Raw genomic sequence first — 108830 nt, 5'->3', positions numbered from 1 at the left:
CCACTCGTTACTCGCGCCCACTTAAGTTAACGATTCCCGTTAGAGTTCGGGCAACCTGTGCGCACTCGCACAGACGAAGGTCAATGGCCGGGTAGCCATTTAACTACATATGTAGATAGTAACTGTTCTCGAAAGAACCGATACCATTGATGACCGTGCAGCTTCTCTAGAATAAATGATAATTAATTGAAACCCTCAACTGCCGACAGGTGTTGTTGACATACCTTGATGGGGACTTATGTGGGCGCGAGTAACGAGTGGATGGGCAAAGTACGAGTATCTATTAGGAAAATTATGTATGTAGATTTTGGACAGTTGGGAGTGTGGGTCTCACGGGAAGCGCGCACGGGATAAGTCCCTGCAGTGGCGCTACTCATCTGTGTCCTTGGTGGCTCAGATGGATGGAGCGTCTGCCTTGTAAGCAGGAGATCCCGGGTTCGAGTCCCGGTCGGAGCACACATTTTCGGCTGTCCCCATCAAGGTACGTCAACTACACCTGTCGGCAGTGATTCAACTAAGTATCATTTATTCTAGAGAAGCTGCAAGGTCATCAATGGTATCTGTTATTTCGAGAACAGTTACTATTTTCATATATTTCCTTTTCTTTCAAATGTCTAACTAATTCGACTTCCTTAAGAGAAATTCCCCTAACATTCCAGATGGCAGCTACCCTAGCTCCGTTATATCATGAGCGAAGAAAGTGGGATAGAGGTTCAAGAAGTGAGATTTCTATTAAGAGTGGATGGAACTACACGACAAGATCGAAAAAGAAATGAAGATATAAGGAAAGATTTATGATCATATAACGTCATCGAAAAAATAAAAGAAAATAGGGGAAAATGATAAACGTGTAGACTGTGCGGGTGAAAAAGGTTAACAATAACGGTTCTCAGTTATAAATGCACTGGAAGACTATATAAGAGATGGAGTATCGCAACAGGCAATTTGCCTAATACGTCAAGTGAAGAAGCAGAAGAAACATCTCCCTCCTCATTAGAAAAATATCTCAACAGGATGTTCTCCAGTAAGAGAGAGAGTACACCTTCATATTCACCAATCTCGTACCATATCTACTGTTCAAACCAGCGGTCGAATCTTGCTCTCACAGTGGATCAGGGTCGAACAAGAAGTCTTGAAGCATAGTTAGTCAGTTATTTGTGAGGTGACGAACTCCTCCTATTATCAATGGTTGAAATTAAAAGACATTGCAGTTTTAGACATTGTTACAGGCTGAAGTCCAGCAACCGTGTGTTAACTTAATTACGGAATGCACATACAACGAGGTGGCTGCATAAAATTGTTGTCAAACAGACCATGGTTTCGACAGCTCTAAGGTGGTCTTCATCAGAATAAAAATTACATAGGATTACCTAGAAACAGTATACTTACATGTAATCACACCATAGGAGAAAAACATCTGAGAAAAAATGGTCTTGTCAAATTGAAATAAAAATTAATAATGTAACATGTTTGTCAATGGGAATATAATGTACCATTGAAGTGCAATAGCAGTCACGAGGTCGCTTAGAGCCAAACAACTGCATCAAACCGCCGCTACCTTCTGATAAGGATACCACCCTTGTCATTGCTAGCAAACAAGAATATGTGGCAAAAACTCTACAGTTCTTTCAGGAAAACGATATTTCCGAGCTGCTTGAGGTCCCCACAACAACTTTGCAGAAAGAAGTCATTACCCCTATTAACTATTCCAAAGCTCTTCTTAAACCTTTCCACAAAAAGCAGTTAATCAACTTGAATTCGCAGCAACCTAAATTATGAGCTCAGCTGAAAGGCCATAAAAATGACCATCCGATCAGCCCAATTTCCAATAGTATGAACAGTGGCTATCACGACTTAGCCAAATTATTGCAAGATGTATTGAAAAAATCTTTCGTTTTCCATAACAATTACTGTGTTTCCAATATTCAAGATTTAGCTAATAAAATTAATGACGTTTACTGTGATATAGATACGAAATTAATTTCCTCCTACATCAAAAATCTTTACACAAATTTGCCGGTATTTGATGCCTTAGACATAGTAGAAAATGATTTACATTCTTTCAAAAAAGATTTATCTGATGAACAAATCACTGACTTCCTGAATTTACCTCGTATTGTAGTACAATACAACTATTTTGAATTTAATGGAAAACTATATCAGCAATTGGATGGCCTAGCAATGGGAAACCCCTTAGGAGGAATCCTTGCAGAGGTGTTAATCAATTCTTTAGAAGTGAAATTTTTCAGTAATTTTTCAGTGACAACTGCAGGCATTATTTCATACGCTAGATACGTCGATGACATTTTGATCATACACAAAGGGCCTAATGATGGCATTGATAAACTTTTTAATATGTTTAACGAGTTTCATGAAAATATTTCTTTCGCCTGTGAACGCGAAAATGACTTCCGGCAAATTAATTTTCTAGATCTCACTTTTACGATAGTGGATGACAAATTTAACTTCAGTATCTTCCGCAAAGAACAGTTCTGACCAAATTATTCCATTCACGTCAGTACACCCGCATTCTCAAAAGATGGCGTTTTTTCATTCAGCTATTCGTAGAACCACCTCCACACCCCTTTATTCTGAAAATCTCAGTTCTGAAATAAATGTGATTAAAAGTGTGGTTGCCAATAATGGCTTTCATAGCTGTTTAGAAGATAGTACTTTTAGTAGGAAAACCAATAAGAGAGTCAACAGCGTAGGCCTTTCTAATAACGAACCTACTGAAAAGAAAATAATTTTCTCTATGCCATTTCTGGGTCCAATTTCTTGCAGGATACAGTGTTTACTTCGAAATAAATATAACTGTAGAGTAGCCTAATCTACTAATAATTCTTCTTGCTAGATGGCGCCAATTTGTTTTCGTGTCCAACTCGTGTCTGCCTTGGCCTTTTAGCCGTCCAGTCTGACGGTAGCGGCGGTTTGATGGAGTTGTTTGGCTTTAAGCGACCTCGTGACTGCCGTTGAACTTCGATGGAACATTTTATTCCCATTGACTAACGTTTAACATATATACAGTTTAATTTTTATTCTTGTGATTATTTCAATTTGACAAGAACATTTGTTCCTCAGATATTTTTCGCCTATGGTGTGATTACATGTAAGTACACTGTTTGTACAGTATATGGAAGTAATTCTAGTAATTATATTGTATTTTTGAGCCATGTCATTATATTTTGTACGTAATCCTATGTAATTTTTTGTGATGAAAACCGCCTTAGAGCTGTCGAAACCATAGTCAATTTGATAGCAATTTTATGCAGCCACCTCGCTGTATGACATACTGTAATTATAAGACATTGATGTACATTTGTCCCAACACATCCTGTGCTTACTGTACGTGATAAATTTAAACTGTGTCTTGTGTGAATTCTAACACTTGACGAATATTTAGGAAACCCAGAAGCACCTATAAAGGTGTCCATGAAGCGCGGCGGAGTTGCTCAACTTAAAATTTGATGTCAGCAAAAGAAGAGTGATGTCCGGATGTAGAGACTTTTATGCATGGGGGGGGGGGGGGGGGGGGTATAATTAAACTTTTCATATTTAACACGTTATAACACGGAAACTAGCTACCGCATGAGTATGAACCTTGGTAGCAACAACGACCAGACTATGGGGTATATTATTTTCATGCGTCACAGCGCCACCGTCCAGTTCCAGCTACGGCCACCAGCTGTCGTGATCAGTCATTGTGATTCATAGTCTCCCACACCTAACCAGTCGCAGTGCACGTGTTGACGGGTCAACATGCGGTAGGACAGGAGAGGCAGGGCACTATTGGTGAAGTTCTTTTACCAAAACAACAGTAATGCTGCACCTGTACCTCGAGGATATCGCCGACTGAAAGGATTACGGAAGGGGCCTCTTTCTCCACCTGCTGTGCAGAGCGTGATGAAGAAGCACGAATCAAGTGGAGAACAGGGTGTCGCTCAGGGAAGTGGCCGCCGACGATAGTTTATACCACAGCTGGTTCATGAAATCGGGGGTGTAGCTACGGCAGACAACGCTGCGCTCAATTCCCGATCGTGAGGCAGCGTGCGTGTTGTGTCACAACAGTTGAACGTCCCGTGGTCCACGGTACGGAAGGTGCATAGAACCATTCTCAACTGGTATCCACACAAGATCAATATCGTACAGCACCACAGGACGCACAACGGCGTGTTGCCTTCGCTCTCAAATTCTCGCATGGCTTGAAGTTGACGAGAGCTGGCCTGGACCATCCTACGAACAGGCGAAGTTCATTTTTCTCTGTCGGGTGAGGTGAACACACGGAACTGCCGAGTGTGAGGTTCTTCACCTCCTGTCGCTGTGCGTGAATCTCCTCTGCATGACGAACGTGACATCGTATGGTGCGGCTTTGCAGCTACGTTAATCATTGGCCCATTTTTTTCTTTACAGTTGGTTCTCAAGGACCAAAGACGTGCAGTTTGATTGGCCAGAGCTACTGTTATACGTTTCGCCATCATGTCATACCCGCCCTACAGGGAGATACGCATTTAACTCAACAGTTTTCATGCATATCGCTCGTGAAGTTCAACTGCTTCTCCGAGACACATTTGGAAACGAGAGACCTGTCAGCTGACCGTTTCCAAATGCTTTGGGGGGCACGATCACCTGTTCTCATTCCCTGTCATTTTTGGTTGTGGGCTTCCTGAAGGAGAGGATTTACCAAGGGAACATTCACACACGTACTGATTCGAAGCGCAGCATATCAAGAGAGGTAGCCAGAATACATACGAACATGCTTCGTTCTGCTGTGCAGAATGCAGTCCTGCGCATTCATATCTTTTGGACACTGATAGGCGCCATATTGAGCCCCTTTTGCAGCAATAATGGTACCGGTATGTAATGATATGGTGTACCGCAGCAACACAGTAAAAGTGTTTCAACTGAATTAATTCTGCATTATTTCTCTACCCCATGTCCTCGATGTTAATGCTCTCAAGTTTGATACTCGAAGGGTAATTAGGTTCCGTGTTATAATGTGTCAAACAGGGAAAATATAATTGTATCCACCCTGTAAGTCGCGAAAAGTGACAACCCTCTGCCAATAACTCCAGTGTATTTTTTTAATGGTGGCTTGATGGTATACGGTTCATTTGGACGTTTGTAACTGTAGCATTCACGAGATACGTTCGATTTATGAGGGCATATTCTTGGTATTCCTATCCGCATTAGTATTTCATCTTCTAGTCCATGTCCATGCCCGCAGATTTTTCCAGTTTACCGGTCCTTCAGAACCAAGTTCGTACGTGGAAGCCGCAGATGACCACGTCCCTACGTACTACATTGTTCATTGCTGAAATTGATGTGTATCTGAACTCCTGTGTAAGCAGAATGGCTTTCTTCGCACCAGTGATGCTTTAGTCAGCCAAAAAACATCACCAAAATACATTTTGTAAAACAATAGCGAATAATGGCGCGCAGTCTTTCCTTTTGATTGTTTCCTGGATTGGAAATAAATGTGCAGTTATCTTCAATAAAATTCTTCAGGGTATCAGACCGCATCGTCATAATTTAAAATGCGCCAACGTTTCGGCCAGCGTTGCAGCTAGCCTTCATCAGGGCCTTACGTTAACGCTGGCCGAAACGTTGGCGCATTTTATATTATGACGATGCGGTCTGATACCCTGAAGAATTTAATTGAAGAAGACAACGGCCGCGGAAGCCTACGCTTACAAATGTGCAGTTAATTTTATCATTTGTATATCATATAAATTACGGAAAATATATTCTTACAAAATACTTTTGTTGTTTTTCTTTCGGGTGAAAAGACAAATAACTTTTGTGTGTATCCAGCACGAAAACACGCTACGGACAGTTGACCATACGTGAGATGCACTTCCTTTACATTCACTCCGCAGAGTTGGAATGTTTTCTCTACTGTTTGCTAGTACTCGAACTGTTTGCAGTCTTTTAATTTATATAAGTGGCATTCTGATTTACATTTACTTTTCAGGCCAATATTCCAGCTAACACTGTGGTGTTCGGAAGTCACAGTGGAAACATTGAACAAATTTAGTAATTCTATTAGGAAGCTTAAGTATCTGCCTTGGTTCACAGTTGTATTAGATAATTTGAATTTCTTTTTCTTCTGCTAGTGTCCTACTCTATATTATCTGATTTGTTTATTGCACTACGTAATTTTTTGTTGTTAAAGTCGCCCAATCACACAAGTAACTTTTTATGTAGTTTCTCTCTATACGTGGATACGCTTTTTCAGTGAACGGTCCCTATGTCTTTACTACGTTGCACAACTCATTGGTGGAGACGATTTTTCCGGAGTGCTGATCAACGCGATGTGCATTCTAACGGATTCGAAGATATTCTATAACATTCTAAGACACTCATTAACACATGAGAATATTTTTAATATCTGGAGAATGTCGTAGATTATTTTGTGGCTAACAGTTGTATCTACGCAATGTATTCTCTTTGACGCATCATAAAATTTTCGCAACGAAAATAGTACATTGAAGTCAGTTTTATGGCAGAGAATGCGTGACCAAAATCGTCGATTTTCATGAGGTCACGACCTCTCCATCGTGAGTAGCATGGCCTACATGAAACTGAGGGGCGGCGCGGCTTGAGAAAGTATCCTCAATAAGATGAACGACCTTCAATTCAACCATTCGGATCGACACATCGGCCCTGAGAAAGTGGAACAAGCGGGTCTCGGCCACAGAACGGTAGATGAATTCGACCGGCTGTTTGTGGTGCCAGCATTGTGGTTTGCCATACGGCGGATAAATAGACACGCTTTACCACGTACTCAGTTCTGAACTGTGGGCGCTTAGTGCGCAATAGACCTTACTAAAAGTGTCCCATCCTATTCTGACATACAGGGTGATCAAAAAGTCAGTATAAATTTGAAAACTTAATAAACTACTGAATAATGTAGATAGAGAGGTAAAAATTGACACACATGCTTGGAATGATATTGGGTTTTACTAGAACCGAAAAAAAAAAAAAAAAAAACAAAGTTCACAAAATGTCTGACAGATGGCGCTGGACAGCGAAACGTCAGTGACTGCGCGTGACAATCCTGTATAAAAGGAGCTGCAATGTGAGAGAGAATCCATCTCCGGCGGTAATCCGGAAGGATACCGCCCTTAGATTGGCCTTTCGGTTATAATCGAAGCGTTAGGTGTATTGCAGGTGCCAGCCACCCTGAAGCGGTCCAGCCAGCAGCCAGCAGCCCGAGGCGGTTCCTGCCATATGCCAGCAGCGGTTCCTGCCAGCAACCTGCAGCTTGCGCCCTAGCAGCCAGCAGCGGTTCCTGCCAGCAGCCTGTGGCCAGCGTCCAGCGGCCAGCAGTGGTTCCTGCCAAAAGCCAGCGTCCAGCAGCGGTTCCTGCCTAGCAGCCAGCGTCCAGTAACAGTCTACGCCAGCATCCAGTAGCGGTCTACGCCAGCCGCCAGTAGCGGTCTACGCCAGAAGGTAGCAGCGTCCCCGCCAGCAGCACGCAGCAGTCCTCGCCTGCGCCGGCCCCAGCCACCAGCCACCGGCCACCAGCCAGCTTCCCTCAGTGGTCGCAGCCACCAGCAGTGGCGGCCAGCGGCCAGCAGTGGTCCTCGCTGCCCTCTCCATCTGCCAGTAGCAGCAGCAGCAGCAGCAGAGGCGCCCCCACCAGCCAGCCAGCCAGGTCACCCCCCCCCCCCCCCCAGCGGCAGCAGAGTGGGGCTTAGGCCCCAGTCTCCTTCGTCTTTCTCCGCCCCGTTCTCCTCTGTGTCTCTCGTCGCCCTGCCCGTCTCTCATTTTGCTCCTTTGTCTAGTACTGTGTTTTTTTCCCCCTTATCATAATGCCAACCCCCACCACCTCTTCAACAGCCACCACCACTGCCATTATATACACCTCCCCCTCTGCTGCTGCCACCACTATCACGTGGTGTCCCGCTTCACTCCCCCCTCCGTCCATCCCCCCACTCCTCACTCTCTCCTCTCCCTCCCTCTTTGTCGCCCGTCCCCGACTCCTCCCTCCCGCGCCTCCTCTGATCCGTTCCTTCCACTCCCCCCCTCTGCTCCTTCCGTTTCTGCGGCCCCAGCCAGGCTGGTCGCCCAGCGGGCTACGGCCCACGCTCCACTCTCCCCTTCACCTTCCTCATCCTTGTCATCGTCTTCACCATCACCTTCGCCATCGCCCTCACCATCTCCGGCGCTGACTCCAGCCCCGGGACCTACCACTCCCCACCACATTCCAGTTGTTCCCATCCCCCACATCTCCTCCACCGCCGTCAAGCGCCCCAGTGGCACCCCTGCCTCCTCTGCTTCCGAAAAGGCTCCACCTCGTCCCCCTTCCCCCACCCCTGATGCCATGGATGTCTCCCCACCCGTACCTGCCCCCTCCTCCTCCTCCTCTACCCCGTCCTCCTACCGCTACCTCCTCTCTCGTCCTGATCCCTCCCTCCTCGAAGCCCGGAACCTCACCCTCTTCCTTCACCAGAATTGTCCTGATGCCCCCATCTCCCTCCTCACTCCTCGCCATGATTCGGTACTCATCTCCTCCGCCAGCCCTACCCTCCACACGGACCTTTCTCACATCCCTGTCACCCACTTTGGCCCTCATGCCTCCCTCACCCCTGCTCCTTCCCCACCTCCCGCCCACCAACCCCAACCCCCGCGCCGCCCGCCGACCCTCACCGCCGTGATCACTTGGCTCAGTCAGGTGATCACAGAGGAGGAGGTGTTGGCAGAGCTTCAGGCCCATCCCCATCTGGCGGTGCGTGCGGTTCGCCACATCCACAATGCTGCTGGCCCCACCTGCCTTATGCGGGTTTTATCTGAGCACACCCCATCCATGGACCATCTCTTGAAGGAGGGTGCCCTCCCGTTCCCCTCCTCAATCCCTCCGCTGCCAAAGGTGCTTGCGGTATAATGCGCACCCAACATCTGAGTGCCACGAGTCACCCACCTGCCCGCACTGTAAGCAAGCCCACTTTATATGGCAGTGCCCCAATCACCAGTCCCCCCCCTCCTGTAATACCTGTAACCTCCATCATCCAACCTACTCCCAGAAGAGTAAGGCCCGACCCCCTCCTACCACTCCTGAACTCACCGTTCCTGTCTGCCCTCTGGACGCCCCCACCCCTCCCGGCAACTCCCTTCGCCCACCCCCTACCGCTGAGGACATCATCAGATTCCTCACCATTGTCCTTCAGAATGTTCATCCTTTTCAGCGCCCGCACACCTTCCAACAGATCTCCCTCGCCGCCCGTTCCGTTTTCCAACTCAAAATGTACGCCACCTACTCCAACAACCAGGCCCATTTCACCTTCTCCCGTCTTGACACCCTCGTTTAAATCCCGGTCATGGATCGGCAGCACCGTATTCTTTTCAACAACATCCGCTGCCTTCCCGCCAACAAGAACCTCTTCCTGCACACCCTTGCCACCCACCACGTGGCTGCCTTCCTCCTCAATGAAACCTTCCTGCAACCCCACCACACCGTCCACACTTCGCCCTACCTCCTCCACCGCTCCGATGATCCCCTCCCGATTGCGCGTTGCGGAGCTGCCATTGGGCACCACCGCCAGATCCCCGTTCGGCTCCAACCTCTCGTTCCCGACCCCACCGAACACCTGATCCTTAGTCTCTTCTTCCCCGGCCTTACCGTTACCTGTGCCACCATCTATGTCCGCCCCAACGCCCCTATTCCCTTCGACTTCCTCTCCCACCTCGACCGTACCTTCTCCTCCTACGTGATCGTCGCCGACCTCAACATCCATAGTCGTTCCGCTGCCCAGTTACGACGGTGAAATCGGTTCCTCTCCTCCCCTCAAGGCGACCTCATTCCCATCCCCCAGCACACCCGTCCCAAATCCAACTCCATGCCCAATGTTATCCTCTCCTCCCCCAACCTCCTTGGCCGCATAACAGTGGATGTCCTGGAGTCTCTTGGTAGCGACCATCTCTCTGTCCTCCTCACCGCCTCGACCCTCGTCATGACCCTCCCCCTAAGTACGTCCATGACTATTCCCGTGCAAGTGGAATGCCTACCGGGATACCCTCTCCACCCAGGTCGATAGCCACCCCCTCACCTACCACCACCCCTATGATGTCGCCCATGCTGCCTCCTTTCTCCAGCAGACCTTGTCTGAGGCCGTGGAGGCCCACTTCCCTACTGTCGCCATCCACCCCACCGTCCTACCTTACCCTCTCAGGCCGTCCTCCTCCTCCGTGAATCCCGCCGTATCTACTGTGCCATCCTCCGCACGCGTGACCTGGACATACTACGACGCCACCAGCAAATCCAGCGACACATTCGTAATTTGCTCGTGGCTAAGAAACGCCGGGACTGGCGACAGACATGCACCTGTTTAACTGCTACCCTACCTATCAACTCGTCCAAGTTCTGGTCAGCCTTCCGTCGCCTTACCAGAACTAAACCCTCCCCTTACTATCCTCTTCTCCATGATGATCACCCTTTCCCTGACACCCTTAGTAAGGCCAATCGCTTTGCCTCCTACCTCTCCGATGTATTTTCCATCCCCGATGATCCCCAATTCGATTACTCCCTCTTCCCGGATATCCGCGATCGAATTGACTCCTCTGTCCCTCCCCTCGCTCCTGGTTTCCAGTACTTGGACAACATTGCACGCAAGGAACTTAATACCCCTATCACTACACAGGATCTCATTGCTACACTCCGCTCAAAACCCAACACCGCTCCTGGTCACGATCGTGTCACCTACTGTCACCTTCGTGAAGCTCCTGTCTCTTTCCTCTCCACCCTGGCCAGGCTCTACAATGTAGTCCTGTCCACCGGTTACTACCCTGACCTGTGGAAAACCTCCCATATCGTCATGTTCCTTAAACCTGGCAAACCGCCGTCCGATGTCTCCTCCTACCATCCTATCAGCCTATCAGCCTTACCTCGGTCTTCAGCAAGGTCCTGGAATCTATCCTCACCTGACGCATCCACCAGCATCTCCGCCAGCACTGCCTCCTTCCCATTACCCAGTGTGGCTTTCGGCCGTCCTTCTCTTCCGACGACCTTCTCCTGCACCTGACTCATCTCCTTTCCGAACAGCTTAATTCCCGTCGCTCCGCCATCTTCCTATCCCTGGACCTCGAACGTGCTTATGACCGCGTCTGGGATTCCGGTCTCCTCTTCAAGCTCCAAACCTTCGCCCTTCCCATTAACTACGTCCGTCTGATCGGCTCCTTTCTCTCCCGCCGTCCTTCCTATGTCACCATCCATAATACAGATTCCTACACCTTTTTCCCCTCTGCCGGTGTGCCCCAAGGCTTCGTCCTCTCCCCCGTGTACCTTTTGTACACGTCGGACATGCCACCGCCGTCACCCCCCCCCCCTCCCCGTCCACCTTCTCCAGTTTGCCGATGACACCGCCCACAGCCTTCCTTGCCCTTGCCCCCACCCTGCAGCGCTCCCAACACCTTCTCCAATCCCAACTTGACCGGTTCACCGCTTGGTGCAACCAGTGGTTGCTCGAGGTCAATCCCTCCAAAACCCAGACGATCATTGTAGGCAAAACCACCCCTTCCTTCCACCTCCTAGATTTCTATCTCACCATCTACGGCCTTCCTATCGCCCTCACTCCCACCCTTAAGTACCTTGGCGTCACCCTCGACCATCGCCTCTCCTGGACTTCCCACCTCCGGACAATCCAAGCCAAGGCACGCTCCCGACTCAGTCTCCTCAAGCTCCTCTCCGGCCGTACGTGGGGTCTGGACCCCTCCACCATCCTCCACACCTATAAATACCTCATCCACCCTATCCTTTGTTATGCCCATCCGGCTTGGATCTCTGCCCCCCCTACCTTTTATAAATCCCTCCAAATCTTTGAACGTCATGCTCTCCGCCTCGCCTATCGCATCGGTCTCCGCTCCCCCACGCGGATCCTGTACAATCTCATCCCCTTCCCTCACCCCCTCCTTTTCCTTGAAAGGATATGGATCCTGTACACCTCCCGTAAACTCGATCCAGCTCCCCCGCTTGTCTCCCCGATCCTCTCCCACCCCCGCCCACTGCCGCACCTGTATTCCCACGTCCCACCCGGTCTCCATCTCTCAACCCTACTTACCCTCTCCCAAGGTGGCTTCCACCAGCTCCCCCCTCCCTGATGATGTCCTTCTCCCCTCCATCTACCCCTCCTATCAACTTTGACCCTGCCCCCCCCCTTCCAGTGTCCTTTCCTTTAGGCACCCTCCCTCCCTTCTCTTCCCTTCCCTTTTCTTTCCATTTCCCCCGTCCCCTCCCCCCACCCCTCTTCCCATGGGCTTCCCCTCCCGCTTCCTCCCACCCCCTATCTCCCCTGCTGGTGGCATCTCTGCTCCCCCCTTTCGCTCTCCCACTCCCCTTCCTCCTCCTCCTCTCTTGGCAGGTCCCCGGACTCGCACACGCACAGTGAACATTCGCGCGCCTGAGGTCATCGCCATTAGTGTCTCGTGTGTGTGCCTTCGTTTGTGTTTAGTGTTTGTTCGCCGAAATGCCGCCACTGTACACGTGTACCATCGCCATCATCCCTGTTTTGCGCGCCGTGTCAACTGGTGTCAGTGATGTTTTCTCGTCAGGCGTGAACGGCTCCGTGTTTTTTGTTTTTTGGTGTCTCCATTGTTTTGCCCGCCATTTGGATTGTATTCTCTGTGCCCCCTCTATTTATTACTTATTGTAAATCTCAAGGCTGAAGAGCGGCGTACTCAGCTGCTGACAGCCTGCCTTGTGTAAGGTGATAAAAATTACAATGAAGAAAAAACCAGTAAAAAAAGAGAGAGAATCAGATGCGCCAGCGGTCGCAGCATGTTGACGTTACCTAAAAAGGAGCTTTTAGCGAAGCTGTATTATCAGAATTGGGAATGTGCTAGTTGAGCGCTACGATCCTATCGCCATAGGAAGGGGACTCGAACGGGTAAAGGTCCGTTGACAAATGCAGCTGTGGCGAGAATGATTTCGAAGTTCGAATCCACGGGTTGTTTAGACGATAGACCCCATAGTGGCCGACCGAGCACAAGGGGTAATGCTGCTGAGACAGTTCTGGACGAAATGGAGACTGTAGCGGGTTCGTCTATGCACGGGGAAATCAGCGCTCGTGCAGTCGCACGTCACACCGACATTCCATACACTACTGTTTCGTTGGCACTTAGACGTACCCTCCGATGCTATCCGTACAAAATTTATAGGCATCATGAACTGTTACCTGGCGATTTAGTGAAGCGGAGAGCATTTGCGGCGTGGGCGTTTCAAAAGATGGCGGAAGATGACGATTGGTTGAGTAACGTGTTGTGGACCGACGAAGCTCATTTCACGTTCCGTCGGTGTGTCAGCGCCCATAACTGCAGAATTTGGGCTACCGTAAATCCTAGAACTGTCGTGGAAACTCCATTGCACGAGGAGAAAGTCACGGTATGGGTTGTATTTATCACATCTACCAATATCGGGCCTTTCTTCGTCGACGAAATGCGTAATTCATGTTTTGCAACTGCTACCGTGACGGTGAGAGGTATGCCGATATGTTATAGAATTGCATCATTCACAGCCTGGCTCATAAACACCTGCTGGAACGTACGATGTTTATGCAGGATGGCGCTCCACCCCATATTGCTAGATACGTGAAAGATCTCTTGCGCGCGTCGTTTGGTGATGATCGTGTACTCAGCCGCCACTTTCGTCATGCTTAGCCTCCCAGGTCCCCAGACCTCAGTCCGTGCGATTATTGACTTTGGGGTTAACTGAAGTCGCAAGTGCATCGTGATCGACCGACATCTCTAGGGATACTGACAGACAACATCCGACGCCAATGCCTCACCATAACTCCGGACATGCTTTACAGTGCTGTTCACAACATTATGCCTCGACTACAGCTATTGTTGAGGAATGATGGTGGACATATTGAGCATTTCCTGTAAAGAACATCTTCTTTGCTTTGTCTTACTTTGTCATGCTCATTATTGCTATTCGATGAGATGAAGCGCCATCTGTCTGACAGTTTTTGAATCTTTGTAATTTTTTTTTGTTCTAATAAAGTCCCATGTCATTCCAAGCATGTGTGTCAATTTGTACCTCTATACCTACATTATACCGCGATTTATTCGGTTTTCAAATTTATACTGACTTTTTGATCACCCGGTAGATGCCTGCTACAGCATCGTAGTTTACGATGATCAGAGGATGACGTATTCGGGGTTCAGAGAAGAGGAAATTCTCAGATAAAACTGTAGGCGGACACCCCGGTCTTGCAACGCGGAAAGGGTATGGCCCCAGAGGAGATGTTGGTTGCCGCAGACTTAGTGGTGAGCACCCATGCTTTCGACTCCGGCGATAACGACGACAGTCAGGGAATTTTATAGTTTTCCCGACGTACTGATTCTTCAAACAAATTTCGAGCTTGCAGTAGGTCGTCGACTAATTCATTGCACGATATTTCGATTGGGTACCTGTCAGTATCATCTTCAGGTGATCCGTCAATTACTCACTAAGAACTGTTCAGTTCTGCCCTGTTTGGTGCGCTGTGTATTCCGCCCAAGCGTCAAAATTCAAGTTGACAGACGGACCACACTTCACGGCGACAGCGCCCTCGCTGGTGGAACAGCGAAACTCAGGTATCCTCTGTGTTAATGCTCACAGTGAATGTTGGTGTACTCTGCCATCTTCGACCATAAAATCGTGGAGATGGCTGAGTTCGACGCACTGCCCGTCTGGTAGCCGTGTCAAGGTTCGTCAGACTTTCCGCCAGGATTACTTCAACGGTTTCTGTAATAATGCAGTCCCAAAAAGGAGCAGTGTGGTCAGAATCACAGTTCTTTCATACCCCACTGAATGCACAGCGGAAATACACTGTTCTCCAATAGCGGACTTGCTTGTTTGCAGAAGACAAATACAACCTTGATGTTCAGTGCAGCGTTCTTTCACAGTGCGTGCAGTCTGTCCTATGTAAATCAGACCATAGTCACAAGCTAATTTGCAAATTCCGGCAGTCTGCCGTAACAAGTCTCACTTCATCGATCCCAAAAGGTCTGTAATCTTAGATGGTGGACGAAAAATCACTTTCATTTGAAATTTACTGAGGATTATTGCTACTTTCTTCACCACCTCAACTCCATTCATAGCAGCATTCGGTTTACGACAGAAATAGAGAATGATAGTTGTCTACCTACCTTGGATGGTTTGGTTAGACTAAATAACGATGGTTCTCTGCATCATTCAGTTTATCGTAAGCCCACTCATACTGATCTGTGTTTGCAAGCGTCATGTTGACATCACCCGTCACCAACTACGAGCGTTCTTAAAACATTCGTACACAAGGCTCACATTGTCTCAGATCTAGAGAGTTCACCTAAAAAGCTCGCCCAACTAAAGACAATGTTTAGAAGGAATGGATATTACACGCTTCAGTGAAAATCAAGAATAAAGAGGAGATCACGCCGACAAAATCTTTAGCTTTTCTTTCCTTTATGGATAACATTTCGTTTAAAATAGCAAGAAACCTCAGTAAATTTTAAGTGAAAGTTACTTTTCGTCCACCATCTAAGATCGATAAAGAACGACTTATTATTGCAGAAGTTTGGGATCTACAAAATACCTTATCAGCGTGGTATGGTTTACATAGGATAGATCACAAGTGCTATGAAAGAATGCTGCACTGAACATTAACGTTGAAGTCGTCTTTTGCAAACAAGCAAGTCCGCTGTTGCCGAACGCTATACTTCCAGTGGACCTTCAGTGGAGTGTGATAGAACTGTGATTCTGACCACAGTTGCGTCTTTTTGGGAGTCCATTATCAACACTAGAAGAACCAGACTTTGCGGTAACTCTAGTGGATTCTTATTTGGGTGGTGTTTTGAGAGTCGCTATGTTGACAATGCGTTCAGGAAGACTCTAAACTGAACAAAAGGATAATTTGATATCTAAAATGAATAGTACACTGTAAGACACAAATTTTCAGAAATAAACTCTTCTAGTTTTAAATTTTACAGAAGAAATTCCACAGTCTTTCATAAATCATTATTAAGACAAGTAAGTAAAAGAATGTTACAATGTTTCTCTTTATAAAATGATTGAAAAAGAATCAATACGTATTGTTTATGTGAGTCCTAATAGTTTATGTACTTTTGTGGACAAATGAGCTAAGTATCGAGTATTTGTGAAAGATTCTAAAACGCAGCAGGTGACTAAAATGTTCTGCGTGTTTTCTTGCTTATTATAATCAAAGAACTAAAGCATAAGGACAAAGAGCTTCGATCTATAGCAATGCGAGCGAATGGTCTGGTCACCCGATCGTCCGACATGAATCCCATCGAACATTTGGGGGCATAATAGAGAGGTCAGTTCATTCACAATAACCTGCACCACAAGCACTTTCGCAGTTATGGACGGATACAGAGGCAACATGGCTCAATATTTCTGCAGGGGAGTTCCAGCGATCTGTTGAGTCCATGCCAAGTTGACTTGTAGCACTACGCCAGGCAAAAGAGTGTCCAACAGGATATTGGGGTATGTCCAATGACTTTTATCACCTCAGTCTATGTCCTACGTTCTGGCTATTGTGGCAGAGTTAGTAGCCATGCTTAAGGTTCTTGATTTATTTATAGGTAATAAAGCACCAGGTTCCGGGTTCTTTATTGTAAGCTACAAGGATCTTCTACATACTCAAATATGTTGAGTGGGCTGTGTGGTTGTAGGCTAAGGGTGCTTATCAGTGTAAGACAGGAATTGTGAAAAGGGCTGGATCCTGATTACTGGCTGAAGCGTTGAATATTGAAGTTTACTCGCCTTAGGCTAGTGAACAACTATTAATACCGAGGCCACTGCCAGAAACGTATGACTTCATATGGTGCATTTACTCCCTTATTGCTAGGAAGAAGATGTAAGAGAAGCTCCGACGTATATTATACTGTTCTTGCGAAATCTCAATAAAGTAAATTCATCTCATACGTATCAGTCGAATAAACGCAGCCCTTCACTCTTTAACCACATACTCTTATGCCAGCTAAATACCAAGCATTGGACGGATTTGTATTTATTCCAGTCTTGTGTTAGTCCATTTCCTCCTCTGTCTCTCTCTCTGAACCTGTTCTCCTTCCTCCACTCTCTGTCCCTCTCCTATTCCCCATCTCTCTGTTCCTCTTCTCCCCCACCCTTCACTTTCTGACCCTGTTCTCCTCCCTCACTCACCTACCCTCTGCCCCCCTGTTTCCCTCCCCCCTCTCTCTCTCTCTTGATCTTCTCCTCCTCCCCCCTCTCTCTCTACCTCTTCCCCCTCCTCTCTCTGTCGGCTTCCTCCCCCCCCCCACCCAACCCCCATCACTGTCCTTCACCACCATCCCCCTCACTTTCAATTTTCTCTGTCCCATGTTTACTCACCAAGTTATCAAACCTCGCCCTACAGTGTTTCTATCCAGGTAGTAGGGAATGTGTGTACCAAGTGTGGCTGCAAACGATCCAGCTCTCTCAGAGCAGCTTTTTCCCCACATATTCGACAGAGTACTCACATGCCACAAATGTAACACATATTTTCCCTGTATCTCTAGCGAATTTCGCTTGGCTGTTTAGTTTCTACGCAACTCAATTTTCATGATATCATGTTTCCTGAACAACGTGTCGTACAATCATATGATTTCCAGGCACATTAGTGATATATTTGGATACTGTCAGCGAAATGTGTTGGGATTGGAGTCAGTAGCAAAGACATAATAAATTAACACGTCATGCATGCTGTGGCAGTTTCCCACGCATCTTAGTGTTTATGATGTCATATCTCCTAAAGTATCTTTCGTACAATGATATAACTTTGCGGGTACACTCAGTGGTAGATATCAATATTGTCTGAAAAAATTATTGCGGATACAGTTAGCACTAAAGAAGTAACAAATTAGTGCATGACCAGCGAAAATGTAGTAAGCGATAAACCTTTCTCCTTTCGTCATTTTGTGAGGGTTGTCTGCGAGACAGTTTCTTAGGGGTTTGAAGTTGTGTGTAAGGATTGTTGCAACTCACTACCTGCTCTCAGGCTTATATATTGAATGGATGAAGTCTGTGTATTCATGTGTCATCACAGATCTGCCTTGTCACCCTCAACGTTTTAATAGCCATGTGCCTGTAATCCCCACAGGGATTATTTCCAGACAGTAATTGACATAGTTTGGTTGAAATCGGTGCAGTGATTTAGAAGATGTGGAACATACGTAGATACATTTTTAACATATACAGAATGATTATGAACTTCTGTAATGCTTTTCAACTTAAGTGTTGGTCATGTTTTCTCGACTAATTCCTCATGTAGCAGTCGTTTAGGAAAATAAATTTGCATGTGAGATGTAATACACCTCAACAATTGAATCCCTGCATAGATGGATAGCTTTTTAAGATTGATATTAATTTGTACTGGTAAATCAGATGGTCCCCTTGATAGGTTAAGAAATTACCCATCAGCCACTTTCACTACACATGGGATGTGGATCGATAAAACGGAAATACGCGTGGGGGGCCATTGATTTCTGCAGGTCCGGAATTCGAATCCTGTGTCAGTGTAAATGTTTTAAAAATATTATTTCATTTTAGCAGTTTAACATTTTCTGCAACATACTGGATCCGCCTACATCTTAATATTTCTGTGGCTTCGCTTCTATTTTCACGTGGTTCTCGTGGTCTGGTGTTTGCTTCTTCTGGGTGTATAAATTCTCGTAGTGTGATGTCTACCTAGCAACGAACCAGATGACAGAGCGGTAAGACACTGCGTGATGAATTTTCTTTTGCACATTATTTAAAGTGTTTTTTTCCTTTCATTTATGTCATATAAGTTGTATGTTACATGTAAACTTATGCGAGCCAGAACATTATGACCACCTACGTAATAGGCGGTATGTGCATGTTTTCCACCACAGATGACAGCGGTGACGGGTCGTGGCACGAAAGAAATAAGTTTTTGGTAGGACCCTGGAGTCAGCTGCCACCATATCTGCACACACTCGTCACAAACTCCGTCGAGAGTGCGATTAACTCTGAAGCCACGTTCAGTCACATCAGAGACGTGTTCGATCGGTCTTTAAAGTCAGTACCGCCATTAGATTGTTGTTTATTTACAGTGTTACATTTACACTTAGACAATCATGATTTCGCCGTCAAAGCTCCAGTATCAAGTGTTTTAAGTGTTGAAAATTGCCTAAGATGCATACTGTCGTATTAAAATACACTATTAGACACAGTGTGTTTGGTCGGCTTCAATTCTGGAGAGTTGGGGAGTCAGCACATTAACTGAAACTCATCACTGTGCTGCTCGAACCACTCAATCACACACCTGCCCTTGTGGACCCATCGATGCCCCTGTGAATGTTTCCCAAAACATAATGGAGTCGCCGCCAGCTTATCCCTGTCCCGCAGCACAGAGACTCGGAATAGTACGATTTGACATTGTCGCAATTCAGAGACGGGGAAAAAATGAAGACGAGGGGTCAGCGATCCATAGACCACGTCACTAGGGACGGAGTAAAAGCTGCGACTATGATAGGAAAACGGTCGTGATAATTTTAAAGCAACCATCCATGCAATGCCTTAAGTGATGTAGAGAAGATATTGGGTACCTAAATTATAATGGTCGGAGGGGAATACCAACATCCGTCCTTCCGAATTCAGTTTCAACTGTATCAGTAGTCTACCTATCTTTTAATTTACCTCATCGTTAATGTTATCCCGCTGTTTTACTTTGGCGGCAAAATTTCATTCAAGTTACAAATACTGGAGCTGTACCCCTGGAAGACGACGGACTCTCGCTCTCTCATGGCCATTATGAAGAAATTATTGGGATCCATCAGAGCATGAAACGCTCTGCCACTGCGTCAACGTCCAATGCCGATGGCTACGTGCCCACTTCAGTCGTAGCTGGCGATGTCGTGGTGTTGACATTGGCACGTGCATGGGTCGTCGGATGCAGAAGCGCATCGTTAGGAGTGTTCAGCAGACTGTGTATTTAGACGCACTGGTGCTCTGCCCAGCATTAAAATCTGTTTTTAGTTCCGCCACAGTTCGCCGTCTGTTCTGTTCTACCAGTCTGCCCAGCCTATAATCTCAGACATCTGTAAGGAGGGAGGGGGTGCTCAACACCACGAATTTTGGACGTGGTTTTACTTTGCTTTCGCCACGAGTTGAAGGCGCTCAACAAAGCACTCCTCCAACACCCGGTAACTCGTCCAGTTTCCGAAATGCTCGTGCCGAGCCGGCGGACCATCACAGTCTGCCCTCGGTCAAACTCAGATAGATCGCGCGCCTTCCCCATCCTACAAACGGACAGCACGCTCACTGATACTACACACACCGTGTGCGTGCCTAACTAACAGCAATTCCTCGCCAAGTGACTCTGCTATCATCTGGACGGGTTTATATCGATAGTAGACCGCTAGTCGTAATAATTTGGATGATTAGTTACAGGGGGCTTTGTCAGGCTATGTCAAGAGAGATTAGTATGTGTTCGATATAAGAAGAATGGACATTTAAGGGACAGTTGAGTGGGGAGAGATAACTAAAGGAGTTTGTTGGACCAGTTAGTTGTCGATGAGAGAGACACAAGTTCTATTAAAGAACATTAGGAATTATTTATTGGTATGGAAAGTGGTGGAAAGTGAGAATAAATTGTTTTAGGTCGTGATGTACTGCGTAAATATGATTGGTACAGAATCTTTTTTCTCGTGTACTACGCTTAGAAATGAAATGATCGTATGGCAACGTTGGCCGGAAGCCCCCGTCCGGGGAAGTTCGGCTGCCGTGTTGCAAGTCTTATTTCACGTGACGCCACACTGTGTGACTTGAATGTCTGTGAGGATGAGATGATGATAGGGACAACACAATACCCAGTCCACTGGCGGAGAAAATCACAGTCCGACCGAAAATCGAACCTGGGCCCGCTGCATGGTTGACAATCACGGCCGGCCGTGCTGGCCGAGCGGTTCTAGGCGCTTCAGTCCGGAACCGAGCGACTGCTACTGTCACAGGTTCGATTCCTGCCTCGGGCATGGATGTGTGTGATGTCCTTTGGTTAGTTAGGTTTAAGTAGTTCTAAGTTCTGGGGGTCTGATGACCTCAGATGTTAAGTCCCATAGTGCTCAGAGCCGTTTGAACCATTTTACAAGCACGTAAGCAGGTGGACATTTAGAGAAACGGTATAACGAACAGGAAAATCTTCTAATCAGGGTGTACTAGAAAAAATGGTCAGTATTCATGGATATGACAGCAATGATCATTCGAAGAAAAAATGTCTAGCAAACCTTGGCTCTAAAATGCTTACTTTGTGAGCGATGAGCACATGTTTCGTAGAAACAAGACGAACAAGCCCTCATATTGTAACTTAATTTATTCAGTGATCATAGGTCTTAAGATAAGCACTTATGAGCACATGTTTAAGGGACATTTTTCTTGTTTTGGTCCATGCTCCTACCTCTTGAAAACGGAAAGTAAAGAACTTGAAGCAGAAGATATCTGTCTCATAGCACTCCATCTGCGAATGAAAAGTAACTTAGTCACATGCGCTATCAAAGGGTAACAGGAATTTATATTTTAAAACAATATATAGGTCTTTCGGTTTCATATATAATGAAGCATACTATTTTAGAATCATTTTCGCAGGCTACAAAAGTTGAACAATCGTTATCTACAGTTAATGTTACAGTAGCGCACATCTCTGATAATGTTACAGTACATATTCAAAAATTGTGTTTGTATTTAATTCACAATTATGAAAATATTATAGATGTCGATATTGTGTATTTGAATGTCCAAATTTGTGACTTGAATGAAATTTTGCCACCCATATAAAATAGCGGGAGAACTTAAATGAGGAGGTAAATTAAAGTTAAGCAGAATACTGATACAGTTGCAACTGAATTCGGAAGGATGGAAATTGATATGCCCCTACGTCCATCATAATTTAGATATCCAATATTTTGTCTACATCGGTTAAGGCAATTCAGCGATGGCTCCTTTAAACATGTCACCACCAAATTGTGACCACTGTCTCACGTTATACTCCGTCATTAATGACGTCATCGACGGAAAAGCTGACCGCTCGTCTTCCCTTTTTTTCCCCGTCCCTGAGTTGACACAACGTCAAATCATACTTGTCTGAGTCGTAGAGTTTCACATACCATCCGCCAGTGCATCCTGCTTTGTCTTTTACGTGTTTATTTCCACACTGCAGTTATTTGTATGTCTGAGTTGTTGGTTGTAAGGGGGAATAGAATACAGTTAAACCAACTGTCGGCCTGGCAGATTGCTGACCAGTTCTCGTTAGCTGGCGTTATAGATTTTTGGGTTATACGACGCGCTGTACCTCTGGAAAGGATACGACAATAAACATGTTTACTACTTTTTGAAGAACTTTATTCAGTACAGACAGTGTCTTCATTAACTGATCTGAAATACTTGCTTTCTTTTGTCGTATTCTGAGTTTTTATTTGCTGACCTGCGATTTCCTCAGTAGGAACTTTGTTTATTGGTTGCAACATGCACAAATGGATCTGATACCGCACTCAAAAAATCAGTTAAGTTACTTCTGAGTCTAGGGAATAGCGCTGCAATGCATAGCAGCACAATTCATGGTGTTTGTCTTCAGCACAATCATGCTTTTACTGTCTGTAGAGCTTGTCCCAGAAATCCATTCTTTCCTTGTGCAGGTCTTTCTCGACACTCAGTCCATCCTTTGTGATGTTCAAGTAGTAGCGATTGTCTTTCTTGAATGGAGTCCATGTCACAGGTAGCATGGGATCATCAGGATCCGGTGTGGGATTCCTGTAAAATTATAATCATAAATGTTACAACACAGAGACAAACAATATGCATTTGAATAAAGCAAGATGGCCTGACATTAACGAACTCGTAAACAGAAAGGGTAGATATCTAGCAAGAAAAGGTGGTGACCTTCATTATTTGACCAGAAAACTGTTTACGGGTATTCTAGGTTCAATCCTAAAAGTCTCCGCTGCGTCACTTGCAAAGAGAGCCGATGAGCTTCATGGTTATCCGCCATTTTGACGGATACGTTAACCTCTCTGGTGCCCTCTCTGTAACTATTCTCGGAGTTTCAGGACACGGGTTGGATGGCGACTGCTAATTCCTATGCAGCGCATATGTCCCTCATCTAAGTAGGAATGGGTTCCTGACACCACACATTCAAATCAGCGGCAATCTATTGGTATCCAATGCGGATGTGACGTCATGTCTATTCGCAAATTACTAGTCTGACAGTTTATAAGTGGAAACATTGTCTGCGGTGTTGAAAATCCGTTCTAGATGTTGTTGACCTACGAAACAAGAATTCTCGTATTACTTCCGAAATGCTATGAGCCACGCGTCTTGTATCGATTATCATCCCACGTTTAGTCTGAGATACCTAGCGATGTGCTTTTATGGTCACTACCCATTTGTCTGGAACAGATCACTGACATAGCATGTCTACACTCGCACCATACACTGCATCCAACTCCCACAATTGGTTGTCATACGCAGCACATCTTCTATCTGGTCCACCTATCCCGTGACTTCTGTCCACACAGTTTAAAAGGAATGGAAATGAAGCGTCATAGCGACGTGCAGTTTGGAGTTCAGTATCCGTCACAACCTCCAGAATAAGGGCACTGTTTCTCACTGAGGAAACCTCGTCCAGTTTCGCTCTGAGCACTATGGGACTTAACTTCTGAGGTCATCAGTCCCCTAGAACTTAGAACTACTTAAACCTAACTAACCTAAGGACACCACACACATCCATGCCCGAGACAGGATTCGAACCTGCGACCGTAGCCTGGAACCGCTCGGCCACACCAGCCGGCTTCGTTCAGTTTCCGAGATATTGTATTTTGAGTCAAGGGTAGTACAAGTTAGATCTTAATAATTTCTGATCCAACGGGGCAACAATGCAGCGTCAAATTTTTCATGAAAAAGGGGAAAGTTTTACGGTAACATTGGAAAATTTACAACATTTTTTTCGAAATTATACCAAATGTTTAAGAAATTATTTCCTGATTCAAAATTGAGTATGGATCAGTTAAAGTTGCTTCTCAAATCGGAAGGCTTTCAAGTAATTACGCTCACATAAAATATACGCTTCGCGCTAGCCATGGTTTAATTGTCAGTGGAATTGAAATATATTACTTCGTTTCATTAGAATTTGCCCGTAACGGGGAAAATGCAAGATACATTTGTTAACAGTAAAGATTCTTTCTTTTTTGGTAAAGCAAAAGTTAAGTCGCCTGGCATTTATGGGTGTGGGACCGAGAAGGTCAGGTTCAGCCGCCTGACTGGAAAGGTTTTTCCTATTCTCCGCGTCTGCTGATACATTTTGTTCGCGAACTGTGAGAACTGTGTATGTAAGTGTGTCTTTTAGGCGTTGATGACTGCAGTGGTGTGAATGTGTAGTGCACTGTCGTGTTCGTGATGATGGGAGGAGCTAGTAGGTGGAACCTGGTGCCAGCACAAAGTCTACTCCTCTCGAATGGTACCAAATGGCCTGCCGAGTTTAACGCCCCCATCCGACGTACAGATCACCAACAGTGTCGCGTGCCCTCACTTCACAATACACTGTGGAGAAGTTTGGAGTTTAATACAGGACACTGGCGATCAGGAAAACCACGCCACCACCATGCTTGTCCCAACAGCGCGGTGCGTACCAGGATGGTGCTGGCCACGCCCGGCGGGGCGCAACTGCAACCATCCGACGACAACCGGTGTATTCGCCTCGGCACGGCCTTTGACATATTGTATGGTGATTGAAGAGTAGAGGCAACATTTCCTGTTGTCTCTCTCTTTGTGTGTGGGTGTGTGAGTGTGTGTGTGTGTGTGTGTGTGTGTGTGTGTGTGTTTGTGTGTGTGTGTGTGTGTTTGTTCAGTATTAGTAAGGACACTTGTCTTTACGTATGTCTGTTAGCAAAACAACAATCAAAAAATAAAAAATTATTGTCAATATTTCCACTCGAAACATTGTGGAGTACAATATTACAGGCAGGCAGAAAGGCTCTAATGCACATCTCAGGCAGGCAGTACGACAGTTCAGCTGGAAGATGGCACACTCACGTTTTGGATCGCTACCACGCTGGTAATCGGACGCTTCCCATCACTATCGAGATTAATATGAAGGCTGAACAGAACCGGGCAAGGCTCCTCCAACATATTACGTAGTTATGCAAAGTGGCAAAGGGTTCGTCTTTGAAGAAAATAAGTCGCCGCCAAGAAGTTGAAATCATCACAAGGAAATGCAGTCAGGCACCAGTAGCCTGGCGAGACACAAGCAGCAACAGAGAAGTAACCGATTTCGTGACTTTTACGAGTTCCTAGCCAGGAGCGAATTTTATAAAATCATCTGTGTGCTCTAATAGTTTAGTTTATTGAGTTTCTGCGTGTTTATTTAATACCTAATAGCCACAGTTCTCGCGTTTTTGTTTGCGTCGGAAAGTAAACCGATTTTGTGACATACTACAAGATCCTAATTAGGCACGAATTACTTAATTTCACCTGTTTGCTTAGGTAGTTAGGTTTTTGAATCTCTGCATATTAATCTAAGCTGTTACACACAGTTCCTGCCTTTTCTTCAGGGTCTATAGTACAGTAACGCAGCACGTGCCGATAGTCCGTTTATCTGCATAGTTTAGTTTTCATTTAGTATGGACAGGATCTGCGACTGTTGTGTGCTGATGCGAGCCCAGTCGGTGATACTTTGCTCTAAGCTTCAGGCTGTGATGACTTCGGTTACACAGCTTGAAGCTGCAGTGGATGGGCGCCACTACTGTGGACCGGCCGTGGGGATCCAACGGACGTCCAGGACGTCCTAACCCCCGATCGGTCCACACCGGTGGCCAGCCCAGTTACTGCTCGCACTGAGGTTGACTCCTCACCTGTGGTCGAGTGGGAGGTCGCCACGGGGCTTAGCAGGCGGCGAAAGACTTGCCGGGCGGCCGCACGTAAGGTCTCCTGGGTTTGTCTGACAAACAGGTTCCAGGTGCTGTCTGTGCTTGGCGCTGCTACTGAGCCAGATTCTGTCACCTGTCCAGAGGAAACCTATCAGCCTGCTAGATCCGGACAAAAACAGAGTGTGGGATTATTGACAGTTGGGAGCTCCAGCGTTAGGCACGTTATGGGGCCCCTTAGGGACTTGGCTGACAAGGAGGAAAAGGAAACCAATGTGCACTCCGTGTGCATACCGCGTGGAGTCATTCCAGATGTGGAAAGGGTCCTTCCAAATGCCATGAAGAGCACAGGGTGCAGCCAACCGCAGGTGGTTACTCACGTCGGTACCAATGATGTGTGTCACTTTGGATCAGAAGAGATCCTCTCTGGTTTCGAGCGACTAACAGAAGTGTTAAAGTCTGGCAGTCTTGCTTGTAAGATGAAATCAGAGCTGACCACTTGCAGCATAGTCGACAGGACTGATTGCGGACCTCTGGTACAAAGCCGAGTGGAGGGTCTGAATCACAGGCTCAGACGGTTTTGCGACCATTTAGGCTGCAGATTCCTCGACTTGTGTCAAAGGGTGGTTGAGTTTTGGGTCCCGCTGAATGGGTCAGATGTTCACTATACGCAGGAGGAGGCTATACGGGTAGCAGGGGCTGTGTGGCGTGGACTGGGTGTTTTTTAGGTTAGAGGGTCCCGGAAAAACACAAGATTAGCTTCAGTCACAAAGGCTGCAGGCCGGACACAGGAAGGACGTAGACACAGGAACCCTCGGAATAACAATTGCAAATTGTCGTAGCAGCGTTGGGAAAGTACCAGAGCTCAAAGCGCTAGTAGAAAACAGTGATGCTGAAATCGTTATAGGCACTGAAAGCTGGATAAAGTCGGAGATAAGCTCACCCAAAATTTTTGCGAAGAACCTAACAGCGATCGGAATGGATAGGCTAAACACGGTTGGTGCTGGCGTATTTGTTGCTGTTAGAAGTAGTTCATCTTGTCGCGAAAATGATGTAGATAGTTCCTGTGAGTTAGTATGGGCAGAGGTCATTGTTAGCAACGAGAATGTAATAATTCGATCCTTTTACCGACCTCTCAATTCAGATTATACAGTTGCTGAAAGGTTCAAAGAAAACTTGAATTTCATTTCAAACACGTACCAGACTCACACGTTTATAGTTGGTAGTGACTTTAATTTACTCTCGATATGTTGGCGAAAATACATCTTTAAGTCCGAAGGTATGCGTAAAACATCATCCAAAATTGTGCTAAATTAATTCTCTGAATATTATTTCGAGCAAATAGTTCATGAGTCCACGAGAATAGTAAACGATTGTGAAAACACACTTGACCTTTTAGCAAAAAATAATATTGAATTGATAACGAGCATCAAAACGGATTTAGGGATTAGTAAACACAGGGTTGTCGTAGCGAGACTGAATATTGTAACCCCCAAATCCTCCAAAAATAATCGAAAAATAAACCTATTCAAAAAAGCCGCAAAAAATTCACTTGATGCATTCCTGAGAGACAATCTCCACTCATTCCAAATTAATAATATAAGTGTAGACCAGATGGTGCTTGAATTCAAAGAAATAGTATCGGTAGCAAATGAGAGATTTATACCAAATAAATTAACAAAAGACGGAGCTGATCCTCCTTGGTACACAAAACGGATCAGAACACTGTTCCAGAGACAAAGAAATAGACATTACAAACAGACGCAAAATCCACAAGGCTGGCGATCTTTTATAGAAACTCGAAATTAAACGCGGACATCAATGCGAGATACTTGTAAGAGTTTCCACAACGAAAATTTGTCTCGAAACATGGCAGAAAATCCAAAGAGATTCTGGTCGTATGCGAAATATGTCTGCGGCAAGAAACAATCAATGCCTTGTCTGCGTGATAGCAATGGAGATCCTGTCGAAGACAGTGCTGCCAAAGTAGGGTGACCAAACACAGCCTACCGAAATGCCTTCATAAAATAAGACGAAGTACATATTCCAGAATTCGAATTGAGAACAACTGCCAACATGTGTAACGTAGAAGCGAATGTTCTCGGTGTGGTGAAGGAACTGACATCACATAATAAAGGAAAGTCTTCTGATCTAGACCGCATACCAATTAGGTTCCTTTCAGAGTATGCGGATGCATTAGCTCCATACTTAACAATCATATACAATCGTTCGCTCGACGAGAGATCCGTACCCAAAGAAACTGGAAAGTTGCACAGGTCACACCAGTATTCAAGGAAGGTAGTAGGAATTATCCACTTAATTACAGGCCAATATCATTAACGTCGATATGCAGCAGGATTTTCTAACATATATTGTGTTCGAACATTATGAATTACCTCAAAGAAAATGGTCTAGCCGGCCGGAGTGGCCGAGAGGTTCTAGGCGCTACAGTCTGGAACCGTGCGACCACTACGGTCGCAGGTTCGAATCCTGCCTCGAGCATGGATATGGATGTGTGTGATGTATTTAGGTTAGTTAGGTTTAAGTTGTTCTACGTTCTGGGGGACTGATGACCTCAGATGTTAAGTCTCATAGTGCTCAGAGCCATTTGAACCATTTGAAAACGGTCTATTGACACACAGTCAACATGGAATTAGGATGCATCGTTTTTGTGAAACAAAACTAACTCTTAATTCGCATGAAGTGTTGAATGCTATTGACAAGGGATTTCAGATCGATTACGTATACAGGGTGGTCCATTGATAGAGACCGGGCTAAATATCTCACGAAATAAGCGTGAAACGAAAAAACTACAACGAACGAAACTCATCTGGCTTGAAGGGGGAGACCAGAAGGCGCTATTGTTGGCCGGCTAGATCGCGCTGCCATAGATCAAACAGATATCAACTGGGTTTTTTTAAAATATGAACCACCATTTTTCATTACTTATTCGTGTAGTACGTAAAGAAATATGACTGTTTTAGTTGGACCACTTTTTTCGCTTTGTGATAGATGGCGCTGTAATAGTCATAAACGTATAAGGACTCGGTATCACGTAACATTTCGCCAGTGCGGACAGTATTTGCTTCGTGATACGTTACACCTGTTAAACTGGACAGTTTATCAATTGCAGAAAAGGTCGGTATCGTGTTGATGTATGGCTATTGTGATCAAAATGCCCAACGGGTGTGTGCTATGTATGCTGCTCGGTATCCTGGACGACATCAGCCAAGTGTCTGGACCATTCGCCGGATAGTTACGTTATTTCAGGAAACAAGAAGTGTTCAGCCACATGTGAAACGTCAACCACGACCTGCAACAAATGATGATGCCGACGTGGGTGTTTTAGCTGCTGTCGCTGCTAATCGGCACATCAGTAGCAGACAAATTGCACGAGAATCTGGAATCTCAAAAACGTCGGTGTTGAGAATGCTACATCAACATCGATTGCACCCGTAGCACATTTCTATGCAACAGGAATTGCATGGCGACGACTTTGAACGTCGTGTACGGTTCTGTCACTGGGCACAAGAGAAAGAGATTTTTTGCACGCGTTCTATTTAGCGACGAAGCGTCATTCAGCAACAGCGGTTACGTAAACCGGCATAATATGCACTATTGGGCAACGGAAAGTCCACGATGGCTGCGACAAGTGGAACATCAGCGACGTTGGTGGGTTACTGTCTTGTGCGGCACTATGGGAGGGAGGATAATTTTCCCCCGTTGTATCGATTGTAATCTAAATGGTGCAATGTATGCTGACTTCCTACGTAATGTTCTACCGATATTACTACAAGATGTTTCACTGCATGACAGAATGGCGATGTACTTCCAACATGATGGACGTCCGGCATATTGCTCGCGTGCGGTTGAAGCGGTATTGACTAGCATATTTCATGACAAGTGGATTGGTCGTCGAAGCACCATATAATTGCCCGCACGTTCACTGGATCTGACGTCCCCTTTTCTGTGGGTAAAGATGAAGGATATTAGCTATCGTGATCCACCGACAACGCCTGACAACATGCGTCAGCGCATTGTCAATGCATGTGCGAACATTACAGAAGGCGAACTACTCGCTGTCGAGAGGAATGTCGTTACACGTACTGCCAAATGCATTTGGTTGACGGACATCATTTTGAGCATTTATTGCATTAATGTGGTATTTACAGGTAATCACGCTGTAACAGAATGGGTTCGCAGAAATGATAAGTTCACAAAGATACATGTACCACATTGGAACAATCGAAATAAAATGACAAACGTATCTAAGTTATGTATTTTAATTTAATAAACATACCTGTTCATCTAAAATTGTGAGCCATATGTTTGTGACTATTGAAGAGCCATCTATCACAAAGCGAAAAAAGTGGTCCAACTAAAACATTCATATTTCTTTACGTACTACACGAATATGTAATAAAAAATGGGGGTTCCTATTAAAAAAAACGCGGTTGATATCCGTTTGACCTATGGCAGCACCATCTATCGGGCCAACCACAGCGCCATTTGGTTTTCCCCCTTCAAGCTAGGCAAGTTTCGTTCCTTGTAGTTTTTTAGTTTGACACTTATTTCGTGAGATATTTGGCCCGGTCACGATCAATGGACCACCCTGTATATGGATTTCCTGAAGGCTTTTGACACTATACGACACAAGCGCCGTGTAGCGAAATTGTATGCTTATGGTATATCGTCTGAGTTATGTGACTGGATTTTTCATTTCCTGTCAGAGAAAAAAATGACTCTGAGTGCTATGGGACTTAACATCTAAGGTTATCAGTCCCCTAGAATCTTGAACTACTTAAACCTAACTAACCAAAGGACATGACACACATCCATGCCCGAGGCAGCGGCTGGCCCTGCCAGAGAGGTCACATTTCGTAGTAATTGCCGGTAAGTCACTGAGTGAAACAGAAGTGATTTCTGGCGGTCCCCAAGGTAGTGTTAGATCTATAGGCCCATTGCTGTTCCTTATCAATATAAACGATATGGGGGACAATCTGAGCAGTGGTCTTAGGATGTTTGCAGATGACGCAGTCGTATATCGACTAATAAAGTAACCAGAAGATCAAAACAAATTGCAAAACGATTTAGAAAGATATCTGAATGGAGCGAAGATTGGAAATAGACCCTAAATAATGAAAAGCTTTAGGTCATCGACATGAGTGCTAAAAGGGGAATTTGTTATACTTCGGTTGCACCATAAATCAGTCAAATACATAGGAATTACAACTACGAACAACTTAAATTGAAAGGAATACACAGAAAATATTGTGGGGAAGGCTAACAAAAGATTGTGTTTTATTGGCAGGACACTTAGGAAATTAACAGATCTGCTAAGGAGACTGCCTACACTACGCTTATCCGTCCTCTTTTAGAATACTGCTGTGCGATGTGGAATCCTTACGAGATATGACTGACGGAGTACATCGAAAACGTTCAAAAAAGAACAGTACGTTTTGTATTATCGCGAAAAATGGGAGAGTGTGTCACTGAAATGATACATGATTTGGGCTGGACAATATTGAAAGAAAGGCGTTTTTCGTTGCGACAGAATCATCTCAAGGAAATTCTAATCACCAACTTTCTCCTCCGAATGCTAAAATATTTTGTTGACACCAAACTACATAGAGAGAAACGATCACCACGATAAAACAAGAGAAATCAGAGCTCACACGGAGTGATATATGTGTTCGTTCTTTCCGCGCGCTATACGAGAATTGAATAATAGAGAGTTGTGTAGGTGGTTCGATGAACCCTCTACCAAGCACTTAATTGTGTTTTGCAGAGTATCCATGGGAGATGTAGATGTAGACGTAAACTGAGTTACACCCAACTGTGATTGCTTTTTGGAACAGGTAAAATGTGCAGTGCGTCCTCGCAGAAACTCACCTCACATGGGAGATGTACAAGAAAAGGGAGCCATCAGCGACTGGCACAGACTGGAGCAAATGCGTCGTGACTGTTCAGTGGACGACATGCAACGAGTGATCTCAGCACGTTTGTATTGCTCTAGAGTGTATACAGTCCTTTATGTAACACGATATCTCGACTGCATACCTTGCCGTAACTCTTAGGTGATAGCTGTAGAATGGGCGTCTTCGCTATAATTATTTATTCCCTTTTTATACTTCTATCGCTCCTGGTCCCTTCCCTCACAACCTGGTCGCACTCCGCGTCGGATGGAATGGTGGAGGACGCGATAGACTTATGACGGGCTCAAATTCTGGTCCATCAGTGCTTGCACCGCCACAGTTGACGCGAAAGCCGATCAAGGCCAAAGTTGGGTTTTCTGTTCGCTGAGGGTTTGGTCCCACTTTACGCCGAGGGTGAAGCCACTGTCTTAGTGTCTCATTTCCTAACCTAATTCATTCAGCAACACCTGATTGAATTTGGCTACATTCCATTATCATTGTTTTACTTCTCTTGATGTACATCTTATAATCTCTTTTGAAGACGCTAACCACTATGATCAGCTACTATTCTAAGCCCTTCGCTGTCGCTGACAGAATTGCATTGTCATCGACAAACCTCAAAACGTTAATTTCTTGCTCTGAATAAATCGTTCTGCACATTTCTCGTTTCTTTCCTCTACTGATTGCTCAGTGCACGGATTAAGTAACATCGAGAATAAGCTACAATACTGTCCCACTCTCTAATCAACAGCGGTTTCCCTTTCACATCCATCAAATCATAACCGCATTCTGGCTTTTGTTAAAGTTTTGAACGATCTGTCGTTCCCTGTGTTTTAGTCCTGTTACCTTCAGTACTTCAGAGCCCATTCCAGAACATATTGTCAAAAAGTTTCTCTTCGTCTATAAATGGAATGAAGGTAGGTTTCCCTAGTTGACATTATCTTCTAGGATGAATGGCCCTACATTTCTCCCGAACACAAACAGATGTTCCCTGAGGTTGGCTTCTACCAGTTTTTCAATTTTATATAATTGAATTGTGTCAGCATTTTGAACCATGCCTTATGAGACTGATAGTTCAGCAATAGTCGTACCTTCCTGCACCTGCTTTCTTTGGATTCGCAATTTTAACATAATTTTTGAAGTGTGAGAGTATTTCCTCTGTTTCATCTAGCTTGGATACCGGGTGGAGTAGTTTTACCATGGCAGACTTTCCGAAGGGCATCAGTGGTTCTGAGGGAAGTTCGTCTGCTGCAGAAGCTTTGTTTCGAGTTAGGGCTTGTAGCACTCTGTCAGATTCCTCTTGCAGTATCACATTTCCCATCCCATACCACTTTCCTCTTCCCTGTCTATAATGTTGGCTCCAAGTTCCTTTCTCTTGCATGGTAACTCTATATGTTATTTCCACCTTTCAGCGTAGCATGATTTTTCATCTGGTTTCGTGAGATTCTCGTTTCTCTAAGGCTTCTCTAATTTCCCTTTAGGGGCATCTGTCTTTCTACTATAGACTTACACTTGTCCTCCAACCATTCCTGCCTAACCATTTCACTCCTATAGCAATCCGCTGTTTTTGGAACGTATGTGTTCTCTTTTGGCTGCTTATTTTGCTGCATTTTCGTCTTTTCTTCTTTCATCAGTTCGGTACTCACTGTTGTATCCAAGGGATTATGCTAGTTCTTGTACGTTTACTTATTTTCCTGCCTTCACTATCTCATCTCTGAAAGCTACGAATTCATCTTCTGCTGTCTTCCTTCCCCTTGTTTCAGTCATTCGTTGCCTACTGTTCCCTTTGACTCTCAGAACAATCTCTGGTTCCTTAGAGTTATCCAGGTCCCATCTCCTTAATTTGGTACTTTTTAGTACTTTTTTCGACCTTAATCTTCAGTTCATCATAATCCTCTTTTTCCTTGCCTTATGCCGTACCGTCAGGGGTTTGGTATATAGATCTAGGTTTGACGATGGTAGTAGAGGGGAAGTTCGGATTCACTTTCACAACTTCGGTTGTCCGTCGCACCCTTGGCGTTAGTTACGGTGGCGACCGCTCTCTGACGTATATGTGTACTCAGGCGTCTCATTGCCGTTGGCGTGGTAGTCTGTTGAGCGGACTGGCTGGCCGTCCACGACCTTTTTTGGGCTGGTCACTTATATGGTCCCGTTTACCCGGTGTGGTTCTGCTTGACTCAAAGTAACTTGTTATGCCTCACCGGCATGGCAACTCACATGCTACTTGATAAATTTGTAGGATATTTTGCATAACTGGCACGATATTCTCGTATTCAATCAAGCGCCTTAAGGTGGGATTCACATCCGGAAACCTGGGCCACGTGTACCACTTTACCGAAATAAAGGATTTTTCAAATAAAAGCGGAGTGAATTTGTGCATCGTATTTTTCATGATGAATAAATCCGCTCCACTTGTATCTGACAGCAGTCGTGGAGATCCCACAGCGGGTGTAACGTTATAATATTTAGCGGGCAAGTCTAGGTGTGATTGAATACAGTAATGTTTGTCAAACCAGGAACTTGGGTGTTCAGGCCTTTGTACATGGCTGCTGTCAACCTGCAAGACGGGAGTGTCCGTATCGTCTTCATCATGAAGATGTAGAAGAATGGACACCACCTTGTCACCGATAGTGTTAAAATAAATAACCTGGCTCAAGTTCACGAAATTAACTCTCACTAGCATCACAGAATCATCCCCAACCTAAACGCAGCCCTCCACCCACTGCGGAATAAACACTCCGTCGAGCTTTCTGTGCATTCATCACCTTAAATCATCTGAAACGGGGCCAAATCTCAACTCTTTGGACCACTCAGCACGCTTCCAGCTGGCTATCATGCAGTGTCGCTGGAAGCACTGGTCATTTGCGAGGAACCTGAATCCAAGTTTTCCCACGCAGTCTCTTTCGCAATGATCGTTCGAAAACTGGTTGATATGGGGCTGCGTTCACTGATAGCAGCAATTCCTTTCGGGTTTCAAACCGAGAATCAGTAGTAAGACGTAACACATGTCTCCGGTCTAGGTTGGTTAGGATTTTTATACACCCACTGCTCTTACGGTATGTTACATGGCTATACTTAGTTCGAAGGTGATTTGATAAGTCTGATAAAAAAGTTTGTTTCGTAAACATTTTTCCTTACTTCTCGACATAGTTTCTTTCGAGGGGTATACGGTTGTTACAGCGATGCTCCAGCTTTTCCATCCAACAGGAAAAATACGTTCTGTCAAACTCTGAAAATAATAGTTGACTGCAAAAATACTCGTTGACTGCAACTATCACTTCCTGATGTGATGAAAATACACTCCTGGAAATTGAAATAAGAACACCGTGAATTCATTGTCCCAGGAAGGGGAAACTTTATTGACACATTCCTGGGGTCAGATACATCACATGATCACACTGACAGAACCACAGGCACATAGACACAGGCAACAGAGCATGCACAATGTCGGCACTAGTACAGTGTATATCCACCTTTCGCAGCAATGCAGGCTGCTATTCTCCCATGGAGACGATCGTAGAGATGCTGGATGTAGTCCTGTGGAACGGCTTGCCATGCCATTTCCACCTGGCGCCTCAGTTGGACCAGCGTTCGTGAGACGACGCTTCATCGAGTCCCAAACATGCTCAGTGGGGGACAGATCCGGAGATCTTGCTGGCCAGGGTAGTTGACTTACACCTTCTAGGGCACGTTGGGTGGCACGGGATACATGCGGACGTGCATTGTCCTGTTGGAACAGCAAGTTCCCTTGCCGGTCTAGGAATGGTAGAACGATGGGTTCGATGACGGTTTGGATGTACCGTGCACTATTCAGTGTCCCCTCGACGATCACCAGTGGTGTACGGCCAGTGTAGGAGATCGCTCCCCACACCATGATGCCGGGTGTTGGCCCTGTGTGCCTCGGTCGTATGCAGTCCTGATTGTGGCGCTCACCTGCACGGCGCCAAACACGCATACGACCATCATTGGCACCAAGGCAGAAGCGACTCTCATCGCTGAAGACGACACGTCTCCATTCGTCCCTCCATTCACGCCTGTCGCGACACCACTCGAGGCGGGCTGCACGATGTTGGGGCGTGAGCGGAAGACGGCCTAACGGTGCGCGGGACCGTAGCCCAGCTTCATGGAGACGGTTGCGAATGGTCCTCGCCGATACCCCAGGAGCAACAGTGTCCCTAATTTGCTGGGAAGTGGCGGTGCGGTCCCCTACGACACTGCGTAGGATCCTACGGTCTTGGCGTGCATCCGTGCGTCGCTGCGGTCCGGTCCCAGGTCGACGGGCACGTGCACCTTCCGCCGACCACTGGCGACAACATCGATGTACTGTGGAGACCTCACGCCCCACGTGTTGAGCAATTCGGCGGTACGTCCACCCGGCCTCCCGCATGCCCACTATACGCCCTCGCTCAAAGTCCGTCAACTGCACATACGGTTCACGTCCACGCTGTCGCGGCATGCTACCAGTGTTAAAGACTGCGATGGAGCTCCGTATGCCACGGCAAACTGGCTGACACTGACGGCGGCGGTGCACAAATACTGCGCAGCTAGCGCCATTCGACGGCCAACACCGCGGTTCCTGGTGTGTCCGCTGTGCCGTGCGTGTGATCATTGCTTGTACAGCCCTCTCGCAGTGTCCGGAGCAAGTATGGTGGGTCTGACACACCGGTGTCAATGTGTTCTTTTTTTCCACTTCCAGGAGTGTATGTTCCCAATAAGCCAAAGTTTCAAGATAGGGAACGAGAAGAAGTCGCTTGGCGCTCTAGTGAATAGGGTGGATGAGGAACCAATTTAATGCCCATTTCAGGCACTTCCGCCATTATTATCACTGATGTATAGGATGGTGATTTATCCTGGAAAAAGAGCAAATTTTTGTGTGCCCATCTAGGTCTTCTTTGAGGCAAAGCAAGTTTCAGTAGATCAAAAAATGAAGAACAGAGTTTAGAAATGTTTCTGTATATTTCCGTGTATTCTATAGAATTATTCCCTGGAAATCCAAACAACTAAAAGAAACCAGTGGTAGACACCTAAACACTCTACTAGCAGACAAAAAATGATCCTTGCTTTCTTCAGTGAACTTCTTTGACTCCTGTTTGGAAACTGGCGAGTAATTATGGAGGTTCTAGGCGCTCAGTCCGGAGCCGCGCGACTGCTACGGTCGCAGGTTCGAATCCTGCCTCGGGCATGGATGTGTGTGATGTCCTTAGGTTAGTTAGGTTTAAGTAGTTCTGTTCTAGGGGCTGATGACCATAGATGTTAAGTCCTATAGTGCTCAGAGCCATTTGAAGTAATGATGGATCTATGTATCATCAGCAGTTACAAACTGACGCAAAAAGTCTTGTGGACTGTGATTAAACATCGCCAGATATTCTGCTGAATTGTTGTGTGAGATGCGCTTTTGATCGATTGTTAGCAATCGCGGCACCCCACCACGCACACATCTTCTTCATTGCCAATCCTCTTTGCAGGATATTATGCATTCTCTCAGTACCGATGCCTACAGCCTCAGCAATCACACGGATTTTTATTCGGCGATCTTGCGTTATCTTATCGTTGACTTTGTCAACCGTTTACATTTCGGTGATCACAACTGGAGAGAAGGACCGTGCTTCGTGTTCAGTGCTTTTCCGACCACTTTTAAATTTGTTGATTGAAAAGTAAATGGTCTTTAGTGATGTTGCAGACTCTGAAGTTCATCCAGTTCTTTTGTAGTTGTACAGCAGATCACACCCTCAAACGAAAATGTTTAACAACAGCACGAAATTTGGTTTTTTCCATTTTCAATCGCAGGCGACCCACTGACCAATAAGAAACAACTATGCTCTGAATGCTGTTGAAATTCTTTATACGATCCTTGGAATAATTAAGTTTACAACCCCGGAGGCGCAACGAAAGTGATCCATTATTTCATGGAAATTTAGCAGACTTGTCCTACCTAGCTATTACGATAGACGGTGCATGGTGGTACACCAACAAATCGGCCAACTTTATTCGCTGTATAGTCATGGAAAGTCTAGGCTATATGGCCTCTGTAAGTTAGTCACATCATCACGTCGACCGATGTCACTGCTCTGATCCCATACAACTGACTAGCACGTACACCGCGATACACTGCCCTGACTTACACCTGTACTGGATGGTCACATGACCGAACATAAACAATTCTGCTCCAAAAAGTACCAGCGTGTACTGTTAAGGGGATTACAAGTGTTTTGTACGACGAGTTTACGTACCTTTGTTATTACGTATTTCAGTTCTTATGTTGACAAGTGTGTTTTTATTTTATTTCAGAACTAAATACCTTGTCATTGTGTAAGTCGAGTTGATGAAGAATAGCCACATCTACAGTATAGAACGACAGAGATATATTATCGCAAGTTATAGTATTATTCAGCTACAGTACTTACCCCTTAGCGGCGAAGTTCGTCCACATACGGGTCATACGCGCTATTACTTTTCCTTCCACCGTTTCTGGTCCTTTGGGTACGTCTTTATACATTTCTCCCGAGAACAAGTAGCCGACGTCATCGCCATGAGAGGCTCCTATAAATATAATCAATTATCACTGCAGGGTCTGTTAGATAGTATACTATTTATTTTCTTTAAAAGTGGTTCAACATAAAATCATACAATTACATCTGTAACTTTTTATAAAGATGATCAAAAAGTTTCCCTTTAGGGCACTCCTGCAGCGTGTATGCTTCATAGCGCCACTTCATTTCGGATATATAAGCACTGGAAAATATGCGGGAGATTACTTTGACATTCGTGACTTTGCGACGTGTGAGAGATAAATGTGAAAACGTGAATTATGATGACATTCTAGAATGAAATTTCCTCTCTGCAGCGGATTGTGCGCTGAAATGAAAATTCCTGGCAGATTAAAACTGTGTTCCGGATCGAGACTCGAACTCGGGAGTTTTGCCTTTCGCGGGCAAGTGCTCTACCAACTGAGCTACCCAAGTACGACTCACGAACCGTCCTCACAGCTATAATTTCGACATTATTAACAAGTGCGTCCTAACGGGATCAACGGGCTATTATTCTTTTCTTGGCTGCCGGGGGACAAACACCGTTAGGTATGCACTGGAGAATGAAGAATGGAGGCAGCATGGCTGTCGAAAACCAACGTTATGGAATGGTGCTCCATGTTCAGTGCTGGACGCGATTTGACATAAGATGTCGGTCGATCTGGAAGCCAGCCTTCTCCAATACACTCGACACTCGAGCGCCCGTCTTTCAGTCTTGATACCCCATCACATGATCATAAAGCCTTCGGTCCCTTATAAGGGGCCTTGAATGCCTGTCGGAGGCGGACGTGCAGCAGGCAGTTACGGACTTCTTAGCGCAGGAGGACACGTTGTTTTACCAAACGGATATGTTGAACCTGGTGCATCGGTTGGAAAATTGGATCATGGTCATGGCAAATTTTCCTGTTCAGCATACCGATTCTGGAGTGCACGGCATTCTATCGGGAACCTTCTGATCGCCTCTTATACTTCGATCAAGTATGGGACTTCGATATTCTGTAATTTGTGCTAGAAAAATGTTAGGAGATTTTCATGTCCAGAATTATTTGTTTACCTGCAATGTCTTCTTTAGTTAAGATCTTCTTGGACATGTTAAGATCGGTGACGACGTCGAAGTGATAGAAATACACCGGCTGTGCTCCGGCGACTGCAGACTGCACCCGTGCCGCCACAAGGGCAGGGTAATAGAAGACGATGTCACCGCGCAGCTGTAACAAGAGAAAGGTCTTAAGACTTAGATTCATCAACCTCATTCGTAAGCTCTAGTACAGCTGCCAGAATTTTGGAGGATTATAGGTTCATTCTGTAGTCCTGGCTAAAAACGGTACTTTATTCATTATCAACATATTCGAAAGGAAGTGTGGCATTCTTTCATTTAGGCTAAACCAAAGAAAACAGTGGCGCGGAAGAGGGTCGTGAGGCGTTACTACGCAGTGGTGGCAGTGAAAGTGCCGAGCCCCCACGTATCGTGTCCCACGCAATGAAACGTTCTTTGAATTTTAGTGACACGTTGAAACACTATTTTGTGTGCTATGAAACACAAAAACATCGTCACATAAGAAATACAGAAATATCTTTTTAGAGACTTTCGACAGAGGTCTCCGTGATCGGAGGTATACGCACCAATAATCGTACAAAAAATAAATTAGGAGCTAGTGTTCGTTGAATATAAAGAATATGATTGATATAAACAATTCATAAGCTGCTATCTGCTTGTTATTTATGTTACAGAGGAAGAGAGAGAACGTACTCTCATTGCCAGTTGCACTACTTACCCTGGCCACGAAGAGCCGATGTGTAGAGAAATGGCAACTGAGGTACTGATTAACGCTGAAGTGAATTTCAGGTTGCCTGATGGCGTAGATAATTTCTTGATGAACACCTCAGTAGGCAGGTAAGAGTAAGAAAAATGGACATCCCTAAAAAGGAGATACCAGACGTTGGACAGGAAGCTATGGAACTAGAAGGTAACTGTGAAGAAGCCATGGATAACCGAAGAATTGCTTTCATTGTGTAAAAATATTCATGAAAACGAAGTAAAACTGCAATACAAGTCACTTAGGAAGGAAATTAATTGGCTGCATCAAAAGTGTAAAAAATGGAAAGTTATCTGGTCGCCGGAAGGACAGATTCAGGTTATAGAAGAGTCAAAGCAGTCATCGGTGAAATTAAAGGCCTGGTCGTCAACTTTAAGAGATATTAGGAATCCAGTTGTGAAACACACAGGCGACACAGGGCAGGTGGAAACAGTACACTGAGACGCTCTGCGAGGGGAGGAAGTGTCTGATGACAAAAGAAGAAGTTGGCGTCGATAAGGAGGTCGTATTTGATCCCTCAGAAGCGTTTAATAGAGCTTAAGAAGATTTGCGAACAAATAAGGCAGAAGGAATAGAAAATCTGCCTTTGGAATTCTTAAGTCATTGCTGGAAGTGCCATCTAAATGACTTTTGAGAAAAATATTGTCCACGCCATCCGGAAGACAGCATGGGGAGAGTGCGAGAACTATAGCACAATCGGTTCAACAACTCATGCATCCTGGATACTGACTCTCTCTCTCTCTCTCTCTCTCTCTCTCTCTCTCTCTCTCTCTCTCTCTATATATATATATATATATATATATATATATATATATATATATATATATAAGCCAGGTTTTCGGAAAGGTCAATGTCCTATACATATCTGACATTGCGTTTGAATACGACTTTAAAACAATCAAAACACGTTCATAATATATGTCGACATAAAATATCGCTTGACAATGTAAATGCTCATATATATATATATATATATATATACATACCTGATGATGGTGTACTGAAGCACCGAAACTGGTAGCCATATAATAAATGACGTCACAAGGACGGCTGTAGGTGTTGCATCTCATTTCATAATTGTCAAAGCTCTCTAGTACCTTTACCTTCCTTAAAACAAGGCTTTTCCTCATACATCGGATCCATCCATAGTTTCCTTTTTCATTCATATATATGTAAAATAAAACCAAGGATCTGTTATACGAGTAAAAGTCCGGTTTTAGGAAAGGTCGAGGTCCTAGATACACCTGACATTGCGTTTGTATACGACCTTAAAACAATCAAAACACGTTCATAATATCTGTCGATATGAAATGTCGCTTGACAACGTAAAATTATGCAGGACGGTCTAAATTCTGAGGATCTGTTGTATGAGGAACAGCCTGGTTTTAGGAAAGGTAAAGGTACTAGAGATATCTGACGTTTATGAAATAAAATGCATCACCTACAGCCGTCCTTGCGATGCCATATCCCTGAGAATTTAGACCGTCGCGCATCATTTCACATTCTCAAGCGACATTGTGCGTCGACAGATATTATGAACGTGTTTTGATTGTTTTAAAGTCGTATTCAATTGCAGTGTCAGATACGTATAGGACCTTTTGACCTTCCTAAAACCGGGATTTATATATATATACCTTCCTTCCTCCCAAATCATCACCGTCTACCTTCCTTCCTCCCAAATCATCACCGTCTAGATCTTTCATACAATTAAGTTCAGGTAATATCTGGATTAGACTATCATCATACCATAATTTTTTATAATGAGCTACTTGCCCCTACTGTCCTATATTATTACCACATACTTACGATCCTTTCTTTGTCTGTTGAGTGATTTCATCACTTTATAGGTGGTAGTTGTTATGTCATGTAGATCGTGCTCAATATTACTAATAAAGCGTTCCCATAATTCTGAGTGTGGTTTCAGAGTTGTGTATTTTGCGTTATATCGTAACAATACTTCGAGAATGTGCTACATTTAATCACGCAAAAATTAGTAATAATTTATTTAGGAAGAAAAATATTCACAAATTTACCTGTTCATCAAGAGGATATAGATCTATTATAAATTCTATAATAATAAATGAGGGATCTCCTGGACATATTGTAGCCACTAAAGTTTGTCGAGGAAAGGGTATTGAATTGGATCACTTCTTATTGGCGTCAACAATTTACATCTGTGCAAAGTGAAGGAAACCACAGAAACCATTTGAGGATCGACTTGAAGCTCAAGCTTTTATTGTGTACTATTTATAAGATAGCAGCATAGGGGATCCCCACCGAATTACTTTATAATTTTCCATGGCATCCATGATAATATAAGTTGGAATTTACTGGAAGTAACAATAGAAGGACGATATTGCAGGGCAGAGTGGAACATGAAAAGCATATTTTGGGTTTAGTACTTCAGGAAAGATGAAGAGACAAGACATACAGAAAAGCTTCAAAATCAGTAGGAGGTTGTTTAATTAAAAGGAAATTACGAGGTCACTTCAAAAAGCAAGTTGCATTTTGCTAAAGGAGATCAAGTAACTTTTATTCAGTTATGGACTAGACTTGAGTTTCACAGAGATACATCACAACATTGTCTCAAAGTAGCTGTAACCGACGGTCGGAACCTTCTCACGGAGCCATTCGAGAAACGCTGTGTTAACGTCCTCATCGTTTGAAAATTGCGTCCGTTGCGAATCAGCAACTCGATTTGACTACCTGGTCGTTAACGTATTTGGTCGATCTCGATGGCCAACCTTGGCGATAAGCGTCATCCATGTCTTTGCGGACTTCGTCAGATTGTTGGCGCCATTTCTTTATGCCTGTGCGTGACACTATATTTGGTCCATATACCGCCAGAATTGTACGGCGAATCGGTGTTCAATTCCGACGTTATGCTGCGCATAGTTCACACTTACAACTGCTGCACCCATACTGTGATGCACTTGTTATCCATACTACAGTAGTACTGTGGCTTCTTGCAGCAAACTCAAAGCTTGTACTCACTCCTAACACTGCGCCATTCTTGTTGCTAAAGGTATTAGTTTGGAATGACATGTGTAACTTCTCTCATAAAGAAAGACAAACGTAACATATTTAAAACTGTAACCATATTTATTCGGCGATGGAACTGTGCATTTGGAATGTAGAGAAGTCTTTAGTTACAAAGTCTCTGAGCGGAAGTAAAGAACAAACAATAAAATAGATATAATTGATGACGATCTTCCAATAAATATGAAAAGCTTTTCACAAAACGCGTTCTTCGGTGCTTCTCTGTTCCCTATACACTGTTGCATGCTCATTGACTTCATCCAGATGACAAACCAAGGTGAAAGTCTATCAGACATCCTTGAGCCAAGCTATGGTTGTATATTATAGAAGTTACATAATGAATTTGTAAGGTGAAATGTTAAAATTTCATTACAGATCTTTTTAAGAATCTGTGAAACTTAAATGATGATTAGATACGCTATTATTTTAAATGTTCCAAAATAAAAAAAAAAGACGTCAGAAGTGGTAACTCATTCATTTCATTTGTACTAGCTAAACACCTAATGTTGTATTTCTGTATTTGTGTTATCGCAAATATAACGGGGGGCCTCAGTAGTAATGGCGCTTTCAACAAACACTTACTTTCTGTTTTTTTTTTTTTTCTCAGAAACCGCAGAAATTTTTCAGAGTGTGGCTGTGTACAAAAATAAGTTGATCCTTACACAGAAGAACACAGCAATCAGCCATGTTAAGCAATGCTAATTGTTTACACAAGTAGCGCCGTTAACAGTTGTGAATCGACAATTTGTCTGCAGGTAGCAGTTAACTTTATTTTAAAATTGCTGTTGTTAGTAGCTGCAAGAAACAGGCAACTAACATAAACATAAAAAAATGTAACGAAGGTATACATATGTGTTATAAACCGGTAACGGTGATATTTATGTAAATACGAGTATATTTCGTGGTTCCAGAATGAGATAGCGTGGTTTTTGTTACCTTCTTTCGAAGAATCAGCTTGTAACAACTTTCTTATTGTCGCTTAGATCATCAGTTTCCTGGTTTGATACTTTGAACGTTCTCAATGAAGTGTATGTTTTCTAATTTGCCTCATTATTTTTTCGCTTATGCGGTGAGCAGCATAATTCTGTGGCTTCAGAATACGTTCTCAATCTGTAGCGTACAAATTAGCCATGTACAAACACAGAGAAATTGTTTTTTCATTCTCCTGGTAGATGTCATATTTGGTGTATAAAACGTGTTCGCTTCCACTGTTTCATTATGTTAAGCTCCGAGGCCACATTACAGTTTTGTGTTATTTCTTTCAAAAACATTTTGCTAGAAACAAAATGTTGCTTATTTTCTCAAAAATTCCCTGCGAGATATTGAGTGTGTTTGGCTGCAGGAAAATTATACATACATTTATACACAGAGCTGTCTAAGGAAAGAAGAAATTAATTATACTAACTACGTTGGACTTACATCAGCATACATTTCGATGGTTGAATCTTCCAGAGGTTGATTTTCAAAGTAGAACCTCTTAATGTCTCGAGCAACGATGATGCGTTCCTCCCTCTTAACAGGAATGTCAGTTGGCAACAGCCTCTGGAAGTTTGTGTTGAGCTCCCGCATAGTTCCCTTGTTCTCCGTCAGTTCTGGTGGAAGCAGTTAAACATTCTCATGCAGTGGACTTTACAAATGACAGCAATGAAGTAATCTTTCACAGAGGGAGACAGGAAATGTATTTGGGAAAGGTTCGGAGTGATGGGACGATTACAGCTTGATTACATCGGTCACAGATAGAGCTCCGGAATCATGTATTTAATAGTAAGATATATTCAAGAGCAAACGTAGACTAGGATAACAACTCAGTAATAAAACAGTCAATGAAGTTGGACTACTAACATACTGGGAGACAATTATTGAACTATGTGAAAGAAAACGTATGTTAGTTACAACCTACTGAGTGCACACACTTTATTCAACATGTAAACGTCACTACAGATATTCGGATTTAGGTTATGACATGTTCGATATGCCTGCCATCATTGGCGATGATGAAGCGCAGGCGAATAGTGAAATTCTGCGTGACCTGCTGATATATCGGAACATCGATGCTGTCCATGACTTTCTGAGTGGCTATTTTCAGCTCAGAAATTGTTTTTGTGTTATTGCTGTACATCTTTTCTTTAATAGAGCCCCAGAGAAAGGAGTCGCATGTGTTCAGGTCCGGAGATTATGGCGGCCAATCGAAGGCAATGCCAGTAGCCTCTAGGTGCCCCAGAACCAGAATGCGGTACCAAAATGCTTCTCCAAGACATAAAACACTCTCCTGCTTCGGTGGAGTCGAGCTCCGTCTTGCACGAACCTCATCTTGTCGAAATCTGGATTACTTTGGTTAATGGGAATAATACCATATTCCAAAACCTTCACGTACAATTCGGTTCTGAACGTGCCATCATAGAATATCGCACCGATTGTTGCGTGATTAGACATTGCACACCATACAGTCAACCGTTGAGAGTGAAGAGACTTCTCGATAGTGAAATGAGCATTCACAGTCCCCCAAACGCACCAATTTTGCTTACTGAGGAACCCATCCAAATGACAGCAAGAAGTCGCGTGCGCTTGAGCACACTAATTCCCATCATGCCTTGCTTCCGCAGCCACGCAGTTTGAGTGCCCTGACGCAAGCTGTTAAAAGGTTTTGATGTTAGATACATCAATACTTGTCACCCTATAGGTACAAGAAAGGTAATTGCTAAGAACTGCTTCAACTTGTCAACAACAGAAGGTTCAAATGGCTCTGGTTCAAATGGCTCTGAGCGCTATGGGACTTAACATCTGTGGTTATCAGTCCCCTAGAACTTAAAACTACTTAAACCTAACTAACCTAAGGACATCACACACATCCATGCCCGAGGCAGGATTCGAACCTGCGACCGTAGCAGTCGCGCGGTTCCGGACCGAGCGCCTTAACCGCGAGACCACTGCGGCCGGCTAACAGAAGGAAGTAAAAAGAATACTTTGTGAAAGAGACGTACATATAAAAATAATCGACTTAGGAATGAAATAAATATGGTGTGCGGGGTAGCCCAGGTGAAATTACTGTGGAAAAATGTGATGAAATCGAAAAAAAAAAGAAGTGGTTTTCGGTCGATCTGACTTAGAATAAGGAAAAGTCAAAACAATTTTCTTTGAAATTAAATGGAGGACGGCAACATAGTGAGTGCCACGGGAATTCCACTGCTAAAGGCAGAGGTGAGAGCAAATAGGTTCAATGAGAACATTGAAGTCCCCTGCAAGAGGGAGCACTTGTTTGGTTACGTGACTGAAGAATAAATGTGAGTCTAAATGGAAGACATCCTTGGGGGGGGGGGGGGGGGGGGCAGGGATCAGTATTAGAGATTAACAGAGCTTTAACTGACTTGCGATCAGGTAAGGATGTCTTCCTTCCGAATGTCAACGGGGATAAGTGGCAACCAAACTACGATTCAAATTGATGTATAGAATTTACGAATGCGCTGATATACCATGGACATTTGGAATAATGTCGTCTATGCAAACCCGAATATAGGCAGGGCAGAACAGTATGAGATTTATCGTACGTCAGCTTACTGCCTTATGAATCCAAGTTCGCGACAAGAATAACACACAGTATGAAAAAGAAATTGTAAGAGCTGTTAAATGAATATAGTTTTGGCTTTCAGAAAGGTAAAGCCACCAGAGACGCCTTTCTGACTTTGCTCTTGATAATGGAAAAGAGGCTCAAGAAAACTCAAGACCCGTTCATATAAATTGTCGATCTATAGAAAAAATATAAGACCGTGCAAGATATTCGAAATTATGAGAAAAATAGGTTTAAGCTATAAGGAAGGGCTAGCAATGTAGAATACGTACAAGAAACAAGAGGGAAGACTAAGAACGAAGTGCTCCGCATTTAAAGGTTGTAAGACAGGATTGCAGTCTTTCGCTCCTAAAGTTCAATATATTTACAGGACAAGCAATGATGTAAATAACAGGAAGGTTGAAGAGTGGCGTTAAAACTCAGTTTGAATGGATATAAATGATTCAGCATCAACTTTGCTACCCTCCGGAAGACCAAGCACAATTAGAAAATATTTTGAATGGACTGAACAGCTTAATCACTACAGACTACTGATTACGAGTAAACCTAAGAAAAACGAAAGCCAATAGAAGGTTTTTAGTATCAAACATACATCTTAATTTGAATAAGGACATTCTGAGAATGTAGTAAGTATTTGCAGTACAGAATTGTATTGTAGTGAACATCAGAGAAGAAATCTGTAGCATTTCAGATGTGGTGCAATGGAAGAACGTTCAAAATTAGGTGGGCTGTGAAAGAATGAGAAGTTTTTTCTGTGAAAAGGCGAAGGTAGGCGAAGGGAAGGATGATAACACATGTTTTGAGACACCGGCTAAATAACTTCCAAGCTAATAGTGGGATCTGTATAGAGCATAAACTTCAGAGAAGGACATACTGGATTAGAGCTAATAAACAATAGGGTGTAAGTGTTACTGTGAGATGAAGACACCGTCACAGGAGAGGAATTAGTGGTGGTCCGTGCCAATCCGATCAGAAGAAGGATTTTTCAAAGAATTAAAACACTGACCCAGTAATAACATAGTTATTTCTGATTCGGCTTCATTATTGTTAAAATCAGCTATAATTTTCTTACAATGCACTTGTGTTACATGTTGGTAGCATTTCATATTGTCTCTAAACCGAACACTACAATGTACGAAAACTAAACAAGGGATTATCACATCTAAGCAGTTAGCTAAAGACTCTACAGAAGTAAATTAACTGTGAGTGTAACATGAATTAGCAGGATTACGTCACTCTGGTGTATATTATTCACTACTGCTTTCATTGCCTATGGTCCACTTCCATGTGCTTTAAGCAATAAGATTGACTATAAACGATACAAGTAAGAGAGATCGGAAACGGATTTCACTAAAAAGATTTGTGATCCTTAGTTACGCTGATATTCGGAATCTACATGGGTAGAAGAGTAATTAAGTGCCAGAAGAAACTACCGTCCACTTGCTGACTAGTAAGGCATTTTCCCAAATGCAACTGGTGGAAAGGTAAAAGTAGTTCAGTCAGTGACTCGAAAATGTGTAGCGCTCACTGTTATCAGCATCTCAAACATTTCGGGGAAACAATGGACAAACCAGTATTGTGTTTGTAGATCTTATTTCAGTTCGCAAATTGTTTTGTTGTTTTATCTCAGTATAAGTTAATAAAGAGTATCCACTAGTGAGGTCTGGTTCTCCTAGTGGAAAATGGTCAATGCTTTGGTAGGGAATATATATCTCTGAAAATTCAACTTTCTGCAGAAAGAATGTACCACCCGTCGCTAAAAAAATCTTTCCTGAAACAAATACGCAATATATGGACTTTTTTTTAACACTTCATTAAAAATGTCATCATTGAAATTGGTAGACATCAACGTGGACCTAACGCGACGAGAAAAAGGTGAATGTTGAGAGAGCTCCCTCATGAATGAAAATGTAAAGTGTGTGAGACAGCTCACTTAATGGTGCACCGCTGAGGAGTAAAAAATATTTCAAAGAGATTTTGAACATATGACTAACCTATCACTCGTAATGATTGTATTTTTTAAACAAAATTATTTTACGATCGAGTAAACAAAATGACGTGATAAAACTATCGACCTTTTGGCAGAGTGACCCTTCAGGCTGCTGATTCATAAGGAAGGAAGTTTTGTGAGAGAATAACTGGGTGGCACTCAGAGCAGAGATTTATTGAAATAGAGACCGGCCGCTAAGGGCTGTGGGCTGTAAAATTTTAGTGTAACCAGGAGGCTGCTAACGAAGAGTAATAAGTAGTTCAGTTCCTACTTATGTTCTTGGAAACTCCTAAAAAATCTCCAACTCCAGTAGCATTACTCGTTGCCGACATGATTGCAAAATGTGTTGTTCGTGGTATAAAATTGAAAAGACACGTCTTTTTTCCGAAGAGATAAGAGGACTGTATCATCCTGGAATATTGGAAACTACTCTAAGCGGTGTTGTTAAAACCAGAAAACCGATCAGTGTTGGTGAAAATACCATATAGCAAAAATTAATTTTAAAACATACTTCTCATATTCAGCTACACAGAAAGATAATATATCGAGAAGGTACTGTACCAGTGACAGGCATAAAACCAGCTTCTCTGAGTACATTATACGCAAATATTCATTGTGAACGCACTCAATTTTACAGTGGATAGTAGTTGTCACAGAAGATAATTCACGTAGTAAGAAAACTAACATCAGAGTTTACTAGTTGTTTCACTAACAGTTACTTGAAATTTACTTTTTAAATTTGAGTACAAACAAGCTTATACCCGTACACTGCATCAAACCACTAACACTATGTGTACGCATAAATTATTTATTAAATATGATCAGAAGCAATACGAGATTCTTCGCAGACGTTGCTGTTGTCTGCAGTAAGGTAAGTAAATGCAGGAAAACTTGGACAAAATTTACACTTGATGCACCGAATGGTAATCCTCATCAAATGTGTATGTACGCAAAGTAAACCCTATGACGAAGTGAAAGAAATCGATAGCATTTGATTGAGAGGTTAAGAGTGAACGACTTGAACACCTCATATAGTGTAAGTATTTAGACGCAGTTATAGGAAGTGTTAACATTTGAAGGGGTACATTACATACCAGTTTGAGAAAAACATTTTAATGAAAGGCGATATGTTTTTTTCCAAAAAAAGATCTGCTGTTAGAAATAATCGCGCAAAGTCTGTATTACGGAGGTGACTGAAGATCCAGATTTAGTGGAATTATTCTGTAAAAAAGCAACTGATGTGTAAATTTAATTCCTCTAAATACGCCAAGACTACCAATTGTACTGCTCCAGCATTCTTTATCAATAGGAATGACAACAGGCTGTAATCTTTATATGAGGAAAGGTTGTACAAGCGAGAAGCTGTTCTGCGTACGGCATCACGGAGGACGTAACCTTGTGCCGAGACTCTGAGAATAGCAAACGTTACGGATGGCATCCGTCATCGTCATACGAGACCTGCACGTGTATGAGTGTATGTTGTGAAGCCAGATACTCAACCTCACGATCTCTGGTTCCCAAAGCCGGTAATTTGGACAGCAACTGTTACATTTCTGATGCGTTAAAGTCAGTGGTTGTGCTCTATCTTCAAGGTCTCCGTAACGTCACATTTGAACATGATAACGCAAGAGGGAATGTTAACCATCGTCTAGCTCGATAAAATGATGTCCGACTGTTGCCTTGCCAGCACTTTCTTGAGATCTCTCACTCACTGAAAACATTTCGTCTTGGGCTGCCGAGAGATCGTTAAGCCACAATCGACAATCACTACAATTGATCGACTGTAGAATAGAGAGGAAAAAATATAGAACGACATAGGCACCTATTTGTACTAAGTTTTGCGTCCTTTATGTCCACAGATCACGTACCATTTTAATCTTATCCTCCTGCCACACTGTGTCTGTAAAATAAGTAAAATACTTCTTTTCTTTCCCGTGCTGCTAAGTATAATGAGCAGCAGTGTAAAACATAATTACGACAAACGGAAACGTTTCGGCGATCCTTGATAGGGGTTGTTACCACCTGTACATTTTTCCATGCACTTGTTGGCAATCACTGTTAAAACGAATTTCGAAAAATTACGAAATTTGCCTGGCAAAAGAAGTCAATAATACCTTCCATAACTGGATGGAAGTGAAACATGGACCATAAATAGTTTGGACAAGAAGAGAATAGAGGCTTTCGAAATGTGGAGCTACAGAATAATGCTGAAGATTAGATGGGTAGATCACATAACTAATGAGGAGATACTGAACATAATTGGGGAGAAGAGAAATTTGTGGCACAACTTGACTAGAAGAAGGGATCGGTTGGTACGACATATTCTGAGGTATCAAGGGATCACCAATTTAGTATTGGAGGGCAGCGTGGTGGGTAAAAATCATAGAGGAAGACCAAGAGATGAGTACATTAAGCAGATTTAGAAGGATGTAGTTTGCAGTAGGTACTGAGAGATTAAGCAGCTTGCACAGGATAGAGTAGCATGGAGAGCTGCATCAAACCAGTCTCTGGACAGAAGCCCATAACAGTAACAACGTAATGAATATTAGACATTAGGGAGAATACTGACAATGTCTACGGTATCAGTAAGAAGATTCAAATACCAAAGACTGATTTATATACAAATGAAAGGTTCAGTTTTCGAATAGTATAAAGATAAATCTACAGTGCTTTTTCCTTCCGGAACATGTCGTTCTTCACCTCCTAAATTAGAGTCTATGTGTTCAGGAGTTATGTCGGAGGCGCCGTTTATACCTACCTCCAATAAACATTATTCCTTCACGAGAACAGACACCTAAGATGGTGGGCACTTTGTTGAACATGCCACTCTTCAAGATTTCCATAGGACTCCGTGTGATGATTGCGTCCTTCACGCTGTCCGGTTCTATGGTTGGCGCAAAAGGTACCAGCGACTGCATTCTCTGCTTTTCCTGATCGACAGAGACAGTCCACAGTATTGCAGAACACAAACTTGTATTGTTTCATTCGTAATAACGCCTCGTGAACGTTGCACACGTTTACCCCACCTCTTTGGTCAGGCAGTTTAGTGCATTCTCGACGAGCTTCTGCGCTGGTTGGCCTCTCATGAAGGCCAGTAGTTCCTCTGAACTGTCTCCCGTGAAGCCGAGGGACTGTGCCAGGCGAAACGTCCTGTCCTTAATAGGAGCCGACACCAGCTCCAAAGACGCCACGCCGCTTTGGCAGATAACCTTGTGGAACAAACCTGCAAAAAGAGAACATATGAAACAAAACATCACGTTACTGAACAACTATTCATTAAAGTATGTTTAAAGTTCGAGTGACATTCTCGTGAAAGTTATATCAGGATCAGTTGACTGTATGAAAGGGACTCCTGTGGCTGTTCATTTACCGTCGCTTGCAAGTAAGGCATGAAATATAGCAGTGCACGCAGCTGAGTCGGTAGGGCGTTTGCTAGTGAAATACAATGGTTTCTGGTTCGAGTCCCAGTCAGTCACATAGTTGTAATCTGTCCGGTTGTTGTCGGACACACCCCGTTACAGAATGGACATTTATTCTCCAAGATAAGTTCTGTTAGTCACTTTGAATACGAAAGATAACAATGTAGCAGATTTAAAGTTTTGATACCTGATATGGAGAGTTTTAGTAGAGAGTACTGCTGTACTCGTGGGAGAGCTCTTACACGTAGACAATTCTGTGAGCTGAATACAAGATCACCTCAGCCTCCAAACCTGCAGTTCCATGCGTGACAAAATTGACCTGCACTTATGAGTTGTGGCACATGTTCGAACGAGTCCTTTTCAGAGTATGCACACATTAAGAATGACTCGACGCGTATCGTCAAGTTTGCCAACGGGTGGCTCCAGCTATATCTGCCATCGTCTTTGATTCATACAAGACTCAAAATTGCTTTGAGTTGACTTCATTGCCACTTTTAGCTGTAGGAAGTTATTCGCAGTCAGACTGAATATAGCGTGTTTACCGAGTACGGATGACCCAGGCTATCTGTACCACGATTACTAATGACTTTACACCGCAGTGGTACAGGAAGCGTAGATAAGCGTCAGATAGTTAGTAAAACTCCTTGAAGAATCCATATGCCATCGCAGATGAAGATAAGCACTCATGTGCATATTATGAATCGGCTGTACGTGAGATGATTTCAGATTTTGGCTGCTGGAAATAACATGAAAAATCTATTAAGTTTCATGAAGGTTCTTGCTTTAAAATCAAATTCTTGCAGAGAGAGTTAAAAGAAGACAGCTTCTGTGATATATAAAGGCAACTGATTTGGATGAAGATGCTTTCTGTATGTACCAAATGGAGCGTGTAGGACCTCAATTATTGCTGTGTCCTAATTAACGTCTGGGGAATGAGACATACACCGGTATAGGTAACTTCAGAAGAAACCGTTTAATTTAAAAGTTCCTCGATGTTTAATAAACACGAGGGAAAATGGGAAAGAACTGCTGCATTAGGATACTGAGACAGACTTACTGTTGTAGGAATTGACAGGCATATGGGATGTTTGCTTTCTTCACTGTCGAGAGATGTACGGCGACCCCAGGTCTGGGTTGCTTGCTGAACCTGTTCAGCAAGCAACAGGTTCATTCTAAAAATATAGCTGCGTTTCGGAAAACTGATTGATAGAAACATGATATCCTCTGTATCATCTGACTTTCTACCGTACGTACACGTGTTATGTCCTCCCAGAGAACTCATCACTCTATTGTAAGTAGTTGCTTGGCACACAGGGGGCATCTGCCCTTGTAGTACTCCTCCCTTTTAAACGCTGCATATCTATTCTTCCACTATTCTTTCTCCCATCGCTTGGGGACCATGTCATGCTCAAAATCGGGAACCGAAACTTATGAAAATATCAGAAGGCTTAGCTGAGTTTCATTTTTGTCTTTCTCACCTTTCTTGTTCCTAATTTTCCTGTTCTTCCTCCGCTTCGGTGTATGAGGTCTCCCTTTTTGTCTTCCTTCCTCCTTGTGCGTACATGAAGGTCGACTCACACGTTTGACGCGTAAAACCCGACAAGGTAATGCGTAACTCCCAGCAGCCGAGTTGAGTGGTAGGACACGTCAGTTTTCTGCCATTGCCTAAATAACCATTTACATAATAAATTACTCAACAGACACTTCTGAACTCGGCTTTTCCTGTAAAATTATTGCCGTAATCTCTGTAATCTTGCCAGTCAACTTATCATACAATTTAATACTTTGATAGATGGCGCTTTTTGAGTCTTATTGTTGTTTCATAAACGTGATTTCAGTCTAGATCTTTGTCCATGAGCTATTTTTTATGGCCGGCCGGAGTGGCCGAGCGGTTCTAGGCACTACAGTCTGGAACCGCGCGACCGCTACGGTCGCAGGTTCGAATCCTGCCTCGGGCATGGATGTGTATGATGTCTTTAGGTTAGTTAGGTTTAAGTAGTTCTAAGTTCTAGAGGACTGATGACCTCAGAAGTTAAGTCCCTTAGTGCTCAGAGCCATTTGAGCCATTTGAGCCATTTGAACCATTTTTTTTTATTTTTTATATGCATTACGGATTGGTAAATATACTCACATGGTAGGGCCTATGTCTAAAAATCCCAATCTTTTAAGCATATCTTTATGATGAACGCAATTAGTATTTTTCATGTTTTATGCGCCTTCCTGTTTTTTGAGAAGTGTCTACATGTTTTGGACATTTGTTCTCCATGATGAAGTTACGTTGCCACGAACTCGGTGTGCATACGAGTATTACTTACTTGAAAGACACTGACTTTACTGATGACAATATAATCAGGACTTTACATGTTAATGAAATTGTTTTTGCATATATTTCCACGTACACCTAACTTCAACTGACAATCAATATTCATTCCTAGCAAATTTGTTACCCAGTTTATAATGGTGACATTTTCTCTCTAGAAACTGATATCCATGATAATCTTTTGTTTTGTTGAAAGTCGCTTTACTACTTATTACCCTTCAGTAAAATTCCTTGAGACGTTTATCTGCTTTATCGGCATGGAGTTTCCTTATTTTTCAATGACTGTATTGTTGCTGTCATCTTCAAAGACATGTTTTCCTCCGTGATAAACTACTGGAAAAGTTACTGGTCTTGAGATAAGCTCACTTAATGGTTACAAACTTTCCACGGATGATAGGTACTCTCCCTGTAAGATTGTGTGGGAAATAATTATTCTATAACTCCTGCCGGGAGACAGCATATACAAGCCTAGCACTATTTGCTGCAGAAAAGGGTAACACGTCAAGAAGACAGCGTTTGATTTACAGTCAGTAACTCATTAGTTGTGAGCTGAAAAACAGTTTATGAGGTACTTGGAGCTATTGAGTTCTGAGTCTCGTTCGGACTGGACTCGTAGATGTAGGAGGTTCGCCATGGGCCTTTTTGGATAAAGGTCATACTTGTAAGTATGGAAGATTATTTTATTTCTATACGGAAAGTTTCCATGTAGCTTTGAGCAGGTGAGTGTTATAGCTTACAAAAGAATGACGAAGTAGTGGAGTTTAGCGTCCCATCGACAATGAGGTCATTAGAGGCGTAACACAAGTTCATGTTAGGGAAAGTTGTGGAAGGAAAGCCCGTTTCGCGCTTTCAAAGGAATCACCCCACATATGCCTTAAACGACTTACGGAAAAGATGTAAGGCCTAGATCTGGATGGTCGGATTTTGATCTGAACTGTTGTCCTCCCGAATACGCGTCTGATATGCTAACCTCACCGCCACACCGTTCGGTGTTCAAAAAAATAAATAAATAAATAAATAAAAATAAAAAAAATGGCTCTGAGCACTATGGGACTTAACATCTAAGGGTATCAGTCCCCTAGAACTTAGAACTACTTAAACCTAACTAACCCAAAGACATCACATACATCCATGCCCGAGGCAGGATTCGAACCTGCGACCGTAACGGTCGGGCGGTTCCAGACTGAAGCGCTTAGAACCACTCGGCCACCCCGGCCGGCCGTTCATTGTTGCAGCTAGGTGAGTCCTCACGTAATGGGTAGGCAGTACCTATATTAAATTGCGGAGATATTAACTGGAGCTAGTTTTGTCTAAAGAGACGCAACTAGACAAAAAGAATAAACTTTCTTTCCGTGGAAATGTGAAGTATTCTGATTTTCGTGTTTTGTCTTCGTGGAGATTTCTGTGGAAGTTAGGTACATCTTCGATGTGGTACCTTGACTTTCAGCGATTCACGTTTTCATATCAAGTGATCAGCCCACTTTCTCTTAAGGGAGCTAGATTCCTGCTACGATTATGTCACTAGTTGTAAGAGTGGCAAGATATTCATACTTGTCTCAGGGCTCAAACAGAGCTGGCAATCTTTATAAGACAATATTACAGATTTCAGAATTGAGCTCTATCTGTAGAAATTGATTTTTGTAACTAATCAGTGGTGAAATATGTTGAGTGATCGAATAATCGGGCCTTGTAACATTCACCAATACAGCCTTATATATGGTTACATGATGATAGCATCCTCTTGCGTAAAATATTCCAAAGATAAATTCGTCCCATATTCCGATCTCCGGGCGGGGATTACTAAGAGGGACATCGTTATCAGGAGAAAGAAAATGGCGTTCTACGGATATCACATCCCTTAATCGGGCAGGTAGGTTAGAAAATTTAAAAATGGAAATGGATAGGTTAAAGTTAGATATAGTGGTAATTAGTGAAGTTCGGCGGCAGGAGGAGCAAGACTGCTGGTCAGCTGAATACAGGGTTACAAGTACAAAATGCAATAGGGGTAATGCAGCAGTAGTTATAACAATGAATAAAAAATAGAGGACCGGATAAGTTACTACTAACAGTAAAGTGACACTAATTTAGCTAAGGCAGACACGAAGCCCACACCTATCGCAGTGATACAAGTTTGGGTGCCAATTGGGGAAGAGATTGGAGAAATGTATGATGCAATAAAAGAAATTACTGAGATAGTTTAGGGATACGAAAATTTAATAGTGATGACGGACAGGAGTTCGATAGTTGGAAGAGGAAGAGAAGGAAAATTAGTAGGTGAATAAGGACGGGGAGCAAAGAATGAAAGAGGAAGCCGCCTGGTAGAATTTTGCACAGAGCATAACTTTATCACCGCTAACACTTGGTTTAAGAATCTTTAAATAAGATTGTATACGTCGAAGAGGCCTGGAGACAATCGAAGATTTCAGGTAGATTATACAAGGGCATACAGAGATTTAGGAACCAGGTTTTAAATTGTAAGACATTTCCAGGGGCAGATGTGGACTCCGACCACAATCCGGAGTAGCTATAACAATGAACTGTAGATGAAAACTGAAGACAGTACGAAAAGGTAAGAATTTAAGGAAAGGGACCTAGATAAACTGAAAGAACCAGAGGCTGCAGAGAGTATCCGAAGGAGCGTTTGGGAACAATTGACAAGAACGGGAGAAAGAAATACAGTAGAAGAAGAATGGGTAGCTTTGTGGGATGAAGTAGTGAAGGTAGCAGAGGATCAAGTAGATATAACGACGAGCGCTAGTAAAAATCCTTGGGTAATAAAAATGGCTCTGAGCACTATGCGACTTAACTTCTGAGGTCATCAGTCGCCTAGAACTTAGAATTAAACCTAACTAACCTAAGAACATCACACATATCCATGCCCGAGACAGGATTCGAACCTGCGACCGGAGCGGTCGCTCGGCTCCAGACTGTAGCGCCTAGAACCGCACAGTCACTCCGGCCGGCCCTCCTTTGGTAACAGATATTGAATTTAATTGCTGAAAGGAGAAAATATAAAAATGCAGTAAATGAAGCAGGCGAAAAGAAATACAAACGTCGAAAAAATAACAGCGATAGGAAGTGCAAAATGGCTACACAAGGATGGTTAGAGGAGAAACGTAAGGATGTAGAAGCATATATCACTAGGGGTAAGATACATATAGCCTACAGGAAAATAAAAGAGGTTGGGAGGAAAAAGAACCACCTGTATGAATATCAAGAGCTCAGATGGAAAACTAGTCCTAAGCAAAGAAGGGAAAGCAGTAAGGTGGAAGGGGTATGTAGAGGCTCTATACAAGAGCGTCACAACTCAGAGAAATGTTATAGGAAGTGGAAGAGGACGTAGATGATCATTAAATGGGGGATACGTTATTGCTTGAAGAATTTGACAGAGCTTTGAAAGACCTGTCAAAAAAAGGCACCTTGAATGGAGAAATTAGAACTACTGACACTTGGGAGAGCCAGCAATGATAAAACTCTACCAACTGATGAGCAAGATGTGTGTCACAGGCGAAATACCCTAGGTCTTCAAGCAGAAAATAATAATTCAAATCCCAATGAAAGCAGATGTCGACAGGTCTGAAAATTACCTATCAGTTTAATAATTCATGGCTGCAAAATTCTAACACGAATTCTTTACAGACAAATGGAAAATCTGGTAGAAGCCGACCTCGTGGAAGACCAGTTTGGATTCCGTAGAAATGTTGGAACGCGCGAAGATATACTAAGGAAAGGCAAATCTACGTATCTAGCATTTGTAGACTTAGAGAAAGCTTTGGACAATACTGACTGGAATACTCTCAAATTCCAGTTGCGGCAGGGTAAAATGGAGGGAACGAATGGCTATTTACAGTTTCTACAGAAACCAGATGACTGTTATAAGAGTCGACGGGCTTGAGAGGGAAGTAGGGATGAGAAGGGAGTAAGATATGGTTGTAGCCTGTTCTCAATGTTATTCAATCTGTATATTGAGCAAGCAGTAAAGGAAAAAGAGAATAAATGGAGCAGGAATAAAAATCCACGGAGGAGAAATAAAAACTTTGCGGTTTGCCGAAGACATTGTAATTCGGTCAGAGACAGCAAATGACCTGGAAGAGCTGTTGAACGGAATGGACAGTATCTTGAAAGCAGGATATAAAATGAGCACCAACAAAAACAAAACGAGGATAACGGAATGTAGTCGAATTAAATCAGATGATGCTGAAGGAATTAGATTAGGAAAAGAGACACTTAAAGTAGTAGATAAGTTTTGCTGCTTGGGAAGAAAAAGCCGATGAGTTCGATGTGGAGAGGATATAAAATGTAGACTGGAAATAGCAAGGAAAGCGTTTCTGAAGAGACAAATTAGTTAACATCGAGTATAGATTTAGGTGCCACGAAGTCTTTTCTGACAGTGTTTGTATGGAGTGTAGCCATGTATGGATATGAAACATGGACGATAAATAGTTTATACAAGAAGAGAATAGAAGTTTTCGAAATGTGGTGCTGTAGAAGAATGCTGAAGATTACATTGGTAGATTACGTAACTAATGAGGAAGTACTGAATAGAACTGGGGAGAAGAGGAATTTGTTTCAGAACCTGACTCAAAGAGGGAATCGGTTGGTAGGACACATCAAGGGATCACCATTTTGGTACTGTAGGGAAGCGCGGGGGGTAAAAATCGTAGAGTGAGACCAAGACATGAGTACAGCGATTCAGTGATTGCAGTAGTTACTCTGAGATGAAGAAGTCTGCTTAGGACAGAATAGCCTGGAGAACTGTATCAAACCAGTCTCTCAAATGAAGACCACAACAAACGAAAATATGTGGTACGGGCTATCTCGCCGGCAATAAATGTTTGGTGCGATCCTGAGTTTGACAGTAAAGCTTAACCTGGTTGGCCGTACTGAGATTCGAACCACCACCCAACGGAGTAGCAGTCCAGTGTCTTACCACTGCACCACCACGCACGTTGCTAAGCACCTGAGTCTTCGCAGTGCACCATATGACGAGGGAATATGTATTAAGCAAATTTCCAAGAACCCAAATATCAAAAAATGATCATTTAAGTTAGGAAAGCAGAAAGCTATAGCGACGAACCTTTAGCTGCAGGAGAGATTTGTAACAAATGACAGCACATCCCGCCAGCGCTCTCGCCAAATATTGTGACGTTCTGTGGGTCTCCACCAAAGTTGGCTATGTTACTCTTGACCCATTTTAGGGCCATCACTTGATCTTTGAGACCAGCATTCCCTGGGATGACCTCATCTCCAGTTGATAAGAAACCTGCAAGACGAACAGGTGACATAGGTGTCCATAGCTAAGACAACAGTCGTACTAAACCTTATGGGACGTGCATAGTTGAACGCAGTTGCCTCACCTAGTACTCCCACGCGGTAATTGAGCGTCACCAGCACAACATCGTGTTCCAGCAGGTGTTCAGGTCCGTAAAAATAGGTGTTTCCAGAGCCCAACTGAAACCCACCTCCATGAATCCACACCATGACTGGGATCAGCTTGGTATTGGGTCCTGTCGGAAGCTGAAAGACAAAAAAATGCGAAATACGTCAACTGAAGCGAGTGTGACACATTTAATACGTAAAACGCAACTCTGCATTCTAAAAACGAGTGAAGATGAAAATAACTATTGGAAATAAGGGAAAAAGTCTGTTTGGTTGCTTAAAAAGACTCGCTGCTCCTCTTTGATTATGTTTGTTAAATGTCACGATATGTTTCAGGTTACACACACCATCTAATGAACTATCTCAGAAAAAGATATATGTTACGCTACAAATTTCGCGGAAACGTAGATTTCTTATAAAAGTCAGTTCTAAATTAACAATAGTCAAGAACAATGTGCTTCTTGGTACAGAGACTCTCCCTTATTTTACAATAATACGAAACAATCTGCCCTCCTTAGAACTTTTTCGTTGTGTTCCGACAATCCTGTCAGATGTGGATAGCACACTACACAGCGGTACTCCATAACAGGGCGAACGAGCGAAGTGTAAGCAGTTCTTTAATACAGTTTGTTACAGTTTGATTTCGTAAATGTTCTACGAACAAATTTCAGTCATTTGTTTGCTTTCCCCCATTACTGTATATATTGCAATGTCCCAAGTCTAACGATCTTTATTTAATAATGAATTATTGGTGTTTGTTAATGGTTATACAATGCGTAATGTTTTTCTTACGGAAATTTACTGCATAATCTGTTGTTGAGCAAATGGTGTGCTTAATCAGTTTTACTGTAATCCAAAGAAAAATTAAAGAACTTCATCTGGAAAACCAGTATGTAATGCCTATAATGAAATCAATCGCTCTGAAATTTACTCAGTCTCGTGAGCACCGAGTTCTGTGGCCCTACTCAATAAAATGATAAAATTTCCTATGCAAATAAACGATGAATTACATTTTTCTTGGCTTCTGAGTTGCAACGAATGTAATATCGATATTCTGTTCTCTCTACGGTACGCATACAAAACATTCAATCTTAGCTCAGCGAAGTGCTATGCCGGCCGTAAAATAGCTTCATAGAAATAATGCAAGTAGATTAGTTAATAAATAATGAATAACCTTGCAAGTGAACAGTGATGATTTTGGATATTGGTTCAGTGCTGTCCAGTGCAGCCCGCAGTGAAGCTGTTACAAACATTAGTACTTTTCTGATTCTGGCACATTAAATTTTTTCTGACTCTGACTGAAAAATAATTTCTTTTAAAAAATATTCATTGGATTTAAGTCATCACGATATGGAAGAGTATGGGGTACTATGCTAACACCAAATGATTCAGTTAGAAACTTGTATTCAAAATAAAGTTTCTCCTTCACAAAAACTGGTATAAAACATTTTGTGCTAACTTCAAAATCAGTGAACTTCTCAACTGTTCTACAGTTTCCCTTACTGACGTAGTTAACGATGCTTGGATTGTTACATGACAAAAGGTCTGACATCGTTTGACAAAATAGATCCCTAAATTTAACTTCCTTGTACCAGTTTTACAAAATACACAAAAACATTACAATTCGGGTATACCTAATCAACCTACACATTAAATCTGATGGAAGATACTTGGTTCTTACATTCAAGGATCAGTAGTGTAAAATTAGTAAAAGCCACATTGTGTTGCTGCATACTTAAAACTAAGTATACAATTTTTCATTACCTTACAAAACTGTATTATGCTGCGTCCATAGGCCAATAGCTAAATTCTTACACCTAGCTCATAGCTTAAAGTGTTACATCCTACCTTTAACACAGTGCAACAGCAACTACTACTGCACTCGCCGCGCCCCTACTTACAATCGATTCAGCCCTCAGGCAACATCTTTGGTTTTGTGGTGTCAAAGATACAATCACTTCTACATGTGATAACCATTTCATGTTATTTATCATGAAATATATTATATGATCTGGTTCCACATACATTCCACATACAAGTGGACCCATCACATAACCTTCCATTTGCGTTTGTTAAATTTACCATACGGTTTGGATGTGAAAGGGAACCAAATTTAGGGAACCGTACCGACATCCCCCCACAAAATTATCTAATAAATATTCGGAAAATCTAAATAAGGTACAGTCGAGTAGAGGTTTGAGCTACGCTCTTCCCGACGGGAGACCACAGAATTAACCAGAGTGCTAACGTGGCAACCCGAGATGGAGCAGTGCTTCAGTGAGATGAGAGAGTAAAGCCTCTCTAGGCATATTTCTTCAGTAGTGTTAACATCTCTTCTTAGTGCCGCGTACGTAGTCAAATTTAAATTTGCTCTCAGCGGGCCTTGAATGGCTCGGCAACGAACATTCCTGTGATGTTCGAATACAATATTAATGACATAACCCGACTCATCGTCGTTGATTAAGTCTCATGGCGTAATGTTTCGAAACGACGTGAAATGGGACGAGCACGTAAGGTCAGTTACATGGAAAGCGAATGCAGACTTCGTGGAGTTCTGGCGAAATGTAGCGCACTTACACAGGGGATACGTCATAGAGAATTGCTTTGAGATCCAATCCTGAGTGTTCAAAAAAGGTTCAAATGGCTCTGAGCACTATTGAACTTAACATCTGAGGTCATCAAGAACTACTTAAACCTAATGAACCTAAGGAAATCACACACATCCATGCCTGAGGCAGGATTCGAACCTGCGACCGTAGCGGTCGCGTGGTTCCAGACAGAAGCACCTTGAACTGCTCGGCCACTCCGGGCCGGCAATCCTGAGTGTTGATCGAGTTTTTCGAATCACCAGCAGGCCAGATCAAAGGAACACGTCTCCATCCGGGTATTTGTTACCAATCGTTACGATCAGTTTATGTAAAGAAAGCAACTCAGCGCCTTTAGTTGACATTTCCTACTCAGCTGTTATAGGTATTAAGATTTGCATGTACTTCATGTACCAGGCCATTTGGAACTCCAGACATTTTATAGCTATTAATACCAGTTTTTATGTGTGTAGGAAGGCTACTTGGAGCCTGTGGTTGATATCTGATGTACGGTTGTTTTAGTTATTAAGATGTGCATGTGTTCCAAAGAGAAGGCCACCTGGAGCCATTCAATTCTTGATTTTACTGTTAGGTTTTCTTAAGTAATGATGTCACAGTATTATATAAACAAGGCCACTGAGAAACAGCATTCTAATTTTCATAACATGTTATGAGGAGTTTGCGTAAGAACTTACTTCAAATGGCTGTCAGAGCCATTAACTTCAAAATTGCACTACAATTTAATTAGCTATGTACTCATGCATTGTCTATAATGGCTACTTGTAGCCAACCTATTATCTTCTGTTAATATGTATACCTCATATAATAGGCAAATGCCACCATAGGATGAGTATTTCTTATTATCTTCTTAAATATTTTGTTAGGATGTTTACTATGTAAAATGAGCTTGTAGCCATTTTGCTATTGTTCTAATATGCTATATGCATTATGATAGGTATATGGCCACCGCAGATTATGAAGAGTTATCCATTAAAAAGCCTGGAGATACTGACAGGTTTCAGATAGCTTATATAAAGGTAAGACAGAGATTTAGGAACCATGTCTTAAATAGTAAGACATTTCCAGGGGCAGATGTGGACTTTTACCACAATCTATTGGTTATGAACTGTAGATTAAAACTGAAGAAACTCCAAAAACGTGGGAATTTAAGGAGATGGGAACTGGATAAACTGACTAAACCAGAGGTTGTACAGATTTTCAGGGAGAGCATAAGGGAACAATTGACAGGAATGAGAGAAGAAATACAGCAGAAGAGGAATGGGTAGCTTTGAGATATGAAGTAGTGAAGGCAGCAGAGGATCTAGTAGGTAAAAAGACGAGGGCTAGTAGAAATCCTTGGGTAGCAGAAGAAGTATTGAATTTAATTGATGATAGGAGAAAATATAAAAATTCGGTAAACAAAGCAGGCAAAAAGGAATACAAACGTCTCAAAAATGAGATTGAAAGGAAGTGCAAAATGGCTGGGCAGGGATGGTTAGAGAACAAATGTAAGGATATAGAGGCTTTTCTCACTAGGGGTAAGATAGACACTGCCTACAAGAAAATTAAAGAGACCTTTGGAGAAAAGAGAATCACTTATATGAATATCAAGAGCTCAGATGGGAACCCAGATATAAGCAAAGAAGAGAAAGCAGAAAGGTGGAAGGAGTATATAGAGGGTCTATACAAGGGCAGTGTACTTGAGGACAATATTATGGAAATGGAAGAGGATGTAGATGAAGGTGAAATGGGAGATACGATACTGCGTGAAGGGTTTGACAGAGCAATGAAAGACATGAGTCGAAACAACGCCCCGGGAGTAGAGAACATTCAATTAGAACTACTGACGGCCTTGGGAGAGCCAATCCTGACAAAACTCTACCATCTGGTAAGCAAGATGTATGAGACAGGAGAAATACCCTCAGACTTCAAGATGAATATAATAATTCCAATCTCAGATAAAGATGTGAAAATTACCGAACAATCAGTTTAATAAGTCACGGATGCAAAATACTAACGCGAATTCTTTACAGATGAATGGAAAAACTGGTAGACGCCGACCTCTGGAAAGATCAGTTTGGGTTCCGTAGAAATATTGGATCACGTGAGGCAATACTGACTCTACGACTTCTCTTAGAAGCTAGATTAAGGAAAGGCAAATCTACATTTCTAGCGTTTGTAGACTTAGAGAAAGCTTTTGATAATGTTGACTGGAATGCTCTCTTTCAAATTCTGAAGTTGGCAGGGGTAAAATACGGGGAGCGAAAGGCTATTTACAAACCAGATGGCAGTTATAAGAATCAAGGGGCACGAAAGGGAAGCAGTGGTTGGGAAGGGAGTGAGACAGGGTTGTAGCCGCCCCCCAATGTTAGTAAATCTGTATATTGAGTCAGCAATGAAGGAAAGAAAAGAAAAATTCGGAGTAGGTATTAAAATCGATGGAGAAGAAATAAAATGTATGAACGGAATGGACAGTGTCATGAAAGGAGGATATAAGACGAACATCAACAAAAGCAAAACGAGGATAATGGAATATAGTCGAATTAAGTCGGGTAATGCTGAGGGAATTAGATTAGGAAATGAGACACTTAGAGTAGTAAAGGAGTTTTGCTATCGGGTGATGCTGAGGGAATTAGATTAGGAAATGAGACACTTAAAGTGGCAAAGGAGTTTTGCTATTTGGGGAACAAAATAACTGATCATGGTCAAAGTAGAGAGGATATCAAATGTAGACTGGCAATGGCCAGGAAAGCGTTTCTGAAGAAGAGAAATTTGTTAACATCGAGTATAGGTTTAAGTGTCAGGAAGTCGTTTCTGAAAGTATTTGTATGGAGTGTAGCCATGTATGGAAGTGAAACATGGACGATAAATAGTTTGGACAAGAAGAGAATAGAAGCTTTCCAAAAGTGGTGCTACAGAAGAATGCTGAAGATTAAATGGGTATATCATATAACTAATGAGGAGGTATTGAATAGGATTGGGGAGAAGAGAAGTTTGTTGCACAACTTGAGTAGAAGAAGGGATCCGTTGGTAGGACATGTTCTGAGGCATCAAGGGATCACCAATATAGTATTGGAGGGCAGCGTGGAGGGTAAAAATCGTAGAGGGAGACCAAGAGATGAATACACAAAACAGATTCAGAAGGATGCAGGTAGCAGTAGGTACTGGGAGATGAAGAAGCTTGCACAGGATAGAATAGCATGGAGAGCTGCATCAAACCAGTCTCAGGAATGAAGATCACAACAACAACATCCATTACCAATCATATTGTCTTGCCTTGTTTGCTTCAACCGTTATGTCTTGTTTGTTTAGCATGTATGCTAGTACTGATATACTGACAGACAGACTGATGCCACATTTCCTGAGAATTGTTATACTTAAAGGCAGACTGTTGCCACACTTCTCATTATACTGTATAGAATTGACTTGTCATAATATACTTCACTGCAGCTTAGTTTAGTCCATAGTTTTGTTAGGATATTATGTCTTTACTGTTCTCTGTTACAACGTTTACTAGAAGTTGGCATGTTGCAACACTAGTGTATGCTGATTTAGAACTTACATAGACATTTTGCTACATTTAATAGGATATGTTCCACTACCTTACCTGTATCACTGCTTCCTTCCTTCCTTACATAAATGCTGATCTTAGTAGCTATAAAATATTACAGACAGCATATTTGTGGCTCAAAGTGGCCAAGTTTTATAAAGAAATAATTGCTGACCTTAATAAGTAAAAAGTGACAAAAGTAAGGCTCACCATAGCCCTGTTCTTATATGAAATAAATGCTGATCTTAATTGCTAATGTAACAGAAAACATCTGTCTGGCTCAAGGCGGACTAGTTTACATAGCTGAAAAATCATTTGCTTTAAGAAATATTCATTGGACTTAAATAAATGCGATGTGGATGAGGATGAGGTACTGATAAGGGGATACGCAAATACCGAATGGTTCAGGAAGAAACATGACTTCAAAATCAAGTTTCTCCTTCACAAAATCTAATATGAAACATTTTACATTAACTTCAAAATCAGTGAACTTCTCAACTGTTTTACAATTCTCACTTACTGACGTAGTTAACAATACTTGGATCGTTACATGACAAAAGGTCTGACATCGTTTGACAAAATAGATTCCAAAATTTAACTTCCATGTATCAGGTTTACAAAATACACAAAACATTACAATTCGGGTATACCTAATCAACGTCCACATTAAATCTGATGGAAGATACTTGATTGTTACATTCAAGGGTCAGTAGTGTAAAATCAGCAAAAACCACACTGCATTGCAGCATTCTTAAAACTAAATATTCAAAATTTCACTAACTTACAAAACCGTATGATGCTGCGTCCATAGGCCAACAGCTAAATTCTCACAGCTAGCCACTAGCTTAAAGTCTTACATCTTACCTTTAACAGAGTGCTGCAGCCACAATTACTGCGCTCCGCGCGCCCCTGCTTACAATCGATTCTGCCACTCAGGCAACATCATTGGTTCTGTGGTGTCAAATATACAATCTCTTCTTCATGTGATAACCGTTTCATGTCATTTTTTATGAACTATATTACAAAATTGCGCTCCACGTACAAGTGGACCCCTCACGATGTGATCGTTTCAGTTAAAGCAAGAAGAATATAGTAATTCCAATCCCAAACAAAGCAGGTGTTGACAGATGTGAAAATTACCGAACTATCAGTTTAATAAGTCACAGCTGCAAAATACTAACACGAATTCTTTACAGACGAATGGAAAAACTAGTAGAAGCCGACCTCGGGGAAGATCAGTTTGGATTCCGTAGAAACACTGGAACACGTGAGGCAATACTCACCTTACGACTAATCTTAGAAGAAAGATTAAGGAAAGGCAAACCTACGTTTCTAGCATTTGTAGACTTAGAGAAAGCTTTTGACAATGTTGACTGGAATACTCTGTTTCAAATTCTAAAGGTGGCAGGGGTAAAATACAGGGAGCGAAAGGCTATTTACAATTTGTACAGAAACCAGATGGCAGTTATAAGAGTCGCGGGACATGAAAGGGAAGCAGTGGTTGGGAAGGGAGTAAGACAGGATTGTAGCCTCTCTCCGATGTTGTTCAATCTGTATATTGAGCAAGCAGTAAAGGAAACAAAAGAAAAATTTGGAGTAGGTATTAAAATCCATGGAGAAGAAATAAAAACTTAGAGGTTCGCCGATGACATTGTAATTCTGTCAGAGACAGCAAAGAACTTGGAAGAGCAGTTGAATGGAGTGGACAGTGTCTTGAAAGGAGGATATAAGATGAACTTCAACAAAAGCAAAACTAGGATAATGGAATGTAATCTAATTAAGTCGGGTGATGCTGAGGGAATTGGATTAGGAAATGAGACACTTAAAGTAGTAAAGGAGTTTTGCTATTTGGGGAGCAAAATAACTTATGATGGTCGAAGTAGAGAGGATATAAAATGTAGACTGGCAATGGCAAGGAGAGCGTTTCTGAAGAAGAGAAATTTGTTAACATCGAGTATAGATTTAAGTGTCAGGAAGTCATTTCTGAAAGTATTTGTATGGAGTGTAGCCACGTATGGAAGTGAAACATGGACGACAAATAGTTTGGACAAGAAGAGAATAGAAGCTTTCGAAATGTGGTGCTACAGAAGAATGCTGAAGATTAGATGGGTAGATCACATAACTAATGAGGAAGTATTGAATAGGATTGGGGAGAAGAGAAGTTTGTGACACAACTTGACCAGAAGAAGGGATCGGTTGGTAGGACATGTTCTGAGGCATCAAGGGATCACCAATTTAGTATTGGAGGGCAGCGTGGAGGGTAAAAATCGTAGATGGAGACCAAGAGATGAATACACTAAGCAGATTCAGAAGGATGTAGGTTGCAGTAGGTACTGGGAGATGAAAAAGCTTGCACAGGATAGAGTAGCATGGAGAGCTGTATCAAACCAGTCTCAGGACTGAACACCACAACAACAACAGTTTTGTGTGATTTATCGTGTAACTGAAATTTAGCGAATTCCTTCTATTGGTCATGTTGATTACTTCACGCTTCTCATTATTTAGAGACAACTGCTAGTTTTTTCACCATAAAGATATCTTCTCTCAATCATTTTGCAATTCATTTTAATCATCTGATGATGTTATATGATGGTAAATGACAGTAGCATCTGCCAACAATCTAAGAGGGCTGCTCAGATTGTCTCCTAAATTGTTAATGTCAGAATGTCCGCTAAATAATTTTTGTAGATCAGGAGCAGTGGGCCTATAACATTTCCTTGGGGAAAGCTAGATACTGCTTCTGTTTTACTCGATGACGTTCCGTCAGTTATTACGAACTGTGACAATTCTGACAGGAAATAATGAATCAAATCACACGACTGAGACGATACTCCACAATGGCCTAATCTGATTAAAAGTCACTCGTGAGTAACGGTGTCAATAGCCTTCTGGAAACATAAAAATATGGAATCAGTTTGACATCCCCTGTCGATAGCACATTACTTTGTGAGAATAAAGAGCTAGTTATGCTTCAAAGGTGAGATGATTGCCAAAAAGAAAGATGTTCATCAAAAAATCATTTTCTTGCAGATGATTCATATTGTTACAAAATATTATTGCAAGTCGACCTTACCAATAATTACATTCACGGTGGTTGCGTGCCTCTACAAGGATTTTGAGTCTGACTTAGAGACTGGGTAAGTTTTACTTGTTGTTGTTGTTGTTGTGGTCTTGAGTCCTGAGACTGGTTTGATGCAGCTCTCCATGCTACTCTATCCTGTGCAAGCTTCTTCATCTCCCAGTACCTACTGCAGCCTACATCATTCGGAATCAGCTTAGTGTATTCATCTCTTGGTCTCCCTCCACGATTTTTACCCTCCACGCTGCCCTCCAGTACTTAAGTGGTGGTCCCTTGATGCCTCAGAACATGTCCTACCAACCGATCCCTTCGTCTAGTCAAGTTGTGCCACAAACTCCTCTTCTCCCCAATTCTATTCAATACCTCCTCGTTAGTATTGTGATCTACCCATCTAATCTTCAGTATTCTTCTGTAGCACCACATTTCGAAAGCTTCTTATTCTATTCTTGTCTAAACTATTTATCGTCCATGTTTCACTTCCATACATGGCTATACTCCATACAAATACTTTCAGAAACGACTTCCTGACACTTAAATCAATACTCGATGTAAACAAATTTCTCATCTTCAGAAATGCTTTCCTTGCATTTGCTAGTCTACATTTTATATCCTCTCTACTTCGATCATCATCAGCTATTTTGCTCCCCAAATAGCAAAACTCGTTTACTACTTTAAGTGTCTCGTTTCCTAATCTAAATCCCTCAGCATCACCCGAGTTACTTCGAGTACATTCCATTATCCTCGTTTTGCTTTTGTTGATGTTCATCTTATACCCTCCGTTCATGACACTGTCCATTCAGTTCAACTGCTCTTCCAAGTCCTTTGCTGTCTCTCACAGAATTACAACGTCATCGGCGAACCTCAAAGTTTTTATATCTTCTCCATGGATTTTAATACCTACTCCGAACTTTTCCTTTGTTTCCTTTACTGCTTGCTCAATATACAGATTGAATAGCATCGGGGAGAGGCTACAACCCCGTCTCACTCCCTTCCCAACCACTGCTCCCCTTTCATGTCCCTCGACTCTAATAACTGCTATTTGGTTTCTGTAAAAATTCTAAATAGCCTTTCGCTCCCTGTATTTTACCCATGGGAACTTCAGAATTTGAAAGAGAGAATTTCAGTCAACATTGTCAAAAGCTTTCTCTAAGTCTACAAATGCTAGAAACGTAGATTTTCCCTTCCCTAATCTTTCTTCTAAGATGCGTCGTAGGGTCAGTATTGCCTCACGTGTTCCTACATTTCTACGGAATCCAAACTGATCTTCCCCGAGGTCGGCTTCTACCAGTTTTTCCATTCGTCTGTAAAGAATTTGCGTTAGTATTTTGCAGCTGTGTCTTATTAAGCTGATAGTTCGTTAATTTTCACGTCTGTCAACACCTGCTTTCTTTGCGATTGAAATTATTGTATTCTTCTTGAAGTCTGAGGGTATTTCGCCTGTCTCATACACCTTGCTCACGAGATGGTAGAGCTTTGTCAGGACTGGCTCTCCCAAGGCCGTCAGTAGTTCTAATGGAATGTTCTCTACTCCCGAGGCCTTGTTTCGACTTAGGTCTTTCAGTGCTGTGTCAAACTCTTCACGCAGTATCATATCTTCCACTTTATCTTCATCTACATCCTCTTCCACTTCTATAACATTGCCCTCAAGTACATCGCCCTAGTATAGACCCTCTGTATACTCCTTCCACCTTTCTGATTTCCAATCTTTGCTTAGAACTGGGTTCCCATCCGAGCTCTTGATATTCATATAAGTGGTTCTCTTTTCTCCAAAGGTCTCTTTAATTTTCCTGTAGGCAGTATCTGTCTTACCCCTTGTGAGATAAGCCTCTACATCCTTACATTTGCCCTCTAGCCATGCCTGCTTAGCCATTTTGCACTTCCTGTCGATCTCATTTTTGAGGCGTTTGTATTCCTTTTTGCCTGCTTCGTTTACCGCATTTTTATATTTTCTCCTTTCATCAATTAAAATCAATACTTCTTCTGTTACCCAAGGTTTTCTACTAGCCCTCGTCTTTTTACCTACTAGATCCTCTCCTGCCTTCACTGCTTCATCCCTCAAAGCTACCCAATCTTCTTCTACTGCACTTCTTTCACCCATTCTTGTCACTTATTCCCTTATGCTCTCCCTGAAACTCTGTATAACCTCTGGTATAGTCAGTACCATCTCCTTAAATTCCCACCATTTTGCAGTTTCTTCAGTTTTAATCTACAGCCCATAACCAATAGATTGTGGTCAGAGTCCACATCTGCCCCTGGATACGTCTTACAATTTAAAGTCTGGTTCCTAAATCTCTGTCTTTATATAATCTATCTGATACCTTCTAGTTTCTCCAGTATTCTTCCATGTATACAACTTTCTTTCATGATTCTTGAACCAAGTGTTAGCTATGATTAAGTTATGCTCTGTGCAAAACTCTACCAGACGGCTTCCTCTTTCATTTCTTAGCTCCAATCCATATTCACCTACTATGTTTCCTTCTCTCCCTTTTCCTACTCTCGAATTCCAGTCACCCATGACTATTAAATTTTCGTCTCCCTTCACTACCTGAATAATTTCTTTTATCTCATCATACATTTCTTCAATTTCTTCTTCATCTGCAGAGCTAGTTGGCATATAAACTTGTACTATTGTAGTAGGCGTGGGCTTCGTGTCTATCTTGGCCACAATAATGCGTTCGCTATGCTGTTGGTAGTAGCTTACCCGCACTCTTATGTTTCTATTCATTATTAAACCTACTCCTGCATTACCCCTATTTGATTTTGTATTTATAACCCTGTATTCACCTGACCAAAAGTCTTGTTCCTCCTGACACCGAACTTCACTAATTCCCACTATATCTAACTTTAACCTATCCATTTCCCTTTCTAAATTTTCTAATCTACCTGCTCGGTTAAGGGATCTGACATTCCACGCTCCGATCCGTAGAACACCAGTTTTCGTTTTCCTAATAACGACGTCCTCTTGAGTAGTCCCCGCCCGGAGATCCGAATGGGGGACTATTTTACCCCCGGAATATTTTACCCAAGAGGACGCCATCATCATTTATCCATACAGTAAAGCTGCATGGCCTCGGGAAAAATTACGGCCGTAGTTTCCCCTTGCTTTCATCCGTTCGCAGTACCAGCACAGCAAGGCCGTTTTGGTTAATGTTGCAAGGCTAGGTCAGTCAATCATCCAGACTGTTGCCCCTGCAACTACTGAAAAGGCAGCTGCCCCTCTTCTGTTATCTACTCTCTCTTATTGGGTCAGTTTTCATTAGGTTGGTATGAACGGTTATTACCAGATATTTTTCGACATCCTTATTCCACTTATGCGGGCTGCAACTCTCTGCCACTAGAGGTTTCTGAATGTAGCGTGTGGGATGGCAGTGTGTAATGTAAATATGTCACTGTGTGGGAATTGTACTTAGGCTAAAATAAAAAGTAAAAACAAGCTGAAATAATTTTTAAGCCTGCCTCCTTTTTGCAGGCAGCCATACCGAACATACACATCTCATTTCAGTGTAATTCTGATGACGCCACATTCAAGTCTTATTGTTATTGCATGTTTTTTATTTAACACAGTTTTGTTTTTAATTATGATTACAGATTCTTGTATTGGGGAGGAAAATGTACTAAGTCTGTGCAGCTATGTTGGCTGCTGTACCAGAGAGTGCAGTGGTTATCGTATCTGCCTACTGAGCTGCAGGATTAGGTTCAATTCCTCGATCTGATACAAATTTTAATTCATTGCTTTGGTTTGTATTAAGTTTCTTAATTTGTTGTTATCATGTCGGTATTTTCGTGTACACTGATGTTTTACTCCTATTCATCTTTCTCCCTGCCCTCTCCTCTCCCTATTTTTAGTTGCACATACTGTATTGTTTTCGCATATTTTCTGAGCAATGTTCGTTTTTTTAGATTTCTACATTTTACTTCTGTTACTGTCGTTCATCACATGTATGACCATTCTTTCACGTCTACCTTTCTGATGTGTTCAGTGCTATGATATGTTATCATCTCTGTAGGATAGCAAATTTATCCCTCTTTCCCCCATCCCTTTTTGCCTCTCCTCTATCCCTACTTTTAATTACCCATACTGTATTGTTTTAGCAATATTATGTGCGCAACGTCAGTTGTGATACGTTTTTACATTTTATTTGTGTGGTTACGATTCATCATACGTTTACCATTCTGTTACATCTTTCTTGTAGTTTACGTAACATTTTACTTGCATGTTCAACCAGTGCGCTATATCACCACTAGCACCACTTGTTGGACCCTTCGTCAACTTAGGAGTTATGGCTTGTGCAGTCAGCTATGCTATGGAACACGTCATATTCACGCGACACCAAACCTCCAGGGTGAAGTTCTTCTCCCTGATTTGGTGTCTGTTTTCCACGCACTCTTCGTTGTATTTTCTTCGTTGTCCTTTAGATACATTTACGGTGCTACTGCTGATTTTGTAACCTTTTCCAGATATCCTGAAAATGAGTGCATTCTAAACGCCCCAATAACGCAGTTTCTTTACATCTAGTGACAATTGTACACAAATCAAAAAAATGTTTTTTGTCACTTCGGTTCCGAGAATTCCGGAACCTGTACAGAAAATTGGAAAAGAGATAAACATAAACATCACTTCCACCCTTTTGACTGCTCATGAAAACCACACTTTGCACGTTGTACCACCACACAGCGAGACCTTCAGAGGTGGTGCTCGAGGTTGCTGCACACACAGGTTCCTCTAATACCCAGTAGCATGTCCTCTCGCATTGATGCATGCCTGGTTTCGTCGTAGCATACTATCCACAAGTTCATCAAGGCACTTTTCGTCTAGACTGTCCCACTCCTCAACGGCTATTCGGTGTAGATCCCTCGGAGTGGTTGGTGGGTCACGTCGTACATAAACAGCCTTTTCTGTCTACCCCATGCACGATCCATAGTGTTCATGTCTGGAGAACATGCTGGCCAGTCTAGTCGAGCGATGTCGTTACACTGATGGAAGTCGTTCACAAGAAGTTCATGATGGGGGCGCGAATTGTCGTCCAAGAAGACGAATGTCTCGCCAATATGCTGCCGACATAGCTGCACTATCGCTCATAAGATTGCATTCACGTATTGCACTGCCATTACGGCGCCTTCCATGACCACCAGCGACGTACGTCAGACTTACACAATGCCACCCCAAAACAGCAGGGAACCGCCACCTTGCTGCCATGGACGTCGGGAGTGAAGTTGCCCATCATGAGGTTATTGCGCGCAGTTTGAATCGTAACACGACGTGCTGTGGCAACACGACAAGCCTTAATCAACATGGTGGCGTTGCTGCCAGGGTTCCTCCAAGCCAAAATCCATAGGTAGGGTCATCCACTGCAGTTGTAGCACTTGGGCGGCCTGAGTGAGGCATGTCATCGACAGTTTCTGTCTTTCTGAATCTCCACCATGTCCGAACAAGATCGCTTTTGTTCATTCCGAGACGCCTGAACACTTGCCTAGTTGAAAGCCCTCCCTGGCACAAAGTAACACCGCGGAAGCGATCGAACCGCGGTATTGACCATCTAGGCATGGTTGAACTACAGACAACACGAGCCGCATACCTCCTTCCTGGTGGAATGACTGGAACTGATCGGGTGTCGGTCCTCCTCCGTCTAACAGGCGCTGCTCATGCATGGTTGTTTACATCCTTGGGAGGGTCTGTGACATCTCTGAACAGTCAAATGGACTGCGTCTGTGATACAATATCCACAGTCAACGTCTATCTTCAGGAGTTCTGGGAACCGGGTGATTTTATCCTGCGTCTATATCATCACTGTTCAACATTTAAAATTTGATAAAACTGGCGAATACCTCTTGCGTGATTATATGTCACATCTTGAATTAAGGAACACCTTCGAGAACATCTCTATGATAGTGATGAATAGGTGCAAGTAGAGTAGAGGTTGTGGTTTCGTCAAACGAAATCGAAAGTTCTACAATGACGCTATCAACATATTGATCTATCGTTGGGAGAAATCTTCGCCGCCACGGTGTCTGTGTTGAGGAATAAGTATGCACACATGAAGAGTAAAGATGTAAAAAATTGATAAAGTTGGTTTTATTTAAAAAGCTTTAAGAGTTTTCTTAATGGGGAGAAGTCTTCCGAAGTAAGAGTGATTTCAGGTGTGCCGCAGGGGAGTGTCATGGGACCGTTGCTATTCACAATATACATAAATGACCTTGTGGATGACATCGGAAGTTTACTGAGGCTTTTTGTAGATGATGCTGTGGTGTATCGAGAGGTTGTAACAATGGAAAATTGTACTGAAATGCAGAAGGGTCTGCAGCGAATTGACGCGTGGTGCAGGGAATGGCAATTGAATCTCAATGTAGACAAGTGTAATGTGCTGCGAATACATAGAAATATAGATCCCTTATCATTTAGCTACACAATAGCAGGTCAGCAACTGGAAGCAGTTAATTCCATAAATTATCTGGGAGTACGCATTAGGAGTTATTTAAAATGGAATGATCATATAAAGTTGATCGTCTGTAAAGCAGATGCCAGACTGAGATTCATTGGAAGAATCCTAAGGAAATGCAATCCGAAAACAAAGGAATCTGGTTACAGTACGCTTGTTCGTCCACTGCTTGAATACTGCTCAGCAGTGTGCGATCCGTACCAGATAGGGTTGACAGAGAAGATCCAACGGAGAGCAGCGCGCTTCGGTACTGGATCATTTAGTAATCGCGAAAGCGTTACGGAGATGATAGATAAACTCCAGTGGAAGACTCTGCAGGAGAGACGCTCAGTATCTCGGTACGGGCTTTTGTTAAAGTTTCGAGAACATACCTTCACCGAGGAGTCAAGCAGTATATTGCTCCCTCCTACGTATATCTCGCGAAGAGACCATGAGGATAAAATCAGAGAGATTAGAGCCCACACAGAAGCATACCGACAGTCCTTCTTTCCACGAACAATACGAGACTGGAATAGAAGGGATAACCGATATAGGTACTCAGGGTACACTCCGCCACACACCGTCAGGTGGCTTGCGGAGTATGGATGTAGATGTAGATGTAGATGTAAAATGTTCAGAGACAATTCTTTTCATTACACTCTCGTAGTTTTCCATTTAGTATTTTGCTTTATTCATTGTATATATTATAAACGTCATTAAATTCAAATATTACAAGGCAATTATCTGAAGAAAAATGTTTAAATGCATATTTATGTGTTTCAGCTTTAAGAGAACATGCTTCGATATTGAACAGTCGCAGGGTAGGGTCGGTGACGATGGGACTATGTTGGATAACGTAATAGCATCACTGGTGCATTGGGTGCGTATGAAAGGGCATGAATACAACATCAACATGTGAACCGTATCAATGTCAAAAGCACAATGACAATTACTATTTTTGAGTATATTGCCAACTACGATCAGTGCTTTTATTCTTGAATCAACTAGGAGAGTTTATGCCTGTCTACTGGACCCAAATCGATGGATCGCTGGTGGAAAAATACATTTGCACGGTACTGGATTTGAACATTATGAGGACTATGTCATGATGTGAATGACTGTGTCACATCGTTCAATGGACAGAAGCTCCTTCCCAAGGGCCACGGTGTAGGGCATTCTATAAATAAGTACATACTCTACTGTCAATATTTCAGTACCGCCTCTGTCTAACCGCACACACTCAGGAACTGCAATACCTCGAGGTCAAGCTCCCGATGACAACTGCGACAATAAGGGAGTCTCTATCTGAATCGGATTTGAAGGTATTATTTTCAGTTCAGAATCGGCGGCACATTATCAACTCTATTGATATTATATACACTGGCAAAATGGGCTAGTTTTACGAATTGCCTCCTGTTGCTGCGTCGAAGTATGAAATTAGGCTCAAGGGGGACATAACTTTCCTCTGTAGTGGTGCTTTTCCGTAATGCGTCACTCTCGGGTTCAGCAACGCTTTAAACAGCAGGTGTCGACAAGTGCGAAAATAATGCCATCGCTGAAAGGTTGGTGTGAGGTAAAAGATGTAGATATTTTTTCAACAGCGTGCCTAGCACTCTGTGTGAATTTGATTCCATTTGAATATTCGTTGATCTCACTATGCAAAGTATTGCAAGTAAATTAGCAATTTCCAACGTGTTCAAAAGCAGAAGAATGCTGTTCTAGAGACGTGACAGCAGCTCGTTTACAAAGTAGCATGAAGTATCATGACGACAAACACTGCTTTATTGGACAGCAGATTTGGTTAAGTAAGTCTTTTAGAATTACTTTACTGGTGAAAAGTTATTGGCTACCTCTATGCAAATAAAGAAAGAAGTTACTGATCTACCTGAGTACATCACATTTCACTAATTTTGTCAAAATGAACTGAAAGCAAATACAGAGTGATATGTTATATCATATGTGAACTGTTATAGCTAAGAATGCAGAGACAAGCATAAGAAATTTTAATGAATAATAAAAATTATGGGAGCTTACCTTAGGTGTGTACACATTTAGATACAGGCAGTCCTCATCTCCTTTGTACTGATTAGTGAAAAATGAGTCGATTTGAGGGGCTACGTTAGGTTCTATTGTGGCATTTCGTATCCCACTCCATTTTTCTGGTGGTTCTGGAGACTGGAAGATAAGAAGACGTACAATTTTTGTACCATCAATTCGTAATTTTAATCGCACAAATTATTATTTTTGCTATACACATTCTTGTCGTAACTGTTGGTGGCGCGATTCGATGCGAATAACAGCAAGTTACTTGTTTCAGGGTGAAAACTTATGTGAACTTCCTTGTTTTAGTAAATGATCTGCGTTACGGGGCCAAACCATTAATTTACAATCATCGGTTTACTACCATCCCTAAAATACGTAGGAGTAAATACAAGCGTATCAAAAGATGATTCCCATTTTCTAATTAGTGAGTGGTAATGTACTGTAATTTGTGATAACTGTCGATTCTTCCAAGGATTTTCATATTACAACCAAATTTAATCAACACTTGTATGAGATTTTATGAACACTAGATGTGAACCAACAATATGCTTTTCATTAAGGCAGACGTATTTTGAATTTGCAATGGAGAGAGGCAAGTGAAGTTGTCGTCTATAGTGTTTCTGTACTTTTTTTTAATTCTGGAACGTTCAGGGATGATACACAGCGAGCGAAAGATTGTTTGTAAGTCGTACAAAAAGTATGCTGCATTCCTTAGAACCTAACAACAAAAAAGATACACAGGAATTTAGAAGAGAGAGAAACAGAATAAAAGCCTATACTTCGTGTCATTCAATTTGAACACCCGGCAAGGAAACCAAGGATAAATTTGGACAGTCGTTCAGTTTAGGATGAAGAAATAAAAAGCCTCTGCCGATGACAAGGTAACTCACTAACAGAAAATATATATATATATATATATATATATATATATATATATATATATATATATATATATATATATATATATATATATATATAACTTGATTGCAGTCGATAATATCTTGAGTACAGGTAGTAAAGTAAACATAAATAGAAGATAATCTCGGGTAATGGGGTGCAGTTGAATTATGTCCGGTGTTGCTAAGGATATTATACTAGGAAATGAGTAGCTGAACGTAGTGGAAGGGTCTACAACACCGACAGAAGAATATCCCAATACATAAACATAATTAATATAGAGTAATGATATTTTGGGAATACATTTATCTATGTAACATTTAAGTTACTCCCATTGCAAGAGCACAAGTTAACGCGAGCACGAGATAAGGCAACGCAAATGTGAATTGCTGGTACGTTAATAACCCCCAGATTGTTGAATGCAAACATGCAAATGTGCGTGCATTGTATTGTACATGTGCCACTTATTAGTTTGTGGGATGGAGTTGTACTTGGTAGAGGGGCTTTGCTGTTTGTGGATGACTTGAGTTATCCTCCGATGATGTTCGATATGGTGATTGAGCAGATCAAGACAACAAGTCGACACAATGTAGAGTATGTAGGGCTGCAACAGCGATATGTGGACGAGCTTTATCCTGTCGGAAAAGAGACCCTGGAATGCTGTTCGTGAGTGTAAGCAGAACAGGTCGAGTCATCGCACTGACGTACAACTTAGCGTGGGATAGCCGTGAGTGTGCTCCTGCTGTCATGCGAAATCGCAGCCCAGACCATAACTCCAGGTAGCAGGCCTTCAACTGGCCCCCTCCTATACTGGCATCGAGGCAGAACTAGGTCTGCATGTCCTTCATGCTCCTTCCATCATGGGTCCTTTTGGTGGCACCTTGACAAGCAGGGACAGGAGGTTAGGACATACGAGACATCAAGGAATGTCCATGGTACTAGAGAGAGCTGTAGAGGGCAGAATTCTAGAAGATAAAAATTGGAATATATTCTCGGAATAACTGAGGACGGTGGGTGTACGTTCTTTTTCAGGTGGCACGGGAGAGGACGTGTTGGAAGACCACATAAATCCAGAGGACTGGTCACTTAATAGTGAAATACACTAATTAGCTTTGTCAGACTACTTGATCATAGTAGATGAAGTTATTAAGGGAACTCACCTTGAACCTGAGGGGGCCGACGGGTGGCAGCGCGTACGGGATGGCCTGGAATGCGCTGTAGGGCCGGCCAGAGGGCGTCTTGGCCTTGCGGCCCCTGAGCGTGCCCTGCGGGATGGTCACTGTCACCGCGCCTCCCACTCGTGCCATGACTGCCGGCCGTCTGACCCGGTGGTCAGCCAGCCGCGCCCGGTGTGTCTGAGATAGCGGGACATCGCTGCGTTATCAGTGAGATATCAGTTCCTCGAAGGTTACCACTGGCGCTGAAATTGAATGGTATGCACGCCACTCGCTTGCTCTCATAGTACCCTTCCAATTCAGCTTCCCTAAATCCGACGATGTAGATCATTTTGTAATATTAATCCAAATACCGAATGACGCGTTCATTGATGAATTAAAATAGTGAGTTTCCCCAAATAAAAGACCTTGTTCATGTGCGTTATAAGTATTGTGATACGCCACTGGCCATTAAACGTGCAAGATTAACCAACACCAGTTTGGCTTAAACTGTACTATATGGCTGGATGGGCGGCCGGAGTGGCCCAGCGGTTCTAGGCGCTACAGTCTGGAACCGCGCTGCCGCTACGGTCGCAGGCTCGATTCTGCCTCGGGCATGGATGTGTGTGATGTCCTTACGTTAGTTAGGTTAAGTAGTTCTATGTTCTAGGGGATTGATGACGTCAGAAGTGTAGTCCCATAGTGCTCAGAGCTATTTGAACCACTTTTTTGTGGCTGGATGTGCTAGTGCTGAGCATTTCAACGCGACACTACGGAGTAGGTAGGAATGATTCCATCTAGATTAAAAACACTAAATATTACACAGCGCGTTTCACGTTCAGGAATCGCAGTTGAATGCTTTTTTTATATGAAGGTAGTGTTGTGTAAGATGGAGAGATGCCTGGAACCATTTATCGGATTAGACACCTGCACAATCGTGTGCCATCAACAATTCATACAGAATTGATGGATGCAGGAAGACCACACTCCACGCTATGCATTATCTTAGCCACTCCATGCGACTAGCGCCAGAAAGGCCAGATATACCGTTCGCTCTGCCTTGCAGTATCGTAAAGCCACGGCACATATAGACACGGACGAAAATATGGAAACACCAAAAGCACAACACATTACCAAGCCTAATACAGTGTAGGAAATTGTTTGGTACTCAAAACAGGTTCCAGTCGTCTCGAAATACATAAAGACAGGTCGTGTACGGTTTTTAATGGAATATTGTACCATTCCTCTTGCAAAATAGTGGCATTTAAGGTAGAATTATGGAGGCTGATAGTGATCACGTACGCTTCTCTCTAACACACAAAGGCTCAATAATAGTGAGAACTGGTGGTAGAGAAGGTAAGACAGGTTATCGTCGCGCACACGAAAACAGTTCTGGAAGATGCGAAATGTGTGAACAGTCCCAGATGATGCGAGCTGTGTAGTCACATCATCTTCGACAGTAATGCGACCTTGCAGAGTAATGACGGGGCTCGTGGCTGGCAACATCACCACCGAATCTTCGCCTCTTTCACTGTCGGGATATAAACTCGTCCGCAAGCTGTAAGCCCTGTGGTACAAGACTTGTCCGACAAAATTCTCCATAGTCCAGGCCTGATGCCTTGGGGTCCACGTTTTCTGTTACAGGCATCTGCATCACTAGTGAGTGATTTTCGAATGCCTCCTTGCCCTGCCACACTATGATTGTAACAGAGGTTGAAAATACTGCTTATGTCCATCATCAGATGTTAAAACTATTTTCTCTGACACTCCTTGCTACGCGCTCGCTGGTGATACACCGCGTCCTGTACCCACCCATCGCAGCGCTCAGGGTCACAGCAAAAAGTCATACTATCTGATGATGGACATGAAAGAGACCGAAACCGGTCGTGTTTTAACTACTGAAAAATAAAATTAACCTTACATTTTAATTGGTATTTTCCACCTCTGCTATAATTTTCAATTGCGGATGTTCCTCCGGCAGGATTGTTTGGTCTGTGCTTCGTTTTTTTCTGGAATATCACGTTCGCCACAATCGCTTGCACATATTTTTATTAATTACCAGTTTCGACATATCTGTCCTGTCATCAAAACACATTAACGCAAGTTCATGATCTTCACAAGTTTGCACGTAACGTTGTCATATTGCACCGTTTTACAAGAAAAAGTAGCAAGGAACATCAGCATGTCAGATATATTTTGTTGTTGTTGTGGTCTTCAGTCCTGAGACTGGTTTGATGCAGCTCTCTATGCTACTCTATCCTGTGCAATCTTCTTCACCTCCAAGAACCTACTGCAACCTAAATCCTTCTGAATCTGCTTCGTACATTAATCTCTTGGTCTCCCTCTACGATTTCTATCCTCCACGCTGCCCTCAAAGGCTAAATTTGTGATCCCTTGATGCCTCAGAACATGTCCTACCAACCGGTCCCTTCATCCAGTCAAGTTGTGCCACAAACTCCTCTCCAGTTCTGTTCAATACCTCCTCATTAGTTATGTGATCTACCCATCTAATCTTCAGCATTCTTCTGTAGCACCACATTTCGAAAACTTCTATTCTCTTACTCTCCAAACTATTTATCGTCCATGTTTTACTTCCATGTTTCCACTCCATGTCAGATATAAACTACCACAAATAAAAAACATACATCATGCTGTGATGATGTGCTAGCGCACCAGAACGGCACCATTTTCATTATACACTACTGGAAATTGAAATAAGAACACCGTGAATTCATTGTCCCAGGAAGGGGAAACTTTATTGACACATTCCTGGGGTCAGATACATCACATGATCACACTGACAGAACCACAGGCACATACACACAGGCAACAGAGCATGCACAATGTCGGCACTAGTACAGTGTATATTCACCTTTCGCAGCAATGCAGGCTGCTATTCTCCCATGGAGACGATCGTAGACATGCTGGATGTAGTCCTGTGGAACGGCTTGCCATGCCATTTCCACCTGGCGCCTCAGTTGGACCAGCGTTCGTGCTGGACGTGCAGACCGCGTGAGACGACGCTTCATCCAGTCCCAAACATGCTCAATGGGGGACAGATCCGGAGATCTTGCTGGCCAGGGTAGTTGACTTACACCTTCTAGAGCACGTTGGGTGGCACGGGATACATGCGGACGCGCATTGTCCTGTTGAAACAGCAAGTTCCCTTGCCGGTCTAGGAATGGTAGAACGATGGGTTCGATGACGGTTTGGATGTACCGTGCACTATTCAGTGTCCCCTCGACGATCACCAGTGGTGTACGGCCAGTGTAGGAGATCGCTCCCCACACCATGATGCCGGGTGTTGGCCCTGTGTGCCTCGGTCGTATGCAGTCCTGATTGTGGCGCTCACCTGCACGGCGCCAAACACGCATACGACCATCATTGGCACCAAGGCAGAAGTGACTCGCATCGCTGAAGACGACACGTCTCCATTCGTCCCTCCATTCACGCCTGTCGCGACACCACTGGAGGCGGGCTGCACGATGTTGGGGCGTGAGCGGAAGACGGCCTAACGGTGTGCGGGACCATAGCCCAGCTTCATGGAGACGGTTGCGAATGGTCCTCGCCGATACCCCAGGAGCAACAGTGTCCCTAATTTGCTGGGAAGTGGCGGTGCGGTCCCCTACGGCACTGCGTACGATCCTACGGTCTTGGCGTGCATCCGTGCGTCGCTGCGGTCCGGTCCCAGGTCGACGGGCACGTGCACCTTCCGCCGACCACTGGCGACAACATCGATGTACTGTGGAGACCTCACGCCCCACGTGTTGAGCAATTCGGCGGTACGTCCACCCGGCCTCCCGCATGCCCACTATACGCCCTCGCTCAAAGTCCGTCAACTGCACATACGGTTCACGTCCACGCTGTCGCGGCATGCTACCAGTGTTAAAGACTGGGATGGAGCTCCGTATGCCACGGCAAACTGGCTGACACTGACGGCGGCGGTGCACAAATGCTGCGCAGCTAGCGCCATTCGACGGCCAACACCGCGGTTCCTGGTGTGTCCGCTGTGCCGTGCGTGTGATCATTGCTTGTACAGCCCTCTCGCAGTGTCCGGAGCAAGTATGGTGGGTCTGACACACCGGTGTCAATGTGTTCTTTTTCCATTTCCAGGAGTGTAGAATGACGTAAGATCGCTATATGACCTGTAATTTTGTAAAGATCATGAACTTATGTAAATCTGCCACAAGACCCGATGACGACAGCACAGCTCTATCGAAACCGGTAATCAATGAAATAGATCTGCAAGCTCTCTTGGTGAACCTGATATTTCGAATTAATATAACAATTCTAATTCAGTTCTGCAGCTGTAGTCTTTATATTTCCTCAATACGATCTTCAGTGTCCGTCTATCGCTATCAATCAAGACACACTTTACATTTTCTTCAGTGTTCTGACTAAGCGAACGATGTCTTTCTGCTTTCCCTGCATGCAGTATAAATCTCCAAAACGGTGCCTGTACAAACACCAAGCACTCAGGCTCACTCGGCTATGGTAGCACTCACCATAGAAGCCGCAGCAATATCCCCACGTTGAATGTCATTTAGGTCCGACATAATGCACTGAGTGTTCTGACCACGACTGACACCTGCAACATACTGAGGGCACTGCACAGGTGCCGTTCGTGATCAACTACAGTAGTGCAATCTGAGGGCTTGGTTTGCACCTGCATTTATGTTTAAGCAAGTATTTCTCGGAGTCTCGCATGTTTTTGTCCAACCACTGTACCTTGATCCTGTAAATCAACGTGTTTGGAGGAAGGCAAGTATCAACGTGGGCACGATAACGGCTTTGCTGCAGCACGCTCTATCAGAACGGTGGCTGTTATCGCGAATTCCGTTGACTTGGCAACAGAGAGGCTCATTAATTGTGGTGCACCGTACAATAGCTCGCAAAGGAATGGCAGCCAATGTTTCCCCTGTTACCACGGCCAGCACTTTCTCCAGATTTCTCGCGGAAAAAGATTTTGTTATGGTAATGGGTAGCAGAGAGACTAGCGCGTCACCACTCGCCAGGCATCATAACTGATTAGAAGAACTGAAGCAGCATGAAGAGACGTATCTGTCGTATCTGGCATCCAGGCTCGGATTATAACCCAGCCGGGTGACAGCGTAAGATGGTTTAATGCCCAAATGGTTAAAATGGCTCTGAGCACTATGGGACTTAACTTCTGAGGTCATCAGACTCATAGAACTTAGAACAACTTAAACCTAACTAACCTAAGGACATCACACACACCCATGCCCGAGGCAGGATTGGAACCTGCGACCGTATCGGTCGCGCGGTTCCAGACTGTAATGCCTAGAATCGCTCGGCCACACCGGCCGGCTTTAATGTCCAAGGGATGTAAGTCGCCGCTTGTGGCGCCATGCTGGGAGGGGCGGCAGGCGCACCCAACTGCCAGATACGTGTACGCAGTGTATCACAATTAGTAGCGAGAGCTTGTAACAACAATTTTTGACCTATTTTGTATCCGTATCGATATTTCTATGTCAGTTTGTAAGATTGCTTATGTATAATGCTGTATCTGTCATGGAAATTCTTTGACAATGTATACACGTTTTAGTTATGTGAATTTTTGAGCGATGTTGGTTAAATTCCGCTTCTGAATTTAAATAACTAATGAAATGGTTGTTGTGTAATGTACTATAAATGACTTGATCCTCGATTAGGGAACGTAGGGTTAAATGTAAAAGATGTGGGGAAGCCCCGCAGCTACGGACGTAGCCTGGCGGAGTGCAGAAGGTGTGGTTGGCGCGCAAGTGGCAACTCGTCCTCTGTGGCGAGTAGGGAGCCTGGGCTGAGCGGTGTTCACCTCGCTAGCAGCAGTGGATGACAGTGACTCAAATTCCTGGAGTTTTGAAGCTAGAACAGCTTAAGGGTGATATTTATAGGATTCGGATGCTGAATTTGGTGATAGCATTATCATGGCATGATTTTTGGCCCTATACAAATATTATTTCCACGCCAAGAAGATCAGTAACAGGGCGAGGCCAACATTATTGCTATGACTGCATCGCCGCCAGGTTAACAGCCACAGCAGTGCCACCAGCCTTCCACCCAATTATTTCGTATTTGACACTGTGTAAATGGGTCAGTTATTTGTGAAATTTGCTTTATTTTAATGATAATCATAGTGTTACTAAAAACTCTATCTTACACCCGTTCTTATCCCAAATCACAAACATGGATAGGATTACTGTCCTAGTGAATTTAATTTCAAGTGTTCTAATTTGTTATGAGAAAGTGGCTGAACTTGAATTTAACGTAGTGCTGTCATTTGCACAGCCAATTATAACTTAGAATGGGTCAAAAGATTACTTATGAGAGCACATTTGTTATTTGAAGAGTTATAGTTAGTTACGCCTTACTGAACTAATAATTAATAAGAATACTTACCTTTTCTCATACATACTATTGCGATTTGGTTAATGAGCATGGTTCTTCAAACCATGAACGTTTAAGTGTCCTCATGTAACAGCAATGCAAAGGCTCTTTCATAGCCAGTGTAGTTAGGTTTGCATTCTGTTTAGTTGCTTCAAACCGAGTTTAAGAAAGAACTGATCACTGTGTTATATTTTCTTATGCAAGTTCAGTAATGCACTGGCATAGAGACTCGGTATTAGGCAATGAAAGTATAGATTATGAGCATTAGTAGACGCTCTGATTTATGTTCAGAATCATTTCAAGCTTTTCCCTGTTCAGTATTGCTACTAGTTTCATCTGTGTCGATATTTGATTTTATAAACCGTTGCACCCAGTACATTTAAGGTATGTGTTGTTGAGAGGCATATGTTGCTATTTACTCTCTCGTTGGCCATTGGTTTGTCTGACTTACTAGTTAGTAACACATTTATATGTAAGGTTATGTTACTGTGTTGTCGTGTGAACAGGTATAAGGAGACAGTTTAGAGTGTGTGTCAAGGAAGGATAGGTTAGCCCTCGTACTGTCTTCTGCTTTATCATTTTGTTTGACACAAGAATGCCTAATTAGGCTGGCGACCTGTTTTAATATGTAATGTTACAACTTGCTTTTGTGCTGGGAGAACGTCTGTTCCTGACCCACCGTTTACTCTTGTTTATACTCTGCTGGAGTATTTCGGGAACGATTTCCGTTTTGATTTTCCTACGTCCATGAGGTTACCTCACAGTCACAACTACTTAACATCGATTCCCGTTCAAGGTGGTCTGTGGCACCGTTACAAGCTGTACGATGGAAAAGGGGGGCGGTGGAGGAGGTAGGAGTTCCCGAGTAATAACTCATTCTCGAAACATCCCCCAGGCTGTGGCTAAGCCATGTTTCTGCAGTATCCTTCCTTCCAGGAGTACTAGTCCGGCAAATTTCGCAGAAGAACTTCTGTGAAGTTTTAAAAATAGATGAGGTACTGTCGTAAGTATTGCTGTGAGGACAGATCGCGAGTCGTGCCAGGTTCAGTAGGTAGAGTACTTGCCGTCAAAGGCAGATTATGTCCCGCGTTCGAGTTTCTGTATGGCACACAGTTTGTACCTTCGAGGAGCATTCATATCAGCGCACACTCCGCTGTAGAGTGAATAATTCTTTCTGGAAATTGTAAGTCGTTTGCATTTTCACACCGGCCCTGGTTAGAGCTATTATCGCTGCTAGAGATTCCCATCTACATTCTAAATTTTCTCCATGCATAGACCCAAATCGCCTGCACGTTTAATCGTATATTCGTTTTGTTACACTGTGTATGCAGAATAACAAAAATTACGTCGTATGTTACCATAAACGTTACTACAATGTTAATGGCCAGCGGTCCATTAATGTTGTGCATAAGTCTTACAATTTACTTCACGAATGTGTGTGCAGACGATCATTTTTGTAAATGCCATCTACCGCAGAGAGTGTCTCAAATTATGGGATACAGATTCCACCATTTATGAAAAACATTGTTTCACCATCTTTGTGCCATCATCAGCGGATTTACTTTGTTGAAAAACTGTAAAGTGAACATATATTAGGTAGCAGCTGACAAAACGAGGCCTAAAGACAGTTTCTGTTTATTTTTGTTCTTACCTCGATTTTACGTTAAAAGGTTTTGCAAGATCATCTGTATGGTGTCCTGCACTGATAGCTTGTCATCTGGAAACCAAACTATGTGAGTGTGAATTTTATCAGCGAGTTAACAAATCCCTTGACTTTTCAAAAATAGTGGTTTTACTGTGGCAAAACGTTTTGAGTGTATATTTTTGGTCATTACTAACGTTTTGTTGTGACTGATCTTACTTCTTTCTCATTCTGTACACAATATTAAATGTACTTTGTATAATTTTGTTTTAACAAACGTCTTTTCACTTCATAATACGTGGTGGAAACGGTGTTGTTGCGTGTACAATCCACGTCGGTCTTCACTTGTACCCAAATAAGTTTTATTAATTTAGCTGCAAAAAAAAAAAAAAAAAAAAAAAAATATGGTTCAAATAGCTCTGAGCACTATGGGACTTAACTTCCGAGGTCATCAGTCCCCTAGAACTTAGAACTACTTAAACCTAACTAACCTAAGGACATCACACACATCCATGCCCGAGGCAGGATTTGAACCTGCGACCGCAGCGGTCGCGCGGTTCCAGACTGAAGCAATTTTAGCTGCAGATACGGAAAAAAATACAATAGGTGCAAACTCAAAATGTTAATACAAGATCTCAATTCGGTTTTGTCAAGCAATATAAAACTCCGCAACTATCTTGCTCTTCGTCCCTGTTGGTGGTTTTTGATAAAAGTAAGATACTCGGCTCTGAGGACTTTCCTTGTGATGAAGTATTTTACTGATTGGAAGTCGACGTCTTCAAAAGAAGGAAAGACCACAAAAACAACTATGATTGAAATAAAAGAACACGTACTTGAAGTATAGATCCAGTTTTATACATTAAATAAGCTTGAAAACATTGTTCCCAGAAGTTTACCTCGGACGTTCGACAAAGATGTTTGAAACGTCAAACATGATGTATCAGCTTCACGGAGCACAATCGCCGACAGATCAGAGTATGATGAAACACGTATGTAACGCAGCAGCGATGGCGAGGCATTGTAGCATCTGTGACCAGAGAGTATGCGCTTGACCGCGCGAGTGTTGCGAGCGGTTCTCAGTCAGTAGTAGTCTTTGCGAGTTAGTTGTCGCTATGCAGAGTAGCAGTCAGTCAGTCGTTGCGAGTCTGTAGCTCTGTCTAGTTGAGAGCAGTACTCAGTCTGTAGTCGTCATGCAGAGCGGTCGGTCAGTAGTAGCAGCCCAGTGCGGTTGTGTGATGTAGGCGGTCGGCAACAATGGTCAAGATGAGGAATAAGGTATACTGTTAATTAATATAATCATTAGATAATGAAAAATTTTATTTATTGTAATTATTCTCCAACAAGTCTCCCAATAATAATTTTATTGCAAAAGCATTTTCTCAAAAATTTAAATTTTTATTGAACTCAAGATTTCGTTGCACTTCCCATTTCATCCCACTTCTTTTGAAGAAAAATTCCACTAAAATCACAAAAAAAGAGAATATTATTATTTGGAATGCAGTTCCTCCAAGCGGTGCGCAACAACAAGAGCAGATATGTGACATCCATTTATTCTGAGGTAAGACTTTAATTCTGATTGTTTTACACAGGGCCAAAGACCGATATTTCGGTTTAATTGAATTTTCTTGTCACTGAATGGACTTTAATTTTTTTGAAGGATTTATAATTGAGTCAGATTGCGAATTTCACATTTGTTGCCATTGTCAGTACATTTGATTGTAGGCAGATTACGCATAGAGCCATGTCCATCAGCATTTCTAATTAGTATCGTTATTTTCTTTTAAAATTTTTGTGGGGAGGTTACACTCGGCTCCCATTTGTATTGAGTATTGACATTTTCATTCCTTTTAAAATTACGGTGGGGAGGTTACACTTGGCGACACCCAGTCCAGGATCGTATTTCGTTGAGAGTCTTTTGAGCGACAGTCAGATATCTGCTCTTATTTGCTTAGATAATTAGGATTTGGCGCAACGCTTTTAATAATATTGTGACTTTCTTTCTACAGGTCAACGGCAATTTGCTGCTTTGTTGCATTTGTGTGTTGCTTTTGCATTGTGCTTATTTGTTTTGTGAAAAATTTTGACTATTGTAAAAATGCCGCGAAAGACTGTGAATAGTGTATCGCGAAGTATTGTGAATGAAATTACCGACTTAAACAACGTGACCGATAGTAATTGTGATACGCAACGTAATGATGACAATCCTGCGTTCACTAACAATCAGTGCATTCCAACCACTAATGATGACTTTCACCTTAATGATGAACAAACGAACTCAATTGTCTCGTCTGTTAACTTGACGACAATTGATGACGCAGAATGCTCTATGGTAATGAGCGCTGCAGAGCTTAACACACCCGATTTGGAAAATTCAAGTAACGTACAGGCAAATTTGTCTAAAGAAAGTGATCAGGATACACAAAGTACGACGGATTTATTTAATTCCGGAACAGTGTCTGACAATGTACATCCGACTGATAAACGTTTTTGTAAATTACAGAATGACCAAATGGTCACACAAAACGCGACAATTGTAGATACACCATCAAACAGTAGTGAGAATAAAGTAGGTAATGTTACTTTGGAACAATTTATGACAATAATGCTACAGTCTAAGAACAAAAATGACGAAAATTTCAAACACTTAAATGAAAAACTTGACAATAATGACAAAAAACAAGACAAACTTAGTGAACAGGTCCGACAACAGAGTGAAAATTTCAAACAACTTAGGGAACAGAACAGACAGCTTAGTGAACAAATTAGAGACGTTGCCGCGCAGTGCCATGACACTAAGGAACAGTTGCGCGTGGAAATTGAGGCTTGTTCACGAAAAAATAGCGAAGAAATAAAGTCTGTTGCACAAGAATTAAGGGAAATGCAAACAGCCGCAACAGATACACTCAGAGACGAAATTAGCGGAGTCGCCAAACAGTGCTCTGAAAAAGCTACACAATTACGAGACGAGTTTAGAGCAATGACGGTAGAACTTTCGCGCACTATGGACGCAAAGATAGACGCGAAATTCGAACAGCAGAACACTCAGATTAACGAGCGCTTTAATCAGCACATACAGAACAGTGATACGCGTTTCCGCAGATTTATTCAGGATCAAAACAAAGTAAAACGACAAGTCATGGAAACAATCACTGCACAAAGACAAGAGGACAAACGTAAAATATTCGCGAAAGCGAAGACGTATGTAGACAATAATATTACTACTGTGTCCGACAAAATTAATACCATAGAACAATTGAACGCGGAATTACGGGATGAAATTTCTGATCTTAAAGCAAAAACGGATACACACACAGTAAATATTCAAACAGTGACAGATAGATTCGAACAACTAGATCTAACACAGGATTGCGATGTCATCAAAGCTGATGTTAAAAAACTGAGCGAAACTACGCGCAAGTTGCAAAAACAGATTAATGCGTCTGATTCTAAAACCGATGATCAGGTTAAAATACTGACTGAAAAATGTGATGAATTGGCCAGTCGTATTGATGTTATCGAAAATACTAATGACAATAAATCAGACGATACTGCACCGGTTTCTTTTATCCAAACACCTGAATTTCAAAATTTACAGCTGACAATTAATGAAATCGATTCATCTAACAACACGTTACGTCGGAAGTTATCAAATTTACAACAAGAAGTAACAGAGATGAAAAACATGTCAGTTAATAACATACCACAACAGACGCCACTTTATGAACATGTGTCAGACTCACGCAGCGCGTATAATTTGGGTAATCTACAGAGAGTACGGGACTTAGATTCCGATCAACCGCAGTTCAATAGATTCTCTTACGATCCTGAACCTGTTTCATTACACAGAGATGATAATTTCGACTATAAACATTTTCTGTCAGTAAGAAAGTTCAAAATATTTAAAAACGATAGAACGCAGATTCACCCACTGGATTGGATTCAACAGTTTAGCTTTGCTCTTCCACCGACTTGGCCTGTAACACATAAACTTGAATTTATTTGCAGTTTTTTGGAAGGCGAACCGGCAACTCGTATGAGACCGATCGCGAGACAGTGTTACTCGGTAGAGGAATTTCAGAATGCTTTTCTGTCAGCGTACTGGTCGAAGACGACACAGCGCGGAATTAAAGATCAACTAATCAGTTTGCCAAACTATGAAAACTCAAATTTTCCCAGTGTAACGCAATTTTTTGAGCACATGGTACAACAAAACCAGTACCTAAGTGAACCGTACAGTGAATCCGCACTTATACAACTATGCATCTCTAAATTACCACGGTCATTACGAGTGTCACTTCTAACGGGCCAGCAAAAAGAAAACATTTCAGCATTCAGAGATCTTTTACAGCTCTTGGAAGTACAGCAATCCGATTATTCTTTTGTAAACAAAAACTTTTCGAGTAACAACCAAGGTCAACAACAGTACTGCAATTATGATCAGGGACGTAATTTCAATCGGAAAGATAACAGACGCTTTAGGAACGATAACTACCAGAAATTTAATAACAGGCAAAATTCTAATTATCAATACCGTCAAAATTTTCAGCAACAGGAACAACACTTTAGTAACAATAGAGGTGTTTCACAACAACAACATCAAAACCAGCCGGTTAACATACCTAACCAACAATGGAATACACAAGGTCAACCAGGCTTTAATGTTTCGCCGCGTGGACGTATAGCCCCTGGTCCAACAAATAGTAACGTACGTCAGCAAGGAAACAACTACGTACAAAGAAGACAGTATTTCAATTCCTATCGTAATGCACCGTATAGGAATGACTATTACGACAGACGTAGAAATAATGAGGACAATTTTCAGCGAACATCTAACAACAGTCGGTCATACCAACAGCAAAATCATACGCAAGAACATATTCTCATGAATGAACCCGACAGTAGGTACCATCCAGAGCGTAACACGCTTGGAAGAAGTAATAGGACAGTTCAAATAGTCGAAATGCCACAGAATCCTCCTAATAATAATAACACGTCAGATAGAATCTGACTAAATACTGCACAGGACGCATCTTCTAATAACACAAGCACTACCTTTGACACGCAAAATGTTGTTCACGAAAATGTAATTACTTTTGACGACATCAGAGACACTCTTTTACAGGAAAGACCAGTTATTCAGAAAACCATTTCACATCCTGTTATCGAAATTGAAATTGGTTCATCGAAATTCTCAGCAGTAATTGATTCCGGCTCACCTATATCAGTAATAAACGAGGAGACTTTTAATGAGTGCAACAAAGAGAATACCTATCCGACACTACCTTTAGGCAAAACAAAAGTGAAAGGAGCAGTATCGAGTAAAGGTGTAGACGTTAAATTACAGACGCATTTATCATTTTGCATTGGAGGTCATACTTTCCACTCTAATTTTTGGATTGTTCCTTTATTGACAACAGACATTATTTTAGGCACGAATTTTCTGGTACAACACGACGCAGTCATTGATTTTCAGAATTCTTATTTAATGTTAAAGGATGAAAATGTACAACTTGCTTTAGAATTTCAGCACTCTTTATCTGCGGAAGAACAAACAATTAACCGCACAGAGGTCATTTCCGCAACACGTAACATAGACTGTAATCCCACATTGTTCACGGATACGTACGTACATAACTATAATACTCCAGACGAAGCTGACTACGACGTTATGCAGTTAATTTCTGATAAGGTTAAAGAGAGCAGTGCAACTACAAACGACGAACGAACGCAATTACACAAAATTCTTTTACAGCAAGCTCCAGTTTTTGACAACATTCCTGGTACTATGTCCGGCTTTATGTATGAATTTCAAGTCAAACCGCACGACACATTTAAAGCAAAGCATTATCCCATTCCATATATTCACAGAGAACAGGTTAAAAAAGAGCTGCAAGATATGCTTGATCAGGGAATTATTGAACTAGCAGTTAGTCCGTACATAAACCCGCTACATATTGTTAAGAAAAAAGATGGCTCACTTCGCCTTGTACTTGATTCACGTCACATTAATGACATTATTATTAATGAAACAGATCGACCACAGACACTAGAGGAACTTTTACAGAAATTTCACGGTACAGCTATTTATTCCACATTAGATTTGAAATCGGGATTTTGGCAAATTCAACTTCATCCGAATTGTAGAAAATATACAGCTTTTCTCTGTTTCGGCGACTGTTATCAATTTTGCAAACTACCGTTCGGCTTAACTATTTCTTCTGCAGCTTTTATTCGCGGTTTGAGCACTATACTTCCGACAGAACTTAAAGACAGAATTACGACGTATGTAGACGACATTCTTATCGCAGAAGCTAACTGGTATGAACACAATCTGATTCTTGAACAACTGTTACAAACTTTCCATGCACAAGGACTTACAGTTAACCTCAGTAAATCGCATTTTGGCAAAACTTCTATAAAATTTCTTGGACACGTAATTTCAGCAGAAGGCATTACGCCCGATCCGGAAAAACTTCAAGCTCTACGTGACATTAGTGTTCCTACGACGAAGAAACAACTACGCAGTTTTTTGGGCTTAATTAACTTTTTTCGCAAATTTATTCATCACTCCGCTTTAGACACGCCTAGATTATGTCAATTAACAGGTAAAAACAGTATTTGGTCTTGGGATAAGCAAGCACACTCTGAATTCATGAACCTGAAACATGCTTTGTTGAATGCACCACTTTTATCGCACCCAGATCTTACTAGAAATTTTTCCATTGCCACCGACAGTTCCAATACCGCTTTAGGCGTACATATTTTCCAGGAAATAGAAGAAGATGGCTGTATAGTAATTAAAAACATCGCATTTGCAAGTCGCATTTTGTCACCCGCTGAACGAAATTATTCCGTCACAGAACTTGAAACATTATGTGTTGTATGGGCTTTCACGAGATTTAGGCACTTTCTTTACGGCAGACATACCACCGTCTACACAGACCATAGAGCGATACAATTTTTACTTTCAGCTAAATTCACTCACGACAGGTTAAGCAGATGGAAACTATATTTACAGGAATTTAATTTTACAATAGTTCACATTCCAGGTACGCAAAATGTTATAGCAGACGCACTATCGCGTTCTCTCAGTAACAATCAGCAAGACGTAGCAACCAACTTCTGCAAAGCAAATTTCAGTGTCATGTACATTCAGCAGGTTGCATTTGAAAATTTTATTTCATCGTCATTACAGGACATAGCACAAGAACAAAATAAGGACAATGTGTGGAAAGAAATTAAACACCTTTGGCAAGATAGGAAAAATGTTACGATTAGGAACCACTACACTGTACGCAATGACATTCTGTTTCGCCGCTCTCATCCTGACAGCAACATTTGGTTATTATGCATTCCTGACGAACTGGTTAACAAACTAATTTGGTACACTCATTTAAGTTACGCACATTACGGAGCACGAAAATGTTTTCTTATACTGAGACAGAACTGTTATTTTACCAACATGGAAAAACGTATACGACGAGTTTTAGCGTCTTGTAAAATTTGCCAGAAAGCTAAATCAGACACCACTTCACATATTCCTCCTTTATATCCCATTATACCTGTTAAATTAAGACACATGGCCGCAGTAGATATTTTTGGTCCGATTCCCAGAACTAACAGAGGTTTTTGCTACATATTTGTCGCTGTTGAGCTTACTTCAAAATTTGTTACTTTCACTCCGTTACGCAAAGCTACTGCTAAAACTGTTTCGAAAGCATTTGTAAAACATTTTCTATTTCATGTAGGGCATGTAATGAAAGTAATTTCTGATAATGAATCTCAATTTCGTAGTAGTGTATGGACACGCATGTTACGAGCTAGAAACATTTCTCCGATCTATATATCCAAGTACCACGCTTCTTCGAACCCTTGTGAAAGATTAATGAAGGAAATTGGTAAGCTGTGCAGAATATACTGCCACAAAAGACATATTGATTGGGATACACACATACTCTCATTCCAAGATGTAATTAATTCCATTCCAAATGAATCCACTATGCTATCTCCGACTGTTATACTGAAAAACGTTGAACCACCGAACAAAATTAAAGAATTAATAGAATTCCCCAAAAATCGTCGCCTACGACACCACGAAATAATTGACATTGCGCTGAACAACATCAAACGTGCCGCAGAGCGCCGGAGAAGACAGCAAAAACAGGTTTGTACACGCCGCAACTTTCACGTTGGACAGAAGATATTAGTACGTACACACTATTTATCCAGCAAATTAAAAGGTAAGTGCAGTAAATTTGAACTTCTATACGCAGGTCCGTATCGGATTCGCAGTATCCCTCACCCCAATGTTGTACACGTCGAAACTTTGAGAACCAGAAAATCGAAAGGCAATCACCATATCTCAAACATTAAACCGTTTATTGAGTGAAACCACTGTATGATTCAACACACTATGATGCCATTTACTAATGCAATTAATTCACCTGACTAATTATTGATGATTATCGTTTTTTTTTTCTTGGCAAGTGCCCGGCAAGGTAAGGTTAGCAGGTCGCTTTTCTTGTCGTTACACATCAGACCGTGCACATTTTCCATTTTTTTGTGTATATGACTGTACTCCAGTTTTGTTTGTATGCACTATGAAATAGTTAAGATATAACACACACCAGTCGACTTTGACTTTTTTTTTTTTGCCTTATGACATCTCAACATCGTGACTGTTTCACATTTTTTTGCTACTGCATTGTATTATTCTGTGTACATTTTTTCGCATCCGAACACTGTGAATGTCTTGGACATATTACGTTTTCTGTCATGTTATGCTGTATGGTTAATTGTGTCACCATAAACCAGTCATTATTTAGTGGGTATAGGATTTAAATGCAAGACATTAATCTTTGTTCATCAATTTCAGAAAGGAATGATGATTCTAAGAAATAAATTTAACATAAATGGGAATTTCACCTACGGAATAAACGAAAGGAGATGCAATAACTTTATGAGGAAGAGTAAAGGGATCAGGATTAACAAGCATTAACAAGACTATACTATACTCATCACAGAATAGCAGTCTTAACTAATTTTTTCTTTCAGAATACAAGGTGATTGATGCAGGCTGTCAGAGAGAACTACACATCTTAGTTTTAGTGATGAAATATGCTAGAGATAAGGAATAGTTATGTAATGAGTAATGAAGTGATTTTTTGCAGATGATAGTGAATACTGATGAATAATGATGAAGGAAATGGTATTATGAATAATGAAGTTTTTCTTTACAGGTGATGATAATGGTGAAGTTATGATGATATGGATAATGAAGTTTTTTTTTCTTTATGCCACGTAGTTATTTAAGTATTTGTTGCGGTTTGCTTTGACAGCAGGTGTTACATTGCATAGTAGGATGACGGAAAGTTTTGGAAAGGACAGCTATGGAACACATTTTATACACATTTCACTACTTGTTAATTCGAAGTTCACTACTTTTCAGCATAGTGTGCGTTTCTTCTTTCAGGTCAATAATCCGTTTTTGTATTTTTTCCAGGAGAAGTTTTTCATGACACTTACTAAACCTGTTACTTATTATACCTGTTCTAGTACTTGCATTTTTATATTTTTTACCCATTTGTGTTTATCATTTATAAATGTGATCACATGTACTGCCTTGTTACATAATCTTGCTACAGCTGACTCATGACGAATGACGTTACCTATCCTCATTTGCAGCAATAGGTCAAAAGCAAAAAGTATTATGCCTCAGCAATTAATTATCGATCCCAACGCAATGCATTGCTACCAAAAAAATGTATTACCAGTCCCACATAATGTCACTAGTTTATGATAATTCTGAATAATACTGATCAACTCTGAATAGCATGTCACTCGAGTAATGACCTCTTAATGAGACTATATTCAAAATAATGCTTTGTCACTAGCTAATAACTGCCACTGTTTATTGTAATGCCTGTGATTACTAATGATTTGACTGTAATTAACTGATTTTTAATAATGACTTTGTAATGATCTGAATAATACTGAATGATGAACTATGTTTTATTCTATTCAATACTTGATGGCCACTGAGTGCCAATAATTAATGTCACTCCACGAATTGTTATTAATTATGCCATTGATTAGCTCTTGTTTCCAATGTTGATACTTTGTTGTTGGAAATGAATGTGACTGTTTCATAATGCTTTGTAATTAGGAAAAGACTAATGATTCTTAATAGATTGGAATGACACATAATTAATTAACTATGGTACTGTTTAATAATGCTTTGTAATTAATTAAGGCTAATAATTCTTAGTATATTGAAATGACAAATGATTAATTAATTAACTGTAATTAGACAAATGATTAATTAACGACAAATGATTAATTAACTGTAATTAGACAAATGATTAATTAACGACAAATGATTAATTAACTGTAATTATACAAATGATTAATTAACTGTAATTAGACAAATGATTAATTAATGACAAATGATTAATTAACTGTAATTAGGAGAAGGTTAATGATTCTTGATTATACTCTGTAACTGAAAAGAATGCGATTATTTCATAATGCTTTGTAACCAGGAAAAGAAGGCTACTGATTCTATGTAAAACAATTAATGAACATTTCTCTGTAATACTACATACTTGGTACAGAAATGTTCAATAACTGGGCTATGAATGCCACGAACTATCAATGAAGACTGTAATTGTCAATATTATGTGACTTGATGTCCTTCACCTCATAAGCTGACTACCCTGAATTACTGCAATGTCCATTTGTCCTGTTTATCCCAGTGATCATGGAGCACTATATTTGGTTTTGCACTAATTCTACGTTGGTGTGCCTTGTAAGAGTGTGGTGTTGACACGACATGCTGTCCACCACCATGAGCGATGAAGACATTATTATGGTCCCACTGTTTGGTGTACCTAATGTACTGCCAAAATGAAAACATGGAACATTACTACGACAGTTCAGTGTCTTGGCTACACTGATAAATTCTGATGGGAAAAGAACTTCAAGTTGTGTCACTTGGTGTTGTACTACTGTGGAAAGATATGGACTTTCAGAGCAGCTGTGTGCAATCTAAAGTGCTACAACCATGATGCAATCCTTCCCTTTCCTATCCTGATTCTTGTCACATAAAGAAAAAAATTTTTTTTGGTAACATCATTTATGTTCATAGGTTATACATTTTTCGATTCGCTAAACTCCAGTGTGAGTACACTTATGTCACTGGTCGACATGATGTTTGCCATTATGTTTATTTGTTGTGAAAATACTAAAGACATTTTTCAGTGCATGTGCACTTTGGACATGAATTTTTTTTTTGCCATTATGTTTATTTGTTGTGAAAATGCTAAAGACATTTTTCAGTGCATGTACACTTGTCAACATAATATTTTTTGCCAGTCTGTTTATTTGTTCTGAATATGCTAAAGAATTTTTTCAGTGCCTGTGCACTTTGTTATCTGTCAAATAATTTGTATATACTTTTCTGATTTGCTACTATGTTTTGTACTCACATTTTGTCTTTGTCTGATATATTTTGTACTTAGTGCGTGTGCACAACATTTACTTTATGTACTACATCTAATTATTCTTGCCAGTCTGTTTATTTGTTCTGCATATGCTAAAGAATTTTTTCAGTGCCTGTGCACTTTATCTGTCAAAAAGTTTGTATATACTTTTTTCTGATTTGCTACTATGTTTAGTATTCACATTTTGTCCTTGTCTGATATATTTTGTACTTAGTGCGTGTGCACAACATTTAAATATTCTGTAAGTTGTAGGATTTTGTTAATTGAAGAAAAATTTTGCCGCGCTTGGCAAGTCCAAATGACTCACCATCGCTGCCAAATTTTTGCCCCCCGAGTGGAGGGTTATGAAACACGTATGTAACGCAGCAGCGATGGCGAGGCATTGTAGCATCTGTGACCAGAGAGTATGCGCTTGACCGCGCGAGTGTTGCGAGCGGTTCTCAGTCAGTAGTAGTCTTTGCGAGTTAGTTGTCGCTATGCAGAGTAGCAGTCAGTCAGTCGTTGCGAGTCTGTAGCTCTGTCTAGTTGAGAGCAGTACTCAGTCTGTAGTCGTCATGCAGAGCGGTCGGTCAGTAGTAGCAGCCCAGTGCGGTTGTGTGATGTAGGCGGTCGGCAACAATGGTCAAGATGAGGAATAAGGTATACTGTTAATTAATATAATCATTAGATAATGAAAAATTTTATTTATTGTAATTATTCTCCAACAAGTCTCCCAATAATAATTTTATTGCAAAAGCATTTTCTCAAAAATTTAAATTTTTATTGAACTCAAGATTTCGTTGCACTTCCCATTTCATCCCACTTCTTTTGAAGAAAAATTCCACTAAAATCACAAAAAAAGAGAATATTATTATTTGGAATGCAGTTCCTCCAAGCGGTGCGCAACAACAAGAGCAGATATGTGACATCCATTTATTCTGAGGTAAGACTTTAATTCTGATTGTTTTACACAGGGCCAAAGACCGATATTTCGGTTTAATTGAATTTTCTTGTCACTGAATGGACTTTAATTTTTTTGAAGGATTTATAATTGAGTCAGATTGCGAATTTCACATTTGTTGCCATTGTCAGTACATTTGATTGTAGGCAGATTACGCATAGAGCCATGTCCATCAGCATTTCTAATTAGTATCGTTATTTTCTTTTAAAATTTTTGTGGGGAGGTTACACTCGGCTCCCATTTGTATTAAGTATTGTCACTTACATTTCTTCTAAAATTACGGTGGGGAGGTTACAATGATTACTAATGATTTTATGACGCTGATAACAATTTATCCTGTGGTTTCACCAGAAACTGGGAAGAAGAAATGAGAGACTAGCTGAACCACGCTCTGTGAGGTACTTGGTCGTGGCAGGACGCTCACTCTTCACGCGTTGAACTGCATGATGTTGATATTCATTCACGTAGGGATTTATCGCATGCAACAACGTAAGAACATCAAAGCCAGAGTTCGTCGCAGAATGCCAAAAAGTACCTGTATATGCGCCCACCTAATGATTTAGAATCCCAGGCAAATGAATATTTCTTTCTCGGCAATGTTACAGATTAGTTCAGACACTTGTTTATCACTAAATAGTGTCGTATCTGTAAGTTAATAGGGGAACCACCCGAGGTCCTCCGATGATCTAGAGTCTAGTGAATACGGGCTGTGGGAAATGTTCCTTGCTGTAGTGTATTAGATACTTGGCTGGCCAACTCAGACAATCAGCATCTCCATAAAGAGAGCCTCGCTTGAAAAATTGTGCCGACGAAGCATGAATGCTGGACGATCAGAAAACCTTTCCAGTGGGCTGTGAATGGAACAGTATTACGACACGGCAGCCAGCAAGGCATCCTTGTGTGTGAACATCGCTGGTCACATCTCTTCATCGTCGCAACTCGCTACAAAGGAGTTGGCAGCAACACATCGTAAATTTGGAAGACGCTGCAGTAACTTCGGGCCAATAGCTCGCTTGGAAATGATCGTCCCACAATCGGTTTGCTAAAACTAATTGGGGGAGAGAGTATGATTGTTAATTCGCCAGCTTGCTATCAAGTTTCACTTTTTGTCGCTGTAACTTGCCATATATCTGATAATTCAGTTGCTGCGAAGTAATTAGGTATAGCGTCGGGATTGACTAAGACTCATGATTAACTGATCGGCGCTGTCCTGGCAAAACAAGATTCGTCTTTAACAGTAATGACCGGCTGTCTCTTTTCTTCTCGGGCAGGTAACGGTCGGACATATCTGGGAAGAGCTATGATTTAGTTCAGAGTCACAGCGATTGAAGTGCTATTCACCATTACAGCAATGTATCTAAATAGAACTGTGCTACGTTTATATATTCTGTAGCTTTACATTCCGCTCATGAAAAGTGCGTCACGCGAAAATGCGCAGTTTTTCACTGCATATGTACCTCGATAAAACTCTTAGCGTTGCTGAAACCTCATATAACTGTCAGGCTGTGGCATCTAGAGATATGAAGGCAACGCCGATGGGGATTTTTTATTCCTCCACCGTAATCAGCCTCTCAGTAAGGACTTTCTCTGCATGGGATGAGATGAGCATGAAAGTCAGAGGCAGTCGCGCCAATATTTGCCATACTTAAAAGTATTATCTGTAAACAGTCTGCACAGCTGCAGTGTACTTAAAGAACTAATTCTCCAATTATAAACTATTATCGGTAAATAGCGTCGTCATGATATTAACATTATCATTATTATTAGTTTGCTAGTATGGTCGCTCCAAACCGTCAGTCCAATTTTAGAATATTTCTTTTCCCTCAGTTCTAATGCGTCAGCGGCTGCTTCCATTATAATTTCTTTGATAGTACTTCATCCTCCATTTATGTTGTTCTTTACTGGTTTCGCTTTACATGTCTCATTTAGTCCCTTCTGATATGACAGTTTAATACTATATTCTTGGAGTACATGTGAGTTAATTTTTTGTGACGTCCGAATGGGTGCTTATGCTTGGTTACTCCCCTTTTTTTAAATAAAAGCTGTCCCGCTTCTTACTAAGAAGCGATATGATGACAGATCCCAGCTTCTTCAGACTCCTGTGTTTTTCATTCTCAACTATGCCTTCTTAGAGCAACAGTATAATTACTGAAGATGTACACAGAGCTTCAATTAAACAGTTATGAACGTCTCGATGCTTAAAAAATGTGTTTATTACCTTAGTTCATTATGCACGGCAAACCCTATTAAATATTTCCATAGTTAATCAGTGTAATTTCGGCCTCTGTACCAAATATATCCTTAACATGTCTCTTACCCGTTTGGGAGTTGGTCTCCCATGGTAAGTAAATTTATTTTCTTTAACATGTTATAAAATTCATTAGTATTTTGACTTATTCCTCCTTCTGGCGCAGACAGAGACAATATTAAGAAAATCTCTCTCAGCTTTAGGACATAGCAATATCTTCGTTCAAAAGTGATCAAATGGCTTGTGTTCGTTAATGCTTTCTGCAAACGGATGGAAACTGAAGGATCAGCTCTTTGTTCTTGTGGTACTCCGCTACAGATCATCAGCATATATATTCTGAAATTCGATCGTTTAATTAAATTTATTTTTCATTTAAGTGATGGCAAAAATAAGCTTGGTCAATAAGAAATTCCGTGTCAGTTTGGGAAGGCTTACATCGGCCGTTTGATACGCACAGTTCATGACACGTGCGTGGAACATCGCCATCACACGAGGCTACAACAGCCTGAAAAATCGACGGCAGCAGAACATTGTTTAAAGGAGGGACACGGTACGAACTTTGACGAAACTGTGATAGCTGCCAACACTTCCGGTTTTTGGAACAACTTTTATAAAGATGCAATTGAAATTAGGTTCGTGGATAATTTGATTAATAGAAACAATGAGTTTCCTCTTAGCACGACATGGAACCCTGTACTATCCAGCATTAAAATAGAGCGTTCTTCGGTGCGGCAAGTCTGGACGTTCAAAAATCGTCTCTGAGTGCGACATATCGTTTCTGACGGTGTTCCACTGAGGATGGCAACCGTGATGGGCGGCGCATGCGCCGTGCACGATACTGGAGCCTATATAGGACGTCGATTTGCAGCCTTGGCATCCTCTGGTATGCCAGCATTGCCTGGATCTCCGCACCCACCCGCTTTCACAAGCCCTCCAAATCCTTGAACGCCACGCACTCCATCTTGCCTTCCGTATCCACCTTCCTTCCCCCACACGGCTCCTGTAAGAACTCATCCCCTTCCCCCACCTCCTCCTGTTCCTCCAACATCTTCGCATCCTTTACACTGTATGCAGGCTTGATACCCCCCCCCCCCCGGGTTTCTCCTTCCCCTCCACACCGTGCACACTGTCGTGCCTCTATCGCTGTATCCCTCCCTCTCTCCACCTCCACACCCTCCATCAGGGCAATTTCCAGCGCCTCCCCCCTCCCGGATGATGAACTTAGCTGTGACATATACCCTTCCTTTCAACTATTACCTGGCCTTGTCTCCCCCCCCTCCCAACCATAGGATCCCCTTTTTCCTCACCCATCCTTCTCCCAGACCGGATTTTCCTCCTTCCCTCCCTGTCCCTGCACCCCCTCCTCAGCTGTTTTCCTCTCCCATCCCTTCCCTTCCCAGCCCTCCTTTGGCTGGTCCCCCACCTCATCCCCTCTTGTCGCCCCTTCTCCTCACCTCCTTCCCCCTTCCCCTTTTCCCCATTTCCCTTGATCTCCCCTCCCATGCAGATCTTCCCAGGTATTTACTCGGTATCTGTGTGCTACCTCAGTGTTGTGTTTCAGTGCCGTTCTATAGTGATGTGGGTTTTAATTGTGTGCTCGACCTATTTATTGTCCATGACAGTTCCTTGCTACGCTGCCTGCCATGTGGCTGTTTTACTCGTTCTATGGACTTTTATCCTCTGGCTGTACTTTGCCTGGTGCCTCTTGATGTAGTGTGCGTTTCCTTTGTGTAACATACTTCTCTAGATTTTTATCTCATATTTACAGTCATGGTTTGTATGTCTTATTTGCTTCTGTACTGCCCTTTTTGTTTCTATATTCCACCCTGTTATCTCCTTTATATTGGTTTTAATTGTCTTCCTGCCTATTTACGTCTCTTGGATGAAGAGCAGCGCTTATGCTGCTGCCAGCCTGCCCCTGATGGGGAATGGAAATGACAATAAAGGGAAAAAAAGCCTTGGCATTAGTTCTAAGCGGGACTCAGCAGCAGGAGCTGCGTTCTCCTGAGGGTGGCGAACAGTTTTTAATATTTCTAAAATTTAAAGAACCTCTCTCACGCCGGCCTGATTTAGCTTCACTCATCAGGATAGTAAAAAACATGCGTATATTAAGGGAATTTTCATTGACAAAGCGGGTTTATCACATTCACACAGTTCAATACTGTTCTATCCTGATTAAATTGAGTTTAACTTAAATTCCATAAGGCAGTGAAGCAATTTCGAAGCCTCGGTGCGACGAAAATTGTCAGTCGATCTCCTGGAAACATTTGTAATAATTATTAACTTTCGATGATCACATGGGGAAGACCGGAGATCTGCTGGTAAGACCGTGTTAGCCTATTTATTTGAAGTAACTGGATATCTTGAGCATACAAAACGGCAGGTTCGTCCAGTGTAAATCAGACGTTTCCCACTGATCCTGTGCAACACAGCGTAGTAAGCAGACACTGTCAATAATAATAATCCGTTAAATAATACGCGAACACACTTACTTTAGTTTTTAGTTCATGTATTAAATTCCCTCTCATACAGAATCTCATCAAGATGGCGACTAGCTCAACAATACATACATATACATCCTTCTTTCACGACTAATCGGCAAGAAGTCCCCTATTCTTTTTCCTAAGAGAAAAGATAGATAGCAGAGAAGCTATTCCATGGAGTAAATGGACGCTCCAAGGAATAATTGGGCTTGAAACTACTTTGCATTGATAATCGGTAAGATAAGAAGAGATACTTCGAGATATGTACTGAGTTTTATAATTTATAAAATTTCTGAAAATATCGTGGAGAGACCGCTGCAAGAGACATTACAAGTTGGAAATAATAAATCGAGTTGATTTTATTGTCCAGCAGCAAACTCGAAGAAACTTTCAAGACATATTAACTTCAACTTTGCCTTGTTCTTGTTCCATGTATGTTTCTTAATTCATCAGACCTCAATATTGTGTGTTGCTGTTTTAAACGTTTCTGATATGTGCGATTCTTCCTTACTGTTTACCTTATTTCTTTCATACACTGCTCAGCCTGGTGTGAAACGTTATCCATTTTTAGCAATTTAGGTGTCCCCTGGCCGCATCTAAAAGCTGCGCAGGTTGAGGACAGTGCTGAGGCTGTCCAGTTAAGCTTCTGTCCCAGCTGTTTTTATTTCAGATTTGGTCTGTCCTTGATAGATTGGCTTCTCGACGGCTTCAAGATGTGTACTCAGGTTATGCTAGCTTTGGTCCGTCCTGGGTATTGCGCCGGCAGGACGTATGTCGAAGCTGAGAAACCTTTGATGCTTCATATTCGGGCTCTGTAATGAACTTACCAGGTGATATACGGGTCTTCCACAATTCCTGCTACAAGCTACTAGAGGTTGTGAAGGGAACTTAGTAGTTTACGTTTTATATAGGAACCCATGTCTGAGACCGTTTGTTTCCATTGACAAGGGAAACAAGAGCTACTCAATAGCACCCTATATGCCTCTCACGCAGTTCGCCTATTGTGGTAGGCTACCTACACTCATGAATGGTATGATGACGCGATGTCGCGTGATGTACTCTGTTTCCACCTACCTTGTTTCCGTGCTTCCTAGTGATGCTTCAGGTGACATTAATGTGACTAGTACTGCAGTAGGGTGCTCCATGAAAGCGGCAGACAGTTGCTCTGAAAGACAAAGTGCTTCAAGCTGAAGAGAACCCATCGATGAGTAGTCGAGCCATTGCACGGGTTGGTTCACATGGCTCTGAGCACTATGGGACCTAACATCTGAGGTCATCAGTCCCCTAGAACTTAGAACTACTCAAACCTAACTAACCTAAGGACATTACACACATCCATGCCCGAGGCAGGATTTCAACCTCCGACCGTAGCGGTCGCGCAGTTCCAGACTGAAGCACCTAGAACCGCTCGACCACACTAGCTGGCCATCGCACGGGACTTGCGTGTGTCCCTCGTCTGTCTGGAACGTACTGCATTAACAGCAACTCCACCGATATCACTCTCAGAAGGTACACCTGACGCTGCCGGCAAGTTTTTTGACACGTGTCAATTTGGGTACTGGTTTTTTACTCCGTTGTAAGGATTTTCCTCAATTTCCAAGGAAGATTTTGTTCACAGACGAAGCACACTGCAAAACGGAAGGTCTACTGAACGCACTAAATAGCCACATTTGGGATCAGCAAACCCCCTAAGCCACGTATGCACTTCGGCGTTAATTGGCCAGGTATCTGCGATGGTCGTATGATTGGGTCGTACATCCTTCCTCCTCACCTGATGGCATATACTTGATATTCCTGCTGCAAGGGCTGAAGAAGTTTTTGGAAGATGTGCCAATGGACACTCTGCAGCAATCGTGGTTTCAGCATGAGGGCGCTCCAGTACATTTTGCATTTCCATCTTTACGTAATCTAAGCAGACGGGTGGATCAGTCGATGTAGGCCACTTACGTGACCACCAACAACCCTAGATTTTACCCCTTTGGACTTTTTCTTGTGGAGCCACATGAAGAGTCTTGTTTACGAGATACCTGTCGAGTTGGAGGAAGATATGATTGCAAGGATCTTGGCCGCGGCAGAACTGATTAGCCATACACTACGGATGTTGGACGGAGTTTATTCGAACTTACCTGACAGATACACTCTGTGCACCAAACTTTAAGGTCTTCGCATCGGACAGCCCTGGTATATCACAGTAAATAGGAGTGAAATGTGTACATCTTGCTCTCCTAACATGGAAACGAACCGTATCCGATCATGGGTACCTATGAAAAGATTGATCTGTTAAGCCACTCTAAAACCTCAAGAAGTCTTTAACATGAATTATGAAACACCCTGCATATCACCAGGTAGCTCAGATGTCAATGGTGATGGCCTATTTATTGCCGTACACCCAGTAAGTTCATTACTCACCTAGAATATGCAGTAATCTGGGAGATGTTTAGCATCAGAGCTGACCCGAACATGATAATGGGATGCTTTTATAGACCACCTGCGTTGGAGCTGAAGTGACAGAGCGCTTCAGAGACAACTTGCAGATTATTGTAGGTTTCCGGCACATGCTGTTGATAAAGGAGAGACTTTAATTTGCCAGCTATAGAATGAGAGAGTCATGCGATTGAAATACATACCAGAGTCATGTGAGATTGTTCTGAATGCTTTGTCTGAAAATACTTCCAGCCAATGCAGATGACAATACCTGAGACGTTCCAGTAACTTCGATACCCGAAATTTTCGAATCAGTTAACGCCAGAGAGGGAATCTAATATCATAAGACTGCAGGTGTTACAAGGATTGTTGGAAGTGTAACAAAATATTTCTCGTTTGTAAGGATGGAGGATATAAGGATGGAGGGCTGTACAGAAATTACGAAAAACCAGGTTAGTTTGCTTTTAGTTGTAGTTTATCGTAGGTCGCTGAATCAGCGAAAGTTAACTAGCGACTATAAAACAGGTCAGGCCATTGCCGCTTTGAAAAAGGGTCGTAGGATAGACGCCATACAATGCTGCGATGAGAGAGCATCGCCGACTGAAAAGCCAGAGGACAGGATGTATGTCATTAAATGGTTTATAGAAGAAGATAATTAAATGGTAAACACAGATATGCTTGGTACAGCACATGAAAGAGGAATGCCTCCTATATTGGTGGAAGTTATTGCCAAGATTGCTGTTGATGTGAATGAACATAAGCACATGCCAAGCGCTGTGCTAGTGCTCGTGCAGTGTAAGACAATTGTCCATCCGATGATCAACAATACGGAATGTTGTGCAATCTTCTTTACACTGTACCCATATAAGATCCAGACGGCGCAGCAACTGAAAGCTCCTGGTCCGCAGGAACGTTCGGGAATTGCTTTTTGATTTCTGGCACAGATCGAAGTTGATGACATGTGTCCAGGCAAAATTCTACGGATTGCCGAGGCCCATTTTACGCTGCAGGGTGCAGTGGATACATAGAACGCCGAACTTTCAAATCGTGTGTTGAACACGAAGAGCAATTGCACTCGCTGTATTTGACTGCGTAGTGTGGATTCATAAGAACCTTTATTCTCAGTTCGTTCTTCTTTGAAGAGGATAAATCCAGAGGGCCTGTCAGGCGTACGGCGACGTCTTCACGTTATGGAGACCTTGTACAGCACTTGAATCCTGCTTTGGAAGAACGCAACTGCGTGGAAATCATTGCTTTTATGCAAGATGGGATAATACGTCATGTCGCTCGCCTAGTGAAAGACGTGCTTTATACAAACTTCCACCATGTGTTATATCCACATCTTTTACGGATACATGGCCTGCAATATCAACTGATATAACTCACCTTTGGCTCCGGGTGTATCTAAAAGAACGCGTTTATCAGCGACATCTTCGGTCCCTACCTGATCTGAAGGTGAGAATACGAAACACGTTCGTTAGGTTCCACTGTAACTGCTGCGAGCGAATTATCAATTCGTTTTACGGATGTTGCATCTCGTTGATATGTCTGGTGCTCACACTGAACAAATTATGTAAGTAGCAGATAATAATAGAATCAACATTATGACTTTGTCACTTGTTTGAACCTTTCTGCCAACGTCCCATTTCTTATCCGTTA

The 108830-nt window shown here is 42.3% G+C and overlaps 1 protein-coding gene across 1 annotated transcript; it reads right to left on the bottom strand.

The window, feature by feature from the left end:
- Positions 1-22443: 22443 nt before the first annotated feature.
- LOC126457727 (juvenile hormone esterase-like) lies at positions 22444-79699 on the bottom strand. The gene is made up of 10 exons (XM_050094263.1): positions 79553-79699; positions 77487-77627; positions 59801-59960; positions 59521-59706; positions 51731-51927; positions 51463-51634; positions 44569-44741; positions 39348-39501; positions 38171-38306; positions 22444-22744 (listed from the first exon to the last, which is right to left on the bottom strand). Exons 1-10 carry the CDS (start codon positions 79697-79699, stop codon positions 22582-22584), a joined length of 1629 nt encoding a protein of 542 aa, XP_049950220.1. The 3' UTR covers positions 22444-22581.
- Between the last annotated feature and the right edge of the window lie 29131 nt (positions 79700-108830).

Source organism: Schistocerca serialis, chromosome 2 (assembly GCF_023864345.2).
Source record: "Schistocerca serialis cubense isolate TAMUIC-IGC-003099 chromosome 2, iqSchSeri2.2, whole genome shotgun sequence".
NCBI lineage: Eukaryota > Metazoa > Arthropoda > Insecta > Orthoptera > Acrididae > Schistocerca > Schistocerca serialis.
The sequence above is the reverse complement of the archived record's forward strand: the minus strand, read 5'-3'. Positions and strand labels throughout refer to the sequence as shown.

Excerpts from the sequence above, each read along its gene's own strand:
- LOC126457727 (XM_050094263.1), bottom strand. The coding sequence starts at position 79,699 with ATGGCACGAGTGGGAGGCGCGGTGACAGTGACCATCCCGCAGGGCACG. Across the intron at positions 77,628-79,552 it reads TCGGCCCCCTCAGGTTCAAG|TCTCCAGAACCACCAGAAAA; the intron begins GTGAGTTCCCTT and ends CTTATCTTCCAG. Across the intron at positions 51,928-59,520 it reads AATCTCTCCTGCAGCTAAAG|GTTTGTTCCACAAGGTTATC; the intron begins GTTCGTCGCTAT and ends CTCTTTTTGCAG.